Source organism: Ylistrum balloti, unplaced genomic scaffold (genome assembly GCF_031769215.1).
Source record: "Ylistrum balloti isolate Yb309-2 unplaced genomic scaffold, AGI_CSIRO_Ybal_v1 Utg370324, whole genome shotgun sequence".
Classification (NCBI taxonomy): Eukaryota; Metazoa; Mollusca; class Bivalvia; order Pectinida; family Pectinidae; genus Ylistrum; species Ylistrum balloti.
The window spans coordinates 943,741-1,059,929 of NW_026782237.1; the positions used below are offsets into that span (position 1 = coordinate 943,741).

At 34.5% G+C, this 116,189-nt stretch overlaps 1 protein-coding gene across 1 annotated transcript; it reads left to right on the forward strand.

Annotated features, from left to right (window-relative positions):
- The first annotated feature begins 6,649 nt into the window (after window positions 1-6,649).
- On the forward strand, window positions 6,650-92,391 carry LOC132553400 (myosin-13-like). The gene is made up of 31 exons (XM_060217647.1): window positions 6,650-7,018; window positions 42,983-43,134; window positions 43,927-44,182; window positions 44,862-45,043; window positions 45,840-45,984; window positions 46,360-46,485; window positions 46,951-47,076; window positions 47,439-47,606; window positions 47,830-47,955; window positions 48,107-48,274; window positions 50,501-50,626; window positions 50,994-51,059; window positions 52,322-52,483; window positions 52,922-53,001; window positions 53,363-53,459; window positions 60,595-60,680; window positions 61,312-61,375; window positions 61,646-61,780; window positions 65,742-65,809; window positions 66,234-66,361; window positions 67,474-67,651; window positions 70,370-70,396; window positions 70,914-71,034; window positions 72,844-72,885; window positions 74,361-74,503; window positions 75,168-75,251; window positions 77,450-77,463; window positions 78,624-78,652; window positions 78,989-79,118; window positions 81,172-81,377; window positions 92,310-92,391. Exons 1-31 carry the CDS (start codon window positions 6,650-6,652, stop codon window positions 92,325-92,327), a joined length of 3,822 nt encoding a protein of 1,273 aa, XP_060073630.1. The 3' UTR covers window positions 92,328-92,391.
- Window positions 92,392-116,189: the final 23,798 nt, after the last annotated feature.

Genomic DNA, 116,189 nt, shown 5'->3' on the forward strand with positions numbered 1-116,189 from the left:
ACCTAACCTGCTCACACCCTGCACACAACAGAGCTAATTGGACATCACTGTTGATAGAGCTCTATGGGGGCAAGTTGTTTCGGTACCAGGTTGTTTCGGTACTTCCAAAATAAGTCCTTTCGGCACTTTTTAAAATGTTTTGATTTATATATTGAATTAGGGTTTTAAAGTGTTTTGTCATTTATAAATATTGCTCATCCGTTACTGAAAAACTATTCACTCGAAATGACACTCTAGCTGTGTAAACCATTATGCAAGTACCGACACTGAGTGCCGAAACAACTTGATACCGAAATGACTAAAATTCAGCTCTATAACTCCGAATGTTTGGATCTGTATTAAATTTGTCCTTACTCTATGTTTCATTTCGTGAAAGCTTAGACTAATATAGCATTTACAACATGGTTCATTAAAACATGTTTACTACACAGTTATCAAGAAGCTGACACTTTCGTACTGATCGTGACTTTATAAACAGTCTAAGACTAAATATTAAGTTTAAATGCATATTGTTAAGATGTGGCTGGTTATAACATCATTGATCAATGTTAATCGTGTAATTACTTGTTGGATCACCGCCAGCATTAAGGAGCATAATCATTTTCGCAGTCGTCACCGATGGTGTCTAGTTTGTTGATAAATAGTCAAAAATGGCGCCTTCGATTACACGAAATTTAAGATTCATACGAAACGCACCACTTGGTTGAAAGTGGATCGAACCTCAGCATCGTCAGAAATTTAAGACATATATATGCTCATTATTTTTTAATGTTTATTTCAATCTTCTTTTTTGAGTTAGAACCGTAGTTGTGTTGATATAATATCTTTTAGTGCAAACATATTTTACTTTCTTGAGTCGGCGGGGTCCAAATGTTTTTTTTGTTATTTTTTTGTTTTTGTTTTGTTTTTCTTTGTTTGTTTTCATCGAAAAGTAGCACTAAATAATCACCTCCAAGAGCGTGTTGATAATCTTTTTAAAAAATAAATGAATTATCATTATAAATCATATGCCGAATCATACGTTTTCTTTTTAAATGAATGTTGAGAGCAAAGCAGTACTGAATCAACAACATCAACAGGTTGTTGATCAGGAAATAATTAAAGAACTAATTTGAATTGTTATCGGCATGCCCTTATGATGTTTTTCATATTCATTTGACCAGCAAAAAGTATTCTTTTAATCAGACTTCTTTAAGATTTCAGAAATTAGTACGTTTACATTTTTGTTATTATTATTACTTTTTTATGCAATGATGAATCGCCAAATTAAAGACGTTATCCACTATTATACAGAGCAAGTTTCCATATCATTCATATTCACGAGAAAACAAATTGATCAGATATAGTTGATTATAATTTTTTTCAACAAGTGTTAAAGTTCTGTATCATATTATTATAAAGTTGAATCACTGGTATGGAATGTAAGCTTTGTGCCAAACCGTATGTGTTACCTACTGGATTTTAACAAAACAAATATTTATTTATTTATTTATTTATTTATTTATTTATTTATTTATTTATTTATTTATTTGCTCGTTTGTTTTGGTTTTTGTTTGTCTGATTGCTTTGCTTTGAATACGGATGTTTTCACAAAGTGGAAAAACCTAAAGTAATATGGAATATGTTTGAATACGGATGTTTTCACAAAAGGGGAAAAAACCTAAAGTAATATGGAATATGTTTGAATACGGATGTTTTCACAAAAGGGGAAAAAACCAAAGTACTATGGAATGAAACCACCAGCCTGTATTTCTATTTATCAGAAAATAATCTGATTTTCTAATACGTCTATATCACTTGTTTGGCACTGTAATGATTTTACCTATACATCGATTATCAGGACCGTATCACCCAAATTAGCCACGTAAAGTAACATCACATGATAATCTACTGTTTATAACGATCAATATTATATATAAAAAAAAACACTGCGTGATAATCCGAAGTTTTTCTAGCCTAGTTAGTTTACATGCCGATAAAACGAAAACGTTTTCTATTTAATCATGAAACAGGGGCCTTTAATTTCAATTAGTATATACATGAAAAGTGAACTTTGAAGAAGCATTTGATCTGAAAATAACAAAAAAAAAAAAAACCGGATTAATTACACTACGATGATCTATTGTGTTCAGTTTGCCAGCAGCTCACAGTAAACATAACGGTGCGTATTTCCTGGTTGTTTTCGATATACGTAACAATACTATGGAGGATAAAAGGAGATTTAAATATTCTATTAAATTATACGATTTTAAATGACACGAATCAGTAGTGATAAAAGTATTGCCTGTCCTGTTAGAACGTGTCGATAGTGGTCAGATACTCAATGACAGGCGGATATACGCAGTTTAAAACACTGACCACTGGGTCAGAAGTCTATGTACACAGAAAGAGCCGGGTGTAGTTTTCACCTGTGTGTGCCGAGCTGTCTAGAAATCAAAGGTAACTACACATGGTTTGAGATTTCTGCACCCGTTTTTATTGTCTTTCCTTCCTCTCCTCGTCACACCTATTCCTAAACGTAACATAACCCCAAATTAACTCCATTTTCGCGTGTGCGTGGATGAACTTATCCCGCCGCGAAATGCACACAATAATTTTCATACGTACACAATTTACACATGGTATTTTATAAAATATTTATCCATATATCTTTGGTCAATATTAAATCTGGTAAACTTAAACGTGTATGTAGGTACAGCCAAGGGTTTGGCGGGACACTATTGACTCGTCGGAACTCGTATAACCTACACACATGGTGCACTAAGACCAGCCTGTTGGTGTGTATTGGGTATTATTAACATATGTCTATTCCTATAAGATTTCAAACCATGACTGAATTCCACATGTGTACTCACATTCTTGGCAAATTTGGCCCAGTGGTGTTTGACACGATTGTTAATTAAAAATCGATCATAGATAAATAAACATTCCATTTCATAATTGATTTTTAAATTTAATGGGCGTGCTAAACACCCTTGCTGTGACAAGTATGACACCAATAAAGGCCATAGGGTATATACTTAAACATCCACTAGATATAGATCTACCGACATTCATTTATCCAACAAAGTTCCTTGCGAAACAGGAGCCCTTCTGATACCAGGCTGTACTGTGTATTGTGCTACAGATGGCTACCGTTATACGACTAGGATTTTCAAAAGACCCCATTTGCCAAATTCATTTAGTATTGTTTCCAACAATTATGCTACAAACGTGTTATCGACCTAACATGGGTCTTCATTTCAGAACCATATGGTCACCAAACACCACTTCCTGTTGCAATACTTTAAGTTTTGGCGGTAACAACTTGAATTTTCACCGAGACTGCTATGACGACCATCATGGACACCGCAAATTGCCTAAAATCTGAAATTTTGAGATCAATATACTCAACTAAAAAAAACCCTATCACAATATCACTTTCTGTTCAGGGAAAGTAGAAATAGTAGATCATTTCAAAACTGCGACAATGGCAGCAATCTTTTATGTCGCGATCAACAGGTAGAGATTTCTACTTTGGCCAACTTTGGACCATGCACTAGTCGCTGGTGTAGGCGCTGTCTGTAAATGATCATTAGGGATAAAGATGCCCCCATCTTGATGTTGCTAAGTGTCTCAATATTGACTTAAGACCATCCAATATACCCCCGCGCCTTGCTTGCTGGCCAGTGGAGCCTCTCTTGCCTCATCCATTCCGGAGGAAAAGCAATATAACATTACCATACACATATTAGTACCGGACAGACGGACGCCCGACAAATACAGCTAACAAAAGGCAGATAGAAATCGAAAGTCCAAAATATTTCAAACTCTGTTGCTATTTTCGAAAGGATGGAGAAAGAAGTCGATTATTGGAAGTCAAATTATCGATTTCAGAATTCTTTTGAAGCATTTAATAGAATATTTTTGTAACCATCACCCGATGTGACCTTCAGTATTTTACACATTCAACGTAATCAGAGCTATCAGAGAACAGTTTTCTTCATCAGTCTAGTCAGAGTATCGGACCTTACATGGGTCATTTCTAAAAAGGCGGAAAATACCCTTATTACGTCTTCTGATCCTCTTTGCGTCATAGGTGAAATATATTAACAAAAGGAAATGTCGATAGAGAGAAAAGACATGTTTCAATGTATTTCTAACTTCTAGTCTAACCACACTAAGTTTCCTGCTCTGTGATATCCGCATTCGAGTCTGTTGCTTAGTATAACCATATTTAGGAATGGACACCACAGACGGTTGCGGTTCATGGTTCTCCTTGGCTCTTCCTGTCATCTGAGGAGTAAGAATGGCTCTACAGATCTAAAGTTATCTTGTTCAATATAAGACTTAAACAGACACATACAGACGTCTCTGCTTTAAACAAAAAAATCTTGAGACTTGTAACGGTTCTGGCGACGTCACTACAGATGCAGATGGATCCTGATGGAACCATGACTTGACAGATAGTTCCAACCAATGGCGATGTGGATATGCTATTTAAAAAACCTATGAAATAGATGATGATCCATGTATAGTGCCAAGTAGAAGGGAAGTAATGAAAAATCTTGTACCCCTGAGTGTCACAGTAATGTAGAACGTGGAATATATGTTATAGATGTCTTATTCTACATTCTACATTAGTTGGATTTCATTAAGTTAGCTTTGTAAATTTATTTATTTGAATCTGTTCAAGAGTCTGAAGGGTTTTTACTTTCTCTTGTCATTTTGATCTTGTGTTGTTGCCCAAGAAAAAAATTTCGTGGATAGATAGAATCCTTCAGACTGCTTGTTTTCTCTCACTTCTATCCTCCATGCTACATGTGACACCATTCCTTGTTTCTCCTCAAAATATTAATTTCAGAGTTTAAGTGTACACTAAACTGGCAACAACACAAGGACCTGAGAACTTGTTACAGATGTATTTGGATGTGTCCTGACATGTTTATGACATCTTTAGATGTTTTGAGAGCTTAGTATTCTGTGTACCTGGTATTTACTCAGTGTTGACATAACCCACAAAACAACATGTTACAAACACAGAAAGGTTTCCCTGGGCCTCGTATTAAATTCTCAGGTCCCTGTGGGTAAATTACATTGATCACCCTCACATGAATACTGGCATTATTATTCACTGACAAAAATCATTTTTCTTTGTGTGTGTACTTGTACACAAGTGTATTTCTAAAAGCTGAAATGGTAGATCCAACGTGTATATTGTGAAGTCTGCTTGTTTGTTTGAGTGTTATAGATGCAAAAAAATTTTAAAAAAGGAAATGAAAGACCATATCAAACCATGAAATAAATGACTGAAAGAATCGGTTGACTGCAATGCTGTGGTTGACTTACTTTTTATCCCTGTCTAGCACTTTTAACAAATATTGCTAGACAAATAACCCAATTTGTCCAAGATTATTACTGGAATATCAGAATGTAATATTCAGACAAATTTAATTGACTTAACAGTCAATGAATGATTTAACCTCTCTTTTAACTACAAAATAAACAGATCAAATACAGATATAAATTGTCACTTTAATTATGTTTTAATACTTGGCAACGTCAAATGAAATAAAGACAGTTGTTTTTATAACTGTTCTTAAATTGTACTAGGCCTGTTACTTAATTCATTATTGCCAAATATATCTACATGCACATGCTTTGTAACATAGTTGTCATTTCCCTTGAAAATTACCAATAAAAACATGTCCTACTTGAGTTAATAGAAAAATGTAGCCCTTATGTAAGTCAGGTAGACAATTGAATTAAATTGCCTGATGTGTTATAGTGTTATCAAGTAAATCTGTTATTACCACCAGCTGACATGATTATACCTGTAAACACACCTGTACGACTACCATAATTGATTTTGTTTTTGTCATTAGAGATCACATAGTCAGCCACAGGACCTGAATTATTCAGTAGCAATGTCGCTTCTCTCAATGTACCACTTCAGTATCGCTTGACAAGTTAGTTGAGAAAATGCTGGTTTTATCTGAATGCTGATTGGATTAATGGAATAATCTTTTTGCATATGTGTTGGTAAACAACAAGTTTAGTGAAAGGTATTGTCATAATGTAAGAGTTCCCATTAATATTTTCTCCTTTTTATGAAAAGTGAAAACTGGATCAAATGTATGTACACCTCAGACTACAAATATGGTTGGCTTTGTGCCACCGTATTGTGGCTTGATACCGACTGATTGGTTTATTGTGGCATTGTATACTGAAGTATTTTTGTAAGGCGTGAGTTTATTTTTGTATAGTGTTATATTGTGTATATTAGTTAAAGGCCAATAATAAGCTTGACAAATAATTGTGTTCTCTGTCATCGTAGATAATTCAGATACCTTTATTCATTTACATGTCACAATAAAATTTAAAGATCTTTTATTTAAATATGTGCATAGTCAGGTTTATTCAAGAACTGGTGCTGTATAGTTTGATTAAATTCTTGCTAGACATTGATATATAACCAAAGTAATTGCAAGATGTTTGGTGATATCAACTGTGGTCTGATTCCTGCCTTGTATATAATGTCCATTCAACATAAACTTTAATGGTTATCATAAGGACAGATAAGTATTTTAATTGTTTTTCATCAACAGAATTGTGCTATGGATGAACAAGTTTGCATTGTCTGGTAAAGCGCACCAACAGAGACCAGAAAATGTACAGTGTTAGTAATCAGCGGCCCACGAATCGACCAGGCCTTCATACCCCTCACCAAAACGCACCTGGGGTCTCCACATTGACATCAACAGTGCTTAAAGGACAGTCTACGAGTGCCAGCAAGGTACGCCCACTAAGTCTGGTGAGAGAGTCCCTTCGGAGTAACATCAGTGCTATCAGAGATTCAATCAGGAGCACTGCAAGTTCACAAGGACTTAAAACTCCAATTGACATCGCAGCCCTTCCAGGAGGAAAGACCTCAAGTCTCAAGGATCCAAACGAGGATGTTGTTAGGACTGAGGACTTTGATCAGGAAGATGCAGTGACATCTACATCTAGTTCAACCATTAAAGATCTATTTCAAGATGTAAGTGAAGTTTCTAATTACATGTACTGATAACTGCATGAACCTCATTAATTTCCATACATTACAAAAGTGTGTTAATGTAAAATGCAGTGATTGTTGTAGGTTCTAGTGAATTTAATTTAAATGTCAGAACTAGTAAATTTATGACATTCTAGAATTTGGACTGCATTGTTACATTACAAGTGGAAATATTTAGGTCAAAAGTCAGTGTTTTGGATTTGAAGTCATGAATGATATTTTTAAAAGCACTCAGACTAAACAATATGGCTGCCAGGCATCCATCTTGCATTTTGACAGTTACAGTTTGTAATTGCTAATTCTTTAGAAGAACCAGATATTTAAAATGTCATATGAAGGTAAGCCTTGGTCTCCAGTTGTACATTTTCTTTTTTTGGACTGAGCATCTTGGATTTTGACAATGAATGTTTGCTAATGCGTTTTTTTGAGAAGATCTCACTGGAATTTACACTTACACAATATGTAGGTTCCCGATGGTCCCTAGTTGTGTTTTGTTGATTTTGGGACTGATAGATACACCAAACAGCTGGTAAGTGACCATCTTGAATTTGGGTAGCAATAATTTGTTATCACTATATTTGGAGAAGTACTGATTGATCATCCTTGAAATTTCTTATCTCAGGAATCCAACTTTCCCTAGTTCAGCATTGTCTTTTCTGGGACTGATTAAAAAAACAAAATGGCTGAAAGTCAGCCATCTTTGGCTTTGACAAAAATAGTTTATCACTTCCTGTTAAGTGCTGGAACGATCTTTGTCAACATATTAAGGTTTCTCTTTATGCCTTATATTTTGCTGAGTGTTCAGACCAAATAATAAGATAGAAGAAGAAAGATCAAACTGATGAAGACCTACCCTAATAAACATTTGTATGATTAGTGGGGCCCAAGATCCCTCTGGGATCTCTTGTTTTGTGATGAAAATAGTGGGCACCAAGATGCCTCTGGGATCTCTTGTTTTGTGATGACAATAGTGGACACCATGATCGCTCTGGGATCTCTTGTTTTGTGATGATGATAGTAGACACCAAGATCCCTCTGGGATCTCTTATTTTGTGATGACAATAGTGGGCACCAAGATGCCCCTGGGATCTCTTGTTTTGTGATGATGATAGTAGACACCAAGGTGCCCCTAGGGTCTCTTGTTTTGTGATAATAATAGTGGGCACCAAAATCACTCATATATCTCTCATTTATATGATGATCTACTTAAGTTATGGTTGTAATGTTTTATTGATGACTTGTTTTCAATTTTTTTTTTATCTCTTGAATTTTGTCAGGTTATCAGATTTATTAAAGGTTGGCTAAAGCTTTTTGTTAGAAATTGATATAATGGGTATTTCTATAACTAAGAACGAAAGTTGAGAATGTAAATCCTTTTGTGACTGCTTGACAACATTCAAAGAGGTGTCACACCCTCTATATACCCCTCTATAACTGGAATTTAAAGGAAAGGCCTGAGGAAGTACTCCAGATTTAGTCACACCAACATTCTGGTCAAGTCACTTCAAGTTGTTGACCTTAGCAAGTAAGCTCTCGGTCAATATCTATCTGACCATTCCTTTAAGTTCCAAGTCAATATTTAGACAAACTGCTTTCTCAGAAACAGATTTGGCACTGATAGTTAAAGGGTATATAACACTTTAGAGGAGTTTACAAGTTCAGTGTACTAAAAGTGTTTTTTATTGGCGCCTCAGTTACAGACAACAAAGTGTACTGAGTGAAACATTGACGATTGGCTTTGACTTACCGAGATTTGAAGTGTTAAGACTACTAAGACTGTTTGATAGGAAGCTTACTTTGTGTGTATAACATACATTACCATAATTTCATAATGTATTTTCTTATCATGATTAATAGAAACCTGGACAGGAAGGTTTATTTACCTAAGAAGGATCAGATTGCAAATTAAATGTCCATACCTAACTGTATTGTCCAGCAAAAGAGACTTGGGTCAAAACCATGTTTTTCACCTAGATTAGCTAAGTCACTTAATTAATGCAAGTCCTGCTGATTAAAACCAAATCTTTTAAACTTTAACATCAACTAAATACAAAACTGATTGTCATAGTTACCTTAAGTTTGCCAATATTTCAAAATTCTCACTTACTCAAAAAGATTTTCAAAATTGAAAGGTGCTACTAATGATATGCTATCATTCAATGGCCTGTTCTCCAAAATCTCCAGGAATGTTTACATAAATAAGCAAATGGTTTAAGAGTGTATAAATTACAATAAAATACAAAAAATATGTTATTATACTGTTGCACATACTGCATTAAGAAATACAATAAAATAACACATATTTGCGTGATGTCCAGCCATATTTTGGAGACTGCACATACAAATTTGTGTAGGCTGAGAGCCATATCTGCAATGTTCTAACAGTAGATTTATATTTCAATAAGGGGAGATAACTGAAAGACAGATAGTGTGTAATTAGATAATAGGTGGCCTTAAGTCTGGTAATGTGTATTTCTCCTCTTTACGGACTGAATTAAATACAATGGAGGGTGTGACTTAGTATTTTCTAGTTCTGATTAAGTATTGATTTCATTGTAGGAGATTTTTAATTCGTTCTTGGATTGCTTATAATATCACAGGTAAGATATCATGATTTGAGTCGCAGTGGCTACTGTGTACAATAGATATTAGATCAGTCTTTAATTTTATTTGTTTGTTTTTTTAATTTTCTATTTATTGCTAAATTCTTGTATTCTTAAATGGCTAAACAACATATTTCAAAACCATTCCAGTTAGATCAGTTTAAGCAAATTACGTACCAATAAGCAAACCGTATCTTCCTTAGTATTTGTCCAATATCTATGTACATAGCATGCTTGTTAAATATTAGTTTTGTTCTCAGACACTGAGTAGAAAGCTAAGTTCTATTTTCAGTCCTTTAATTATAAATTTAATCATAAGAGAATATTTTATTGTTCAACCAGGTTTTGCACAGGGCTTGGTAACCTAATAACTCAGGTTAATATCTGTAGACTTACTAATGGCAAGAATTTGTTTTTATGCATTCTTTCAAATAAGGAACTGTTGAAGTATTAAGAAGAATTCTGAATAATCAAAACTCAGAAAATACATTTCAAAAATCTAGTGCCAACACAGATATTTTGTATCTCTTTATACTCACTTTTTTTAAGCTGTTGGTGAATTGCAGTTACAAGTTTCAAAAAATGGATGTTGCTCTCGATTTTTTGTTCTTTCGTATGATTTAACAAGCATTTTCCTTCAGAAATACAAACACTTTATACTGGTAGTATAAAGTGTGAATACGGCACACAATGCTAACGGAAATACAAGAATTGATTTTTGTAAATTGTTGATGTTATACAGTTGTATAGAATTGTGAAGTGGTTTATTTTCTGTGTAAAGCTTTGTGAAGAAAAACAGGCAAGTTTATGTTTGGAAATAACGTAGAAACTCCCTGGTGAAACGCAAATTAATGTCAATCTCAGGTATTCTGCGAAAACAAACAATACTATAAATCATGGGTAAGGAACAGTACTGATAAATCTGACAAATTTACGAATTCCTCGCTGTTAAGAAATAGTGACAAGAAAATGAAAGAAATACACAATTGTTAAGCTGTCATACATGTGGCCACATGCTCACTGTCATCATATCAGGAATATTAATTGGCAGACTATTGGAGCCCTGTTCAGTACATATTTAATGTTTTTATTTACTCGGGAGTAATTTCAATTTCATTAGGTGATGGTTATCAAAAAAAAAAAAAAAAATCCTTCATAATGATGAACACTTGAGGAAACAGGATATTAGTTTATTTATTGAGGTGTGAATTGATGAAGTAAATTATGTCCTATAAAAATGTGATTATCTATAGATGGTCAAAATGATCAAAACAATTTAATTCATGAATAAAAGATAAACGATTGAGAGTGTGAATAGAATCGTGGATAAACAAGTACGCTTCATTTAATTTGATTTGCCAATTCAATTAATCATGTCTGAATGAAGGAATGCTAGCTGCTAGTCTGCAGCTTTAGAAAGGGTGACAAAACCATTTGATTGTAAAATGATAATACTTGTGTACATATGATGAAAATTTAATCAGTTATACATTACCCTTGGTATTCACAGAAGTAGGTTAGATTATAGGGACAAATATATATTGGATGGGTGTTGGTTCAACTACCAAATGTGTGTGCGTGTTGGCTGTAGACAAAATAGAAATCAATTCGTTTGTTTAGAAATTGATAAGTAAACTGTCGGTTTTCATTTCTCTGTACACATTGACATAATGCAAGCACGCTTGTGTACAATTCCATGTGCATGATAACATAGTAATAGTCACCGCCAGTGGCTTCCGTGGAATTATTCCCTGATAAGACTGAAATGTTATGATGGAGGCATTTTAAATGTGACCCAGGCAACTCTTGTTGATGTCTTTACTGATAATTAATTCTATGGAAGGAAATTGAATGAGAAATGCAAATGAGGTGTATCTGTGTGCACAAAATACTGGAAAGGTCATGTGTTGAAGTGTGAGGGGTCAGCTTTGTTCTATATAGCACTACAGCACTTCTGACTGGCATCTACCCAATTTAAATAGGCTTATGTGCCATAAACGTTTTACAGCTCATAAGTACTAGCCTACACTTGGAATTTGGTAAAGATTTATTTTTACAAGAAGTCACCTTTCAGTTCTCAATCTAGATTGTACTGTAAAAAATAATTCAGATTTATTGCTGATTTATGGATGTGAAACACACAATTTCGGATTTATGGAAGTGAAAGTAAACGGTGGGAGTTACACACTGTGGAAAGATTGTGCTTATTGTTTTTTACGTGGATTTTTGAACAATGATTCTTCGGGTACATGTGAACATTCCAAGGTAAGGCAATCTGATTATCGTAAATATGTATGTTGGAATTTATGTTAGAAATCAATTTTATGAATTAAGAAATCAATTTTATGAATTAAGATCGAAGTGCATCCTAACAATAGAATGACCGTAATACTAAAACATAAAAAGACTTCTTATTCTAATTAAGACATCTTATTTCAAGTATGCATTATCATTACAAAATAGTTACATCACAAAGTTCATTTAGTTTTATGGAACAATCTCTAAGAATACCATCATGGTGCTGGGCAAACCTTTTTTCTTTCTATTCATTGTTAATTTGTAGGGAATATATTATTTTTTCACGATAAGATATTAGATACAGACGTTCAATGTAGAGAATTAAAGCTCTTCTCAATGTACAATTTGTAGTGGAAATTGCTGTATAATGGAAATGTATTTTACCTCCCTGATAACTTCCTATACATCATTTGATAAAAACTGATTATTTACTTGAACTTTAATCAGGGTTTAGAAATGGAAATAGTAATGTGACTGATTCATTGTGAGGCAAATTTTGTAATTAAATTGTCTACCTTTAACAATAAGCTGTTTAAAAATATTGGTTGAAGGTAAACACCCAACGTGCCAAATCAATTATGTTCTGTACCTGCTGTTAATTCCTGTGTGACGAGAGAAATTACTTGATTACCCTTGAACTCTGAATTCTTTGTAAAAGCATTTAGAAACACAAGAATACAGCTCTGATTACATTATCAACATCGTTGTTTTCTGTACAGAATGATTTTCACCATAGAAACCAAATTAAATAACATTAGTTTTCAAATCAAACATTTTTTTTATAATCATCAAATATTTCTCTAGATTTTCATTATGACCTAACATAGCTACATTTATTTATTGAAAGTCAGGGCTCCGAGTGTGAGGTTTCATCCACCCAGATTAGCCCAGTGTATGATCAGTCCAGAGGTGTATCTATGGTATGTTGGTGTGTAGTCTTGTGGTCAAGTTTAGATAGACTTTGTCAAGTTTTAGGCGGCTATTATTCAAAATTAGACCAGAAGCAGTGGATGGTTTGGCTGTATGTCTGGTGCTGTATGGTCAGCTGTTACTGCTTTCTAGGCTAGCAGTGATATTCTTTGATGGTAGGTATTTAAGCTACTATAGTAGAACCTTAGTAAACTGCCCAATTATATCAATGTAAAGGACACATCTACAGGTATACAAAAGATAATGGCATGGTAATATGTACTGAAATAACATTGATGAATTCTTCCTAAAGGATGTTTGATTTCTTATCCACTAAAAGGTACCAGCAACACTCAATAAAGTAGCATTTGTTGACCCACTCAGGTTTGCTTGCCTTCTGCCTTCTCTGTCGGCTTCTATATATTTGATCATCATTTCAGTGTTTCACAGTTTGGTCCCCTATTTCTCTGCATCACGATTGACCTCTATGAATGACCTCCTGTGATTGACCTCCTGTGATTGACCTCCTGTGACAATGTATCTTTGACCTTATAAGGCTATACATCTGTAACATTTCTAAACAGGTTTTGACCTGCTATAAAACAGAAACTGCCAATTAAGAATATGTCACTGAAGAAAGATTAGTGGCTGGACAATAGAAATGTAAATAAGATAGATTTGTTGATAAAACACCAGTAATCATCAGTTGCTAAGTTAGGAAATCATTAGAATGATATCTGTTTGACACCATGTTCTGGATGTACAATTCAGTTGTGTTGTTTATATGTAAATATTGTGTATACCTTAACAGTCCAGGATAGCATCAGTGCTGATGTGTACATTAGTTAGTTTCAATTTGCAACACATTGATCCCCCTCCACCCACCTTCTCCACCTTATAATAAAATTTGGTACCTATTCACAAAAATCAGACTATGGAAATATTTTTCAGAAATCTCTAAATAGCAGTGGTGTTCTTTCATGTTATACTCTGATTCACCAAATTATTTATAAATAAGTATAGAGGTCTTTCCTGTACATTTTGAAAATTTTAAATAAGTTTTGGATCAAGACTACCTGATAAGAACGAACATAAATATTGTAGTAATGACTGACAGTGACATGGATCAATTATATATCCTCCCATGTCCCATTGTGTTGGCCCCGACATACTTTTTCCTTTACCTACACCAGACAGGACATGTTGACTCACCACTGACTAACACTGTAAGTTGACCAGACTTAGTATATAACGTTACACTTATATGGTCATGAATCAATTATAACAGTAACATTGATAGCGTTTTACCTCTCTAGGTCAATGATCAGATAACAAACAGAACTATTTGTATTCTTCACACAACTCACAACAAATTAGACAACAATAATTGGGCTGTTTATGAATTTTGTTTAGTAACTTAATATAGTTGATCAGTAGGCCAATGTAAAGACAAAGCATAGAGTACCATAGTCTTATTATGGTAGTAGGTGTGACCTTGACAATGTCGGATGTGCCTACATCTAGTGGTGAATTAGTACTGACTGAACTATCCAACTTAAACAATACTGTGATTTAAATATCATACACTGGGTGTAATGTTATATACCATTCTGGACAACTCAGTTGGTAAACATACTTAAGAGTTTTTATCAAATATTCTGTGTGGTAATTCGCAACTTGATCAGTTGAAATATTCAAAATTTTCATTTGAAATTTTAGTACCGAGAGGCATGTTTTCGATGTACATAGTTTAAATGATTAAATTTGTTTTTAAACAAGCAACACCACTATACTGTAACTGGACATGAATCTAACATAGCTTTAATTGATCATGGTTTCCCTATCTACAACACGTGTACCCAAAGGGTATGAATTTGTGTGCGGGTGATTTGCTGCATGCCTGTGCAGGTTTTTCCCCTAACAGTATTTCGGTTTGTTGATATCGTTCAGAAGATATCATCTTTTATATATGGTGATTTTCTCATTTTCTTTACGTTTAACTTGGCAGCATTTTTTAACTGAAGTAAGAGTATAGGCTCCTGTTAGAAATCCTATAATACCTGTATTTCATCTAGAATAAAACACCCAGTTTTTGATTGCTTGTGTATAGTCTTTTAATAATCAATTATTTGCTGTATAGGCAGTTTAATAAGCTGTATGCTCTCCCATGCATGAAACATTAAATTTCATTCATTGCCTTTTCATGTTAAGATTTACCTGGTGTTCTGATTAAGGTTTTTTTACCTGCAAGGTATAAACAGTTTTTATGTCGTGCCCATGCAAAGATTGCCATGTATACATATTTTCACCTGGATTATATATGTACAAGTTAATCCATTGATATGTGTAATGAAGGTTATATCAATATAGACATGGTATTACAGGGTTGAAGTCAATCATCAATAATGGTCAGCGTGGGTCAGCTGTACCCTGTAATCTTACACAAGAGGCCTGACAGCTGATGTATAATCTATTCTTATTAGAGTTAATTTATCTGTTCCTTAATTTACAATTGTTTATCATTCATTCTATCTCAAATCATCAGTTTGCTGAAAAATTAGGTTTTTCAAATTTTGTCGGGTGGCGCACTTGTAACACACTTGGCTTTCACCTAGCCGTCCGGGGTTCGATTCCCAGAATGGATGTGAAAAGGAATATGGTCAACTGCCCAACCATATGGGTTTTCCCCGGGTACACCGGTTTCCTCCCACAGCAAGACCCCTTGCACACTTTCAGCTGCATGAACAAGAGTGGCTAATATAAGTTTGAAAAACATGTTTCGCAGTCGTTGTAAAATAAATAAAGTTTTTTATTATATGTACAATATAAAAATTTTAACCATTGTTTACTCGGCTTTAATACTGATTTGTTGAAGACCAAAATGGTATCTGACATCTGAATAATGGACAAAGCTTTGGCCCTTTACCCAAAAAGTCAGCCTGCACTTACGCTTACACACATTACCAGAAGAAAACTCTGTTCTAACATCTATCACCAAATGTACAATTATACAATACACAAGCACAGAAGGTGTTAACTTGGTGTAGAAAGATCAAGACCGTTTTATACTATAGAATTTATTCCAGTCATCCATCATGACAATAATTGATCAGAATTGAAATGTCAGCAAACAGAGAACAGAATTGACTTTTTTATTTTCGAGTGCCTCAACCTAGATCATAATCCATTTGATTGTCGACACAAATAAAGATTCACTGTAAGTAAATTTGCCACTTACTGTTTAAATACTTTCACAATAACTTTAGAGTGTTTGCTAACAGGTTCATCTCAAATATTTTCATTTGCCTATATATTTACAGTGTTGTAACATACACTTACTTACAAACAGGTATTTGTTTATATGAAACAATTTCAACACATGCCAACCAAACCCTATCATTTTTCCACCACTGAGAGCTCCATTATATTTTATTTTTAGATACTGTGTACTTTCAAGCCTCTGAGGATCTAGTGTGTCAACTGTGATATGTAAAAATGAAATAAAATTTGCTTCAAAAAGAATCATACTTATATTACAGTTGTTTTTCCACTGATCAGATACAGATTTTTGGGTGAAAAAAGACAAAAAGCAAAATCAATGCTTACTGTTGAATAGTTGTAGGCTTCCAGCTTTGACTCTGTGTATGTAGATACTAGTAGGAATTTACCTTACTTTAGGACCTGTGCTGTTTAATGTCAGTATTATTTTGTAGACTTGATAGCCTGTTATCAGTGATTGTGTAATGGTTCTATGTGGTCCATTACTGTTGGAATGTCACAGCAGTTAAACGCCAGAGATTCATAGTGGACAACAACAATAATATCTAGAGGCCCCCAACCAATACATTTATTTTCGGCTTGACAGTCCATGTAGAAAGGCACTATGTGAGATATGTGTGAAAGGTTTAAAAGTTTTTAGAAAACTGTAGTATAAAGCTTGAGCCTTCTGATAATGCTAAGTCAGGCGAATGTCGTTATGAAATGTACACAGAGAGGAACTTATCTGGGTAAATAGTACAGATTTCTGGGAAAGTTAACACTGTTTGTTAGCTGTGAGGAACACTCAGGAACTGACATAACATTATGGAGCCCGTTGTTAAGCCGATCTATAATTAGTGGAACAGTGGTGGCAAAAATTTCCTCTTCGTAAGTACAATATCACAGCCTATTTTTCTTATTTGTAAATTCTGTCATCAAGTTCTGACATGACACATTAGGAAATAAAAACAAAAGGAGCTTAATATTGCGTAAAAACAAGTTACAAAATGTAATAATCATTCACCTATGTCAGAGTTAAGGCTATATGCTACCTTAAATATGATAACTGTAGTTTACTGCCTTAATTCTCATGCCTTGCTTATTATAATTGACAGATTAATATAAGGTTAAGGTTATAGCCCACAATTGTACCTTACAAATTACGCTGATATGTTTTAGAGTTAAGGGTGTATGCTATCTTACACTTGAATATAAAGTTTTAGAGTAAAGGGTATATGCTATCTTACACTTGAATATAAAGTTTTAGAGTTAAGGGTGTATGCTATCTTACACTTGACTGTAAAGTTTTAGAGTTAAGGGCGTATGCTATCTTACACTTGACTGTAAAGTTTTAGAGTTAAGGGTATATGCTATCTTACACTTGACTGTAAAGTTTTAGAGTAAAGGGTATATGCTATCTTACACTTGAATATAAAGTTTTAGAGTTAAGGGTATATGCTATCTTACACTTGACTATAAAGTTTTAGAGTTAAGGGTATATGCTATCTTACACTTGACTTCAATGATTTATAGTTAAGTTTATATGCTATCTTACACTTGACTGTAATGATTTATAGTTAAGGGTGTATGCTATCTTACACTTGACTATAAAGTTTTAGAGTTAAGGGTGTATGCTATCTTACACTTGACTTTAAAGTTTTAGAGTTAAGGGTATATGCTATCTTACACTTGACTATAAAGTTTTAGAGTTAAGGGTATATGCTATCTTACACTTGACTGTAATGATTTATAGTTAAGGGTGTATGCTTTCATACACTTGACTATAATGATTTATTGTTAAGAGTGTATGCTATCTTACACTTGACTCTAATGATTTATAGTTAAGGGTGTATGCTATCTTAAACTTGACTATAGTTTATGCTAGAATTAATGTTTTAATAATGGAATTTAACACATTTTTAGTTTTACTTTGAACCTCTTTTAGAAAAGACAGAATGCTACATATAAATCAGGTAGAAATACCCCTAACTTATATTCCCCATTTGCATAAGGGTTGGGGGATGTTAGTAGTCAGATTTTTGTGGTCTCCTGTCAATGTAAATGTCAAAGGTATATCTATGTGAGCCACTGCTTACTTTGTTTAATTTCCTATGATATACTGTACTGAACAGTGCCTCATAACATTGTTAATGGTTTCAAAGAGAATATAGCTTTGATTTTCAATGATTATCATAAAAGATATTTTAGTATTTAAATAATTGAATGTAATGTTTAAGTCAATGGTAAAGATTTGTCAAGTCAAAGAATTTGATTTGTTCAAGGTGATTTGATGATATTCTGGTACAGTTCTTCTCTGCTGATAGGCTATGATATACTGAATTCCACAGGCGTTCTGATGATTTAGTTCTGTACAGACTTGCTGTAGATATGGTAAATAAGTTTTATCTGGAGAAGTGGATGTTTAGTCAGGTTTCAAGTAGATGACCCTATAAATCATTAGATGTGAGAGATTTGATGTGATTGAGATATACACTTCTGTTAAACCTTTTGGAACAGACAGATTTATACTTTCACATTAAGCTATAGCATATCTTTTTAAATCTTAGATCTGAAATGTTATGACAGTTTTCCAAGATCACAAAATTTTAAAGTAGTCTTTAAACCATCAGTGATTGACAATTTTGCTTTAATGTGATAGAATGATAACAGTTTAAAGTAATCTGCATTTGTTTGAGCCCATCAAAGGTATTAACTTCTGTAACAGTGTTAAATGCCATTTTAAATGCTCATTTGATGATTGAGTGAAAGCTGTATAGGTGTGGTCATGGGTAATAGCATGGTTAAGATAAGGAAAAACACACATTCCTGTTGAATGCTTTACCAGGAATCAAACCCGTTTCTCCAGTGTTATCAGCTCTACCAACTGAGCCTAAAAAGCATCCTCCATTATCAGAGTGACAGAGACTGTATTTAACACAATGTGTTCACACGGACCTGCCGCTTTTACAATTATATAACTGACTTTCCCTACCAATTGTTCAAAACACTTCCCATGGGTCTTGATATACTGCTATGTTACACCAAAGGAGATAGATGAATATCAGTCAAAACCGCATCAGGCATCTTGTAGGTAAATATAGACATATGAGGATTTATTATTGCGAGATGATGATATTTTCTGAAGCCAGTAATTGTAGTCCCAGATTAAATGGGCCAACACATGACCTCAGATTCGAAGTTAGAGGTGGGCTTATTACATGACAATAACCTACCATTGGTTTGTAATTGTACTAATCAGTATTGAGAGAGCTTGTAACCAAGATTGGGTTTCTTGTAGAATAAATATGGTAGAGATTTTTTCAAGGATTCCACTAGAATGGAGGGAAAGGGTCTCTTAGAGCATTAGAAATGATAGTTGTCACTTTTAAGTTCAAAATTGATATCCAGCTGCAATTTCTTTCATACAGACATATAGATATCACATGTATCACTGCAGTAAAGCTTGTTTAGGTGTCATACCGGTAAATCTGACATCTGCTGATAATCGTATTTTACACTGTGATTCACTTTACACAGATCCAATGAATCATATAGTGTTGATCACTGTTGATCCAAAAGTAACGGGTTTGTTCGTACAACACAGGATTATTGACCTCTTAACACTATTGTGAAAAAGGAATGTTGATTTAAAGAGTCTGAGTGATCCTGATTAATGGTAGAATAGTTTGATTGTTCAAGAATCCATAACTCAACATTTCACATTTACAATTTGATACATATGTAAATACAAAAAAAAATAAAAGATATTTTGCTGATAACATTGTTGAGTTTGGTTTAAAATGAGGAATAAAAGAACATATCAAATTAACATAAGTGTACTTAAAACAGATGGAATGTGTGTACTTTTGTATGGATAATTTTTGTTTCATTCCAAATTTAAGTATAGTATGGATCAGCAGTGTGGATTGACCGATCAGAGAGTCCACAAAGTTTGGAATGTCTCTGTGTCATCTTACAACAGATTTATATTTATTGACTGAATTTGATGTCATACAAATTTAAGCAGGTCAGTGTGTTATTATTCAATGACATAGGGAACAGGTAGATTTAGTACTGATATTGTTGTGAATGTACTAGGTGATGAGCTGACTGTTCTTCATAATTTATCTCATGTAAATTGGACTCGAAGATGATGATCGAATGACATCATAAATTTTGTTATGTATCAAGGAAACTATTTTCCACAGTTTTTAAAATGGAATACATCACATAAAACTTTTCATTCTTTTTCTGATCAATATTTTTTATGATATTAATAAAATTTAATATGAAATTTATTAACCATGATTATAAATGATATTAAGTATAACACACTTCACATTGATTAAATTAAACACTTTTATTTGATTGCAATTATACATTACAGATTATAGTATATTGATAATGAAACACGAGCTTCTAACTGTCATTGTACAAAGATGTGGTAGAGAGCGATGGACATTAATCGATATGATACAATTGTTCTTGGTATTTTCAATAGAATGTAAGTACACATATACACACAATTTAGCTGTGATTGTATGTAAGTATAAAATGTTTATGGAAGCTTTTATGAGACAATAAAAAATATCTCATTGACTGAATGTCAGAGTAAACAAGAATAAAATAGTAGTACTACTCCTGTAACAATCATTGGCAGGGAATAAAAATACCTGTGCCAACAATTTCTTGTCAACAAATCAATTTTATGGGGACGTTTGTTTGTGGTTGTGCAGAAGCGGGTAAACATCAAATTGTTAGCCTTTAAACAAACTATGTAAAGCCAATTAACATCAAATTTCGGGAGAAATTTATTCGGTGTAACATATTTAGTAAGTGTATACATAATTTTCAAGACTTTCCAAGTTGAATAATTTTGCAATAAAATTGAGTTTTGTTTATCTTCTAACAATTATAAAACAGATTTAATATATGTCACAAGACTTTCAAACAAAATTTTTGTTTTCTTTAAACTAAAATTCTTCTTTTGTATACAATAAAACAGTGTTTTGGAGTTGACAGTGTTTAACAACTTAAACTTTAGATGTAGTTAGAAAAGGGAAATTATTATTATTATTAAATGCTACCATTATTATCAAATGAGGAGGAACTTATCTGTTGATACCATGGACTCTGTAACTGATGTGGATGAGCTTTTCATGAGGCATAGACTTAATGTGGTATATGTGAATAAATAAGGTAGATATTGATAAACGTATTGTTGATACAAACACATTGATCAAGTTATTGTACATATTTTTATCCATTATTTAATTTCACTTCAATATATATTGAAAAATCCCAGGAGATGTTTTAAATCTACTTGACTGGTGAGAACTTACTGCCTGGTATTTGATTTCCTTTGAATAGATACATATATATTTATGCAGAAGATCAAATTACCTGTCATAGAATTCTAAATGGTACTTGAGAATATGAAATTATCCTGTTAGGTTATCAAGAACGACATATTTATGTGTGTTACTAAAGAGGCAATTAAACACACTATGTATGCTCTAATTGCCAAATATTACAAAGTGAAATGTATACCAGTTATCTTAAACTCTCAAAATTGTCATGAAAGTTAATCTGATAGTTAGATAGACTTATTTTCTGATGATTCAATAAAATATATATCTCTTTGGTTTAACATATGATATACCTTGTGTAATAAACTATGTACTGACAACCCCTTAGGTCACAATAATAAAGCAAAGATGATCAATCAAATTCATATTTTCCAGAAACTGTAATTTTGAATTATTTATTTTGATGAAAAATGTTAAATTACAAGGTCAAGGTCACATTCAATTTGGTAATGTGTAATATCCAAACAAATGTAAATACAAGGTCAAGGTCACAATCAATGTAGTGATGTGTAATATCCAAACAAATGTAAATACAAGGTCAAGGTCACATTCAATTTGGTAGTGATGTCTTATATTCAGAGGAATGTAAATACAATGTCAAGGTCACAACCAATGTAGTGATGTGTATTATCCAACCAAATGTAAACACAAGGTCAAGGTCACAATCAATGCAGTGATGTCTAATATTCAGAGGAATGTTAATACAAGGTCAAGGTCACAACCAATGTAGTGATGTGTAATATCCAAACAAATGTAAATACAAGGTCAAGGTCACAATCAATGCAGTGATGTCTAATATTCAGAGGAATGTTTATACAAGGTCAAGGTCACAACCAATGTAGTGATGTGTAATATCCAAACAAATGTAAATACAAGGTCAAGGTCACAATCAATGCAGTGATGTCTAATATTCAGAGGAATGTTAATACATGGTCAAGGTCACAACCAATGCAGTGATGTGTAATATCTAAACAAATGTAAATACAAGGTCAAGGTCACAATCAATGTAGTGATATATCAAATATGCAGAGGCATATAATTACAAAGTCAAGGTTAAAACTATGGTGTGATAGAAGGTCATGGTCTTATTCAAAGGAGTCATTTATAATATACATCTAGAGATCAGTAATACAAGGTCAAGGTCATGATTAATGAGTAATGTATAATACTAGGGTACCCAGAGGTTTGTAATTACAAAGTCAACATAGTGGTTCCAGACAGTACTTCCTTTCTGAATATGCTTCCCAAGGATTGTTTTTTCGGATCTGAAGGTCATTAGTAAAGACAACAATTCTACTTCTGTGTTAAGAGTTACTCCTGTCTCTTGAATATTTTATTGATAAAGATCTCATATGTCTGATCTTTTGGATATCGCTGATTCACAGGAAGGGGAGATAAGATAGTAGAAAAATTCCAGTGAGTACTTCTAACAAAACATGTGGGCTAGTAGCCAGTCTACTTCTGAGTAGTATATCAGTCTGTTGATCAAACTGAATATTCTCTTTAAAACATCTTTTGTTCTGATAATATCAGAGGATGCATGTATTATAGATGTAAAACATGTAGTACATGTATCGGTATTTAAAATACCATTGTCAGATAGAGCACATTTCTGAAATGTTCTAAATTTCTAAATTTAATGGCATCAAATAAACATTTGTGATCAAGTTCACTGAGATTTTTTATGATTTGAAAGTCAAATACTTGAGTTTAAATATCTTTGAAATTGAAATATTTGATAGAAATTCTCTGCTTGGGGTTTTACTGCTTCAGTTTCCTGCAGACACCAGTATAATTTATAATACAGGCAAAAATACAGAGGTAGTAAATATGTCATTTAATGAAGATTGAGAGTGTTCAGGATTGTCCTCAACAGATTTCTATCCATAGTAAAAATGAGGGTCTACCGTATTGAGAGGCAATTAATTTCTATCTTGAGTATAAGTGTGGGTCATAATATAATGAGCGATTGGTCAGATATTTAGGGTGATTTACCTAAGTTTTATTGAAGCAGTGTGAATGGCATAGAATAATTCTGATGGTATTCAGGTTGTCAATTCAAAGAAGAAAAAAATTAAATGAAAAACTTGAAAAGAAGAAAATGTATATATCACAGCACTACAGAAGCCATATTAGAATGATAAATGAGCTGTTTCAATAGCTTATAAAACAGATAATTTCTGTTGAATGCCAATGAACTTGAACTGAGAAACTCCAATGGTTTGATGTAGAAAGTTGAGCTGTGTTATTGGCCTATAAAACGAGTTGATTGGGCCTGTCGGTATAAGAGGTGTTTTTATTGGCTATCTCACCCTTTCACCTTGGATCAAGAAAGTCTAGATCTGGTTAATGGAAAATATCAATACCTTATCATTTGTAATTCTAGACAGTTTAAATTTTTTAGCCATATATACCAGAAATTAAAATGGCTGTTGTGACCTTGTAAACTGAATCTAAAGTGAGTGATATCATGTTTAGGTCACCTGAGACAAAGTCTCATGGTGACCTATTCTAATACCCTTCATAAGGCGTTGTGCATTGCGCGTTGTCCATCCGTAAACAATTCAACACTTTCAACTTCTTCTCAAAAATCCCTGATCCAATTTCAATGAAATTTTGCAGAAGCCTCCCCTTGCCAAAGATCAACAAAATTGTAAATTATACAGTCCCCACTCCCCTAGGGGCCTGGGGGTGGGGCCAAAAGTGGTCAAATTGACTTAAAATTCATAAATCTTCTTCTCAAGACCCAGATATGGTAGAATCAAATGTTCTTCATGAATGGAAGCATCTTAAGGTGCAATTATCACCCAGGGTCTCACATTTCTTCCTGTAGAGGAATATTGTTTGTAGACTTTACTGTAATTTTCATAGAAAAATTGTATTTTTGAGCATAAAATTTGGTTATTTCCCACTGGAAAAACTTTATAAGAATTATCAGTATAGGATGACAGTTTTGATGGTATTCGTGTATTGACACTGTCTATATTCATTGTCACAATTTCTGTTTCATGACACTTGATAACTATCCTTTAACTTTTAAATTCAATATTGTCTATCTCAGGTAACCGTCAAGACTGCTAGGCTTCTTGTTAGGATCATATTTTCTCTGTCTTGGTTGAAATGTTTGTTTATAACTTGATCGCCTACATTACTATGGTGGACAGGAAAAAAGTTGTGAAGAATTATATTTATTGTTCATAACAAAGAGGAATTTGTTTGCCCTTGTCCAGGTTATAGTGCAAATTTTTCATTTTTCATCCAGTGATGACCTCAGAAATCAGAATTTCATTTTAGCTAGTACATGTATCACTTTTGTAGGTTCCTTTTACATTGAGCTTCCTGATGGGGCCAAATTTACTATTATAATATTTATTGACTTAAATAAAATAAGAAGTTTGGAACCAACGCTGTGGTGCCAAGAGATTCCTTCTGAGGTTTCTAGCTGTCAGTGTTTGTACCGTAGGTATGCAGGGTAGTTGGATGCAGAGATTAAGATATAATGAAATAACACCTCAACACACCACTGCAGATTCTTGTATTTATTCACTACATAGTTGCAGTTTACTGGTTCACATCTTGGGTGATGAGAACCGTCATTTACATTAAAGTAGTTAGAGTAAGTACAGTTCCAGCTGTGGTTGCTTCGGTTGTATAGCAAGAAATTTGGTTTCCAAGTAGTCCATAAAGATGATGACATAATTTGGGGCCATCTTGGTACCCAGTGCCTGAGTAGACATCTGGTTAGGTAATCATAGTGAAATCCTGGTTTGACTGCTTGGATATGGAGCTTGGATATGGAGCTTGGATATGGAGCTTGAATTTGGAGCTTGGATATGGAGCTTGGATATGGAGCTTGGATTTGGAGCTTGGATTTGGAGCTTGGATATGGAGCTTGGATTTGGAGCTTGGATATGGAGCTTGCGTGGAGCCCTGAAGTGGGGTTCTGCTTATTGCTGGCAGTTTGTTTGGTTTGTTTCCTTTTGTTAAGTTGATTATCATCTTCTGCAATTGGATGTTTAGAGGGACTGGGGGTTACAAATGGCTATCTTTGGTTGCCATTCTGCGATGAGCAGAAGCTACTAAACAACAACTTTTCAATATTCGAGTTTCATTTATTTCAAACAACTTTCTGTATTGTTTTATTTATAGTGTCAATTGTAACATGTATTTTCAAATTTCTTAACCGCCTGAACTGTACTTTTAACTAACTACTTCAATGTATATGACATTCCTGATGAAGCCTAATGTGTTTATAACAGATACTTAACCCCATTAAAAACATAAGTATATTTCTACTTGAAAATTTTTAGGTGTGACCTTTTGCGATTTTCCTTTCATGGGGGTACCCTCATTAAGTAGACAATAGAAATTGTAAATTTGATGACATGAAATTGAGTCACATATGGGGCTGATATATTTGTTAACTTATATATATATATTATGATGGCTCATGGAACATTCGTAATAATTCAGTTTTTGTCTTTGGAAGTTTCCTGCCAAAAGACAAATTGTTAGAATATCTTGGAAGGAGTGGAATTTTGTCCCCTAGTTATTATTTTAAAAGACATTGATTGCCATTTAGGTTATAGTCAATAATATGTGGAAATATTATTCAAAGACTTGACATAATCCCTGTAAATCTCGCTGGCTTTTGATTGTGTCTGACCTCGAGTTTCTCTGTGGGGGATTCTAGGCCTATCATACACATAGAAAGCATTTCTACCTAAATAACATTCCAGCATTGTCACCTTCTGTTAGTGGTTTATAAAGGATTTCAGTATACTGTTAACATTCTCTGTGGGTTGTTAATGCACTGTAAGTAATGTATGATCTAGTTAATTTCTTTTGACATAAGGTATGATTATCATATCAGCAGATAAATTGTGAGCATTGCCAACTTGAAAGTTCTTCTGGGATTCATAAGCAATATTCGTTTCTAGATGAAATCTTCACATACTCTTTGGTATCAATACTGAGGAGAAATATTTCTATTGCTTTAGAAATTTTGATGTGGACATTTGAGAAAGAAAAATGGTAAATGGACGATTACTGAAATGTATGAAGCTGATTCAGACTTCAAGTTTTCATATAGATGTATATGATATACTCAACATATACCTGTATTAATAACACATCTGATACTTTGTAGATCTTCAGATGTTAGTAATGCCATTTTAATGTATGTGCTAACTACAACTAGGGTGGACAAGGTGTGTGCACAAACATGGAATGACGGAGAGTATAACATATTATGTCTCTATCTTCAAAATTCAAGGTGAGATATGTTTTATAAAAAACATAAATACTTCATTTATGGTTAATTAAAATTCCTTCTTGATAGCAGTAATTGATGAAATATTTAGTGTTGAATGTGTCTATAAAAGGTTGTGGTTAGATTGAGGTTGTCTATGTTAATGGCTACAGGTATTATGTACGTAGATAGCTTGCTATATAAGGTGCCTATAATCATGGCTGTTTAATTTTACCCTTTTTCCCTGTAATCATGGCTGTTAAATTTTACCCTTTTTCCCTGTAATCATGGCTGTTTAATTTTACCCTTTTTTCCTGTAATCATGGCTGTTTAATTTTACCCTTTTTCCTGTAATTATGGCTGTTTAATTTTACCCTTTTTCCCTGTTTAATTTTACCCTTTTTTCCTGTAATTATGGCTACTGTGATAATAATGATCAGTGATATCTTAAGTTTACACACACTTGACGAGGTGCACTGCGAAGGATAATATGACTTTCGTCAACAGAAATATGATGTTTGCCTATATAAATTTTCTGATCATAGGGAACCTTTATGATTAAAATATATTGTTTCATTTATGATACTGAAGTGCATTTGTTGCTTGAAAAATGTCTGGTTTCTTCAATTTTACTGTGCTGGAATACCTATTTCAGTTCACAGCCTTGGTCAATTTAAAAGTACATGACTAATGACAATAGGTAAATGTACATTTGGAGTCACCTTTTCTAGATAAAGAACATGAATGTTCTAGCATTGGTATGCTTACTGTGTATGTCATTGACAGAATTTTGAGGAAAGCTGAGAAACCTACAAGAAAAGACCAAACAAAAGATTAGTTCAGTGGCCAAGGTACTGTTTCATATTGAAATGACATGTTACCAAGACTCTTAATACTATCAATCAGTCTATTTCACTAGTGCTATCAAATAACTCATTGCCTGAAATGATTTTCACCTGAGACGATAGGTTAGGTGTTGGCAAGTAATTGTACTGCAAAAAAAAAAACTAACAATGATAACACTCTTGTTCCAATTTTTGGGGACAGGATTTAAGCTTTGTCTGATAACACTGGATTAGGTTCAGTTGCCTAAAAGGCAGGCACTGTGTGTCAATATTGCATTTGAATCTGGTACATGGACATAATGCTAAAGGCAGCAGCTTTGACGATCTGTAAAACATTAAACATGACACATTTCCAAGATATGATTTTTCAGTTAGTCAGCATTTGGATATATCTCATTAAAACTACTTATCCCAGTTCGCCTGAATAGAAAATTCATTTTTCCATGTTATTGTTGGTCATACGTTGGTTAAATCAGGCTGTCACGCGCCATACCTCTTTATTTCGGTTATAGTGGGTTGATTATGAGTTTTGGACAGAGGGTTCTCATTCTGGTATGTAGGTCGTCCTGAGTGTTAAACACAGATATATTTTACATGTCTTTATTGATTTCTACAGAAGTTAAGCTGCAGAATTCCTAACTAAATGGCAATCTAGTTTGGTCAATACCCCATTGTCTTGTACAGGAAATGGCACCAAGTATCTGGACCAGAACCAATTAAACAAAGCATGATACAGCTGAACTGGTGTCATCTGAAACTAACAGTACAAAACAAATTCTTTCCTGTAATTTATCCTCTATGGAATTTATACAGGTACCAATGTGTCAGAGTATTGTCAAATGAATTCTACCATTTCTATGTTAGATTATTCAGAGTATTGTCAAATGAATTCTACCATTTCTATGTTAGATTATTCAGAGGTACAGACTCGAATGTGTCAAAGTATTGTCATCTTTGTACTCATGTCTCAAGTAGCACTGCAGGAACCAGTGTCTAAAAGCATTGCATTCTTTATACTTTGTCTGGATTATTCATAAATAAGTAACAGAAGGATCAGCTGATGATGCTGTGATGACAGAGATTGTAAGTTTGACATGAATATCTTTTACCAGATAACTGTAAGAGAAACATGGCTCAAAGCATTGTCATCTTCTCTGGTATTGATTTCATCTTTGTTTGGTATGTCTTTCATGCAGTGGTTACCTCTATGTCTTTATATATGTAGTGGCTACCTATATGTCTTTATATAGTGGTTAACAAGTAGGAAATTTAATGGTAGATCTACCATTGTATGAGTGTTGTAAACTGGTAAGTTTATATACAATAACAATTCTAGATCCATATTTCCAGGTTAATCATACCAAGTCATTTTTCAGAAAAAAAACATATTTTCCAGTGTCAATAGTCTAAATTGTCTCATGGTTGTATGTTCTCATAATCAACAACAAAGCTGGTGATATCTTATAGAAATTGAGTAATAGACAAAACAAGGCTTACTTTCAGATTCTCACGCACATATGTATACATCATAGAATATTGAAAGATGTTATAATTGATTATCTAATATTTATGGTTGCAGAAGTATTTTAACTAGAGAATATAACATTCTCAACATTCTCAGTAATTTACTACTGGTAAACAATGTTTAAAACTGTTCAAACAGAAGAGTCTGTAGCTATACGCACAGCATGCAGAAAGTCAATAATGTTAGAAATGTATATAGTGGGACCTAGGAAATGGTCGGGGATATTGGAATTTTGTGATCCAATCACAATGTCACATTATTAGCGTTAGACAGGTAGTGCTTGTGTGTAAGCTGACTGTAGCTGTGAGGTACTGCCAGAAGCATTGCTCCCAACTACCAAGTGATATTGGTAAGGTGGAGGTATTTTATGTCCTGGAGTATGTCTTTATACCTAAGATATGTATAAAAGGAAGGTGAGTAAGGAGGGAAAGGTTGGAATCATTACAACATCTGATGATAGGTATATTATAGTTGCTAAACTTAATGGGTAATATGACAGAATCCATTCTATAAACATTTCCCATATCTAGGTTGGAATATGGTCACTTTTTTCGCTCCTTATACAAACTTCTCCAATAGTGTGGACAAATTCAATAATTGGTAAACTTGCTAAAGGTCAAGTGACAAAAATATAGCAGGATGAAAAATGTCAACAGTTTACAGTAATGCAGAGGATTCAGGTATTAAGATTAAGAATACAAGTATAAATACGACACTGATGAATTTATCTTGTGTATTTGTGATAGTAAATTTTTAAATTGAAGAATTGGAAGGTCATTAAAGGTCAGGACATGATCGTGGACTTTAATTTTATTCAGTTTGCTTTCAATATTAGATGTCTGTAGTTCAACAATCTGATTACATGGGTATACCTGTAGTTCACTAAGGTGATTACCTGGGTATACCTGTAGTTCACTAAGGTGATTACCAAGGTATACATGTAGTTCACTAAGGTGATAACCTAGGTATACCTGTAGTTCACTAGGTGGTTACCTGGGTTTACCTGTAGTTTACCAATGTGATTACCTGGGTATATCTGTAGTTCACTAAGGTGATTACCTGGGTATACCTGTAGTTTACCAATGTGATTACCTGGGTATATCTGTAGTTCACCAATGTGATTACCTGGGTATAGCTGTAGTTCACTAAGGTAGTTACCTAGGTATGCCTGTAGTTCACTAAGGTGCTTACCTAGGTATACTTGTAGTTCACTAAGGTGGTTGCCTAGGTATACCTGTAGTTCACTAAGGTAGTTACCTAGGTATGCCTGTAGTTCACTAAGGTGATTACCGAGGTATGCCTGTAGTTTAGTAAGGTGATTACCGAGGTATACCTATAATTCACTAAGGTTACTACCTAGGTATTCATGCAGTTTATTGGGGTAATTTCCTGGGTTGTGACAGTTACATATGCTAACACTGAAAAGGTTTTCCCAAAGACCTAGAGGTGTTGTTATTAAGAGAGGTTTAAATATATGTATTTGAGCCTTGGAGAAAAGTTAATGTAAAACCTGTACACCTGCCTGTAATAGAGCTTATAATATAGAATTGTATAATGTGTAGTGTATTCCAGTGCACCATATATATATTACTGCTCAGTGCCAACCCCCTGTACTTTGAGTTCGCCCAGATATGTATATTACCGCTAGTGTCCACCCTTTATTTTGAGTTGGAGTTTAAGTGTTGGCCCCTCTTAATCTTATTGCATAGTAAGTATAGTCTATGTGTCTATAACACTTTCCAAAATCAAAGAATACGACCACCATTTTCAAAGGATATGGATATCATAATTGCAGACAATTATATGATCTGATACTAATGAAAATTGATTAATACTTAAAATGTTCTAAAAAAGAATATTGGTTACTCCAAGTTTTCAAATGAATGAATTTAAATATACAAAGTACAGATCTTCTCCAATTTATGGTACATCATGTTTGAAAGTGATAATGACAGGATATCAAAGCGGTTTCCATTGTTGATAAAACAAGCTTCAGTGAGATATAACTTGATATCATGTATAACAGGATTGATCATTTACTATTTATCATATAACCTATTATGGATGGTTGGTGGCGCAATGGTAACACACTCACATTTCACCTAGCCTTCCACAGTTCAACTCCTGGAACAGACGTGAAATGGTAAGGGTCACCTGCCTGACCATGGGGGTTTTCCCCGGGTACTTCGGTTTCCTCCCACAATAAGACCCCTCGCGTGCTTTCATCTGAGCCAACAAGATTATTATTGTTACAACCTTACTGGCAAGTCCATATATGGACATCAATTGGTAAATCCAGAATTTTACCATGGAGTGCCATCAAAATATCAAGTATAGCTGATATTTACTGTATTGACCCCAACAATAGCTATCTATTGATTTCTACTCCTCGATACAAGGAGCTACTTAAGGGATTTTCTCTCTGTTTGTTTTACATCCAAAACACAGGCCAAGAACTGATATGCAGAATAAATGGTTCTAGGGTACAGTAGTTCAGATCTCCATGGATCTCACCATTTACCAAACTGACATCTAATTGGCATGGTTCTGAGGTAATTCAGATCTCCAGGGACCTCACCAGTTACCAAACTGACATCTAATTGGTATGGTTCTGAGGTAATTCAGATCTCCAGGGACCTCACCAGTTACCAAACTGACATCTATTTGGTATGGTTCTGAGGTAATTCAGGTCTGGAAAGATCTTCTGAGGTAATTCAGGTCTGGAAGGATCTTCTGAGGTAATTCAGGTCTGGAAGGATCTTCTGAGGTAATTCAGATTCAGAGGATTTCACCAGCCACCAAAACTGATTGAGATCTTGATGGAATTCACCAATTATTTTACATATAGTGGTTGTAACAGCATTCAAATTGGTCATTTAGTTATGAAATTCAGCCCAGTATTGTCAGTTTTCTTATGCCTTTGTCCATGTACAGAACATTGTGGTTTACATTATTGTTTGCAAAGATTAAGTGCAATTCATATCACAAGTTATGATATAAAAACGGTTGTGTCTAATTTCATCATCTAAATTATGCAGAATACTATGAGTTTTTTATATTTGATATTAAGAAATTAAAATCAATATTCTGCCATTTGAAGATGAATGATGTTGACCTAAAATATAATTCATATATATTAGCTGATCTGTTGTATGTTTAAATGTCATAAAAACTTAATGCAATCTCTGTCTTTGCTGTCAGTGATATTTTGTCTCTTTATAGGAATTGTTTGTATTCAGGAATGGTTTTATGGGTGGTGACTCACATTTTCAGAAAATCCTTGGTCCAGAAATAGCTGCAACATCTTATGATTCTCGAGAAATGTATGCATACTCCCCATTAGTACTAGAATTTAGAATTAAAGCATTATAAAGCATTAGGTCTCAATGGAGAGTTTGGCAAATATGATTGCTACATCACTATTTCCATGTCCTGTCAAAAGCCCCACTCCAACCACTTTGGACCATTGAATCAAGGATATAATTGTTAATCTGCCCCCTCCCCCGCTAGCACACACACCCATACTCAGCCACTCAAAACCCCCCCACACCCCTACAAACACACCTCCGACACCTTCCACAGCTCCTGGTGAAATCTTGATATTAAAAACAATTTGGTTTTAAAATATTTATCTACATTTTTAAATTGATATTGTTAAAGCTTCACAATCTACAACCAGAATAGGAGGGTTGACTTATAGGTCACTTTTCTGGAATCATTTTATTGGAGTATAAAATTCACATTTTTTAAATCATCAAAATTTCTAGACATTTACCATACCTGAATGTATTTCTCACCTGTACTTGGTGCTACTTACCTACAGTAGTATACACCTGGACTTTACCTATATACACACTTAAAACAGTCTGACATTTAGTGTTTAACTAGGCAGAGCCTCACTGGTCCCTCCCACAATAGCGGCAGGCCCCAACACATTCAGTGAGAGAATCAGTCGTGCTAACAAATTAAACCATTCAATAATGTTTACTGGTGTTCCTTCCATACATGTTTTATGTGCTGTAAGTTACGATGTAGCTTTTTAAAAGGTGTCCCTTGTATTTGGATAAGGCCCTTTACGTTCCACCAACCTCTTTCATTGGAACTTGAATCCCGCTGCCAGGAATTGTGCTATGTTCAGTGGAATCTCGGACGTTCTTTGACTTGATATTCAAAGACGTTCTGTGTACATTTTGTTGTGGATTATACCGAAGCTTTGGATGTTTTATTTTTTGACCTGGAATCAGCGTTACATCACACAGTTTTGTACAGAAGAATATATTATATTGGTGCCATAAAACTTGTGGATTGATGGTGCACTTTCACTGAAATCTTGTAAGTTTTTTTTCAAAATCTCTTGCTTTAATTTTGAAATGTCTTATTTCCACTAAGAGCATGTTGGCTTAAAGTCTTTAAATTTCATAACTTTTCATAAGAAATACAGCATCTTCATCGTTTTTTTTTTTTTTTTTTTTTGAAATATTGACTTAGAGAGAATTTGTTAAATGTACATGCTAGTCATAGAAAAAAAATTAAAATCAGGCTGATAAACTGGGCTTAAACACTGACAGAATTCCATAATTATTTATCAAATAAGAATGCTGTATGCATCTTTTACAAATTAATTTTGAAATTTTCTCTTGGTTCCAGACTTTTGGGTCGACCATATTTATTCTACTTTGTTAAATGTACCTGTATCTGTATGATGTAATATGTTTTATACTAAATTGTTATTTGAATGAGTCACATTTATAAACATCAATAAGCAAAACTTAGGACTTTTTATGAAAAGCTCAGAACTTCCTTGTTATAGGAAAGTGGCCCAAAAATTTGTTATCATTTTTGAAATGTTGTTAAAATTCATTACATGTACTGGGATCCCACACTGTAAGGTAAATGTGTAACATACGTTTGATTCTTTGACATGTATGATTCCATCTGTCACTGAGGTTTAATGTTAAATGTATTTACTTGTAAGTTGTCTAGCATCAGACTGCGATAGGCAAATATTAACAGCTTACACAGATAACAGTATCACCAATATATATGTGCAGTGTGCAATAAGAAAGATATGGCATTTAAAATCACTGAGGTTTGGAATCTCTAGGTATAATTCTCAAACTTGTCAGATTTGAATTACCAAGTGTGAAATGACAGCTTAAACCTCCAGGTGTGAAATATCAGATATAAATGAAACACCAGAAGCAAAACAAGGAAGATCTTGAAAATCCAAGGGTGAAATTCCATAGGCCTAAAAGAATCTGAGAATGGTGTCCGATATATAAGAGAACTGGCAGACAGTCTGATGAACACTCTGATATAACTTCAAATCTTTTTATTCTGTTTGCCAAACATTACTTGTGTTTAATGTCCTATAATAGGTAGTTAAGTCTGGATAGCCCATTGTCACTGTTATGGTTCCTCATTCTGTGTGCTGCTAACATGAGAACTTTTGACATTTCATTGTGATGGCATCATGACACTGTCCTCCTGTAGACCCACTGATTTGTAGCCACCATATTTGTGTGACCTCGCGAGGACATTAAACTCTGCCATGTATATCATATACATGTAAACAAAAATTAGAATACACAAAAATGGTGGCCAACAGTTGCTCAACCAATAGAGGTGGAGAAAGTTGTCAATCAAGGTCAAACTGATGACAGAATTGTTTAGAAAATCCTGGTGACGGAGAGAGTTGTCAAGATAAAGCTGGTGACAGAGAGAGTGGTTGAGATAAAACTGGTGACATAAAGTGATTGAGATAAAGCTGGTGACAGAGAGTGGTTGAGATAAAGCTGGTGACAGAGAGAGTTGTCAGCTGGTGACGGAGAGAGTTGTCGAGATAAAGCTGGTGACAGAGAGAGTTGTCGAGATAAAGCTGGTGACGGAGAGAGTTGTCAAGATAAAGCTGGTGACAGAGAGAGTTGTTTAGAAAAACCTGGTGACAGAGGAAGTTGTTGAGCTAAAGATAGTGAGAGAGTTGTTGAGGTGAAGCTGGTGACAGAGAGAGTGGTTGAGATAAAGCTGGTGACAGAGAGAGTGGTTGAGATAAAGCTGGTGACAGAGAGTGATTGAGATAAAGCTGGTGACAGAGAGTGGTTGAGATAAAGCTGGTGACAGAGAGTGATTGAGATAAAGCTGGTGACAGAGAGAGTGGTTGAGATAAAGCTGGTGACAGAGAGAGTTGTCGAGATAAAGCTGGTGTCAGAGAGAGTTGTGGAGATAAAGCTGGTGACAGAGAGAGTGGTTGAGATAAAGCTGGTGACAGAGAGAGTTGTCGAGATAAAGCTGGTGACAGCGAGAGCTGTTGAGGTCGAAACAGTGACAGAGAGTTAGTTAGCAGGGTAAAGCTGATGACGGAGAGAGTTGTCAATTTAACATTGGTGACAGAGAGAGTTTCCAAGATAAAGCCAGTGACTGAAAGATTTGTCAAGGTGAAGCTGGTGCAGTGGCCTGTTCAGGTGTTTCTGTGAGAATATCGTGTCTGTAATTAGTGCTACTTAGTTGATTGTTATCTTCAGGTATATATGTATTTCACCTTGTGACTGTTGTAACTTTACCAAGGCTGTTGGATAATATTCACATTAAAACATTGAAATGTCTTTCTGACATGCTATCCTTGTCGCCCCTTAAGTTTAACAGGAACTATGTGGCCTCAATACAAGTGTTTGATTTGATTTACTTTATAGGGAAAACAGGGAATTGTTGAAAATAATCATTCAGTTTAGGTTGACCTTAAGTTAAGTCGAATTTAGACACAATATCATTATGATACATTCTATACCATAATGTGTGTGAACATTTTCACCTGTATTAATATCAATGTGATTTTAAATGTTCCCCTCAAATTGAGTACATATCATGTTTCTGTATACAATAGTCTACACAAAGTCTTTGCATTTGAATTACTAAGGATTAAGATATCACTTCATATTGTCTCCCATCCAACCTTACAACAAAGAAAAAAGGGTAGTGTGATAACTCACATGCATGTAAGCATTCTTATGATCCTGATTAGAGCTGTCCTTGATGAAATATTTTTTCTTCTCCAAAGGCAGATATTTATAAAAAAAAAAAAAGAATTTTGTAATAAGATCTTCTAGGAGTTTGTTTTGTACTTGGAATTATCCAGGTTTTCAGTTATTACCAGAATATATCATTAAAATGTAATTATATTCAGAATCATTGTTAATCAAAATTCAGATGAGGAAAATTTTCAATGTTGATATTGGAAGTCTAGAGGCTTGACTGAAATTCAGGTAGAAAATATCAGGTGTGTTATATGATAGTGAAATGTCATGATGATTAAATTCTCGTACTTAAAGATTATTCAGAATCTTAATAGGCAATATCAGGGATGACAAATGGTTTTTATGTTGATATCATGTTAAGATTTTCTTCTACATTATCATTAAGTTTGAATAATTTTCAAATAAATCCAATTTTATATGTGTTAATAGATTTTAAGAAAGTAGATTTCTTCCTGTTAAAACTCATTATGTATGTAATAAGATTAATGTATTTAAAATCAAATCAATTTGCGAATACCTAACAAGTTTAAACCTGTATTTCTAGATAATGACCAGACATTTATATTACCTGTTTAAATGAGAATATATATTTTTTTTGGTCAGTTATAGAAAAACAAAGAATTGTGAACAGTGTGATTATGAATAACTTGTTTTCTAGTAGTCTATTTATCAACTGATATTCTAATGATTGAACATTAATTACTATACACGCTCTACAATTTACAAGTCATTCTAGACCACTGATTTTGTTAACTGAAATACTAAAGTATTTGAGATATAAATCAATTATATGTTGGTTGTACATACCTTTACCGTATTTCAACGAGGTCAGAACCAGGTACTTAGAACAATCCCTGCACTGGGCCTTTATCAAAGCATATACATACCTCTTCTAGATATATGTCTGCTAGTTTACTCGAACGACAGTCTCCCAACAAAAGGATATTAATATGATAACCATTCTATAATTAGGCTTCACATTTGTTTTAAAGTAGGTGTAAATTAAACCAGTATCAGGTCACAATCAATCAGACCTTCTGTACACTTGATTTAAAAGTCACTTTATGTAAATATCGAAACAATGGAGCCATTTTAGCAATTAATTAAGCTGTTTGAATAATAAATTTCAAAATTCAGACAAATAAAGGCAGATGATTGTATTTGGTTTCTGCAGTTCCGATCCTTAATCCAGTCATAGCTAGTAAATACATCTCTGCAGTATAACAAATAGGTCAGTTGATGAGAGTATTGGGTCTTCATAACCTGAGATGAAGATCAAAGGTGCATGATCCAGTTCTGAATACAAAAATGTACCTGTGGTGGTTTGTGTTTCTCCGGAGATACAGACCAGTTTGTGATGATGTGATTGTATCTTTTGTGGAGACACTTTACCTTGCTATGGATGGCATGCGATGGACTTCCCATATGTTGTTCAATGAGATAGTCATCAGCTTATAATAGGATGCCCTGCCCCAAAAAGACCATGGCTGTTCACAGGATGATGAGCCCAGCAAAAACAAACTATGAATTAAAATACATAGAGTTATTGTGTTCCTCAGTCTCTAAATTTGCTGTTGAAAGAAATCTTGTAACTCAGGCCCTGTCCTAATCTATCTAGTGCATTAAGCATTGCAATGCATGAGCTTCCTTTTTTGGGAAAGTAGTGGTGGTGTAGTTTTAGGTACAGGTTTTAGTAATGTGGATTTGAGTTATGAAACATGATATTTATTTTTAGCCTATTGATTATCTACAGCTAGTCATGTCCAATGCTTTGTAATATTATATTCAGTGACTTTTTAGTCTTACAATATATTCAACATGCGGTAAAAACTTTAATTTCAAATAATTTCAGCTGCTGACATTTCTTGCTAAAATCTGTTGTTATCTATGTACCAACTGTGTGCAAACCAGTCAATTTGAAAATAATATAGTGATGCAGTGGTTAAGATAAAAATTGTTGTCTTAGAAATGTGATTATTTGGTGTAAAATGATAAATAAGATATAGTTATTTAAGAAATAATGAACGTGTACACAGAATATTTTGTACAATTAGTTGCTGACTGAATGGTCATTGCACACCAAAGGATAAGACTTGTTTCAAATAAGGAAGTGACAATGATAATAGCTCGCTGATCCCCAAATGTTATCCTCAGGTCATGAGAGCACATTGCCACAATTAAGTGACCATGATGATAACTCACTGATCCCTCAAAGGATTCCTCAGGTTATAAGGACAGTTTGGTACAATGAAGTGACAATGAAGGATTCCTGTGGTTATGAAGCCAGTTTGGTACAATGAAGTGACAATGAAGGATTCTTCAGGTTATGAAGCCAGTTTGGTACAATGAAGTGACAATGAAGGATTCCTGTGGTTATAAGGCCAGTTTGGTACAATGAAGTGACAATGAAGGATTCCTGTGGTTATGAAGCCAGTTTGGTACAATGAAGTGACAATGAAGGATTCTTCAGGTTATGAAGCCAGTTTGGTACAATGGTTATGAAGCCAGTTTGGTACAATGAAGTGACAATGAAGGATTCCTGTGGTTATGAAGCCAGTTTGGTACAATGAAGTGACAATGAAGGATTCTTCAGGTTATGAAGCCAGTTTGGTACAATGAAGTGACAATGAAGGATTCCTGTGGTTATAAGGCCAGTTTGGTACAATGAAGTGACAATGAAGGATTCCTGTGGTTATGAAGCCAGTTTGGTACAATGAAGTGACAATGAAGGATTCCTGTGGTTATGAAGCCAGTTTGGTACAATGAAGTGACAATGAAGGATTCCTGTGGTTATGAAGCCAGTTTGGTACAATGAAGTGACAATGAAGGATTCCTGTGGTTATGAAGCCAGTTTGGTACAATGAAGTGACAATGAAGGATTCCTGTGGTTATGAAGCCAGTTTGGTACAATGAAGTGACAATGAAGGATTCCTGTGGTTATGAAGCCAGTTTGGTACAATGAAGTGACAATGAAGGATTCCTGTGGTTATGAAGCCAGTTTGGTACAATGAAGTGACAATGAAGGATTCCTGTGGTTATGAAGCCAGTTTGGTACAATGAAGTGACAATGAAGGATTCCTGTGGTTATGACGCCAGTTTGGTACAATGAAGTGACAATGAAGGATTCCTGTGGTTATGAAGCCAGTTTGGTACAATGAAGTGACAATGAAGGATTCCTGTGGTTATGAAGCCAGTTTGGTACAATGAAGTGACAATGAAGGATTCTTCAGGTTATGAAGCCAGTTTGGTACAATGAAGTGACAATGAAGGATTCTTCAGGTTATGAAGCCAGTTTGGTACAATGAAGTGACAATGAAGGATTCCTGTGGTTATGAAGCCAGTTTGGTACAATGAAGTGACAATGAAGGATTCCTGTGGTTATGAAGCCAGTTTGGTACAATGAAGTGACAATGAAGGATTCTTCAGGTTATGAAGCCAGTTTGGTACAATGAAGTGACAATGAAGGATTCCTGTGGTTATGAAGCCAGTTTGGTACAATGAAGTGACAATGAAGGATTCCTGTGGTTATGAAGCCAGTTTGGTACAATGAAGTGACAATGAAGGATTCCTGTGGTTATGAAGCCAGTTTGGTACAATGAAGTGACAATGAAGGATTCCTGTGGTTATGAAGCCAGTTTGGTACAATGAAGTGACAATGAAGGATTCCTGTGGTTATGAAGCCAGTTTGGTACAATGAAGTGACAATGAAGGATTCTTCAGGTTATGAAGCCAGTTTGGTACAATGAAGTGACAATGAAGGATTCCTGTGGTTATGATGGCCAGTTTGTTACAATGAAGTGACAATGAAGGATTCCTGTGGTTATGAAGCCAGTTTGGTACAATGAAGTGACAATGAAGGATTCCTGTGGTTATGAAGCCAGTTTGGTACAATGAAGTGACAATGAAGGATTCCTGTGGTTATGAAGCCAGTTTGGTACAATGAAGTGACAATGAAGGATTCCTGTGGTTATGAAGCCAGTTTGGTACAATGAAGTGACAATGAAGGATTCCTGTGGTTATGAAGCCAGTTTGGTACAATGAAGTGACAATGAAGGATTCTTCAGGTTATGAAGCCAGTTTGGTACAATGAAGTGACAATGAAGGATTCCTGTGGTTATAAAGCCAGTTTGGTACAATGAAGTGACAATGAAGGATTCCTGTGGTTATGAAGCCAGTTTGGTACAATGAAGTGACAATGAAGGATATCCTGTGGTTATGAAGCCAGTTTGGTACAATGAAGTGACAATGAAGGATTCCTGTGGTTATGAAGCCAGTTTGGTACAATGAAGTGACAATGAAGGATTCCTGTGGTTATAAGGCCAGTTTGGTACAATGAAGTGACAATGAAGGATTCCTGTGGTTATGAAGCCAGTTTGGTACAATGAAGTGACAATGAAGGATTCCTGTGGTTATGAAGCCAGTTTGGTACAATGAAGTGACAATGAAGGATTCCTGTGGTTATGAAGCCAGTTTGGTACAATGAAGTGACAATGAAGGATTCCTGTGGTTATGAAGCCAGTTTGGTACAATGAAGTGACAATGAAGGATTCCTGTGGTTATGAAGCCAGTTTGGTACAATGAAGTGACAATGAAGGATTCCTGTGGTTATGAAGCCAGTTTGGTACAATGAAGTGACAATGAAGGATTCCTGTGGTTATGAAGCCAGTTTGGTACAATGAAGTGACAATGAAGGATTCCTGTGGTTATGAAGCCAGTTTGGTACAATGAAGTGACAATGAAGGATTCCTGTGGTTATGAAGCCAGTTTGGTACAATGAAGTGACAATGAAGGATTCTTCAGGTTATGAAGCCAGTTTGGTACAATGAAGTGACAATGAAGGATTCCTGTGGTTATGAAGCCAGTTTGGTACAATGAAGTGACAATGAAGGATTCCTGTGGTTATGAAGCCAGTTTGGTACAATGAAGTGACAATGAAGGATTCCTGTGGTTATGAAGCCAGTTTGGTACAATGAAGTGACAATGAAGGATTCCTGTGGTTATAAGGCCAGTTTGGTACAATGAAGTGACAATGAAGGATTCTTCAGATCATAACATCACCTACCATGGACAACTCAGTTTAACTTATTATCATAGTAATCCTGAAGTTGGAATAGTTCCAAACTTTTGACAACCTTTTGCCCTGTAAAAGTGTATTCTAGATAAAAGGTGTCTGTAATATACTATATACACAAACTTCTGTACTTAATAGGTATGCAATCTGTTGTCAAAATAGGCCTGACAGGATGTTAAAATTTTATTGAATTTATTTAGATTTTTTCCATGTTGTGCACAATTACCAGATGCTGTTAGAATTTATTGTTGGTTTCTCTAAAATCTATTTGATCTATAAGGAGACAAAATCACCTTTAATTGATATTCAAATATACACCTAAAGGCTTTTAAGAAAAGTTTTAATTGTAAGGCCTAGATGAATAACATATGTGGAGAATTAGAAGTGGTCAAAGTTTGTGTCCCAATCTGAATTACTGAAGTTTGTGTCCCAAGAAAAAGGTTTGGATCAAAATGTAAAAGATGAAGTTTGTGTCCAAGAAAAAGTTTGTGTCCAAGTTGAATGGTGAAGTTTGTGACCAAATGTAATGTCTGAAGTGAATGTCCTGTGGAATTCCAATCCAAACTTCTCAATAGAGAATCCAACCCAATCTGAGGTTACCTAAAGAAAAGGACATCCAATCACAGCTTCTCAATAGAGAATCAAACCCAATCACAGGTTATCTAAGTAAAATGACACCCAATCACATGTTACCTAAAGAAAAGGACATCCAATCACAGGTTATCTAAAGAAAAGGACATCCAATCACATGTTATCTAAAGAAAAGGACATCCAATCACAAAAGGACATCCAATCACAGGTTATCTAAAGAAAAGGACATCCAATCACAGGTTATCTAAATAAAATGACACCCAATCACATGTTATCTAAAGAAAAGGACATCCAATCACAGGTTATCTAAATAAAATGACACCCAATCACATGTTACCTAAAGAAAAGGACATCCAATCACAGGTTATCTAAATAAAATGACACCCAATCACATGTTATCTAAAGAAAAGGACATCCAATCACAGGTTATCTAAATAAAATGACACCCAATCACATGTTATCTAAAGAAAAGGACATCCAATCACAGGTTATCTAAATAAAATGACACCCAATCACATGTTACCTAAAGAAAAGGACATCCAATCACAGGTTATCTAAAGAAAAGGACATCCAATCACATGTTACCTAAAGAAAAGGACATCCAATCACAGGTTATCTAAAGAAAAGGACATCCAATCACAGGTTATCTAAATAAAATGACACCCAATCACATGTTATCTAAAGAAAAGGACATCCAATCACAGGTTATCTAAATAAAATGACACCCAATCACATGTTACCTAAAGAAAAGGACATCCAATCACAGGTTATCTAAATAAAATGACACCCAATCACATGTTATCTAAAGAAAAGGACATCCAATCACAGGTTATCTAAATAAAATGACACCCAATCACATGTCATCTAAAGAAAAGGACATCCAATCACAGGTTATCTAAATAAAATGACACCCAATCACATGTTACCTAAAGAAAAGGACATCCAATCACATCTCCACAAGGCACGATTAAGTTAGTTCTCATGTTTTATGATTGATGAAAGGGACAAGAGCTTAGTTATGTGATGTCCAGAATGTTTATAATGAACCCTTGGCAGGAGACTTGTCTCCCAACTTACATACTGCTGTTACGTATCTAATATCTATCAATTGTACTCTTCACTTTTCACTTGTTTTCTATCACCATGCTTTACTCATCTGTTGTTCATAAAAGTTGTTATTTTTGTTCATCAGCAGGTAGACACCGTCCCGGTGAGGGATAATCCTGACGGTGACATGCAGGGTTACTTCAACAGCACTCCCCTGATTGTCCCCCGTCACTCGCCCATGCGGGGGTCATGGCAAGACTCCAAGGTCACAGTCTTCCCTGATAATGACAGTGGATTCAGGTAGGTCAATTACTATCCTTTCACAAATAATGTTTGGGAGGGGATATAGAGGTGTTACTGTGTGTAACATATATATATTGGTACAATGAAATTCTGCATCTGTGCTGTAATGGCTTCTTTCCTTTCCTTGAGGAGTTTGATCAAGCATCACAACTTCTAAATGACCATGACATCTAGGACAAGTTTGAATTTGAAGGTTATAGGGTGAAGGTCAAGGTCACTGTTACTTTGGCTAGTATACTAGTGGCTTCATTTCATGAGGGATTTCAGTCTAACTTAACATTCACACAAGTGACAATGATTTCAATGAAGAAAAGTTTCATAATTTTAGGATCATTGTCAACGTCACCATTAGTTACTATTTTAGAAAATCATTGTCAATACTCTAATGACTTCATTCCTCAAGGGATTTTGATCAAACTACACATACTTAGCTGTCTTCTTTGTTGTTCTTTAATCAAGATGAAATCATGAGGGGATTTATATTGTTCACAATGCCTTGCTAATTTGACCTTAGGTTGGTGTGTTTTAAAGTTGAATACATCCAATGTACTGAACATCTCTCTGTAAAATGTGAAAGTGTCTGTTTTTCCATTCTGATCAAGGTGGGAAATGCTGATGCAATTTTTTTATGAATTTCCTCCAAAAGAACGTCTTAGTAGCATGTTGAATATTACATATACAAATTAAAGACAGATGACTATAGACAATGAAAAAATCATAAAATAACAAGTTATGATAGGAGTATTATATTTGGAACTTCTGAATATACAATGTTTTATTTGTTTACAGTTCCATGAAAAGATCATTCAACTCAGGAGACGACATGGCACTCACACCTCGGTTCAGCTCTGGTCCAATGGTTCGGTCACAGTCAATGAACAGACTCAATGGCTCCTTTATGTCACAGGATTTAACTCCCCTTTCTAGTCACTATAGCCCCACCTTGGACAGATCCCTTCAGACGATGAGTAATTCTCTAGAGGACAGTGAGAATAGAAGATGTGTACTGATGCATAAACTTAAGGAGGCTCAAGACACATTAGAGGTAAGCTGATGTCTTTACGTATCAATTATTTACTCTCTGATGTGTCTTGTTACTTCAGAAATAACGTATTATCTGAATCTGATTGTAACAGAGGTCATTTCTCATCCCAATGCCTCCGCTAGGAATCGAACCCGGGACCCCAGGCTTACTAGTCTGACACTCAACCAATCGAGCTAAAGAGAAGTTCTCTCTAGCCGAGTGGTACATTGCGGCTAGTAGTTTACCAGGGTTACATGACCCTCCGACTTTTATACGACAAAATTACAACAGTCTTGCCTATTTCTAGATACTGAATGAGAAGTTTTGCAAAATAGATATTTCTATTGATTGTATAACAGGAGTGGAAAAATGTACTGCCAGACTGGGGTTCCAACCCTGGACTTCTGAATTCTAGACAGATGCTCGACCTACTTAGCTAACTAGTCGCTGATAATCAACCCAGTTCTGATACAATTGAAATGAACTTTAAAACATATTTATTCACTGAATCAGAGTTTGTTAGCTATTCAATGGTATGAACACAATGTTGTATGAATTGAATTGTTTATTTGGTCGACAAAGTAGTAAAAGGTTTTAAAGAAGGAATTTTGATAATCGCTCCAATTTTATTCGTCAATACTTTAGTAAAAGATCATATTTTCATAAATGAATAAAACAGTTGCTGTGTCATTTGTTTCAGCTTCAAAGTGAGAGACTAGGAAAAATAGAGAACTCTGCAAAAGGAAACACAATCTTAGTGGAGGACCTGAAGTTTAAAGAAATGGAATATAGAAAAAAGATAAAAATGTTAGAAGAAGCAGAACAAGATAAAGATATACTCAGGATGGAAAACATTAGACTCCGACAAGAAATGCAGGACAGGTATTAAATTCAACTCATGTAATTGTCAGCTACTTAGTTTACCTGTTAGTAAATGTTCACGGACTCACCATAATGCTGATGTTTTTTATATCCCCCCTCCCCCACCTCTTTTCATGCCTTTATGTTTAGCTAATATGTACATTAAATGCACTTCAGGTTAGCTTGTCAAGTGGTAAGAGAGAGTCAATAAGTATCATTCCTGTGTTCAGGTTAGGATATTTCAGGAGATAGCACTTTAAAGTGACCCCTGAGTAGTCCTTCCATATCGGTGATGAATAGACACTATCTTGATAGGAGAATTACTGATATGAAAAATACATTTCACTCTGCAGTCTGGCTGTGTCAAATTTGCCCAATAACATCATGATCTGTCTTCAGTGATTGAAATGATTTGCAAAATCTGTTTCTACAATAGGTTGGCTTAAGTCAATGTGGAGTTAGTATTTTATTATTGGGATGAGTCTATTAACTTGCCTAAACTATCTGAACATCTAATACTGATTAGGTCTGTGATTGTGAATTTTTGCATTGAATTTATTTATGGAAAAAAAAAGTGAACCAGAAATTTTCGCAAAATCTTAAAAAGGATGAACAACTACAGCACTGACACACATAATTCATTTGCAGCCAACAAATATTATACAGTTGTCCTGTCAAAATTCCAGTATTTGAAAATCAAAAGAAAATTTTAGATGAAATGCATAGGAAAGACCTTCGATTAAAAAAAATGATAAAGTTATTCGAAATATTTCTGTAAAAACAGTTTCATCAGAGGAAAGTATTGTATATGTTACAGAATAGACAAGTTAGATTTTGCCCTGCGGTCATTACAAGCCCAGCACATGGTGGCCGAGACAGATAATCAGAAAAGGATAAACCTTCTGGACCAGTCTACCAAAGCACTCACTATGTTAGAGTCAGAAAACCAAAAACTCCAGCAGGTAGGGCCACATTGATACCTACACTCTGTAATAATTGATGCTCCAGAAGTGTTAATTTTCTGTAACAAAGTAAAAAATTAATTTGTTGATGTTTGAATACAGTAATGTGTGAAAAAGATGACATTCGTTAAGCTTTATATAGTCAAGCATTTTGAAGAACTTTGAAAATTTTAATTTGAATAGTCAGAACCAGGAAAATTGTATCTTGAAGTGTCAAAACCAAGGAAATTGTATCTCCAAAGTGTGTAAACCATGAAAGTTCTTGAACTTGAAATCAGTCGTATGTATGTGATAATTTGTGTACTTTATTTGTAACACATTACATGATGTGTAACATGAATTTGAAAGTATGTACTATATGTATGATTTGTACAGGATAAAGAGACACTATCACGAGAATTAGGTGTTACTAAAGAAAGCATGAGACTAGCCAAGGACAGGTTTGAACCACTGGAGGAGGATAACAAAAATCTAAGGACAGAAATTCTCAGACTCAAGGAGGTAATGTCTTAATAATATGCATATATATGGCCTTGGGTACTGGGAAATATCGGTTCATACAAAAATGGCATAGGTTAATACAAGGATGGCATTTTTTATTACAAGGATGGCATTTACTAAATACAAAGATGGCAAAGGTTAATATAAGGATACATCACAGTTAGGGGGATGTACTTGAATGGATGTACATGGGTCAAGTTGCATGATGTGATGTGCCATGTACCTAAAGTAGGTCATTTTGACCTACATTTTGACCCTCAGCCTGAGCAGAAAATGAACGATGCCATGGATTCAGTTTAGTGATATTGCCTCTTAGATTTGGGGATAATACTTATTTGTCTGGTGTAATATCTAGCACACAATGAACTCAACCTTGTGTGTTAGCACCACCAACAAAATAATCAAATGAGTTTTCTCTTTATTTTGTAAAGAGAAGATTATAGTCAAATTGTTCATATTCTATAGGAGAATGCTGACCTCACAAGGAAACTAGCTGAGCTGACAGGTCAGTTGACAGAACTCAGGGCACTGACCAACTCAATGAAGGAGGAAAATGAAAAACTGGCTTCTTCATGGAAATCTTTAGCTGATGTAAGTACAACTGTACTTAGTACTCAAAGGATTTAGTGTCTAATCACATAAATCAACTAATTAAAGTAAATAACATTCTGTACAAGGAGATTTGTCTTCATTACATTCTATGTATAGAGGTTTGCTATACATTGGGATAATGAAAAGTAATTGACTCCTGCCTCTTCCTGTCTCACGAAACAAACCAGTTGATACTGAGTGTATTTTGAGCACATGACAAAAAACCAGTGATACACATTTAAGATATAAAGTGCAACAGCCAAAGTACTTATTGAATAGATGTATGGTTCTCTGTGGAGACAACAGGGATATAGACATCCATAGAATTGTTACATTCCCTCATCCTACACCTTTCTCTGTAGGAGAAACAAACAATGATGAAGAAGATGGACAATCACAAGGTCAAAGCCACAGACATGCAGGCTAAGGCCTCTAGTGCCATTGTGGAAAAAGACAGACTCTTCCAGGAAAAGATGGACCTCAATAACAAATTCCAACAACTCATCGTCAACAAGGAGCAGTTAGATCGGGTCAGTATGGTACTGAATATCACACGTAATCGACCAAGTCTGTCATGATTGTCTGTCGGTTAAAACATATTGGTGAAGTATTGCTTGAGGTTCCCGGTCAGAAATGTTTTAAACTACCTGAAAGTTAAAGGTTTCAGACCAATAGTGTTATATTGTGAAATGCTCTATAGGTTTCAGATTGGTGATGGCTTATAAAGCTAACTGACTCTGTTGATGATTTCAGGCCAATAGTGTTATGCAGGAACAGATAAATGACCTTCAGGATGAAGTTGAGAAGGTCAAGAAAGTCGCAAAGAACAAGGACATGGAGAAAAATGCCATGGAGGATGCTCTTCATGAAATGAAACAGGTAAAACTCATGAGCTGTTTAAAGATAAAAAAAAAAAACAAGAAAAATCAATTAATGTACAATAAAGGTTAACCTCATGAGCTGTTTAACAATCCTCCTGCATTCTTCTGATTACCTGTGATTTATTATCTGCGGTGATTTGATTTCCTAGGTGAACCAAGAAATAACATCAGACCTGGCCTCAGTAAAAGCTTACTACGAGCGAGCCCTCGAACAAATCAGTGTGCTGGAAAATGGTAAAAAATTGTCTTCACAGCAACAGGACTTTGCTAACCAGGAGAAGGACCGCCTTCGGATGGAAGTGGAAAGGCTTAGCAAGGTAAACAGAGTTCGCGGCACATGCCATTAAGTATGATTTCACGGAGCGATGTGTTATTTGTACTACATAATTTTTATTTTCATTGCCCATCGATGTAGTTGTTTAATTTCACTGAAAATTACAGATGTGAGGTCCAAATGGACTAATAAGGAGTAGAGTCGGGATAGTATTAAAAATGGTCCATCTTCATGGATTCTCTTGATAAATATACACAATATGTATAGGCATGAGTGAATAGATGCATTATAATTACTCTCTTTAGTTACAGATGTACTTAATATGGTTCTGTTGAAGTAAGATTTGAAGTCCTTATATTTTATTTCCTATTCAGAGAGTACTATCCATGGAATATTACAACAAAATGGCAAGTTTTTATTTGGGTTGCACATTAATTGATTGTATTTGATGGTTCTTTAGTGTTGAAGTCTCTGATAATTTGACGAGTTTCCCCACACATTATTTTCTTCCATTTCTTACGAGGTTGGTGGTTTAATCTCCCACACCATTTGCTGGTGGTCCATTCCTGATTCCATGCTCCCTTCGACTACCTCTATTATCGAACCTCTCTCACCTTTGACTGCCGGGTCATAGACTACCCATCTAAACTCCCCCACATTCTTAACTGATGATCCCCCCAAATTCCCCCACCATTTCAACTCTTCCACATCCTTGGCAGATGGTCCTTATGACTACTCCCATCATCAAAACTTTCCCACATCCTCGGCAGATGGTCCTTCTGACAACCCCCACCACCTTTAATCTCCCACATCATATATTGATATTGAAAGTTTGTGGGATATGAAGATTCAAAAATTCAAAGTTCAGTGTCACATATCATGAGGTTCTCTGGAAAATATGTACTAGTTATCTTCATATTATATATGTTTTTGTCAGTACTTATCTCCCCTAGTCCACTTTTGTCCAGATTTCTCGTTTGGTGACTAACTGCATGGAACAAGCCAACTTGATTCTGTTTCTCAGTTTTACATTTACTTTTAATTGAAGTTTTCAAGAAAGGTCGTTTGATACCATAGAAATTAAAAATTATAATGTTAAACACATGTAATGATAAAAGAATTTTGTCATTCAATTAATTGTAACTTTAATTAAGACTTTTCTTTATGCACAGTTGATCCAAGATGTGGTAAATTTCTTAGTTTCTGAGGTTTTATTGTTGGGTTTATATTTTGTGGGAAAATGCCTCTAACATTATTGTGTTAATTGTTGGATGTGATGTGTGTTGACTGTGGATTTTTGTACGGTAGTTTGTTCAGAAACCTGCAGAAGGTCAGTTGGTAAGTATGTAGTGGAGGGACACAATATGGCAGTGGCTTGATTATATGCTATTAAAATTGTCGCTTTTATCAATGTATCATTAAATCTTGTGTAAGCTGCACTGTATTTTTGGGATTGAAAACATTTGTATTCATGTATTACAAGCCTCTGGTTCCTTTATTATGATACTGGTGCCCTGTAGCAATTGGCTTACTTTATATTTACTGATGTTGACAGAACAGATCTTGTCTAAAAATATGCTTATGAAGATTCTTTTTTTAAGAACTTACCAGTATAAACTTTTTTGCTTAATTGTAACATGTCTCTGATTTATTTTCATCAACAATTACGCATAATCAAAACTTATTATGCCTGTGGGTTGGATTGTAGCTGGTGAAGTGAATTGGTAACTTAAGTGTGATATTAAGTGACAAATTGACAAAAGACAAACCAAAAAGTGTCTGATGTACATGTGTTGATTAGAGAGAGAATTGATTCCCCTCTGACTAATGGTGATGGACCACCCTAACTGTTTGTAGTGTGAAGTGTTGATATAAGTTTTTAATTCCAGATTGGTCATTATGTATCACAAAAATTATTTATTAAAACGTCCATGTCTTATAAACAGCTGGTATAACACATACATGTAAAACCCTATTCTATGGGACTAACTGTTGTGGGAAGTCTCTGATGTCTGTATAACAAGTGTCCATATCCTTATATCAGGTATAAGTTAACACAGAAACTGATTTTTAAACAAAGAATTACGTAATTTTACAAAGTATGTTTTTATCATATTTAAATCTGTTAATCACACCTTCATTTAATATCTAGAGGGAGGGAGCTGCTGTGTTGATATTGTTTTTCCACAAACTGAGACGAAGAACCATATTCCCATTATCTCTGTACTGTAAACTGAAGTTATTTGTATAAATATGTTTTATTCTGTAGATGACTGATGGAAAAACAAAAGATATGAAACGTGAAAGAGAAGAATTTGATGAAACTATTCATGCTCTCAAGGTAATTATAGAAATGAGAATCAAGTTGACTGTTGATGAAGAACTGAAGCTCTCTGTATGTTACAAAAGTGGAAAAAAAACTGTTCAAGCTTTCAACGTAATTTAAGAGATGGCAAACTATTTGTGCCCTTGAGGAAATGTAAGAAATTTTATTTATTAAAACAGGAAAACTGATGAAAAGCACATAGAATACCACTCTTAGCATAGTAAATTATCATCCTATTGTCATATCCCTTCCTTGATTTCTCTATATATACATACGATCTAAAAATTAAACGACACTGGGAGGTTTATAGAGTGGATGACCTGTTGGAGATTCTCGAGAATTTGTGTGAAATTATATAAAATAAAGGTCTTTATACATACATATATGTGTTACCTGTTTGCCATTCTGTTGACTGAAATTCTCTTGAATGTTTCAGAATGAAATGAGAGAACTCCGCCATGAAAATTCACATTTCCATAACAAGAACCAAGAGTTAGAAACAGTAAGTATATCTGTTAAAACTGTTAAGTTGACCTGGATCTTTACCTGTGCTCATTGTAACACCAGAATGTTTGGCTGTAATATGTGTACATCATATCCTTTAAAGCATGCTCGGCTCCTTCTTTCTGGCATCGTTGACTTCAATGTTAAAATTCAAACTTTAATATGTTTTTGATTTTGTATGAAGTATCTGGAATTTTTCAAATAGATTATACATTCCAACAGTTATTCTGCTACAGTTAGAAAGTGCATACCATATTGATGATTCTTTGTCTTCTGACAGATAATCTTACTGGAAAGTGGGGCTAATAGCAGGGCAAGTCACTAACTGAAAAAATTCACCTTTTCATCTGTTGTATTACAAATTTTGAAGTGGTTGATCCAATTTATTCTAAAATTGTTTTGATTTGAAATTATTTTGCTTTAATTTGCTTTTCAGAATTTAGAAAAGAATCTATTTTCAAAACACTTAATTAATTCTTTGATTGCTGTTATTTAGTGTTAATTTTTTTTAAGTGAACAATTAGTCCTTCATGACATAAACATATTCTGTGAAGTTTGTTATTTTCAAAGGGTTTTGTTTTTCTCACAATTTTTGCAGGATGGCATATACTTGTGATAAAATGAAACAGTCATGAAAAAGAGTAATATACAAAAATATAGGTTTCTTTTGTGATTTCAATGAAAAACACATATTTTGCTTCAGATGTTTGGTTCATCCTTTTGAATTTGAACCATACAAAATGATAACCTTTACCGAAACACAGTTTCGCTGTCCCCTTGTTAAGTATTGTTTATATATAAATCAACCTTTTCTCTATACTCCTTTATCAATTCATTACTAGTTTTGGTGAGTTTGTGTCGATTGGAGTGCTTTGTTTAATGTTATTATTAGCTAATCAAAAGTTGTTTAAGTTGACTTTCTCCCATTTTTCTTTTGTCTTGTCATTAGACAGTTGATGATTTTCTGAATACTTCATTTTTCACTAAATACCTATAAATTTATCATCAGTGTTATGTTTTTTAGATTCATTATGAAGCATTTAGAGACTGTAAATGTTTTAGAACAAAAATCGTAAATGAGAGATTTTGACAGAGAAGACTGAGCTTTAATCAGATAACAATTTACCTCCTACCACTACAGAACGATTGTTTACAATTAAGCAATTAGATTTTTATTTTTCAATTACTGTGGAATATGTTTGTACATCACAAACATAATAAGGATACTTTCAAAGTATGTAAATGTTTCTTTTTTATCAGAAATTGCGCAAGGCTAACGAAGACATACGATCCTCGACCATGGCCACGCAGGAAGAGCTGGATACCTGGAAGGACACATGTGACCGCCTCACTGCCTCAGTCCATAAGAAGGAGTCCGAGATACAGGCCTTGATGGACCGATGTGAAGAACTGGATGATATTGTAAGTATTTATTAAACATTTTATAGATGTAGGCTGATAATGTTTAGTGGTGTTCAGTTGTTTGTTGTTAAAACGTTTAGTGGTGTTCAGTTGTTTGTTGTTAAAACTGACCTTGAAGAGTTGAAATTTTACTTTAAAGTGTGATAATCAGCTTGAAGGAAATGATGCATAGAATCTGGATACTTTAGAGGATTTCTCCGAAGTAAATTATGTTGCTAATACATAACATATTTCAATAAGATAGATCTACTTATCAGTAAGATCATGGCCATCATCATCGTCCTCATCGTCCTCATCGTCATCATTGTGCTCATCATCATCAGTAGGTGTTTAGCTTGTGTGCTATGTTGTTTGTGAGTAGACTGAATTTAGTGCTAAGTGCTATGGTGTGTTCTGCTAACAGTGTGATGCGATTGCGTGCTAATCTTTATCCCACAGGGTTCAAAGGTGAAGACAGAAAACAGAGCTCTAAAGGAGGAATGTGAGACACTGTCAGAACAACAGGAAAATGTTACAAAGTAAGTTAAGGAGTTATCTGACCTTCACTTCAAATATCATCAAACAAATTACTGATTAACAAAACTCAGTGTCAGGACATAAATATATTATGACACAATAAATACAATTGTATATGTATTATAACGCTTTATACCTGCATCTTCAATAAGAATTTGATTCATGTAAAACTGCTGGGTAGATCGAAGGACTTATATATTGATTTCCATTAAAACTGAAGCTCTTGCGTAGTCCAGGGACGTATAATGTATTATACGTCCCTGCTTAGTCATATCTAAAAAAACTGATGATTAAGCAAATCAGTGGTTTATAAAGTAACAAAAATGTGTCACTGAAATGACAACCTATTTTTGTTTGTTTTAGATTAAAAGCAGAAAACAGAAAGCTGATACAGGAGACTGCTGAGAATGAACAGATGATCAAACTATTGGAAACACAGAAGGAAGTCCTCACAAAGAGTGTAAGAGACTTGTGCCCTGTCTTCCCTCTAGACAACAGTAGCACAGCCCAAATCAGTCACAGTAGAATCCATTCATATTCTTTTGGGTGAATGGGTTACAATTTCTGAAATCACAGCTTTTCTCTTTCATTCTCACTGTGTTTGTGTGGTGGTGTTCTGGTAATGCGGTTTGACCTAACAAAGTTCAGAAATGGTATGACTATTAAATTTCAGGTGACGTTTCTGATGACATTTAAATCTCAAGCAGCCTTTAAATTCTCAAGTGACATTTAAATTGCAAGTGTCAAATATTTAAGCCTCGGATCTGAACTGATAATGAAATTTCAGGTGACCATTTCCTCATGGCCTTGATATGAAATTAGTGTCAGTAATATCCTCGGTTTATACCCAGTGAAATGTTTCACTAAAAATTAATTCTGAAATTATTACCTGGTATGTATTTTACACTAAAAAGGGAAACAGACCTATTTTGACTATGACAATACAACCTTGTTACACTGCCATCATTTTCTGGCACCTATCAGTTGAGTTTGATGGTTAACATAAATAGTGATTTACATTATCAAAAAAGGCCATTTGAACAATTTTTGCAATCACTGAGGTGAAAAGTCAGATGATAAACATTTAAGGTAATGTAGTCACAGCATGGTTATGTCTATTTCTTTTGGTTTTTTAAATTCAGGTTTCAGCATTCAGCTCCAGGGTGTAACAGGGTGTTAGGGATAGAGTGTGTGTATTGACCTTGTTTGACCTTCATTAGTTAACAATTTTTCTATATATTCCATATTGCACAAATCATTTACCCAAACAAGTTCTGTTTTGATCCTCAGCACTGTGGAAATACTGTAATATTGTCTGCTTACTGCAACAAAAACAAGATCTGTTAGAGATAATGTAAGATTGTCTGCTTACTGCATCAACAACAAGATCTGTTAGAGATAATGTAAGATTGTCTGCTTACTGCATCAACAACAAGATCTGTTAGAGATAATGTAAGATTGTCTGCTTACTGCATCAACAACAAGATCTGTTAGAGATAATGTAAGATTGTCTGCTTACTGCATCAACAACAAGATCTGTTAGAGATAATGTCATATTTTCTGCTTACTGCATCAACAACAAGATCAGTTAGAGATAATGTAAGATTGTCTGCTTACTGCATCAACAACAAGATCTGTTAGAGATAATGTAAGATTGTCTGCTTACTGGATCAACAACAAGATCTGTTAGAGATAATGTAAAATTGTCTGCTTACTGCATCAACAACAAGATCTGTTAGAGATAATGTAAGATTGTCTGCTTACTGGATCAACAACAAGATCTGTTAGAGATAATGTAAAATTGTCTGCTTACTGCATCAACAACAAGATCAGTTAGAGATAATGTAAGATTGTCTGCTTACTGCATCAACAACAAGATCTGTTAGAGATAATGTAAGATTGTCTGCTTACTGCATCAACAACAAGATCTGTTAGAGATAATGTAATATTGTCTGCTTACTGGATCAACAACAAGATCTGTTAGAGATAATGTAATATTGTCTGCTTACTGGATCAACAACAAGATCTGTTAGAGATAATGTAAGATTGTCTGCTTACTGCATCAACAACAAGATCTGTTAGAGATAATGTCATATTTTCTGCTTACTGCATCAACAACAAGATCAGTTAGAGATAATGTAAGATTGTCTGCTTACTGCATCAACAACAAGATCTGTTAGAGATAATGTAAGATTGTCTGCTTACTGGATCAACAACAAGATCTGTTAGAGATAATGTAATATTGTCTGCTTACTGGATCAACAACAAGATCTGTTAGAGATAATGTAAGATTGTCTGCTTACTGCATCAACAACAAGATCTGTTAGAGATAATGTAAGATTGTCTGCTTACTGCATCAACAACAAGATCTGTTAGAGATAATGTCATATTTTCTGCTTACTGCATCAACAACAAGATCAGTTAGAGATAATGTAAGATTGTCTGCTTACTGCATCAACAACAAGATCTGTTAGAGATAATGTAAGATTGTCTGCTTACTGGATCAACAACAAGATCTGTTAGAGATAATGTAAGATTGTCTGCTTACTGGATCAACAACAAGATCTGTTAGAGATAATGTAATATTGTCTGCTTACTGGATCAACAACAAGATCTGTTAGAGATAATGTAATATTGTCTGCTTACTGGATCAACAACAAGATCTGTTAGAGATAATGTAAGATTGTCTGCTTACTGCATCAACAACAATATCTGTTAGAGATAATGTAATATTGTCTGCTTACTGGATCAACAACAAGATCTGTTAGAGATAATGTAAGATTGTCTGCTTACTGCATCAACAACAAGATCTGTTAGAGATAATGTAAGATTGTCTGCTTACTGCATCAACAACAAGATCTGTTAGAGATAATGTAAGATTGTCTGCTTTACTGCATCAAAAAAAGAGATCTGACATTGAGTTGAAAGGTCATTTGTTCATAACCTACTTTGTTTGCTTATATATTTCACTGTTGCTCTTTTTCACTGAACAATTCAAAAATGACTTTTCAATGAACACTTCAAAAATCACTTTTCACTGAACAATTCAAAAATAAGTTTTCACTGAACACTTCAAAAATTACTTTTCACTGAACACTTCAAAAATTACTTTTCACTGAACACTTCAAAAATTACTTTTCACTGAACACTTCAAAAATTACTTTTCACTGAACACTTCAAAAGTTACTTTTTCAATAGAGGCCATCCAACCTTCAGAGGCCTCATATGGTTACCAGTAATTTATACCCACAATGATTTTCATGAAATTTCATAACATTAATGGTTTCATTACCAAAGCAAAATGAGCTAAATCTCGTCCTCAGTGGAAATAATGAACAAGAATCTGATATATACATGAATATATAAATATATATATAAAGTAGATAACACAGATAGGGCCTGACTATGGGATGTATAAACATCCCTGTTTATAGCTGACCATGATGGGATGTACAGGTCTGTTTAGACTAGACTAGGATATACAAGTCTGTTTGGACTTGACCGTAGGATGTACAAGTCTGCCTGGACTTGACTGTAGGATGTACAAGTCTGTTTAGACTTGGCTGTAGGATGTACAAGTCTGTTTAGACTTGACTATGAGATGTATAAGTCTGTTAAGACTAGACTAGGATATACAAGTCTGTTTGGACTTGACTGTAGGATGTATAAGTCTGTTTAGACTTGACTATGAGATGTACAAGCCTGTTTGGACTTGACTGTAGGATGTACAAGTCTGTTTAGACTTGACTGTAGGATGTACAAGCCTGTTTAGACTTGACTGTAGGATTGGTCTAGTTATTTCTGTGTATTTAACCTTGAAGAAGATCATGCTAATGGGTGTGCTGGGAATGGGTACCTTTACAAATATATACCTCAACAGTTTAATGATATATATATATATATATTAATCTTATTTAGTGAATATTTAAATGATTTCCTTTATTAGTAATATTTACATTATATTCTTACTGAGATGATAATTAGATGATGTACTTGTATCTACTATAGAAAAACAATGGGAGTGGTATATAGTTGTAATTGTAAAAAACATTTTTTCCTGTTCTCCACATTCATTTATAAATGTCAGCTGCTTTGTTTACAATTCAAAAGAAGCTACTGAAGCGATTTCATGTCATTTCTGATGAATGATAAGTAAAATGTATATACATTCAATTAAACTTTAATGAATTTCTTTAAAATACTAATTGAACCCCAAAATATGATGATTATGTAGTCAGTAGTTAGAGAAAAAGATTGTGAATTCAATATATTGGTTACATCATCAGTTATCAGATCAAATTTTGCAAAAAAAAATCAATATAATGTCACTCCTTGTTATCCATATTTACTCCTGTTTAATCTATGATGATAACTCCAGTTCCAAATTATCTACAAGAGATTAGATGACATGCCTGGAATACTTATTGACCAATATCATACTGGTACTTAATATGACTATAATTACATTTTAAAGTTTTTAGATTTGATGTATTGTTACTGACAAACTGCAAATAAAATTTAATAAATTTTTTTTATGTTTGGGAATATCTTGTTTTATTTTTAAAATTCCGTTTTCCTTTTACAGAGTAAGGCCAAAATGTTTTTGGAATTCTATAGGTGAAATCTGTCCATCTGTCTCAAGCTTTTGACTCCAGCATTCCCTCTTCTGTTTCTGTTACTTCATATTTTACCACCTTCTTGTCTAGTTTTTGTTGGGTAACTGTACCCATCCTCACTTTTGGATCTTTTTATCAGCATCCATTCTTTTGTGGCTGAGCCATATTCTGTTGTGGTACTGCGTATTCTGATGTGCTGTGGAAGAACCACTTCCTGTTGTGATTTAAACCACTTCTTGTTATCCCATGTGCAGCAATATTGAGTGAACAATTTTCTGTTATAATTTCACTGTAATGAATCAGCCACTTCCTTCCTGTTGTCCAGGTGCTCAGGAATCAACACCTTCCTGCTATTGTTTATTGATGGATGAACCACTTAATGTTGTAATTCAACCCAGTCCAGTCCCTGTTGTCCAGTTGCTGGAATGGATGAAACAATTCCTTTTGTAATTATCCTACTGTAGATCAGTTACTTCCTTTTATCAGATTGATATGGTGTGGAAGAAATCTAACGTCATAGCTGAATAAGGAGCCACTTCCTGTTATCAGTTTTGTGAGAATAAGTGACTTCCTGTCATCAGTTTTGTTATGAGTAAATTGCTTCCTGTCATCAGTTTTGTTATGAGTAAATTACTTCCTGTCATCAGTTTTGTTAGGAGTAAATTACTTCCTGTCATCAGTTTTGTTATGAGTAAATTACTTCCTGTCATCAGTTTTGTTAGGAGTAAATTACTTCCTGTCATCAGTTTTGTTAGGAGTAAATCACTTCCTGTCATCAGTTTTGTTAGGAGTAAGTCACTTCCTGTCATCAGTTTTGTTAGGAGTAAATCACTTCCTGTCATCAGTTTGTTTGCAGTGTATCACTTCCTGTCATCAGTTTTGTTAGGAGTAAATCACTTCCTGTCATTAGTTTTGTTAGGAGTAAATCACTTCCTGTCATCAGTTTTGTTAGGAGTAAATCACTTCCTGTTATTAGTTCTAAATCTGTTAGGAGTAAATGTTTTCCTAATATCTGTTAGGATCCAATTCCTGTTAGCAGCTTAGTGTAAAAAAATCTGTTGATAACCAGCTGTGTTTGTTAATTGTAATGAAACTTGAAACATTTTTGAAATCCATAAAAAGCTGTGAAATAAAGAGAGATAATATGCCTTATATCAACATAGGCTCATAATTCAAAAATGATTTTTTTTAAATGCCAATGGCTAGGAAACTGTAGAAATATGACAAGAATGTGTTCAATGTCACTTAATTAGCAGGGTCTCTATTCCCCCATATTGATGTATCACTTACTGGAGGTTCCACACGGGGGTATTGTCCATTTAATTTATGGATAACATATGTTTGGATATTGTGACTTTGGCTTATCATCACCATGCATTAGGCTATCTGTAAACTTTCATGATGAAAGATTTTGTCTCGATTAAATATATGTAAATGATATTAATATATTGAATATTGAAATGTAATTAGAACCAAATATCAAAATTTACAAATTTTATTTCATAAATTCATGTGAAATTTTCCCATTTGGTGCCCATATCACTTTTCAATATTGATACAGAATGTTTGATACCTAAATGGTATTTTGAGAAGATTACATGGCCTTTTAAACACCAATTAATTCTGCTTTGATAAGCACGAAATTGTACACAATATTGGTACATTGATACCCTTGGCTCTTCTTCATGGTATTATGAGGGTGTAGAGGGGAGAGAAGTTACCCGATATCATATTACTGAAATCAGTTATTTAAACTACAAGGTAACTGCTTAGTTACAAGTGTAGTTATTTCTTGATTTTGTGTGTGTGAGTGTGTATTTTTGAAAGGTAACAGATTTTTGTAAGGATAGTGGACATTTAAATACAATTTTTTTTTTTTTTCTTATTTTTTTTTTTTGACATGTTAAATGTACCAGAAATACTGATATACTAATAGGTACAATTAGGCAGGTAGTTCAGGAGATTAAATTGACCTTTTTACCATTTAACATTTTTTTCGTGTCAATAATTATATATGAAATCAGGAAAGTGTGTAGAAATATCTTTGACAACTTGTGTTGGTGATAGTATGAAAGTAACATAATTTAAAATGTTCTGTTCATTTTTAATGAAGTGAAACATAACTATGAAGCTATCATATATTTGTGATTTTTCTGTTTTAAGTTGTATGCAAAATTTGATGTACATGTGCAGCGTCCATCTTTCATTTTACTTTTTATTGATTTGATTTTTTAATATTCTTACTTTGTAATATGGTCTCATTACATTTGTTAGTGGCAGACAATATACATTGCTGCTGTGATTCAGTAACGAAGCTTACTGGAGTCTGTCACTGTTATAGATTTCAGAAATTGATCATGTCTGATCAGAATTGACAATAACATGTTTTGGTGGAAACTGTATCAGGCAGATCCTGTTACTTAAGGCCTGTTAAAACGTGTCTCACCCATAATGAGCCCCATTGACTATTGAATATTGACTTTGGGCCTGATCTCTTCTCCTTAAGATATAATGAAAACAATAAATCACCACTGTTTCATTAGGTAGGCTACTTTCTCTGTAGTCTATATATTGACATTGTAACCAGTCTGTAGATCTGTGTTTACCTTTACAGGTGTCAAATGTGTGTTAAAGTTCGTAAATCAAGTACTTAATGAAACTCCTTCTCTTTAACAGAATATCTTTCTGCTGTTAATGACTCATTCATTGCATGTAGCTTTGTCTTTCAAGGAAAATTGCAAGTCATACAAAAATTAAATGTCTCATTTAAATGTATGTCTCTAGATAATTGTTTTATACAAGGAGAAGGTCAAAATTTAGATTTTATGTTTTCCACAACCTTCAGTCTGTGACCAGCATGGTACATGTTTTAAAATACTAATTTATCCAATAAATAATTATGCTGTATTTATGTAAGATATGTAACTCAGTAGAATAGGAATCAACAGTACATGTTTGTTCTCTGTTTATATATTTCAGTCAGAAAACAGTTTAGCCAAGCTTCATGATATTGATCAACTTACAGGCAAAGTGGAACAACTAAGAAATGAGAATGAACATTTCAGGTATAGCCTTGTCACATATTACAAGTAAACTGTACTCATACTCAATTAACTGTAAGTTTTAAATGGTTTAACCATTCTTACTTATTGACTATAAATCATTAGAACAGAACTTTGAATGTCCACTGGGTGTGTCTACAGCATATATCCAGTAATGAGCCATGTCTGGTAATAAGCCCACACATATCTATTTCTGAATACTGAAATTAAATATGCAATTTATTGTTCATTATTTGACACTTAATTCTGAATTTGTATGAAAAGTTGTTATTTACCTTTGTGTCTTTTGTACAATCTTCTGCAATATGCCCATCTCCTGACCTTGTGTTAGAAGTAGAATGGTGACCTCTTTAAGCTAATTGTTTGGAATATAGGGTCGTATGTAGGTATACCTCTTACGAAGACATTATTTATTTAACTTGGATGGGTCTTGCATCACACTTAATGGAGAATTATAGTCTTTTTCCATTTTTTATATCGGTTTTAAAGATCTTTGTTCATTTGTGATATTGGAGTTATGGGCCTTTGTTCTGTTTTGATTTTGGAGTTGTTGCTCTTTGTTCAGTTTTGATATTAGAGATCGGCCAAATGTTAAAGGATTGCTTTTTTAAAATGTTGATATTGTTGCTTTCAGAGACAGAGTTTTGGAACTTGAAAAAGTACGAGACAACCTAATTAGCCAAAAGGAAGAACTACTGGTATGATATATATGTAGAACTGCTGCTTTGTAGACGTGCTATAAAAATAATGTACAAATGTATTAATTAGATTTTATTTGCTACAATGTTAATTACTGCGGTTTTGTGGCTGTTCTGTTTATATTATCGTACATGCCAACTTTAACACCAATGATCTGATTCTTGATTTTATTTTTCCCTGGCTGAAAAAAAACATCATTCAGTTTGGAAAAATTCAGCCTTTTTAGCCTTAATCTGATGATTATTTCTCAATTTCTTTAAAACAAAAAGGCAAGTACTGAGTTGATATACAAAAAGCCTCGACTGGAAGACCTTGAGAACAAGGTCGAAGAGCTGCAGCAAGCTAACAGACAACTAAGGGAAATGAATGAGTCAATGAACAATCAGTTTGAAACTATTGAACAGGTATGGTATTGGTATTCTTTAGTTGTATATCTGGATATTGTTCATCATACTCTGTGTATATTCTGGTTGTTGTGGAATATTTTCCTGGACACTGATAGTAAGCAATGTAAAATAGATATATAAATCTATCACCTGTCCATAGACAGTTGTGAATCAATGGATTATTTACAAACATGCAAATAAGGATAAATATGCCTGTGCAAATACCATTCCTTTATCGAAAAACATGAACATGTTATATCTCTGACCTGACAACTGATATCCTGTTTTAAATATTGTACATGTATTTGTGTATGTGATGTCTCCTGTCATACAATAATGTTATGTGATGTGATACAAAGGACTAAGTATTCATACAAACTCTGTATTACAAACCTGTTGTGGGTTTACTGTTGTGTTAACTGTATCTGTTGTCTCTGTTGGTTGTGTGTCTGAGTGTGTTTTATTTGTTACAGACAACAGTAGCCACTAACATGGCTAGTCTAAAACAACGGCCATACATTCCTACCAAGGGTACGAACCCATTGTATGGTTCTGTATCTGAAGAATTCATTGTACCTGTAAGAAATTGCACAAAACAGAAACAAATATAGTAATGTAGTTTGGAAGTTCTAGTATGTATGATATCCCTTAGTCGCAATTAATTTGCCTTTTTATCAGACATGTAAAGTAGAAGGTTTCTGTCGGTGTAATTTAGTTGTCAGTTAGATTAGAAATGCTTTTTTAAGTTAAGATTAGATTCTTATTATGATTTTAATGGTTTTTAATGGACTTAATGTTTGTTGATTTCAGTCTGTCAGAATGTTTGTTGATTTCAGTCTGTCAGAATGTTTGTTGATTTCAGTCTGTCAGAATGTTTGTTGATTTCAGTCTGTCAGAATGTTTGTTGATTTCAGTCTGTCAGAATGTTTGTAGATTTCAGTCTGTCAGAATGTTTGTTGATTTCAGTCTGTCAGAATGTTTGTTGATTTCAGTCTGTCAGAATGTTTGTAGATTTCAGTCTGTCAGAATGTTTGTAGATTTCAGTCTGTCAGAATGTTTGTTGATTTCAGTCTGTCAGAATGTTTGTTGATTTCAGTCTGTCAGAATGTTTGTTGATTTCAGTCTGTCAGAATGTTAATGTTAAAATACATGCATTTTTTGGGCTTTCTATATATCAATCAAAGGAAACACATTGTCTCAGCAAATGAAAGTTCCTGATGGTTATTGATGCGGTCATGCTTGTTCATTGATGAAATATTTGAGGGATAACATTAAGGTATTCGATGTTACTGGGATTATTCTTGAAATCTGTGCTTGGTTTCATACTGGTGAATATTGGTTGCTGAGACAATGTGTTTATCTTCACCATTCCCCATATATACAACGGTGATGTATACCATATAATTGCCTTATGTAGTCCTGTACCTTGTCACAGATCCCCCTCACGCATACTGAGTTGTCCCCCTTGTCACTCGCACCTGTGATGCACATGCACTGTGACGTGAGTAGCCAGACAAATATTACCATCTGTACTCTATGTCATGTATCAAAATTTCTACCATATATGCGATGTGTATTCTTAATTTATGATAATATATATGTTATCTTTATCCTCATATTTTCATTACATCTTCTCTAACATTTACCATTATTCAGAAGTGTTTTAAATATCTAGTAATTTCCAGATATATCCTTATCCTGTCATTTCCAATCATTAAGTGCCAAGATGATCATGATCCTTTTCTCATCAATTTAGTTCAGAATGACTGATTTACTTCAAGTCATTTCAGGGTCAAGGTGAAAAGCAGTATTTAACAAATTAAGGTTGATATCAAGAACAGGGATATTATGCTTATATCAAATATATATGTGGCAAATATTCAGTCATGTTTCAAAACAAAGTTCTGGTAAATCAGTAGATTATGTTTTAATGTTACTTTCCATAAGGATCTGACTGTCTAAATGGCTTGTAGATATCCTTTCTTCATATCTTACAGCAAATTGACATAGAATTTCCTATGCCTTTACAAGGATTAATTACTTTAGGTGTTTCATGGTGACTGGTGATGGTGATACAGGTCCTTTTCTTTTTACTTCTAGGCTTTTATATACCATAAGATTTAGATATAGTTCTTCCTTAATTCATTCAAACTCAGCTAGGTTCTCAAATTCTTTTGTTTTTCTATTTCTTTACAAAATCCCTGGTTTACTTCCTGTTAAAATGCTTGTTCATGGTACAAAATGTTATATCTGTCTCCTATCTTAGCAAGTTATATATATGTATAAAATTACTTTTGATAATTGTTTTGATGATTGTGACAATTTTCAGGAGGTCATTTAATATAGAGAACTGGTAGGTTTAGTATACAGAACTCTCTTACTGTAGAGAGTGTGTCTGACCAGAGTGTGTCTGACCAGTATACAGAACTCTCTTACTGTAGAGAGTGTGTCTGACCAGTATACAGGAACTCTCTTACTGTAGAGAGTGTGTCTGACCAGTATACATGAACTCTCTTACTGTAGAGAGTGTGTCTGACCAGTATACATGAACTCTCTTACTGTAGAGAGTGTGTCTGACCAGTATACATGAACTCTCTTACTGTAGAGAGTGTGTCTGACCAGTATACATGAACTCTCTTACTGTAGAGAGTGTGTCTGACCAGTATACAGGAACTCTCTTACTGTAGAGAGTGTGTCTGACCAGTATACATGAACTCTCTTACTGTAGAGAGTGTGTCTGACCAGTATACAGGAACTCTCTTACTGTAGAGTGTGTCTGACCAGTATACAGAACTCTCTTACTGTAGAGAGTGTGTCTGACCAGTATACATGAACTCTCTTACTGTAGAGAGTGTGTCTGACAAGTAAACAGGTGCTGTTTATAATGTAAAGAATTTGTCCAACTTACGGATTTAATGTGTAGGCTAGCAGATCATTCCCATGGCGATGGATTAAAAATGTAGGCTAGCAGATCATTTCCATGGCGATGAATTAAATGTGTAGGCTAGCAGATCATTTCCATGGCGATGAATTAAATTGTGTAGGCTAGCGGATCATTTCCATGACAATGGATTAAATTGTATAGGCTAGCAGATCATTTCCACGACGATGGATTAAATGTGTAGGCTAGCAGATCATTTCCATGGCGATGGATTAAATGTGTAGGCTAGCAGATCATTTCCATGAAGTCCTACTTGTCATTCGTATAATGATGTACTTCATTCATGTGGAACTCTACATAATTTTATCATGGTGGATCAGAATTATATTTCCTGTTATTTACTAATGATGCTTTTTATCATTGACATTTCAGAGGACAAGTTATCATAGCAATCTAGTATTTCAGTGTCAGACCTTGACAACTGGAAACAAAAAAAGGTTTAATTATCCACACTAAGGATACGAAGCTTCCTTTTGTTCTAGTCCATGAAAGTCTTTCATGGTAGTAAAGTAATACTAATTAAAAGTTTATGTTGAAATTATTGTCTAGGTGTTTAATCATATTTTAAATCAGAGTTCTGTTTGAAAAAGTGATGATAGTTACAGGCACATCAGGTGTTGATTTAAGCATTTCATTTTCAAATATATGATTTAAGAATAGAAGTTCTTCTAACACAACCAGTAGAAGATTAGACTGTGATATTTCAATGACTTCACAGTCACTTTATCAGACAAATGATCAATGAATCGTTCTAGCACTGACATACGTAGTGTACGAGATGGTAAGGAATCAGCTAATGTTTTCTTAGCTATACTATAATCCTATGTACACTAAGGTTAAAAAAGTGTCACAAGATGATTAACAGATTATAGACCAAAGTATACACACTTTTGTTTAACACTTGGTCATTGATGTGCAGGAGTCTGCAGGAGAAGATATTTTAATATCAGCATAGAACTTTTATTTATGAGATGTGCTGTCTTTGGAATTGTTTAATTTATTAGTTATATAATGAAAGCTTCTCTTTCTGAATTTCAGGAAAATGTGGAGCTCAAAGAAGCGGTAGGAGGAGATGGGTCTCTTGTGCCAAAAGTGGAAATGGAACGGTAGGTCATCAGACATCCATTGCTTGCTTTGGAAGGAAAAAAGCTTTTAAAATGGATCTAGCAGATCACGTTACTGACAAGAAACAGAAAATATTAATTGGGATAGGAGAACCAATGAACGATAATTGATAGGCAGTACAAGTTTAAGTCTGGAATGGTAATACCATATTTAACCTGAAATAAGTTTTAAGTGGTAGGCTTAAATAGTTCTTGCTTGTAACTTTAGTGAAGAACAATATACATTGTTGAGCTTGTTACCAGGCATGGGATTTTTACTGGATTCATTGGTGTGGTATTGGAACAGTGAAGTCAATAGAATCTAGAGACAGAGTATAGATAACAAAGAGATTCTAAATATAATGATTGAAGTTTACAGATTTATAATATAGGACAACATTAACATTAACACTTTTCAAATGTTAAGGGTCGAAGAGGAGAAGGAAAACCTCCATAGAGAAATGGAGAGAATGATGAGAGAGAACCAAGGCCTGCAGGAGAGACACGAACAATATGTCAATGACTATGGACCTGATGGACAAATTGTGCAGGATGGTAAGCCACATAGTACAACTACTGGTTTTTTAAGTATTGATTCATAGGAGCTTTTTCAGGTCATCTGACCCGAAGCAATTGTGCTTCATGTATGGGTTATACACTGTGTGCTGATGGTCGTGCTTAAACTTTTGACATTTCAAACTTTTTCTAAAGTTCCACCTGTGAGCTCAAACTTGCATGAAATAATCCTGAAATGGTCCTGACCAAGTGTGGCTTTGGCTGCCATCTTGAAAAACAATTTTAACTTGAGCTAAAATTTGATGGGAATGTTAAGGAAAGGTAACCAACAAAGTGCTGTTAATTTTCACCATTGAACATGGTTGTGCAATCATGGTTTTCCTGTGCAACATCAATTTCAAACTTCTTTTCAAAAGTTTTACCAGTGGGATTTAACTCCAACTTGTTTTCAAGAACCAAAGGCCCAGAATGCTGATATTCGGTCTGTAGCATGCAGGGATGAAGTGATGACAAATTTCTTTAACTGAATGACCTTCAGCCACTTTAAAGATTACTGGAGTCAAGTGTCTAAAATGTTAAAACAGCATCTTATTGACAAATAGGTCCAGGCTATTGGGATTGGTCTTGTAGTGTAATTGAGTAAAGGGCTACAAAATCAATTCAAGTGATTGATGTTAACCCAATTTCTAGGTCACTGAGGTCAAATGAATTTAGAATTTCTTCTTTCAATAAGCAATAGTTCTTAGGTGATGGTATTTGTGTAGTAGCACTAGGAATAGAATTTCAGATTTTCAGAAATTGACTTTATGAACCGATCAAAATAATCTTTTTAAGCTTTAGAAAAAGTGAGCAATTCAGGTCCATTGGGCCTCACTATATATAGGCCTTTATAGCCAGATGACCATTAAGGCCCATGGGCCTCTTGTTACAATCATATGTCATAAGGACATGCCATCTTGAAGCTGAGTATCTTTCTAACCAGTTAACTAAACTATTATATAAAGACAGAGTTATTGCCCTTAGTAAGTTTTGCATACCAAATCAATTTATTATAGAAATATTTAAGAAGCATTTCGATACAACAGTAAATAGAAATGAGACCAAGAAACCATTGTAGAATAAGAGCAAGAACAATGTTTCTTATTTTCTAGAAAAGGACAAGGTGCGTAAGTTGGAGCGTGAGAAAGAAGGACTAGAGAAGCAGGTGGCATTGATTAATGGATCTCTGCTGCTGGTGGAGGGCAGTAAGAAACGTCTAGATGAGGTTGTAGAGGATCTGCAGCATGAGATTGTGCACCTTAGGAAGGAGCTAGAGGAGGCAGAAAAGCAGTAAGTGGAAGGTCTCCTTTAGAGTGTGTGTAAACTGATTAAGACTGTATATCGGAGAGGAAGTCACTCGTGTTAGAATCTCTAATATCAAATCACTTCATCATATGGAAAGATAATTTTATGTCTGAATCTGGACATAGAGGGGTTACTCTTACTGATTATTATATCTGTCAAAATATCAAGTATAAGGAGGAATTCTTTCATAACAGATTTCAGTATATTTGAATATAAAATGAAGTAGGGTATATCACTCTATAATTTCTTTATTTGTCACATTATTAGTCAAAGGAGCAGAGCCTAGGTCTCTCTTTTTCTTTGGTTGTATAGTTGATATCACAATATTAGGAAGGTGAGGTCACTCTTATTACAGATTTCTGTATGTGATGTCGCATGTATATGGTAAGGGAGATAACCCTAGTGTTAAGGATTTCTTCATTTGATTTCACTGTATTAGATAGGGGTGATCAATACTGATTGGGTAAATGAATTTTAATGTAAGTGGTAGGGGAGGCCACTGTGATTTGTGATTTGTATATTCAAGTGTTTATAAGAAACTATGGAATTATCAGCTGAGAAATGGAAAGTTGATTGTATTAATGTGAATATATCTTCTCTGCAGCATTATAATGTTAGAGAGCCAAAAGGCAATGTTACGGTGAGAAATTCAAATATGTATTCAAGTGTCTGTTTTAAAACTGGTGCATGTGTTAATTAACTACCATTAGACTGGATGTAGAAGTAACAAAATTTAATGTTTTAAAGGCATGGTTCAGTTCTGTTGGCTGATTGTAAAATGTCTAATAATACTTTGATACATGCGTGGGTGACGTGTATAACTATAGGAGAATTGGCTTCATTCATTTGTTTTATTGAACTATATTTTAACTTTCCAAACACCATTGATGGATCATTTGGAATTTGGCCATGAATTAATATCTCTTCTTCTTTTGAAAATAGTAAGCAAGAAAACACACCTACATTCTAGTGCTGACAATATTTATTTCTCAAGATTATCACCTGATTCTGGCTGTGAAATGAATCATCTTTCTTAAGGTTGTTTTAAATGCCTCATGAAAACCATTCAGATGCTGCATTCTTCCAAGATTTATTGCCACCTTATTAAAAGCATCCAATTACATTAACAAATCAGAAATGACAAGGAAAGATAACTCTTTAATGACAAGATAGAATAGGCTGTTGAGGAAAGATAACTCATATACAAATAGCAGCCTTTACACAAGACTACACAATCAATGATTGGTAACTCTCAAGACCAAAGTGAAGTTTTCAAAGACAGATAATTATGAGACAAATATCACAATGTAGGCCCTTTTAGTGGAACTATTTGACAAATGTCACAATAAAGGCCCTTTTAGTTGGAACTATGACACAAACATCACAATGTAGGTCCTTTTAGTTGGAACTATGACACAAACATCACAATGTATGTTCTTTTTAGTCAGATTAACTTGGTGTAGGGTACCAGGTTGTGGATATTACAAAATGTAGATGAGAACTGGGGTAACATGGTGTAGGGCAAGCTTCCTCACCTCAGAACAATATGTAGATATATAAAAAGGACACCTGAAAGTTGTTAGTGACGCAGTGTGACTGATGATATATCCTTTATATTTACAGGCTGGTGTTAAACTTTAATCAGTGTGTTGTTTTAGCATTTTATTTCATGCTGTGTTGAGTTATACAATGTATTGTGTGGTTGTGTCTGCTATATACATTCTGTTACAGCAATCCAAAGTAAGTTTACATTATCACCATCTCTAGATTGCTAAATTATGCAGGCTTACCATTTGAATAAAAGGATTTGCATTTTTTTTTTTTTAATTACATCAGAAAAAGAAAAAAGTAATCTTTTCCAATAATTATCACAAAGACAAACAAGCAAACTTATACCCACAAATAGTCAACATAACCCCACACACAGACAATATAGGTCAACATAACCCCACACACAGACAATATAGGTCAACATAACCCCACACACAGACAATATAAGTCAACATAACCCCACACACAGACAATATAGGTCAACATAACCCCACACACAGACAATATAAGTCAACATAACCCCACACACAGACAATATAAGTCAACATAACCCCACACACAGACAATATAGGTCAACATAACCCCACACACAGACAATATAGGTCAACATAACCCCACACACAGACAATATAAGTCAACATAACTCCACACACAGACAATATAAGTCAACATAACTCCACACACAGACAATATAAGTCAACATAACTCCACACACAGACAATATAAGTCAACATAACTCCACACACAGACAATATAAGTCAACATAACTCCACACACAGACAAAATTAGTCAACATAACCCCACACACAGACAATATAGGTCAACATAACCCCACACACAGACAATATATGTCAACATAACCCCACACAAATAATATAAATGAGATGATGTTCACAAGGATTAGTACAAATGTCACAGAGGACATTATCTCTATATGATGTTTTACATGATGAACTCCTTGATCCCACCCATTTACTTAAGTTGAAAAAAGATTTTTATGAAACAATGTTATACATGTGTTCTTCGTACAACCTGTTCTTATTTTTATCATATGGGTAAGTAACACAAATATATGTTAAGTAACACAAATATATGTTAATAAATAAAGAATATAACAATATTTTGATGTTCTGTTTAATTTACAACTTAAAGGGAGATGCTGAGAGTCTGCCACGGCAGGTATTATGTGTGAACTACACATCTTTTCTATTCACTGTGATATCAACATCTTCGCCTTTCTTGACAATATCCTCTAATATTCTGAATTATCTCCCTTGAGCAATTCTAGATGAAATTGCACTGGCTGTTTTTAACATGTGTTTTGTATGAACCTTTTTTTAGGTGTGAGCACTTGTTTGCATGTTTACCCGTTTTTCTTGTTGATGCTTAAACAAATTCTAAATAACAGTGTTTTGCACATCTGGATTTAAAGAAAAAATCACATGGTAATTTTCTGTCTCGGCTCAAAGTTGTCATATGACTTGTAGAGATATCTGTATTGTTCATACTGAATCTAAATCAATGTGAAGGGAGTATATGTAAATGGTGTATTTATTATGTATTTAAATAGCTTAGAAGCCTGGAGACTATTGTGTTTAAAAACAATCTACAATTTTGTGAGTAATCAATTCACTGATTTATGTAGAAATTTGTATCATTGATTGATTTGATCAGGCTGGCTTGCTTTAATTTACAGACCTGTAGGTAGTGCAGAAATGGAACAACTACAGAGTGAGATTGACAATTTGAGGGATGTTCTATCAAAGACTCAAGCTGACAAGCTCAAACAGGAGAAAATCATTAAAGATCTCAAGGAGGTACTGTTGTCCAAAATATATATAATATTTATTCAGTTTTCATGCAGAAATTACAACAGCCATTCTCATTGGCTACTGGATTGGAAGGAAATTAAGAGAGAGTTTACTAGGGTAGATATGTTTATATTGTTGTGTTTGTTAGAGAGCAGATGATGTATTATTCTAAATCTGATGTCATGGTCTCCTTGGTGGTGCATGTATTGTCATTTGCCTCACATAACATTTGGTCTCTCGCCCAATGACTTGGTATTAATTATTTCAGAGTAGAGTTTTTGGTATGAAAATTATTGAAAATTTAGGTATGCCCCTAGTTGGTTTTGAGTGTATTTATGGAGACAGATAGTATATAATACATAAAGGTGAGGTTTTGAAATGATGAAAGAAGTTAAAGTGAGGTGAAGCAAAACAAACAATTAACAACTGTGAAGTTATAAATTGATCACGGAAAGTGGTGCAAACAAATCTACCAAACATGCCAGGTGAACATGCCTTAAGCGACTGGTGCTAATTATGTCACTTATTCTCTCAGATATGGAAGAGACTGTTAATTTTGTAAGGTGATATAACTCAAAGCTGATATAACTTTTGGAATGTACTTGACCATCACTAGCCAAAGGGTCACCTGTACCTGACCATCACTAGCCAAAGGGTCACCTGTACCTGACCATCACTAGCCAAAGGGAACACCTGTACTTGACCATCACTAGCCAAAGGGTCGCCTGTACTTGACCATCACTAGCCAAAGGGAACACCTGTACTTGACCAGCACTAGCCAAAAGGAACACCTGTACTTGACCATCACTAGTCAAAGGGAACACTGTACTTGACCATCACTAGCCAAAGGGAACACCTATACTTGACCATCACTAGGCAAAGGGTCACCTGTACTTGACCATCACTAGCCAAAGGGTCACCTGCACTTGACATCACTAGCCAAAGGGAACACCTGTACTTGACCATCACTAGCCAAAGGGTCGCCTGCACTTGACCATCACTAGCCAAAGGGTCGCCTGTACTTGACCATCACTAGCCAAAGGGAACACCTGTACTTGACCAGCACTAGCCAAAAGGAACACCTGTACTTGACCATCACTAGTCAAAGGGAACACTGTACTTGACCATCACTAGCCAAAGGGAACACCTATACTTGACCATCACTAGGCAAAGGGTCACCTGTACTTGACCATCACTAGCCAAAGGGTCACCTGCACTTGACATCACTAGCCAAAGGGAACACCTGTACTTGACCATCACTAGCCAAAGGGTCGCCTGCACTTGACCATCACTAGGCAAAGGGTCACCTGTACTTGACCATCACTAGCCAAAGGGTTGCCTACACTTGACATCACTAGCCAAAGGGTCACCTGTACTTGACCATCACTATCCAAAGGGAACACTTGTACTTGACCATCACTAGCCAAAGGGAACACCCGTACTTGACCATCACTAGCCAAAGGGAACACCTGTATTTGACCATCACTAGCCAAAGGGAACACCTGTACTTGTCCATCACTAGCCAAAGGGAACACCTGTACTTGACCATCACTAGCCAAAGAGTACACTTGTTTTTGTTTCTGAGGAGGTCTAGTTTCTGTAAATATGGATACTCCTGAGGGTTTTACTCAACTATCAGAAAACTAGCTGTTGATTTGTTTTTTCATTTTGGACAGACATTTTATAAGCTTCTCTCCTGTCTTTCATATAAGCACTGTTGATAATGTTGCTACTGAACAAATCAGTCTAAATTCTTGGTCAATGTGATGTTTTATACTGTCATATCCTTCAAAGGTGTCACTGTTTTGTTGTTAGGAACTTGATGATGAAAAGTCTAAAGGTCCACATGTTATACGAGTAAGTAAGGTGTCCTGCCTGACTGCCCACCAACCCTCTTCAGTTACATAGCTTGTGGACAGTATATTCTAGCAGTTTAGCAATGTATCAAAGGTTTCTCTGACACATACAACTTTACCATCAGGAATTTCCAAAGTCAGAATCTAGAAATCCATGAAACTCGCCAAGTGCTGTTGGTATTAGTGGAGTAGATACCAAGTAGCCTTTTTAAACAAAGTTTATGTTATTTAGTCAGGCACTGAAATATACATGTAAAATTTTATATAACTTTTGAGTTTTTCAAAAAAAATAAATCAAGAACTAAATTTTTTTTATATATATATATTTTTTTTTTTTTTATTTTCCATCAATGTTAAAGTTTTATTTTGATCACATAGTCGCTAGTTCAGGAATTCACCAGCAGATTTTGTTTTGTCTCTATATGTTGCTTTACTTCATTGATCAGCCATCTCTAAACTCTCATCTATCATTTAAGAAAATGTGTGATTTTATATTAAAACTTTGATGCGTTGCTGAACAAAAATACTGTGTCCTTGTTTATTACCTTTGGACGTTTTTTTTGGACGTTTTTCTGTTTAACATAGATAACTGTTTTACTATAAGGACAATGGTGTCTTACCTGCATGCTGAACTTTACTAACCTGTTTATTATTTCCTAGATCAACATATTGGTATTTGGAAATGACTTCATAATTTTTTTCCTCTTTAAGAAGCTAGCTGCATTGTAACAACAAAATATAGGTATTTGTATTGATTTAACTATAAAGACAAACACCTGTATAGTAAAGTGGTATGTTTATATTAACATCGCATAATTATTATTACTAACAAACCTTGTTAAATTTAAATAATCTATAAGATATTTTATAAAAAAAAAGTGGAGTGAGCTGTTTAACCCATTAAATTTGTTAAGATGGATATTGCATGCTAATAATGTTGAAAGTTTTATAACGAAGGTCACTGGTGGTGTTTGGTGGTGGACCTCTCGTGTTATTCATACATTCATAAATGACATTCATACATCCATTATAGCATGACAACATGCTCAGAAAACATGTGAATTTATTTCATGCATGTGCTTTTAAATATCACCGCTTTTTCATATATTAAAACCTTATATATGCAATATGTTTTTATAAGCGACTACTAATTTGAAATATTTGTAACATTTACAAAGGCCAATTAGAGTATTATGTAATATCTCTTCAGATATGTGAATATTTTCTCTCAGTTGATTGAAAAACTAGACATGATTTTTTCTTTTTCATTCTGTTTTCTTCTTGTGTTTTAGATGATTTCTTATTTATTTTGAACCTTTCAAATGTTACAAAATTATCATTGTTTAGTAGGTCAGATACCATACTTGTTTCAAAGTTTCATGCGACTTACATGCCACATATAGCCGGTAATCATTTCAGGTCTATTAAAAAATAGCAGATCTCAGAGAAGTAATTAATTTTTTGTACTTCTTACAGGAGTCCTTAGATGATGTTGGTACAGACCTCAACGACATGCGAGGTGAACTGCATAAGCTGATGGGTGTGATAGAGACAAAGGACCAGGCCATCGAAACACTGGAAGGACAGCTCAAACACTCAAAAGTAGAGATAGAAAACAGGTGGGTGGAATTCCATTTAAACACACAGAACAGATTTTGTATACATGTATAGGCATACTTCTATAACAAAACCATTAAAAGCAACTAGCTGCTCTACCAGTAGAAGCTAGAATGAACTTAAAGCTCAACTACCTATTTTTTGTGCCTTTATCACAGTGGTAAAAGTTCTCCATCAGAGCAACTGTCTATACTTCTGCATATTCTTGACAAATACTGTAAATCACTTCGATTCAGGGAAAGCTTTATTTACCTTCGCAGACATATTCACAAATATATGTTTGCAAACGCTGACCTTGAAATGACTTTACCAGTAAATTCACAAATTTCGGACTTGTCAGATTTTTTAGAATATAGTTAGAGCCAACCTCACATAGACCTGCTTGTCACTTCACTTTCCTGAACAACCAGAGTTTTCACATCATGTCTATAGAAGGGCATGTTATATAACATCAGGACAGAAACTTTCTCTGATATAATTTACCACCAAAGTTTCTCAAATCACTTAACAAATGACAAATATGTGAAAGTAGCACCTTTAGGTAGGAACTTAGTAATACATGTTGTATGCACGCTATAAAATGGATAAAACTGCATGTACTTTATACAGCTGTTTTCTCCTTCTAGAACGCATTAGTGATCAAAAACATAATCTGTTATATTGTAGAGAAAAAGCTATGAACCAACTCCAGAGTCTCATGTCTCATGTAGATGAGAAACGCAGCATGGAAAATGGAAATCATTCCCCAAGGTACGCAGAAATGAATTAATAGCCTGAGTCATATTGCTTTTATACATATTTTATATGGTTTGAGAATAACATGCTTGGAATAACCTACTTGTACTGGTATAAATTTTCATCAGGACCAACACTAAAGCAGCATGTGACAGGAAGATGATAAAATGGATGTTATGTAGACAGGACAACCACAGAAATCAGGGGTCTTGGGCCTCTTTTGAATATGCTGATTAAGTTAAAAAAGAAAAGATATAATTTAGTATGTGTTTCATCTCAGAGAAAGATATCAAAATGGCTCTATCTTACATTGGATAAGAAAGAAAAAATCTGAATACTATAAATATTTAAAATTTTCATGTTAGTAAATTCTGGTGTTCATCTGTAAATAGTAGCAGAATGAATGTCGTCATTTTATAATGTAATTCAAGGTCATAGTTACATATGAAATTAATATGTGGACAGTTACTCTTCTTGATTAGGCACTCACAGGCATGGGAACAGAATCATAGGCGAATGTAATGCATGTTAAATTAATAGTAACCATTTGAACTGGCTGGCATGTGATGAAATGATTGAATAATTTTTGCTCAGAACTAATGGATATGCTTTTGCATGAGTATACAACCGATATTGATTTGAATTTTACACATTATTTTATTTTCAAAATCTGCACATAAATATTAATATTTTCTTCCATTTTTACTGTTCTAGGAGGAAATCTAGATCACCTGTCAGATCGTCCAAAATCCCGAGGTCAAACAAAAACCATTTTACTTTTCTCTTACCCTTTCCCAATGTCGTCTTTGATGTCTGTCAATAATGGACACATTGTTTCCCTTTAACAAATGGAAATTACATATCAAGTTATGTTGTAGACATTGTATTAAATAATAACATTTCAGTTTAACTTTTTGCAATTTGTACATACTTTAATATACTAGTAACTAGAATAGTTCACATTTCACATTAGAATCAGAGACACAATTATCAATATGTCCTCTACATTTTTATTTATAGATTTTTGTTTTTTCAATAGATTAAATATTGCTTTAATTTCCACTTTTATTTCCAAGCGGCAAAGCTTGTGCTCTATACACAACTACTGAACAAAATTGAATCCGTAGTGAGAGACATCTATGCTTAGGAGATGTTTATTCGCTTTCGTGTTTAAATTGGTAAAAGGATGCTAGCGTTTTGGAAATGATCATGACAATGTGTTCCTTTCAACACTGGATGGCTTCTTAAACAGATTGAATAAGGACCTTGAATGAATTGTCCTCTCTTGTTGCCTGTCCTGGTTGGTGTCAGATTACAGTCTGTCCTTCCCCAAGTCCTTACCTGATTCACAGGTCTGACATAAAAATTCACAACCACTGGGTCTATCAAAGTAACCTCATGATAATGTCCTCTGTACCTCTGGTTACTAATCATTGTCAACACTGCACACACATACTTTTTTCAAAACTGCATTGCTTTGTTTATTCTTGTGTTTTGCTGATTGGTGACAAAGCTTCTCTTGCTGTTGTTGACTTGTTTTATTTCAGCTAGAATAAAAAGCATGTGATTTGTACGAGCTTGAAATGGTTTGCATGTCACTTGTACGACAGAATGTTTATCACTAAGTTAACATTTTCTGAGCATGTACATTTACAAATTTCTCCATATACATGTATTATGTATAGAGTTTGAACTTGTAGTTAAGATTCTTCCCAAATTGAGTGAATGATTTCCTGTGAAAATTGTTTACGTTGACATGATACTGATTCATGAACCTAGAAAATAAGGTTCAAGGAAAAACAAAAAATTTGAACAATCATTTTTTTTTCTGAAATGTTTAAAATTTTTTCCCATACCTTTGAAGAATGATGCACTCATTAGCTATTGATTTAAGTAAAATGCTTTGCTTTTTGTATAGAGATTTGCTCAAGGGCTGTAGCCAAGGCACTTATAGATAAGATGGTAGAATAATGCTTTGATCAGTGGAGACTTGTTGGTAATGCACTTGCACTTCAATATCTATGTTCTCCAACAATTTCAGAATTTTGATATGACCAACTGTTATCGCATTGTTAGTCTTTGTCAACGACTTTTAACTTAGAGAATGATCATGGATAATCTTGGCTTTGATTGGTGAATTTTAATCATTATTGTAGTAATATGTGATATTTTTCGACTTCCTGTTTGTGTACACTTTTTTTTTCTGTCTACAGGAAAACAGATGAAGGTAAAATTCCAGGTATTAATTTGATTTCTTTTGCTGTAAAATAATGGTTTTTTTCATGAAAATTTGAAATACTAATCATATTACATTCCTTGATTTTAAATGAAAATAATTATTTTCCATATAAATGTTTTTGATATGTAATACTCGCTGAGAAATTGACACTACCTTTAAAAGGTTTATATGTGAAATGTTTGTTAATTAAAAATGTGAAAGATATATGCCATTTTATAAATTAACTGTTATTGACATGTGTACTATATAACGTAATTTTCCCAAATCAATGCCAACTTCTCTTCTATGTTTTTTCTTTGAAGCACTCCTGACCATGTGCACCTTGATTAAATACTTCTGATATAACATGCTTACCTGAATCCACAGGTTAAAATCTGGCTTTCGGGTTCAAAACACCTGTTGCCTTCCATTTATATAGTGCCTGTATCTCTATCCACTTATGTTCTGCATTGATAGTGATGTAGGAGGGTGCCGTTTTGAGCCCAGATGTATCAAGTCTGTGTTATCTCATGATTCTTTACACCATTCATGGTATCTTTCTCAATATCCAAGCACGACAAATTATTATTGGTGTTTGATTAAAAATCCCTATACCATGTTGTTATAGCACACATTTCTATAGACTGAGGTAGTATCTTCTAATGTAACCTAAAACTGTTGATTTGTAATAGATTTACAGCTCCTAATGGCCCCTTTAACTTTTTATCTGGTAACAGATCTTTCTATTTAATGTTTAGATATATTCTATGCAGACCTTTCTAACTTACCTTTTCCTAGATTTCATTTTTCAGAAAGGTATTTCAACTATGATTGATTTGTTTGAAGACTCATTTCTCATCAATCAAATATGAAGTATTGGTATGGAACGACATTAGAGAAAATGTTTTAATATGGACAAGTAATAACCATTCAATAAAAAAGATGATCATTATGTCACGTGCTTATGTACATCACATTTGGTGTGAAAATATCATGCTTTATGATGGGTGGAAGATTATTGGGAATGATAAATCTGTGTTTGGTTCTGCTGCTTTTTAAGCTGCTTTTGCTCAGTACTTGTACATTTCTGAATCATTTACATCTACCTTCCTGGAGGAATGGTTTTAGGTTAGTCTTATAAACATGTACCTATTTCCGTGTTTTGATAGACGGAGAACTGACACCTCGTAGTCCTAAGGTAATTGTTAAAAATAGCAAAAGAAAAAAATATATTTATTAATTTGATTTTTGGTTGGGTTTATTTCATTTGTTAAATTTTACAACTTTTGGTAAGAAAGGTTTAGAAGTTTTAAACATCTGATATTTTCATAAAAAAATAATAAGTTACAAAATAATGGCAAAATATCTTGAAAGTCTAATGTTTTAAATGGATTTTTTTGGCAACAAATGAATAACAGTTTTAAGTATGAATTTAGTATTAGAAACAGTTTATGGCAAACAGTGAATGAAAAGACATCAAAGTGGATTTATTTATTAGCACATTCCATAATACTTGTTCGAAATCCTTTTGCAGCCACATATTAAACGTCCAGATTCATTTATGAATTTATTGTCCACGTCATCTTCTGATAAAGATGTTAAGAGTGGAGACCCAGGTATCTCTGTGACACCTGGGCTTTATGGCACACAGTTTCTGGGAACTAGTAAGTACCTTGCTAACCTGCCAATAGTCCGTGTTGGCCCACGTGTGTCGGAATGCTGCCGGTTGAAAATTGCCTGTAGTTTGAAGTGCAGCTTTATCTTACAAATCACCGTTCAAATATAGAATTTTTTTCTAATTGAATACGCAATGGAAATAATTGGATTGAATTCCTGCAACAGAATGAGTTGACATCGTGATTAAAATGTAGTTTTTATCAAATAATTGAGGACATTTTATAGAAGCAAAACATTAGATTCAACTTGTAGAATCTTATTGTAATGCATGTGATCTTCAATATCGAATTGATACGAAAGCTGAAATTTAAGTGGAACCTAAAATATGATCGTTACTTCTGTTACTTTTAAATGTAGATTCTTAAAGAATTTCAGAGTCTTTATTGCCTGCCTGAAATGTCCAGATATCTTTTCATATCACTTCTCTCATACGTAATAAGTTCATTGCTTTTGCCGCATGTTGTAAACAAGATTAGGTTGAACATAACATGCATCATGGCTGCGCCTGCTGTGAATGTTGCATTTCAATTGTTTTGTTCTAATTATAAACATTTCATGTTCATTATAATTAAAATGACATCATATCATGGTCATGATTAATATACAGCCTGGTTTATTACAGTGTAGTTGTGGTATGTAATATGTTTGGTGTTGAAAGTTACGTTTCCTTTGTTTTGTGGTTTGCTGCCATCATTTGTGTATTTATATTGTCATTAGTGCTTTACCATCTTCCTGCTAATACAAAAACATTCGTACAAATTAGTGTTTCTCCTTCCATGTGTTTGAATTTACAAAACAATCGTATTTTACAGAAGTACTTTTTGTGGAGATGATGAATAAAATTTGAAGTTATTTTTTATCATAAACGGCAAATACCTATAGTTATGTTTCTGCTGAAAATAGCATTTTTCCTGAAATCATCAGATTCTCCACAGAAGCCAAATTATCAAGCTAAGAATTTCCCAAAATTAAAAAAAAAAAAAGCTGTATTTGAATCAACAGTATTTTCACCACAGCAAGTGAAGGTATTGATAGTTATATATTAGCTGTCCGTGTTAACAATACATGTAGATAGTTTCTTTCTCTTTATCATATGTTTCTAATAACATCAACAAGATTCAGTTATGCCTCTAAAGTCATAGAAAAATGTATATTTAGTTTTAGAATAATTTTTACTTGAAACTTGAACCCAGAAAGAAGTCTGTAAATTTCTTTGAATTTATTGAGGTTGTGTTGTACTGATCTCAACAGAAAGGTTGTAACTGTATACCAGAACCTTATACATTAGATTGTGGTTTTCTCTGCTATTTAATACCCGTTTATTGTTTACATTTTGGACACTATACTGTGACTATGAATGAATATCTAAGGCGATACCTTACAAATAAATCAGAACACATTTCTTGATTGGGATCCAAAAATCTTCTCAAAGACAATTCGTATATTTGAAAACTCATTTTCAAGAAACTTGTATTTTAGTTTTATAAATCAGATTGACATTGTCACTGATTTTGTTTAAAAGGTAGCATGTCGTTTTCACTGCCATGATGTATGTACCTTATACAGCAGAATTATTTTTTTCGCAAAATAGCAAATAGCAAAATTGCTTAAAGAAATGTTCTATTTTAAAAATATATCTGTGAGACAGCCTTTTATTGCATGTATCATTTTCATTGTTACTGACATACTGTGATATATAAGTCTAGATAGTTATTTAGCGCTGAAAAGTTTTTTAATTTGTATCTGCATGTCCTTTACAGACTGTATATCTATGTACTAGTAGATAATGTATCACACTTGTACATATCCCATAAAGGTATATTAGAGTGTAACGATATCAAGCATAGACATAAGTGGATAGAGAAAAACAGTCCATACTAAGAAATATATCCTTCATTTTCACCATCCAACTTGAGAATAATTTCATAAATTTCTTTCAAAAGTGGCATGTCTTACGTCTGTACACCAACATTGCGGCTATTATATAAAGAAATATGAGTATCTTCTATAACTGAGAAAATTTCAATATTCCCTGTGTAGAACCTCAACGGAGCTCCAGTACAGGACCAGGGGACAACAAGGGAGGGGACCGTCTCCAATCTCTGATATCCAAGTACCGCAGTCATAGTGAGAGTCCATTCCCAGAGCGAAAAATCAAACCGTTGTCATTATCACCGAGCAGTAAAATGGGACTCGTAACAAGAGGACGTAGCTTCGGACCAGCTGCTCCTAAATCCTCCGATGAGGTGAGTCCCTCTCCCGATACCACCAAGGATGTGGCCAGTACACATGGCATTGGTTTGACAAGTTCCCTAAAACTTCCTAAGGTTATGGTCGAAGCCCCACAGGGAAATGAAACTGTATCTCCAAGTAGTTCTGTCAATCTATCCACAGACCTTGATCAAAGTGAACACAAAGATCAAGGTCAAATTCGCAAGAAAAAGAAAAAAAGGAGAGACCGACAGAGTGAGGGTGATGTGGACGATTTCTTACCTGATGGAGACATGCCTATTGATGAGGATGATCTTGATACACAGGAACAAGATGACATCAACGCCCTTATTAAAAAGTAAGTTCACCAATAATATGGATGATTGTGTTCTGTTCTGGATAAGATAAATAAAAAAAATTGTCAAGTATTAAAATTTATATGTGTGTATATATATATGCGTTTTTACACTGCACATGTTTTGTCATCACATCACCCTTACTGGTAATACTTACTGTTATATTCATTACTTTTCCAACCGTGAATCCATCCCTGACTCAGCTTCTGACACGTAGTTCACAGCTCGTAACAATCTATTATGCCACAGTGTGTCCAGAGTGGTTGTCAACACCTTAAATTGTTTCCTTGTATAGTCATACCTGTGTGAAATGTAGGCATTCTAATTACGATCAAGGTTATTTTAGGTAGATTTTAGTTTTCAGAACTTATCTTGACTAGAAGATTTAGAGTTGCTACATTGTTTTAGAGGTTACACATTGCGATACTCCGCAAGTCTCATTAATACATTGCATGGTGTGACAATTGTATATTCCCTGCTAGATTTTGATATTGTCTAGCTGTAGTGTTTTTTTATTTGTTTTTTTCAAATTGTGCTCGTTATTAATCCTTGCAGCCATTGTAATAATCGTGCATTTGAATGTTGTGGAAATGACAAAAGAGACTTTTTATAAGATATTTTGTAAATGTTCTCACAAATAATCTTCAAACACTCAAGGTAAGTTGTAGGAAATTCAGTATACTGTTGATTTTTTTCAATTCTTTGCAGAAGTAATCATTGACATGCTTGATATAAAATGATCTATAAACTTTTTCACAAAAATGGTTTCGGTCTGATCCAGCCTTGTATCCTACAAACATATGCTATTCAACAGCCTAAATTTCTATGTAACATCACATTCTCTCATTAATGAACTATTTAACATCATCTTTATGTCCAGAAACAGAAAACCATGCACCCATTATTAACATTACAGTATATAAATGCCTCATCATTTACACAAGAGGAGATAATATTAGCATGAGTAATGAATGAGAAACGTAATGTAAATCCAGCCGATGTACTCATGTATATTTTTAGATAAACCTTATTTTAATGAACTCATGTCTTAGAAATATGTTAATACACAGACAAATCTGTGTTCACTTCATTTTATAGCTAGCTAACTTTCATTTAATCAGTTACATAAATACAAGCAATTATGAAGCATTGTTCATGTCAGGTTAGATCTAACATTCTAACTAAAACATATATTTAATAAATCATATTATAATCAAATCAACTACTTATTTTTTGTATAAATAAATATATTTATATCAATATATAAGAGAATTAGAAGCATTATGTCCGTCTCTTGTAAATCATATTTAATCTTACATTTTTGTTCGGTAAGTGCCATACGTTTAAAATCAATTTTTATAGTTAATTTTCATTTTCTATGTTAATTTTATATAAGTATAAAATTACATATATTTTGACACGTGTAAATAGGGTGCATGGTTGGAATATTATGCACGCGTGGATTGTTTTGTTCCCAGTAAATGTGCGGAGAACCATTCCCTGCCACCCTGTTGAGTTAACCCTCTAACTGTGGTCTGTATTCGTTCCTCTGCAGTTGCTATAGATCACATTTGTTATTCCTTGTGACACTACGCAGGCAGCGTGGAGCTTCTGGGCAAGCGCGCCCGGGAGGTAAGATGTAGGTATCTCATGCTCCTCCTCCTCCAAATTATAACAATCAAGAACTTCTCCTTTCTTTCTCCCCCCAAGTTCTCAGCCTCAAATTACTGTGTTTCTACACTATCAAAATTACAAAACGATCACTGTTTACGTAATATCAGTCCGAGTACTTCCTTAAATAAAATAACAATGGAACTTATCAGTTTACATTTTAATTGATCAATCATATATCCTTTAATTCAGTCAGGTTACAAAAATGAGCAATGATGCACCTTGCATGCCACATTTGAATTGATTTGTTCTTCTGAAATTATTACATATGACAATAACTAAATGTACTGATTTATGGGGCTAAAGCACCTTCATATCTAAATTGTTGCATTTCTTCTATCACATTGAATTTTTTCCTCAGTAGCCTCCTAGGTTTCAATAATAAGACGCTTAACAACACTGAAGAATCATAGCAGGACGAAACAACAGTATGATGCAGATTAATTCATTATTTGGCAATACTGTGTCTAATATTTAAATTGTATTTAACAGGTGCTACTCATTTTTATGTCTTTTGTACAATCTTTCAGAGATAAAACTATAGCAGATTTAGCTTACTAGTGACTACTGCAATAAATAAAGCTGTATACAGAAATCACACAAGTGACCTTGTAAACGATGATTCATTTGTGATAACAATAGAAAGTGACCTTGTAAACAACGATTCATTTGTGATAACAATAGAAAGTGACCTTGTAAACAATGACTCTGTTGTGATAACAATAGAAAATGACCTTGTAAACAATGACTGCTGCAATAACAATAGACAGATATCACTTTTATTTACTCATAATTTCAAACCTTTTAAATAAGCCTTTAATATTAAATGTGTGTTTTTTATATCATACAATTTATTGGGAAACAAAGTCTTGCAGTAAATTGTATCAATGGTAAAATCATGGTTAGATTTGTATTCAACAAAAATGATTTCACTGAGTTTGTAGAAACACAGTAAATTACATTATATGTACATATGTACCCAAAATTGTATCAGAAATTATGTTAATCACTATAGAAGAACACACACAATTTTTTTAGAATTGCCACACAAAATTTAAGATATAAACACGTAGATAATATTTTACTTATGTTCCCCCTTTTAGACTAATGCTTATTATCCTTCCTTAATAATCTCACTCTTGTATAATCTGTTTATCTCAGAATATAACAACAACACCTGCATAGTCACTCCAAATATAGCCAGTGTATTTCCCCGTGTAGTCCAGCATCTATTTATTTGTGACAAATGGATAGAGTTATGCTAGGGCTTTAGATCTGTGGCTTTGCATTAGTATATTGGTATATCAATGTTATGTTACTGAGACACATCTAAAGATATTAAAAAAATGGAAATGCAAACATTTTGCTCATATCGTACATGTAAGCATACATTACCACAACTTGTTATTTTCAAATTCGTATCCGTAATTCCTTTTTACGATGCTTACATGAATCAATATGCTATTTTTAGTACTGAGTACTGAGGAATTTGACTTTGTGTTCACTCAGAAATTGTAACAACACATTTCAAATTTCACAATTGTCAGAAAGGAGAAGATAATCTTGATTTTGTTTTTGGAAATAATATTTTGAAAGATTTGTGTGTTGCGATTGTATAATGAAAAGCTGATATTCTAGATGTTATGGCTTAGCTGAGGATTGTTAATTACTAATATGCCTGCAGGGTGATTTGTCACTTTACTTATGTTCTCTGTGGTGATGAATTTACGCTGTGAAATTTTCCCAATGCACCAGCAGATGGTGTGTTAATACAGCAAAATGTGTCTCAGCATTGCTTTATGATTGAATAATGTGGACTTAAAATCAACTCATTTGCTAATCTCTTTTCCCTTCGGAATTGTGAAACTTTCAATGTTTACTGTTCTTTTGTACGCTATATATTGGAATATTTACTTTTCTCTCCGTTAGGTAATTCTCTGTAGGTCTAGTTAGATTAGTCATTTATGACTGTTGTAAACATCATATAAAATTCAAACATTTAACAGACTCAGGTCTTAGCACCTCTTCTTATAATGTAATTAGGTATAATATAGTGCTCCGTAACGGTATTTAATATAAAGTTTATACACTTACAGTGGTAGGGATATGTGATGGAGATTTGCTCTATTAATCAGTAAAATTTTCTTCTTTTTTGTAACATTAATTAGATATTAAAACATATGCTAATCTGTATCTGTGTGGAAATCTTTTGTATTGTAGCAAAAAGATCATAGACTGTAGGTAGTTTGTCTGCTAGGCTGTTCATGTTATCCACTTCTTCCTTTTCCATTCCTTGCTGTGTAGACAATATAAACATATTTCTATTCCTTGCTGCGTAGACAATGTAAACATATTTCTATTCCTTGCTGCGTAGACAATATAAACATATTTCTATTCCTTGCTGCGTAGACAATATAAACATATTTCCGTTGCTTCTGTGTAGCATATGGGGTATGGATTTACACTGGAAACAAACTGTTCTGTGTTTTTTTTTCACATTTACAGATCTCTCTCTCTCTCTCTATAAGTAATGATAATTAGTTTACACTGGAAATGAAGTTCCTCCTTTTTATCAAGTGTCAAACATTTACAGGTATATTTCTGTATAAAAGATGACAGAATTTTCCCCAATATTGCTGAATATTGTCTATAGATTATTATCAAAACATATTATCATGGTTCTGGTCTAGAACATACTATTTCGTTTCAGAAATCAAGAATGGATGATTTTGTAAAATGCACTGCTTAATGCATAATAGGTGATATGTTAGATGTTAGCCAATAGTAACACGTTGTTACGTTCTAACTGGTGCTTTAATCATAGTGTCAGAGGTTTGGCAAACAGTTGCATGAATCAAATGTCTAACACTGATGGTTTTTATGATTTTGTCTTTTTTTCTGCAACATAATCAGTGCATGGATGCTTAAACAAAGTTGTGCTTATCAATTTTTAAAGATTTGTTGTGTTGCATTCAAATATTTTATAAAAATGATATTTGTGCTTCATCTAGATGTACAAAAGTGTATGTTAAATCTGCTCAGGATTTTTGCCATCAGAGAAAATACACAGATGACAGAAACAAAAACATAAATTGTTTTATCTATTAAAGCTTCATTTTTTTCAACAGCACGAGCAATTTAAAGTTATTATTCAGTGTTATTGTGTGGCAAATGTTGCAGATACACACTAAATGACAACCAGCTATATTCAAAGGGCAGGAACTATTACTTTATTTCAAAGTTTTGCATTTTGTAAAAAAAGCATGTTTTTGCATTTTTTTGATAAGCACTCAGCTAAACAAGATTTTCCTGGTAAATATTAAAGATTTGGTTATAAACAACAATAAAGATACAAACACAGGACCAATATGTATATCTGGTCGATTTAAGCACCGCTTCCCTTCAAATTTTTCTACACATCACTTTTCTATTTACAAAGGTTTTGGTATGGCAAGTAAATAAATATCATTGCCTTGGTGACTAAAAAGATTTTGATATTAACCAGTATTCATTAATTGGCTGAGCGTTTATCATTTACCCAACTTTTTCTAATTTCTATTGATCTTTTTCGGTTTAATTATTTTCTCTTCTCTCCATTTTCAGACGTACCACACACCCTAAATCGCTTCTGTCGGTCAACCCACCGAAATTAACAAGTAAGATTATAGCCGACCTACTGAAGACTGGCCCTCCAGGTTCTACTGCCTCCAAGACTCCTGCCAAATCTCTTACATTAGAACGGGGCAAAAACTTGGGCAAATAACTAATGGGTTGTATTGTTGAATCATCATTTGTAAGTCTCAGTTTTCAGTATTTTCATAAATATAACCCATTATTATTATTTTTTTACATTGGGTACAGTAATCCATGAGATTGTCTTTGTTCATATGTGTAAATAGTTAATTTGCACATTCAATTTCAATTGCTTTTTCTATTTCTCATTTGTCACTTCTATTCCGAATATCATCATTATTACATCAATCATTCTTCTAAAAGATCTAACTTCAGAATTAGGATATCGATACTAATTGATATTTAACGGAACATTATAAATGTGGCGGTTACTTTGATGCTTCATCAAATCAGGCTTGTTTCTCCTTTAATGATTACAAAACATGCGTTCCATAGAGTTGTTTTGATTGACAAAAACATTTCTTTTGTTTTGAATAGTTTATCAGAAAAAAGCAATATATTCATATTTCTTATCATTCATCTCATTAGCTACATTTCAATATCACAAATATAATTTATATGTTAGCAAAATTTGCCATTATTTGTCAATGAACATATCATCAAATTGTCATATTACATATCTATTTTAACCAATAGTAACTAGTAAATTCATATGCATTTCAAATTTCCAAGTTAAATCACATTCTATGTTATAACAGCAGCAAACTAACCAGTCATGCATCATGTAAATTTTACACACCAAGTTCCTCTGTTATAGCTGCAAAAACTAAATGATTCTTAAATTTCAAATTGCCTCTTTCATGCTCTGTTGCACTCCTTCTCCAAGTTATGACAGGGAACATAATTGACCTGCTACAACATTTTACCTGTGCTTTCTGATATATATCAAATCTCTGATTGGCCAGTGTAATTTGATGTCAATCAACTCTCTTGTTGACCAGTGGGATTTGATGTCCATCAACTCTCTTGTTGCCTAGTGTAATTTTATATCCATGTACTCTTTTTTTGACCTGTGTAATTTGATGTCCTTGAAGTCTCTTGATGGCAGGGTGTAATTTGATGTCCTTGAACTCTTTTGTTGCCCAGTGTAACTTGATGTCTATCATCTCTTTTTTTGACCTGTGTAATTTGATGTCCTTGAAGTCTCTTTTGTTGGCAGGGTGTAATTTGATGTCCATCAACTGTCCTGTTGACCAGTGGGATTTGAATTGATATAGTGGCAGTCTATGATGTAAATGTTGATAGTAGTTATTTAGGGTGTGTCACCTGTGGGTGCTGCTGTCTATTGTCTATATACACTTATCTTTGCTTCATTGGGTCTCTTAACTTTGACTTTGTCCAATACCCTTAGTTTCCATTCAACTGCCGTAGAACAGTTAGTGGTGCAGTTCTGTATTTCCACATCTTCGTAATGTTACTTTGAAGTTGTCCGGTGTTTAAAACTATACAATTGATTTATGATATTAGTCTAGCTCCAAATCTATATTTTGACATTGATTTCAACCAATTTTGATTTTATTCATTATTGACTTTCAAGACAGTCAGTGTGACTGACAAATCCTAGAAGGAGGAAACAGCTGCATGTTGCCTTCTAAGCTTGTATTCTAAAGTGCTATTTATATCTTATTGGTACAATCCTTCTATTTCTTTATAATTCTCAGACTCTATATTACAATTATTGACATAAGAACTTGGACTACAGCTAAAAGATCATGAAAACAAGATAAAAGAGATTTGCCAAATGTTCCTGTAATCATTGAAGGGGTGGGCGAGAAAAATTAACAAAATGGAACATTTGCCAACTGAATATTTTGTTAATGGTCTCTGTTTTAACTCGTTCATCTTCCTTTAACGCCACACATCTCATACAACACATCTCTCACCTAACTTTTCATATCACTTTATGTATATCAACGTTTATCACACCTTAGTGCCTATCTGTACCTGCGTTGTCTCATCATCAAAATAATGCTATGTTTGTCCCTATTCACTTGTCCGTGTTTCCTATGAACAAAGAACTCATTGATTGCTCTATCCAGTGTTTATATTGTGATAACAAAGGATATAGAATAACATCTTCATTTGTATTCTAGACGTTTGCTTGATCAAACTAAATGACATGACGTCATGGAAACACAGATGACGTCATATGATTTTAAAGTGGTGGCTACGTTGGAGGCATGTAACTAAACACAATATATTCAAATATGGCATGGTCATTTATTTTATAATCTAAATCATTTACATTTTCATTTTCCAAGCATGCAAAATATCTTATCTTTGACCTTCACTTCCCAACTCCTTGACCTTCACTTCCAAACTGTGTGAATTCCTTTTTAAAAAATGTTTGCATTTTTTTTGTTGATTGGAATAGGAAGAATGTATATAAAATCTAAATGGTGTTGAAAAGTACCCGATATTGAATTTGGCTAGGATACGCCATACAAGCAAGAGTTTTCCCCGCACTATTTCAACAACAGTTTTACTCCTGAAGAACCTTTTTTTTTTTAACATTTTTAAAATCGTTTTGTTTTCACATATACTTTCTTGGCCTGTATATTATATTTGAAACATTTTGTCAAGATTTATACAAAACTGAAAGTATGCTGGAGTTCTGTTAACCCAATTTGCTAGATATTAAATGATACATCCTGTATATGTAATAGTGGTGTATCAATCAACGTTAGATAATTATGTGCACATCCAGTAAATGTTACCCATTAATTCATTCCGGTGCTTGAAAATGATATTTAATGACACTTATCCCGGCATTCTTCACTTGATAACACCAGTGATAATTAGAAGGCATTGTATGTGTTTTTGCTAATTTGGTGTGTTTGGGAGTGTTCTAATTTTCGGTTTTTTGTGCTTGTTGATAATTGCCTCCTTTTCACTAAAATGGTTTAATATCGTTGTTTATTAACTAACGTTTAAGTATTGGGAACTATTAGTTTAATTGCTGTGCCACAAAATCGCTTTTTAAAATCTGTTGGAAATTGGTTTATAATATAGAAATGGTTATTATTTCAAATCTTCTTGAAATTTGTATTTGTAATTATTAACAAAGGAAAGGAAATTCTGCTGTGAGTTGAATTGTTTTCTAAATAAAAACCCACGTAATGTCCGCATCTGTGTAATGTCCGCACCGCTTTTTTGACACAAAAATCTGGGGGAAAAACCCACCTTCCATGTAATGTCCGCGGGTAAAAAATGCAAATTGAAGCTGCCGATTTCATTTCACGTAAGCTAATGTCGTAATGGCCGAGAGCATGTCGCATTGTGTATAACGTACAGGTACCATTCAAGAATTCACTTAATTGTTTATAACAGTTATTCTCCATAATGGTACAGTAAGCTTACCGGTATGACAAGTCCTCATTTCGATAATTGGTGTTTTGATAAGGGTTAGCCCAGCAGTGTTATAAACAGCTTGGGTCGTCTCCTCACCTCGAGTGTGAGTGAGTGACAGCGTGTGATTAGCCAATTAACGATAACTATACAGTAACACGACCCGCCCACGTCCAAGCCAACTCTGAGCATCCTACATTGGCCGTAAACACGGGGTAACCCACTTCAAAGCTTCAATGAACTGGTGCTACCGTTTCATGAAACGTCATCTTCTGAGCGTGAGAAGAAGAACCACTATTGCCCAACGCCTCCCTGATGATTATGAAGACAAAATAACATCATTTCAGAGCTTCATCATCAACGCCAGAAAGAAATTTAATATTCCTCCCTTGTCATTTCCTCTATATCTCTGTAATGTCCGCAGCCCCATTTTTGGATTGATTTTCGGTGAAAAAAAGTGCGGACATTACATGGGTTTTTACGGTATACGTAGCATTAGGTAATGTTGTATGTTATTTGTGTAATTGGTATTTTGGTTCCATTACGTAATGACTGTCTTTCTGAAGATAATCTGACCTGATTGATATACACTCATAGTAAATTGGTATTGTATGATTATTGTTGGTTTTTTTTTTTTTTTTTTTTCATTGAATTCATTTGAATAAAAGTTCTTAGAATAGGTAATTGACAAAGGCAATGCCTTTTTGACTAGATTGCTGACAAGGTGCCATGTAACATTGTTATCTAACTAAGATCACTAAAGTTATATACTTCAGTAATGTCTTTGTATGGTGAAGAGTCTCACTCTGATACATGCTTTCGTGCTCAGAAGTATATACAGAGTTATGGCCCTTTGTTTATATTTGATTCATTAGCCGGAGTGTTACAAAAATGTTATGCACAAGATCAGTTTCAAGTACATTGTTTTGTATTATTATTCATCTTATTTCATTAAGCTAGACAGTGATCGAAGACAGAAAATGCTGTCTGTGAATGAAATTAAGGTCAAAAAGGTTTTCTCATTGATACCAGAGAGAGTTTCGAAAGCATGTCAAAGATTTGTTGTGATTAGATGAAAGTAGTTGCAAACAAAAATGTGGGTTTTTTTTCAGGTTTTTTTGGGGGGGGGGTTTCTTTTTCGTTTTTTTACTTGGGATTTTTCATTCTATTAGGTTTTTGCCTAAATTGTGGCTTCAAATGATAATAATAATGGTTGTTGATGAAAGAGTTTTCTGTCGCTACTTATTGCTAGACTTTCCTTATAGGTTTCCAACACCCTCCTTCAAGTATCCATACCAAAAGGAAGACTTAACAAAAGATAAGATTACACTGGTATTGTTTTTAAACGTATTACATTAGAAATAATAGATATTATTAATGAGGCACAATATTGGTGAGAATGCACTTTTTAGAACATTTAAGTGGAATTAGCTAGTTATCAACAACGGATGATGTTGATGTTCATATCTAAAGGTAAGTCATAGCAATTAGTGTACTTTCAGGATGATTACACTATATTTTTTAATTGGTAGATAGAACACTGTTGCACCTGTATCTTTTTTATCCCTGTATATCTCATACCTGGACAACATTCGTTAATTGTGATGTTTGTACTTCCCCATTTTTACTATGGTAAGGGTGATTGGATGACACTATAGCAGATGTGCTTTATAGTTTATGTGGTGTGAATTCTTTCATTTTTATTTAAAAGAAAAAAGAATCAATTGTTTAACTTGAATAAGCTACATGTATTTTTCAAGAAGAAAAATGATTGCAGCACTTTATAATCTGACATTGATGTTATCCTTGTTTAAAGTTTTTGCTCGTCATTGTATTAATAATTGTACATTAAATTTGTTTTTGATAGAAATACTAAACTGCAGTTTTCTGATATTTCAGATACAGCAAGATCCTTGAAATGGAAGTCTAAACCTAGCACGTGACACCAGCCATAGTTCTCAGGAATTGGATCAACCAGAACCAGTATTGATGTGTGTGAAATGTCCGTCATGTTACAGTAATAACATGCCCTGGTTAGCAGGCTGTCTATAGTTTAATATCACGTATTCTAATCCAGTTTAATGTAAAATATTAATGTATGCTGATTACATAATTTCATAATAAAAGTCGTTTTTGTGATATCAATAGATATAGATTATTTATGCTGATATGAAGGGTTCAAATGTAATTTACGTTATATAACCATTGTATGAATGTAGTTACCATCAAGTTGTACATGGGAAAAGAATCCAGTATTATCCCATCAAAGTGATATACTACAGCATAAGGCTATTAAAGTTAAACAATTTACATTATAATTATACGCACATGACTAGTGTGATAAAACATCTGTGATTAACAGTTATTTTTTATTATGTCATATGTTGTTCTTCTTGTTGAGTCTGTTATTGTATTTAGTGTAATGATTTGTCTGTGTTTTTCACAAGCATATGTCATTCCAAGCACTTTCTGTGATATGTTCATTTAGTTTTGGATGAAATATAAGGATTTCATAAGTTTATTTAAAACTTAGATTCTATAGTATTCCGTCCACATCACACTCCGTCCGAGATAATTTACATGTTTAAATATTAATTAATGGTGTTTAAATCAAAATTTACTAATAAATGCATATTTCTAACGTGCCTTCATTAAATCACCTGTTGTTTGGTGATGTGTACATCTATTGTTGCACTGTATTTGAGAATGGCGTTTCATTACTGAATTCTCATTGTGTATAATTGTTAAAATGTGTTGATGTGTGGTGCTTCATTTGGTGCCATTGGTGATATTTGTATATTCTTCAACTGTAGAATTTTCAAAGGACTGATAATGACTGTAATATCAATAACACTTTATCATAATTAGTAATGGTAACACCTTCCAAAATGTAAAATATATTTTAATTTAACATCAGTGCGGTCGCTTATTCTACAACATAGAATTCAGATTTATTATAAGACTAGGTTTTGATCTATTTTAATAAAATGTTTTTCAGATGTTTGTAGTCTTTATATACCTATATTACTTCTGAATACTTTCATTCTAATTTGATTTATCAATAGTAATTTTACCATGGTCTTTTTCATTAGTTTCACATTATTTAAGTTATTTTGAGAATTATTTTATATGCTTTCTCATCATGTAAATATGTACTTTTATGCGTAATTTATGAACTGTATTTTAAAGATATTTGCTCAGCAATAGCATATATGTATATGACAATAAATAACATATATAACATGTTTTTATTCCTAGTTCTGTTTTGGTGGGTGGGAATATTAGACTACACTAACCCTTTGTCACACCCTCAATTCTAAACACATGTAATTAACTAGTCCAATATTTGTAAGTTTAAAACATGTATGTTTTCTTTTTCTTGCATTTTATGACATTTTCATTTCCCAATATTCATCTTAGAATAAATTTCTTTCCGCCTGTTTGGATTTAACTAGTCTTCTAGAGTTCCACTCTTTATCTGCATAGTCTGACACACGAGTCCTGGAGGGATGAACAGATATTATATCTACTACTAAGTTTCTGTTGACAGGTGCTACAACTTAAACTTAGCTAAAGGATGATAAAATTACTGACATCAGAACACAGGTTATATAGATAATCAAAATCACCTGCCATTATATGTAATCAACTGTTCATGGACATCTTCTGACAAGCTCCTGAATGAAATGGTCTGTATATATACACAATGTATATATATTTCAGAATTTGTTAAAATTGTCATCACTTCAAAATTAAATTGATATTGCACATTTTTCAATTACCTGATCAGCGGTATGAATGGTGAATATATTGCCAAGATAATGATTCTGATACAGCAATAGAAGCCATGCCTGTTGAGGCATACAGCATCAACATCTAGATCGAGAAGCGTTAAAAATGTCCTTGGTAGGAAGAATGATTGTGACTGAATGCTGCGTGTCCGATTCACTTTAGTCTCAAAAGATAAGACATGTAATTATGGGTCTACATATATTTATTATATTACCAGAGGAACAGTAGACTTAGAACGAACTTCCCATGGAAGAACACCAGTTACCTATCTATCTACATATATCAAAGTTTATGTTCTGACTAAAAGTCCATCTTTTTACCTCATAAGTTACTGGGAAAATCTGTAAAGGAGAAAAAAATAAATCCTCATCTCCATCCATTTTGAACCATTGTCTGTGATTGTTATGAGGACTGGTTGTATTTTTGTGCTCTACTACTTTCCAAGTATTTAAGGCTGTGTACTCGAGACTGGTGTCATTTGGTCAGTTTATGTCAAAGGGGTAGCACTCTAAAGTAAACAAGGCAAGTAACTTTTGCAAAATGGACAAAACTGCTGAAAGAGCAGTGATTCAACATTTGTGTAAGAAAGGTCCAGCACCTAAGGACATCCATACTGATATGGCAGCAGCGCAAGGGAATGATGCCTCTTGATATGCAACAGTGAAAAGGTGGGTGGCAACACTTTAGCATGGCAGGCAGAGCCTTGGAAGTGACACCCCTTCTGAAAGGCCTGTCACTGTTGCAACCCCAGAAATGGTCCATGATGTTGTTATGGCCGACAGGTGAATTACAGAGATATATATAGCCAGTACAGTTGGGATTTCACGGGAAAGAGTACATTTCATTCTTACGGAAGATCTTACAAAGAGAAAGCTTGTAGCCCATTGGGTACTAAGAATTCTGACAGCTGATCAGAAGCACACCAGACTGGCTCTGTCGCATGCTAATCTGAACTTTTTAGGGAGATCCTGCTAACTTTCTGCAGAGGTTTGTGACTATGGATGAAACGTGGGGCCATCATTTCACCCCCACAGGCCAAACAACAGTATAAACAATGGAAGGACCTTGGTTCACCCCCGCCAAAGAAGGCAGACTTACACAATTGGAAAGGTTATGGCCTGAGTTTTCTGGGATGCTGATGGTATTCTGACGATAGATTATCTGCAAAAAGGACAAACAATCAATGGCACATACTAAGCAACACCTCTTGGGCAGTTAAGAGAAAATATTAAACTAAAGCGCCACAGCAAACTCAGTAAAGGTGTGTTATTCCACCAGGACAATATCCCTGTTCACAAGTTTGTCATTGCCATGGTTGCCATTAACGATTATTACTTTGAATTGATTGCGCAACTGCTTTAATCGCCCGATCTCGCTCCATTAGGCTTTCATCTATTTCCAAAATTAAGGAGGCTATCGGTACGCGTTTGCTGTCAGATGATGACGTCATTGAGGCCCTAGATACTGAAGGGGTGTATGTTGAAAAGTAATGCAATATTTCCGCCAAAAGTTGAACTCTTAAATATGAGGCTCACTGACTGAAATCTCTCGATGATGTTCACTAAAGAGTTAGTATGCTTTGTTTTATGCATTGACTGAAGATTAAACGAGAACAGTGATCTGATTTCAACTATATACATAAAAACATTAAGATAATTCACTAACATTGGTTTATTAAAATCCTTAATCTGTCGGAAGGGGAAGAGAACTTAAACAGTGGTCCGGTCGGCCTACCGGTATCAACTTTGTTTTTGTGATAATTCACAAAAAATCGACTGGAATAAAAAAAATGTATAAAGCCATTAGATAGAGCAAATGGCATAAATAATGACTGAAATAAAGGACTACCAAGTTTGTTAATTACCTTAATCCATTTTCACAATCAGAGACAAGTACAAAACTGTCGAACGCCTTCTTTGTAATACCCAAAGTCGTCATATTTAGTCAGCAGTACACCGAAAGGACGGCTTCGAAGTGTGTTCTACATTAATAACCTTGACCGAAGAGAACGATTACATGATTCAAATGTTTCCAATGTTTATCCAAAGGTATGTTAGACATGGAAACAAAAAGGCGGATTAAAATTAAAGCGGTTAATCTTATACTCATTACTTTAGGGTGTTGATGAAGTTAACTCATTTGAAATGTATATACTTAACTCTGCTAAAACATTTAACTGTTTTCAAATAATTGAATTGACACATTCAACTAATAAGATATTTACATTGCCGTAGATTTTTTGAAATTCATTTAGGAAAAAGGTGAAAACTCGATTTCTAACTGTCAGTAAATAATATTGCTTTAAACGAAAATTGCAATGTTGGTCTAATAGGAAATGACAATTGTTATCGATAATGAACATTGTTATTTATCAGCAGGTGACTTCATTTCATCATTTTGATTAAAGATGCTCATTTAGCATTTGGTCTGTCTGTTTCATAGCTTTAAAGAAAATGCCATAAACGTACACATATAATTTAGGTTAAAATCTAAAATTTTAAAAATTTGAAATAGTCTTATAATTTTATTATACCATTGCAATAGAACCAGTAGAAATTTAGAGAGTGACGTTTCGATGACTACACGGTCGCCTTCATCTTATAACACAACCAGTAGAAGATTAGAATGTGACGTTTCGATGACTACACGGTCACCTTCATCTTATAACACAACCAGTAGAAGATTAGAGTGTGACGTTTCGATGACTACACGGTCGCCTTCATCTTATAACACAACCAGTAGAAAATTAGAGTGTGACGTTTCAATGACTACACGGTCACCTTCATATTATAACACAACCGGTAGAAGATTAGAGTGTGACGTTTCGATGACTACCCGGTCATCAGACAAGTGACCAGTGTGGACGTGCATACTTTACGAGATGATAAGGAATTAAACAACTTTTGCGGCTGTGCCATAATCCTGTTCACACTAAGGTTGAAAGTAATGTGAACAAACATGACAGTCCTTTATCCCCGCATGCTACAGGCCCAATAGCAGTACATTTCGTCTTTTGGTTATTGAGAAGAAGTCGTTTAAATATTTCAAAAGAGTTAATCCCGTGACCTTGAAATTGAATCAAGGTCATCCATTTGAACAAACCTGGTAGCCCTTAATCCCGGTATGATACAGGTCAAATATTTGCACCCTGTTCCTTTTTGTCATTAAAAAAGTTGTTAAAAGATTTATACACATTTCCCCTTGTGAATTTGAACCAACTTCTCAGTATGTTACTTGTAAAAATTACCCTGGGCATCTTCATTATTGAGAAAAAGCCATTCAAAGATTTTAACACGTTTGATTCCGTTCTCCTCCTCATCATCATGAAACCAGCGCAACATCATGGCCATCCTAACATCATCAGCAAATGCCATTATCATCAACATAACATCAATCTTCATCCTCATCATTGAATCATTAATATACATACTCTTAAACAACAAGTCCAACGTTAACAAAACAACATGAGAGTAAACAGTCTGTATACTATGACAGCTATATATGTTTAACCAGTCATCGTTATCAATATCAAAAATGTTTCTCCCCATTTATCTGGCCCTTTACTATGATTTTTCCTTGTTGTTTAACATATCATAATATACATTTGAACCTTACGTCCTGTCTAAAAATGCAATGCTGACTGATAGGGCGAGTCAGTTTATGCTTCCCGACATCAAAATTTTGTAAACATTTCCAAACTGAAGAAATTAATTCTTCATTTTCAAAGCAAAATGTTTGTAATGAAATTTATTATAATTTAAGTGTCCTATTCATACCACCGTAGGTAAAATGTCTCATAAACAGGAGTTATGCTCTATACTTGTCCGTAAGTTAGGGACTGTCAATTTCAGTTTAAAAAATTTGATCAAAAATGATTTAATTTATTGTAAAAAACAATAAATCTTGACGTGTTCCTTGCACTGTTTGGTGCCACCAAGAGATGCACCCGACTGGATACCCCGTATTCTAACAAAACACAAGTTGCTATGCCACCTTAAGCAGCTTTTGCACGTGCATTTCAGGTATTTATAGTGTATTTAAAATGGCACATCGAAAATTGAAAAATGCTAAAAGATGACAAGCTTCTTGAATGGTTCAAGGTGGTGCGACATACAGACAATGCCTCAACAATACACATAAACACAATTGTTTGAGAATTACGATTGCCTTGATTCACGCGTGGCTGAGATTTCCTCAAAACAAGCGTCTGTGTCTGGTCGATGGTATGAGATGCCGAGCAGAGGGAATTGTATTAGAAGCATGGTAACTATACCCAATATTGACATTTTTATACTCGTTTATTAGTGAATCATCTTGATCAAGTGACATGTTTTCATGGCGAATCTGTTAATTAGAGAAAGCTGAATTCAGACATTTTTCTAGACTTTTGAAATGACTGTATGAGCACGTCCGTGATACATAACGTATGGTTGTGTAAACATTTCCTATCGATTATGTACATTATGTACAGTTTAATTATATATCTAAAACGTTCCCATTTAACCTATTGAGTTCTCATTGAATATTTCCCTGTTTACTGTGAGCAAAATTGTCAAATCTAGGATACGGATGCTCCCTAACTTATAGCAAACCGTATAAGATAGCAGACCAGAAGATTTGCAAATCCAGGTAAATTTTAATTTCAATGAGTTAAAAAAAACCTGACGTATGAAAGTTAACGTAGGAAAAACAAAATGTATGATATTCAAGAAATTTTGACAAAGTAACAGCATTATTAACAAATTTGATAACGAGGAGATTAAGTTGTTCATAAGCTTTATATACCCAGACACTATATTTTTTTGCACTTGTTCTTTCAATGATTCAAATAATTATGGTATCAAAGAGGCTTCTGTTGCTATGTACGATGTTTTAAAGAACATTGTGTAAGCTCTCTGTCCGATGTATATATTATCTGTATGATAGCATCATAATAATCTATGTTGTTGTATGGATGTGAGATCTGGGAGCTTCACAGACTTGTAAATTATTGTGCTTATTTGAAATTTTATAAATTGCTAATAGAGATTAAACGCAGTACACCACCCCGTATGGTTTATAGAGAAATCGTCCCCGCCCCTATCGCTTGTCAAGCGAATCGCTTTACCATCTGACAAACTGAAACGATGGGAAGTAACTCTGAAAGATCATAGTGTAGTGAAATTGAAACTTATCCATTGAATATTACAGTTAAAACTAGAATGCTGACATACTAGTACAAAATGATAATTCAAAAGAAAGCAAATTAGATGTTATTATCGACAGGTTTTTACATCATAGCTGATGTTATAGTAACACTGCTGCCCACTAACGAGAAAAGGTCAGGAGTCACCTGTCCAACCACATGCGTTTTCCCGGAGTACCTCGGTTCCTCGGTTTCCTCCCACATTAAGACCCTCGCGCACTTACATCCGGGCCACCAAGAGTAATTAGTATATATTAAAATCATTTGTGTGTCAATTGTTCTAAAATGAATTAAGTTTATATTTACAGATGTTGCCCCTATCTATGTAACGTCCATGTTGTATGGTGTTAATTATATTCAGTGTCTAATTTCAATATTAAATACTCTATTGGTTAATGCCATTCATGAAATGAAAACTACACAATCATTTTACAAAGCAGACAGAGAATGATGTATTTACTTTATCGAAATATGTTACATAATGTGTAAAGAAAAGTGTTTACAGATAAAGAAAGACATAACTTGTGTCAATTCAGAACAATCTGTAATAGATTAACTGGTGAAAGTAGAAGTTTCAGTGATATTGCACGTAATGTCAGAATTTACATGTATGTAACGGCCACAAACAGGGAGAGAATGGCATTACCTACTAGGATGTCAATCACACGCTGAGCTTAGAAAAATATCAAAAGGAAATAGTATCACATTAGGCCAAATGTATTCAGAGTAAAAACACCTATAAACTCTAACCGTGTTCAAACACTTAAAAACTACATATTATCAGAATAATCATTGATATTTGTCCCCTGTGATAGATGTTATGAAATCTTATATGACATATCTAATGATGATATGATATATATATTATGCTATATGAAAATGATACGGTATATAATATGTTATGATGTGTAATGGTATCTGATTTATATGATATATTGTGATGTGTGATATTACCTTCCGTGACAAGTATGATATATGATATCATATGGTATGATTATGATGTGATATTATATTACATTCCGTGACAGGTATAATATTATGTTGTATGATATCATATGATATGATTATGATATTATATTACATTCCGTGACAGGTATGATATTATGTTGTATGATATCATATGATATGATTATGATGTGATATTATATTACATTCCGTGACAGGTATAATATTATGTTGTATGATATCATATGATATGATTATGATATTATATTACATTCCGTGACAGGTATGATATTATGTTGTATGATATCATATGATATGATTATGATGTGATATTATATTACATTCCGTGACAGGTATAATATTATGTTGTATGATATCATATGATATGATTATGATATTATATTACATTCCGTGACAGGTATGATATTATGTTGTATGATATCATATGATATGATTATGATATTATATTACATTCCGTGACAGGTATGATATTATGTTGTATGATATCATATGGTATGATTATGATGTGATATTATATTACATTCCGTGACAGGTATAATATTATGTTGCATGATATCATATGATATAATTATGATATCATATTACATTCCGTGACAGAGTATCACACAGGTGAGACGTGTGTGAGAGTCTCCACAGACGATTGTCAAATGTCATGATTTGGAGATGTGTTTCGTCGCTGAGAATTGGCAGAGGTCTTCATAAGCATCCATTCTGTGTGGTTTGTAAAGGGTTTGTGCCAGCAATTTGTAAAAATGTAATTTTTGTTGGTATGTCCGAATGCAATAGGTGTTGAACTGTGAGCACCTGAGTACCCGAGAGCTATCAAGCGTAACGACTGGTATTGTCTAATGACCAGGTATTCACACAAAGGTAAACTGTAACACTTGTACAATTGTGAACCCGTGTATTTATCAGTTTATGTGGACTCTGTGAATGCTTTATTTACTCTGTGATTTTCACGTAAATAAGTTGAAGCATCGAATTTTGATTTTGTTGCTATTTATTGACTATGGCGGATGTAAATGTAGCCGAAAGTTGCGACGATATATCAGTAAGTGTAAGTGACGGCAATCACACCCCTCGTTACACAACCCTCACTAACGTGGTGCTACCCGACATGCTAATTAGCCCATGGCAAAATGGACAACGCGAAAACGTCATCTGTGATGCTGATGATAGTGACTGGGATGATACCCAAACCAGCACCTCGACTGAGAACAGTGCTAATACCCATAATACTAGTACAATGAAGTATTATATCACTGAAATTGAAAACATTAAAAATCAACCACGAACAATAGTAATTGACTACATCCGAAAATTAACCAGAGACAATGTCACGGACTTAGAGATGATCAGGAATGAACTTTATCAGAAAGCCGTAGCGCGTGATGATTTCCCCGTGAAAGATGGTTATCTGAGACGACGAATTGAAACGCGAAAATGGGGTCAAACTGTACCTGCGTCCTTGCAGAAAAAATTATCGAAAGACTGCTTTTCTTTGTTGCTTGCATGTGACGGTGAATTTTCTGATGATATCGCAGAAGTTGTACCCACAAAGAAAAAGCGAATCGGTAGCGTAAACGCACCTTTTCAAAAATCACAGACACAATCTGACGATGTAGCTGGTGTACATGTGTTGACCGAAACTGTGGTCGCGATACAACGAGAGATCCTCGAATTGAAAACAAACTATAATGAACAGATAGATGAACTGAAAAGCACAATGAAGAAACTTTTGAAAGAAAAAGAAGGTGCCCAAAATAGAGCTAAAAAGTTTCAGGCGGAGATAAAGACATTGAAAAATCAGTTAGAAAATTGTGAGAAAGAGAACGGAACAATTAAAAGTAAATTAGAACAAATAGAAAAGGAGACACAACAGAAAATCGAAACCATAAGACAAGAAAACAACAAGTTGGAGATAAATGTTAACAACAATAAGGAAGACATTAATGAGCAAGACAATTTAATTCAAAAACTTGGTGTAAATATCGAAAAGAAAATTCACATATTGAAATCTGATATTTCTGGAACTAAGGAGAAAATGACAGACTGTCTAAATATCGCACAAAGATATGATAATGAACAACAAAACGGTGTGGCGAGTCTTAAATACCAAATAAGGCTTACAAATCAGAAAATGAAGCAACAAGATACGGAGTACAAAGACTTAGAAGAAGCGATAGAACATTTAAAATTGTCGACATCAACTCTACAAAAACAACTAAACGATCTCAAAAAGAGGGTTTCAAAGGACCACAAAGACGCCCAACGAACAGTTATGACACAAGGCAAGTCGAGGGACAACAAAGCAACACAGCCGACACTTAATCTGTCAAACAGATTTCATGTGTTAGACGACACCAGCAGCAACAAGCAAAGGAAAAGTGACACTATCAGCAAATTTGCAAGTGATGGTACGACAGACAAACGGATAAACGAGGAGCCAAAACCTATACCAGTTCACTGCTCTTCATCAGTGCCGAAAATTTCTCCACTAGAAAAATCTACAACCGATAATACCAGGATTGAACAGACAAATGATAAACCAAAACCAATACAAGTCCACTGCCCTTCATCAGTATGTAACATACAGCGCGAACAGTTTGGTGGATTTAAACCTGTGAATCGTAGTAGAGTCCAAAGATTCTATGTGCATGGTATCAATAAGGCCACTTCGTCAGAGGAGCTGATGCGACAATACCTCGAGCGAAAAAATGTCAAAGTTACTTTTCTTCGATATTTCGAAAGGGACTACAAACGAACAGCCTCGGCACAACTAAACGTGGTAGATGACGGCAAATGTTTTGTTGGAAACCGGTCTTTCTGGCCAGAAGGCATATATGTACGCCCGTGGCTACCTCGCGAAGTATTTCTAACTGAGAATGGGCGTGGCTGAAAAACTGAACATTATGTGTTGGAACATCGAGGGGATAATGGCTGGCACGCCGTATCTTCTTAATTGTCTCAATACACACAGCATTGATATATGCGGTGTCTCCGAACACTGGTTGAGAGAATATAGCATGTCCTTTTTTGATACTTTTAAAAGTAGCGGTTACTCTTATATAGCAAAACCAGTCTATGAAATTGACCCACTACGTTACAGATGTAGTATTAGAGGTGGTGTTGGTATTCTGTACAAAGACAAATCGCTAATTGTTCAAGAAATCCCTGTGGATAGTCCGAGAGTTATTGGAAGTGAGATTCAAACTCAGAATGGGGAGCATATATATTGTTTTCTGGCTTATATGCCAGCCTCCTCGAGACCTATTGAAATGTTCACTGACCACATAGACCTATTAGAATCGCTTGTCTCTGTTTATTCGGAACAAGGACTAGTGATAGTTATAGGTGACTTAAATGTTAAAATTAAGGGTCCCCGGTACCAATTTAAAGATGACGAGAGATCCACAATTTTCCGATTATTTTTAGATAGAATGAACCTACTGTCTGCCAACGTACAATCAGACTGCAAGGGACCTGTTTATACATTTTGGCCTCAGACGGGTAACTGTACTTGTATTGACCATGTTCTTGTCCAGTCAAATAAGATTGACTTAGTTGATTCATGTGAAGTACTAGATGATGAAGCTATGAATGTGTCTGAGCACAGCCCTATTGTATGTTCTATAAAGGTCTCACCGTTGCTATATCGGTGTAATGCATCAAATACATCAAATTTTGTGAAATATAACTGGAAAAAAGTCCTGCATAACGGTAATATTAATAATTATATGCTGGAGTTGGGAAATAATTTAAAGTTAATAGAATTGCCTGCCGGACAAATGTCTAACGAATGCATAGACCAGTTCTCCAAAGATATTGTTTCAGCTATATTGCAATCCTCCAACTCTACCTTGCCTATAAAAAAGTACAAAAGCTATTTAAAACCATATTGGTCTAAAGAATTGTCAGAAATGCACACTTCGGTGCAAATTAAAAGGCAAAAATGGCTAAATGAAGGAAAACCTAGAAATTTCTCTCATAGTTTTCTGCAGTATAAAGAGAGCAAAACTTCTTTCAGAAGAAAACTTCGTGATGCATTTAATAGGTATATGTCTGAACAATTTAATGAAATAGAAAAATCCAGTGAACTTGACCAGAATTTATTCTGGCAATTATACAAAGGTAAATCTTGTAAAAGCAAAACACTTCAGACTGAAATGAAATACAACAATGTAATTTTACGAGACCCCAAAAATATCGTCGAAGCGTGGGCGACACATTTCGAAAATTTGTTCCATGATAAACCGAATGAAGAATTGGACAACACGTTCCAAAGAGAAATCATAAACCGCGTGAACGAAATTGAAAAGAAAGTTCATAATGAGGTAGACATATACCTGAACGAATGCATTACCACTTCAGAAATTGCCTTGGTGTCTAGAGGTCTCAAATCTAAAAAAGCAGGAGGGTGGGACGGTATAGTATACGAACACATTAAACATGGTGGAACAGTACTTTTTGAATATATCGCCACCTTATTTAATAATGTCATAAAAAACGAATACATTCCAAAAGACTGGAAAAAAGGCATTATTATAACATTGTATAAAGGTCAAGGTAAAAAGAAAGAAGACCCCAACAGCTACAGGGGGATCACATTATTACCTGTATTTTTTAAAATATTTGAAATGGTTTTAGCACAAAGAATCCAACGAGTTTTAAATTCCCGTGTATTTCCAAATAGACAACAGTCTGCCTATCAAAAAGATTTGTGTAGTCTATGCACATCATTCAGTCTTCAAGAATGTATAAGTCACAATATTGAATATGGTTCCAACGTCCATGTTGCTTTCTTAGATAGTAACAAAGCGTTCGACACTGTGTGGCACGCTGGACTATTGTACAAAATTTATGAATTAGGATTAAATGCGAAGACGTGGATTTTACTAAAATGTATGTATACAAATGTTGAAAGTTGTGTTTTATTCAATGGGTTAAAATCCTCCATGCTCAAAATGGAACGTGGAATATTACAGGGAGGGGCATTGTCTGCCAAAATGTACCTAGTATTTATTAACGATTTACTAAATGAAATAGAGAATTCTGGCCTAGGAGCAGTAATTGTTGATTTAAATGTTAATGTTCCTACTCAAGCAGACGACATCTGTTTGGTCAGTACGAGTCTTAGAAGTCTTCAGAAAATGATATCAATAAGTGAAAATTATAGTAAAAGATGGCGTTTTTCATTCTCTGCTGTAAAAAGCAAAATTGTTACCTTCACAAACCCAAATAGTAGAACTTGCACTGTGTATAATGAGCTTTATCTGTACAATTGTATTATACCACAGACTGATGGCATTACACATGTTGGTATCTTATTAAACTGTAAACAGAACTCATTTGAGAGAACAGCACGTGCATGTAATAAGTTAAGATCGGGTACGATGTCCCTTGTTCGTTCTGGTGCACATCCTTGTGCTCTAAACCCTTTAACAGTGGCGAAGCTTATCAAAATTAAAGTTTATCCATCAGCCTTATACGGATGTGAGCTTTGGCAATTGACAAAAACCGAAATAATAATGCTAGAAAGGGCGCAACATTTTATTGTTAAATCTATTCAAGGGTTTGAAAAGAGAACCAGAACAGATATGTGTACATCTTTACTTGGTTGGACCTCTATCGAAGCATATATAGACATTAGAAAGTTGTTATTTTTTGGAAGATTGTGTAGATTGAAAACAATGTCTTTTGTTTATAAAGTTTTCATTACCAGACTATTTTTGTTTCGACTAGGTAGACCATACCAGATCGGTTTCATCCCAGACATAGTCAAAATATTAAAAAAGTATTCACTGCTTCAAAATCTAGATACTTTTGTAGAAACTGGAATTTTTCGAAAGAAAAGCCATTGGAAAACAACAGTATATAATGCTGTAATGAAATATGAAGAGTACAATCTAAAGGAACGTATGAAGTTTGATGATGATTTTACAAGGTTTAGAGAAATACATAACCAACCCAAACCTAGTATTTTATGGAAGTTAGCACTTCGATTTCCTCAATACAGAAAATATATACATTACATGATGAAAATAGTGGTAACCATTCGTAGCTTGACTACCATGGAATTATGTCACAAATGTGGGTTTCTATATCAAGACCCTATGACACATCTAGTGCTACAGTGTATTTATACTTCCGAGTTGAGGGACCAACTGTGGTGCTGTATAATTAATACCACAGATATACTGTTTAGTGGTTATTTACACTCTCTCCCAGACCTTCAGTTATTACATATATTGATTGGAGGAAATGTAAACTATCAAATTAGTGCAGAAGAGCTGATTGAATTCAGGATAAAATCCTGTATTTGTGTGTTCAAGATGTGTAAACTATATTATAATTAATATATATAATGGTAAGGATAACAAATAGTCCATGTACATTTTGTAGGAGTCATGTGACTTAACAATTCATTATAATTTACCTGATTTGTGTCAGAAAATTGTATTTTAAAACTTTTTGGGTATACCTTAAAATACCCCCTTTCGCTTAATTTGCACTTGATATGCCTACTCCTAAAGCATAAAGTGTGTATCTATGTTATTCATATTCTGTAATCATTTATATATGTATCGTACGCTTTGTATATATGTTCAACATTCTTCTGTAATCTTCATCTCTGGAGGCAATAAAGAGAATAATAATAATATATGATATGATTATGATATTATATTACATTCCGTGACAGGTATGATATTATGTTGTATGATATCATATGATATAATTATGATGTGATATTACATTCCGTGACAGGTATGATATTATGTTGTATAATATCATATGATATAATTATGATATTATATTACATTCCGTGACAGGTATGATATATGATATCATATGATATAATTATGATATTATATTACATTCCGTGACAGGTATGATATTATGTTGTATGATATCATATGATATAATTATGATATTATATTACATTCCGTGACAGGTATGATATATGATATTTCATCTATAAGTATTGACTTGAGGTCCTATCCGTGTGTGTCTGCTGAACAATAATATATCGCTTTGTAAAAATCTTTCCCTATACTTTATATGGTAAAAGAGAATAAAATGAATTGATTTGAATTGAGAAATTAACAAGATTTAAAGACTCCGTTGTATAGTATACATTTTATAAAACAATGAATATATGAATATATACTCGATGTAAAATAGCATTACGTATCATGCCAGGTAAGAAGTCACGTGCCCAGGTGAAACACACCAGCAGCATTGGTAAACACAAGTCATACGGTTGTTAGTGAGCGAGGGTGAGGTACAGGTATTCACTCTCACCTGTGAAATCACATAATCCAGTACACAGTGACAGGATGGAAGTGATCTCGTACGTGGATACTGATCTCCATTCTGATAATCATACTAGTGGTACGTATTTATGATATATATATACGTAAATCAAAATCTGTATCTACAGGTGTCAATTTCAGGAATATCTGCGATTTCGATATATGTATTTAATAATCATATATTATTTATTGTATCATATATGATCAGGTATGAAAAGGTAGTCGGGAGATTGGGAGGGGGTATATATGATCAGATATAGAGAGGGAGTCCGGAGATTGGGAGGGGTATATATGATCAGATATAGGGAGGGAGTCGGGAGATTGGGAGGGGATATATATGATCAGATATAGGGAGGGAGTCGGGAGATGGGGAGGGGATATATATGATCAGATATAGGGAGGGAGTCGGGAGATGGGGAGGGGATATATATGATCAGATATAGAGAGGGAGTCGGGAGTCGGGAGATTGGAAGGGGATATATATGATCAGATATAGGGAGGAAGTCGGGAGATGGGGAGGGGGTATATATGATCAGATATAGGGAGGGAGTCGTGAGATGGGGAGGGGATATATATGATCAGATATAGAGAGGGAGTCGGGAGTCGGGAGATTGGGAGGGGATGTATATGATCAGATATAGGGAGGGAGTCGGGAGATTGGGATGGGGTATATATGATCAGATATAGGGAGGGAGTCGGGAGATGGGGAGGGGATATATATGATCAGATATAGAGAGGGAATCGGGAGTCGGGAGTCGGGAGATTGGGAGGGGATGTATATGATCAGATATAGGGAGGGAGTCGGGAGATTGGGAGGGGGTATATATGATCAGATATAGAGAGGGAGTCGGGAGTCGGGAGATTGGGAGGGGATGTATATGATCAGATATAGGGAGGGAGTCGGGAGATTGGGAGGGGGTATATATGATCAGATATAGGGAGGGAGTCGGGAGATTGGGAGGGGGTATATATGATCAGATATAGGGAGGGAATCGGGAGATGGGGAGGGGATATATATGATCAGATATAGAGAGGGAGTCGGGATATTGGGAGGGGATGTATATGATCAGATATAGAGAGGGATTCGGGAGGTGGACAGGGTGATGTATAATCATGTATGGGAGGTAGTCGAGAGATGGACAGGGTGATGTATAATCATGTATGGGAGGTAGTCGGGAGGTGGACAGGGTGATGTATAATCATGTACGGGAGGTAGTCGGGAGGTGGACAGGCGGATATATAATCATGTATGGGAGGTAGTCGAGAGATGTGCGGGGAGAGAAGGAGAGTACCGTGTATGGGGAATGGGATTCGAGAGGTAATAGTTTGAGTTGGGGAAATAGGAAGATGCGTAACCAGGTACAGAGAGAGAGGGCGACAGTGGAATGGAAGGAGAACGTGATAAGGTGTATGAAAAGGGTTCTTTGCTTGGAAATGAGTAATTCTACATTGTGAAGTGTGTTCCTATGTAGTGTAAATTTTCATATGTTTTTGGTGTGATGTTTGGAGTTTTATCAATCTGATGTTATCTTCATCCTATTGGTTGGAAGTTTGGTTTTTGTATATGATGTATCAGTCTGTGTAATAAACGAGTTTATTTCTACAGGTGAGTTAGGAGTGGTCGGTGACCTGCTGGAAAATTCTACACCTGACAAAAAAGATGGTGTTGGTAAGTGTACGAATTAAGTGTATGTAGATATTTATTTGATAAGTATTTCTTAACGCTTGGTTTTAAACTGTAGTCTTCTTATTCTAAAAGAAATGGTTGTGTAAATCAGGTCCATTTATCTATAAAGCGATGAATAAACACACTGTTCGAATTACAATTTATCACTTAAATAGTCAACGGGAAATGACGTTAGATGATTTTCTTGATCTATGTTAGGCCCTCGATAGCTACAAACCTTGATATATCTTACTGTACCTATGTTAGGCCTCGATAGCTACAAACCTTGATATATCTTACTGTACCTATGTTAGGCCCTCGATAGCTACAGACCTTGATATATCTTACTGTACCTATGTTAGGCCCTCGATAGCTACAGACCTTGATATATCTTACTGTACCTATGTTAGGCCCTCGATAGCTACAAACCTTGATATATCTTACTGTACCTATGTTAGGCCCTCGATAGCTACAAACCTTGATATATCTTACTGTACCTATGTTAGGCCTCGATAGCTACAAACCTTGATATATCTTACTGTACCTATGTTAGGCCCTCGATAGCTATAGACATTGATGTATCTTACTGTACTTATGTTAGGCCTCGATAGCTACAAACCTTGATATATCTTACTGTACCTATGTTAGGCCCTCGATAGCTATAGACCTTGATATATCTTACTGTACCTATGTTAGGCCCTCGATAGCTATAGACCTTGATATATCTTACTGTACCTATGTTAGGCCCTCGATAGCTACAGACATTGATGTATCTTACTGTACTTATGTTAGGCCTCGATAGCTACAAACCTTGATATATCTTACTGTACCTATGTTAGGCCCTCGATAGCTACAGACATTGATGTATCTTACTGTACCTATGTTAGGCCCTCGATAGCTACAGACATTGATGTATCTTACTGTACCTAGGTTAGGCCCTCGATAGCTACAGACCTTGATATATCTTACTGTACCTAGGTTAGGCCCTCGATAGCTACAGACATTGATGTATCTTACTGTACCTAGGTTAGGCCCTCGATAGCTACAGACCTTGATATATCTTACTGTACTTATGTTAGGCCTCGATAGCTACAAACCTTGATATATCTTACTGTACCTATGTAAGGCCTCGATAGCTACAAACATTGATATATCTTACTGTACTTATGTTAGGCCCTCGATAGCTATAGACCTTGATGTATCTTACTGTACCTATGTAAGGCCTCGATAGCTACAAACCTTGATATATCTTACTGTACTTATGTTAGGCCCTCGAGAGCTACAAACCTTGATATATCTTACTGTACTTATGTTAGGCCCTCGATAGCTATAGACCTTGATATATCTTACTGTACCTATGTAAGGCCTCGATAGCTACAAACCTTGATATATCTTACTGTACCTATGTAAGGCCTCGATAGCTACAAACCTTGATATATCTTACTGTACCTATGTAAGGCCTCGATAGCTACAAACCTTGATATATCTTACTGTACTTATGTTAGGCCCTCGATAGCTATAGACCTTGATGTATCTTACTGTACCTATGTAAGGCCTCGATAGCTACAAACCTTGATATATCTTACTGTACTTATGTTAGGCCCTCGATAGCTATAGACCTTGATATATCTTACTGTACCTATGTAAGGCCTCGATAGCTACAAACCTTGATATATCTTACTGTACTTATGTTAGGCCCTCGATAGCTATAGACCTTGATGTATCTTACTGTACCTATGTAAGGCCTCGATAGCTACAAACCTTGATATATCTTACTGTACTTATGTTAGGCCCTCGAGAGCTACAAACCTTGATATATCTTACTGTACCTATGTTAGGCCCTCGAGAGCTACAGACCTTGATATATCTTACTGTACCTATGTTAGGCCCTCGATAGCTACAAACCTTGATATATCTTACTGTACCTATGTTAGGCCTCGATAGCTATAGACCTTGATATATCTTACTGTACCTATGTTAGGCCCTCGAGAACTACAAACCTTGATATATCTTACTGTACCTATGTTAGGCCTCGATAGCTACAAACCTTGATATATCTTACTGTACCTATGTTAGGCCTCGATAGCTACAAACCTTGATATATCTTACTGTACCTATGTTAGGCCCTCGATAGCTATAGACCTTGATATATCTTACTGTACCTATGTTAGGCCCTCGATAGCTACAGACCTTGATATATCTTACTATACCTATGTTAGGCCCTCGATAGCTATAGACCTTGATATATCTTACTGTACCTATGTTAGGCCCTCGATAGCTATAGACCTTGATATATCTTACTGTACCTATGTTAGGCCCTCGATAGCTACAAAACTTGATATATCTTACTGTACCTATGTTAGGCCCTCGATAGCTACAAACCTTGATGTATCTTACTGTACCTATGTTAGGCCCTCGATAGCTACAAACCTTGATATATCTTACTGTACCTATGTTAGGCCCTCGATAGCTACAGACCTTGATGTATCTTACTGTACCTATGTTAGGCCCTCGATAGCAATAAACCTCGATATATCTTACTGAACTTATGCTAGGCCCTCGATAGCTATAGACCTTGATGTATCTTACTGTACCTATGTTAGGCCCTCGATAGCAATAAACCTCGATATATCTTACTGAACTTATGCTAGGCCCTCGATAGCTATAGACCTTGATGTATCTTACTGTACCTATGTTAGGCCTCGATAGCTATAGACCTTGATATATCTTACTGTACCTATGTTAGGCCCTCGATAGCAATAAACCTCGATATATCTTACTGAACTTATGCTAGGCCCTCGATAGCTATAGACCTTGATGTATCTTACTGTACCTATGTAAGGTCATCGATAGCTACAAACCTTGATATATCTTACTGTACCTATGTTAGGCCCTCGATAACTACAGACCTTGATGTATCTTACTGTACCTATGTTAGGCCCTCGATAGCAATAAACCTCGATATATCTTACTGAACTTATGCTAGGCCCTCGATAGCTATAGACCTTGATGTATCTTACTGTACCTATGTTAGGCCCTCGAGAACTACAAACCTTGATATATCTTACTGTACCTATGTTAGGCCTCGATAGCTATAGACCTTGATATATCTTACTGTACCTATGTTAGGCCTCGATAGCTACAGACCTTGATATATCTTACTGTACCTAGGTTAGGCCCTCGATAGCTACAGACCTTGATATATCTTACTGAACCTATGTTAGGCCTCGATAGCTACAGACCTTGATATATCTTACTGTACCTAGGTTAGGCCCTCGATAGCTATAGACCTTGATATATCTTACTGTACCTATGTTAGGCCCTCGATAGCTACAGACATTGATGTATCTTACTGTACCTATGTAAGGCCTCGATAGCTACAAACCTTGATATATCTTACTGTACTTATGTTAGGCCTCGATAGCTACAGACCTTGATATATCTTACTGTACCTATGTTAGGCCCTCGATAGCTACAGACATTGATGTATCTTACTGTACCTATGTAAGGCCTCGATAGCTACAAACCTTGATATATCTTACTGTACCTATGTTAGGCCTCGATAGCTACAGATCTTGATATATCTTACTGTACCTATGTTAGGCCCTCGATAGCTACAAACCTTGATATATCTTACTGTACCTATGTTAGGCCCTCGATAGCTACATACCTTAATATATGTTACTGTACCTATGTTAGGTCCTAGATAACTACAAACCTGTTGTGTGAGAAAACTTTGGTATTATGTTTGTGACAAAATTGCAGAACTCTCAGAAAATTGGTATCGTATATTTACAGATACCTCGCGAATCATCATTGCCTCGAGTATCGCCATAGGTTGCAGCATCATTTTCATTGTCACATGCACAATATGCTTCCGGCGAAACAGAGCACTCCGCCGGAACCTGGCTCTTGGGCAAATGATAAAAATGAAAACACGTAGTCCATTTAATATTGCGCCAGTCCAAAAACAAACCAGACATCCTGATAGTGGAGAATACGCCGAACCTAATAATGACATCAATGAAAGCACCAGGATTGCAAATCAGGACAAGGCAATAGAGAAACTTCGGTCTAGTTACGGTGTGTCTCCTTCTCTATGTAGTTCAGAGGATTTAGGACAGACACCACTTCCTAGTCCTTTGTCAATAGACGAGCCCAGAAAGTCACTTACCAACTGCAGCATTACCCAGAGTATGGCTGATTTGCACGTGCTGGAGTCGCCAGACACGCCAGACGTCATGCATCGGTCGTGTTCGATGACCAACCTCGACTTAAGCATCGACGAACGAGCGTTCGACGGTGTTGTAAAAACAACATTTACGGTCTGTTACGATGAGTGGAATTTCACCCTGACTGTCAATCTACACAGTGTGTCAAACCTACCAACGAAAGCTCAGTCAGGTCACGTGTTCGCTGTCGTTTGTTTAATGCCAGATGTCAATGAAAAAAGGCAAACAAAACTTCTACCATGTATAGGTGACTACGTTTCTTTTGAAGAACAGTATATTTTTCGAAATGTACGGAAAAGGATTTTAGAGAATGGTACAATTAGAATTTCTATTTATAGACAGAAAAGGGGCAAAAAGGGTAAAAAAGACAGTCTTGTGGGCGAACTCTTCCTGAAATGTTCTGAGGTAGACATGCGATGCAATATTCCGACCCGTTTTAGCAAGCTGGAGGCTCCTCGAAAGCGTCTAACAAAGGTGAGGTTATCAGAAAATGATTCATGCTTCTATCACCTAAACTGTATCATATCCTACAAAATCTATAAAAACGTCTTCAATATTTAGAATTAGTCTATGTTGCCAAACACAAACCGAGCCATAAGTGGTTTATACTTACATTAGACATACACAGTATTATGGAATATAGTAGGTGATTGTCTGGTTCACATAAATTTCATTCATACCAAGGATGAACAAGACTCCAAAAACGAGTTGCCGTCAGAGAACATAGAATTTAGACAACCACGAAAACAAATAAGGATATTGCCCTTTCGGTGTGTCCAAAATTGAAATGTCACGAAAACGAGGTACAAAGTGCAATAAGCCGGACAAACCTGTAATCACTTCAGTTCCCATGTTAAAATAAGTTAACAGAAGTTTCAGTATCATTAGCCATTAACCTCCGACGGTTCATTTTTACGAAAACCCTGAAGCAAGAAGAAATCTATTTACGGAAGTCATGAGAGAAATGTTCATTTTCTTACTATATCCATTTTCAGTGTATCTCTGGTGTTCACTTTTTCATTTCAACCTCAAAAGTAGGAAAATGGAATACCTGAAAAATTCGATTTTTTACCGTACCTCTTTGGCTCAATTTATTTTTCAATAATGCCACACCTATGTTCATGCGTCTTTCATTCATCACATGGAGACATTTTACATGTTCATGGGAAAGACTAGGTTAACTAGATAAGAACGTAAACTTTCTAATGATGTCAATACACAAATTAGTACTAATGCTTGTTTGGTGGATATTTAAGCATACCCCTCGCCATACCCATACCCACCCCTCCCCCTCTCACTAAGGACATAAAGTTCATTATATTTTCCAAAATAAAAAAAAATGTATGTATTCGCACGATTGACGTATAAGATATACCCTTCGGCTAAATCAATAAAGAGAGAGTGAATGTGTTGTAGAGTATTAACACCCTGAAAACATGTTTGTACACTCCTGTACATTTCTACCAGACGGTACTTGGTACGTATTGTAGTTTTGCATTAAAATTCTATTAAAAGAACATTAACAACATCCGAGTGCGTCACAGAACCTAATCTTCACTTTTGTTTATTATGAATCCTTGTGACTTCATAAACATCACCAATGTTTAATATATTACATACGTATTTAATGTAAACTTTATTTCATTCCAAACAGAAATATAAACGCATCAAAGCAAGTATATCATCGAAGGAACAGGAATTGGAAAAAAGTTGGTAACAACTTATATAAATCCGTTTTCATTAATTATCTGACTAATTTTTTTTTTTTTTGGGGGGGGGGGGGGGGGGGGGGTTTCGAATCGTTTTGATTTTATAATGAAATTTTGTACACATGAAAAAACTAATTAATTTTCATCTTCCGTATGATTTGCATTTCCAAACAATAATAAATCGATAGAGTGGATGATTAATTTCACCAAATATACGTAAACGCAAATGGGAGAAAATGCGACAGTGTAAAGGGAAATGCTCGTTGGTTTCATTAGATTGCAGACATGAACATATTGGACTGTCAGTGAGATTTTTGTGGAATAGGTAAAACTTTAGAGAACTACATTCCATTCTTAGCCTAGCGTGGTGTATCTGTCCCAGTACGTATTTATTCCAACAGTATGAATTGTTACTCTGACTTGCTTGTTGTTATCACAGAAGTATCGCCCTTATCCCAATTTCGAATCATAGAAATACAACGTAACACGAAAATCATTTAATATGTTGAAACAGAGACGTATATAACACGTGTTATATACGTCTCTGGTTGAAACAATGAATGGTGACATCATGCGCAATATGATTAGTTTGTACAATATAATTTCGTAAAATGCAACTCGAAAGGTTTTGCTTCATATTGATCGACAGAAATGAAGAATTTAAAAAAAAAAAAAAAAGACAAAAAGTCTTAGAGAATATGTTTTTTTTCCATTTGAATAACATTAAATAACCAGGTTGATTTGGCGCGTTGTCGACAAACATTATTTTATCGACTTGTGTAAGGCATGTTATCTAAACAAGCCCTCAATATATGGCCGACGAGACAGCTGATTTGACGGTGATGATAGCAGACCTTTGTTGTGGTCACGCCAGTGTGAGATAGTCATTGATTACGACCAGTACTTGACTGATGGT

What these genes read in the sequence shown, in the direction of transcription:
- LOC132553400 (XM_060217647.1), top strand. Translation starts at nt 6,650, where the DNA reads ATGTACAGTGTTAGTAATCAGCGGCCCACGAATCGACCAGGCCTTCAT. An exon ending in ATGAAGAACTGAAGCTCTCT is followed by an intron (nt 50,627 to 50,993) that starts GTATGTTACAAA and finishes TGAATGTTTCAG; the next exon opens with AATGAAATGAGAGAACTCCG. An exon ending in CCAAAAGTGGAAATGGAACG is followed by an intron (nt 65,810 to 66,233) that starts GTAGGTCATCAG and finishes TCAAATGTTAAG; the next exon opens with GGTCGAAGAGGAGAAGGAAA.